The 106,228-nt window shown below is 40.0% G+C and overlaps 3 protein-coding genes and 2 pseudogenes across 5 annotated transcripts; 4 read left to right on the forward strand and 1 right to left on the reverse strand.

The window, feature by feature from the left end:
- Window positions 1-24,031: 24,031 nt before the first annotated feature.
- On the forward strand, window positions 24,032-30,078 carry LOC146563567 (myelin-associated glycoprotein-like). Its single transcript, XM_085290733.1, has 14 exons — window positions 24,032-24,121; window positions 24,965-25,071; window positions 26,278-26,354; window positions 26,449-26,844; window positions 26,940-27,233; window positions 27,376-27,475; window positions 27,668-27,703; window positions 27,784-27,816; window positions 28,921-28,959; window positions 29,193-29,216; window positions 29,317-29,352; window positions 29,428-29,499; window positions 29,620-29,647; window positions 29,739-30,078. Exons 3-14 carry the CDS (start codon window positions 26,309-26,311, stop codon window positions 29,799-29,801), a joined length of 1,167 nt encoding a protein of 388 aa, XP_085146859.1. The 5' UTR covers window positions 24,032-24,121; window positions 24,965-25,071; window positions 26,278-26,308; the 3' UTR covers window positions 29,802-30,078.
- A 1,123-nt stretch (window positions 30,079-31,201) lies between these two features.
- On the forward strand, window positions 31,202-49,864 carry LOC146563568 (uncharacterized). Its single transcript, XM_085290734.1, has 25 exons — window positions 31,202-31,226; window positions 32,156-32,219; window positions 32,423-32,806; window positions 32,892-33,179; window positions 33,253-33,552; window positions 41,112-41,489; window positions 41,941-42,228; window positions 42,322-42,621; window positions 42,957-43,334; window positions 43,656-43,943; window positions 44,021-44,314; window positions 45,025-45,054; window positions 45,156-45,494; window positions 45,586-45,882; window positions 45,978-46,092; window positions 46,224-46,271; window positions 46,717-46,743; window positions 46,888-46,932; window positions 47,009-47,035; window positions 47,124-47,168; window positions 48,694-48,720; window positions 48,836-48,874; window positions 48,963-49,025; window positions 49,128-49,161; window positions 49,522-49,864. The coding sequence occupies exons 2-25, from the start codon at window positions 32,177-32,179 to the stop codon at window positions 49,543-49,545; spliced, it is 4,101 nt and encodes a 1,366-aa protein (XP_085146860.1). The 5' UTR covers window positions 31,202-31,226; window positions 32,156-32,176; the 3' UTR covers window positions 49,546-49,864.
- A 10,602-nt stretch (window positions 49,865-60,466) lies between these two features.
- On the forward strand, window positions 60,467-75,285 carry LOC146563569 (uncharacterized; annotated as a pseudogene).
- A 1,870-nt stretch (window positions 75,286-77,155) lies between these two features.
- LOC146563570 (uncharacterized) lies at window positions 77,156-81,534 on the forward strand (annotated as a pseudogene).
- LOC146563571 (uncharacterized) lies at window positions 81,260-86,168 on the reverse strand. 3 transcript variants are annotated; one of them, XM_085290758.1, is made up of 5 exons: window positions 86,070-86,168; window positions 83,142-83,255; window positions 82,932-83,066; window positions 82,560-82,670; window positions 81,260-82,467 (listed from the first exon to the last, which is right to left on the reverse strand). In XM_085290758.1, the coding sequence occupies exons 1-5, from the start codon at window positions 86,113-86,115 to the stop codon at window positions 82,268-82,270; spliced, it is 606 nt and encodes a 201-aa protein (XP_085146884.1). In that variant the 5' UTR covers window positions 86,116-86,168; the 3' UTR covers window positions 81,260-82,267. The 3 variants fall into 3 exon arrangements, with proteins under 3 accessions (XP_085146884.1, XP_085146882.1, XP_085146881.1); XM_085290756.1 differs by having other exon boundaries at window positions 83,142-84,923; XM_085290755.1 differs by lacking the exon at window positions 86,070-86,168 and having other exon boundaries at window positions 83,142-85,741.
- Between the last annotated feature and the right edge of the window lie 20,060 nt (window positions 86,169-106,228).

Here is a 106,228-nt window from a genome sequence, read left to right on the forward strand (position 1 = left end):
ATATTTACCTTATCTAGGTTTTACTAAACTCTAAATTAATAAATAATAATGGGTGGGACAGTTATTGGTATGCACTATACTACCACACTAGTTTCAAATCCAGTGGCTGGCCAGGGCCTTTGTGTGTACAGTGACATGCGCTCCGTGTTTCCTGTGTGACTTCTGCGCCTTTCTTCCACAATCTAAAGACCTGCATGTTAAGTTAATTGGTGATTTTAAAATTGACTTTAGGCGTGAATGTGAATGTGAGCTCAAATGGCTGTTTGTCTCTCTATGTTAGCCCTTTGATAGATGGGTGAACTGTGCAGTTTTCAGCCCACCTCTATCCCCCAATGGATGGAACAACAACAATAACAATAACAACAACAACAACAACAACAATAATAATAATAATAATAATAATATAGTTAAAACGTTTCCGATAATTCCAACTCTATCCATTTTGAAGAACCTAAACTTAATTGTCAGAGTGCAATTTTTGCTAATTAAATGCAATTAAGCAACTCATCATCATTTTACTTCCAGAAACAATAAACTTGTCAAACAGACACAAACACAATTTACCTTTTCACTTGTTTAGATTCAATTCAATGTCTACTTTAAAGATATATGTTGTATTTAACTTGTCTTTGTGCCATTTTGAAATGGCACATTTGAACCAGTGAGCTACTTTTGATTTTAGCAGCTCATTGTCTTTGCACAGGAAGTGACTGGTTCACTGTGCAAGATCTAATCGTGGAATAAATGCACATGTTCTGTGTGGGTAAATTTGTAAAATCTGACAAAAGCAGGGCAGCCTCTTCCTGTGTTAAAGGAACAGAGTGCATTCAGGTACGTTTGAGGGTGCAATGATATTTTGAAAATATGCATGATGAAAATAAAATAACCTGGAATTAACTCAAAGGCAAAGGAGAAACTTGCCTGTTATCAGCAGATATCCACCACTAAACATATCTAAATACAGTTTGTTGAGTTTCTTCCGCTGATACAAGGCCAACAGTAATTTTTCTATCTGATTTTAAAATAACTTTGACAACATCTGAACTAATAGTAAAACATGTATTAATAACTTACTATGCATTTTTTCTCATTTATTGTGTTAAATGCTTGCTTCTGATAAGGCCATAGAAAAAGCAGAACAGAAAATTAGAAAGCGTGTTATCACAAATAAACACTCTATTTCTGGAAGCATGTGGGGAAATTACTGTGAGCCCAGTGATGCACTGGGGTGTGAAAGCTGAAGTTTAAAGTCTATCAGTTATCAAAAACGGCTGCAGCACCCTAACCAAAAAGAGAATGACGTCAAGGTTGTTATTTTTAGTAAAGACAGATCTGTACGTCCTCACATCAACCCAAAGAAACAGTGGTATTCATCTATGAAAAAGTCCCATATGCTAAATGTAATCTATATATTACTGCATAAGTCACATACTCACAACACTGAAGCACTCAGTTGCTTCAGTGTTGTGAGTATGTGACTTATGCACACTCAGAGAAAGACTATAAACTGACACTAAAAAAAATATTTTGTAGCTGGGCCTCTAGAAGAAATCTTCTTTCATTCTTTTAATTTATTTCAGTATTGCCATAGAGTATTTATATTACATAAAAAGAAAAGGAACACATAGAACTAATTCGTCTTGATGCATGCTCAGTCATCCAGGTAAGTAAATCCAAAGGTTGATTCTGTTCATCTGGACTTAGCGTTTTCAGTGGGAGAAACGTTTTCGTCACTCATCAAAGTGACTTCTTCAGTCTCAGCTGACTGCAGGTTTCTCCAAATTTATAAACAGTACATTGCATAATGACTGAAACCAGCCCACTGAAGGAACAATGGGCTGGGAGGTCAGTTCCTTAACCTTAATTATGCACATTCTTATAACCATTGATCAACAACCACTGACCAAAACCCACTGATCAAAGACCACTTATCAAAGACCACTGATCAATGGCCATGAGTACCATTCACAGAGAGTTGGGGAATGGCTGCAATCACAGCATTGTAAGATGGTGAAAGATGTACCCTTAGGCCCCTCCTCGATTCAGAGATGGTCTTTCCCTTTTCACGTAAATGGCCTCATTGACTCTGCTCTCAAACCAGCGTTCCTCCCTGTCAGAGCGTTCTCACTCCCGAGGCGTAACATGTCGACGTTTTGTCACGTCCCGCGGCGTTCCTGAGGAACGCGAAAGGAGACCTTCGGCGTTCTTATGGTACGCGGTGGGTTATGGCTGGAATCCAGTGCAATGACGCTCCCGCGGTAATAGACGTTCCAGCCCTGTATTCCAGCCCTAAACCTAACCTTATCCCTAGCCCTAACCATAACCTTATTCCAGACCGTAACCAGGACTTTAATGATGTTAAATAGCGTGTTTCTAAGCGATTTGAAGAAAAAGAGCGAACATGTGTAGGTTCAGTCCAGACGGTTCTCATATTTCCTCTTTTTCCGAGGTCGTCATTTAGGAACGTGGTGGGTAGCCGAAAACGTAATATGGTGACGATTTGTCACCTAGCGTAAAATGTTACGCTTTGGGAGTGAGAACGGGTTGTCCCTGTCCAGGATGTGTACATCCTCATCCTTGAAAGAGTGTCCACTGGCCTGTAGGTGTAAATAGACTGCAGAGTCCTGGCCTGACGAGGTAGCTCTTCTGTGTTGTGCAATCCGCTTCACCAGAGGTTGTTTGGTTTCCCCGATGTATAAATCCTGGCAATCCTCCTGGCACTTAACAGCGTACACTATGTTACTCTGTTTGTATCGGGGGACCCGATCCTTGGGGTGGACCAATTTTTGGCGCAGCGTGTTTTGGGGTTTAAAAGCCACAGAGACCCGGTGTTTAGAAAAAATGCGTCTCAACTGTTCCGATACTCCTGACACATTGACACATATGGGATCACTACAGGTTTTCGCTTGGGCAGCGGTTGTCCTTCTCTCCTGGATCAGCTTTCTTTAGGTGCCTTTCCAGCTTTGACAAAAGTCCAGCTGGGATAACCACATTTACTCAGGGCCTTCCTGATGTGCTGTTCTTCTGCCTCCCTGGGTGCTGTGTCAGTGGGGATGGTGTTTGCTCTGTGTTGTAGCGTCCTAATGACACCCAGTTTGTGCTCCAGTGGATGATGAGAATCAAACCTTAAATACTGATCCGTATGTGTAGGTTTACTGTACACGTCAGCTTTTAGATGTCCCCCATTACTGATGGAAATCTCAGTCTAAGAAGGCTAACCTACCACTTTCATATCCTCCCTGGTGAATTTGATGTGTCGGTCCACCGAGTTAATGTGATCCTGGTTTGAGCGCGAAGTCAAGGAGGCCATTTACGTGAAAAGGGAAAGACCATCTCTGAATCGAGGAGGGGGCCTAAGGGTACATCTTTCACCATCTTACAATGCTGTGATTGCAGCCATTCCCCAACTCTCTGTGAATGGTACTCCTGGCCATTGATCAGTGGTTGTTGATCAATGGTCATGAGAATGTGCATAATTAAGATTAAGGAACTGACCTCCCAGCCCATTGTTCCTTCAGTGGGCTGGTTTCAGTCATTATGCAAATGTACTGTTTATAAGATTGGGGAACCCTGCAGTCAGCTGAGACTGAAGAAGTCACTTGGATGGATTTCTCCCACAAAACGCCACGTCCAGATGAACAGAAACAACTTTTGGAGATAGAACTAATTCATGAGATTAAAATCAATCATTGACTAACAACTTAAAACAAGTAGCTCCTTATATTTGATTTGGCATACTTTTACAGGAATGCCCTTTCTGACACAAACAGAGAGTGGTGTTTGTCCCCTTCGTGATTCCCTATTTTATTGTATGTTTGTCACACAAATATTCCAGATGAACTAATTTAAATATTAGACAAAAATACTACAAAATGCTCTTTCTAAATGACAGCGCTTGTTATTAAGTGAAAAGAAAATTCAAAGCTACATGGCCCTGTGTGAAAAGGGATTGTCAACTAAACCTGATAACTTGTTGGGCCACACATAGCAGGAAGAACTGCAATAAAGTGTTTGTGATAACTGGCATCTGAAATATAAATCTAATACAAAATGTTTCTTGCTGAATTAAAAACACAGTGTGTGTTCTTTAATATTGTAATAATAAAACTACATAAATATAATGATATGTGTATCAGGTAGCTTTTTAAAAAAATATATATATAAGCCTTTCAGAAAGGCAGAGAAAAGCCCTGTAACTTACTTTAAAACTAAATATGTTTCCCAAAACCGTGAACAGAGCTACAGACCCATGATACCCTTAACCAGGTTGCTAAACCATTCACAAACTTACACCTATGGGCAATTTAGAGTTACCAAATTACATAACCCCTCTAACTGCATGTCTTCAGAATGTGGGAAGGTCAGAGCACCTGAAGAGAACCCATGCAAACACAAAGGGAACATGCAAACTCCACACACTCCACACCCCGTCCCCCAGGGCATGAAGCAGGTATGGAGGAGATCCAGGCCCCAGACAGAGGCCCCAGAGTACAAGGACCCAAGGAGGACCACCAAAGGGGCAACGGTGCCTCCCTCCTGGGAGAGGGGGTTGCAGTGACGTGCCCGCGGGCTCTGCCGGCAGCCAGCTGTGCCAGAAAGGACCGAGCCCCAGGCCCAGAGGCCTGAGGGGGCCCCACCCCCCAGAAGGGGCCCAGCTGGGCCACAGACGCCAGGCCCCACCAAGCGGCCACCAGGAGTGAGCAGATACATACATGAGCTCCCAGCCCCAGACACCAAGAACCACCAATGCACCGACGTCTGAGGGCATCAGCCACCGGCAGGGAGTGTGGTGAGGGGAGATAGGTCTCCATACCTTGGAGAGCCGGAGATGTTCCCAGAGAGGTGGAGTCCAAGACCCAACCTGACATATAGACACAGACGAACAGGCGCACACAGACACAAACATGCATTCCCACCCCCATATACACATAAGCAAATATTCGGCACTCACCCGACGTGGAGACAGACAAATAGACATTGTACCCAACAATCACACTTCCAAAAAACTTACTCTATATCTCAGGTCCAGGTACCCCTGCCCCCAGAGGGGCAAACCGTACCTAGACCCAGGAGATGTAACTAGGGCTGGGTATCGGCACTGATTTCTAGAATCGATTGGATTCCGATTCACAAGGTCCTGAATCGATTTGATCCACGATTCAATTCGATTCAATTCTATTTGTATCTGGGAATTTTTTCCTCAGACAGTGAGAAATATTATAATTCAGATCAGTACATTTACATATTTTTGTATCTATAAAAAGGAAGCTGACACTTTCCAGACTTTATCAAAGGTGTAAGCATCACAGCAGATGCCTTTGTGCAGCTGAAGATAAAACACAGAAAAACATGAAGGTGATTTTCCTGGCCTGGGATTTTATAAAAATATTCTGCAGTACATCATAAACGAAAGAAAATCATTAATCAACTTATGAACATTACCTCTGAAGTTACAGCAGTTTTATTAGAGACACGGCTAGGCATTTTGCCTTTTGTATAATTTTAAAAAGTTTAAATTTGTTCAGAAGCCTGTTGAACGGCAGAAATTAGGTTTTCTTTTCAGAAGTAAGTAAAAGGAAAAAAAAACCATCGGCCGACAGCGCTGTAAATAACTGTAGTCTTGTGCGTAACAAGCAAGCGAATAATGCAGAAAACAGATTTCGGGGATAGACGGGAAACTGTTCTTGAAGTACACTGAGAAAGAGAGAGAGAGCTGTGCATGAAGTGTGATTTTATTGTGGTGGAAGCAAAACAGCAAAAGTCAGAGGGAATTCATGACGATGTTTATGTGAAGCTTAGTTTGGATCTTCTTTTGCTGCTGGTTCAGTCCATATTGTTTGGAGAGAGATAAAACTAACAGCTTTAGAATCAGCGCATAAAGGGCGTAAACACAAAGCGCGGACCCGCCGAAACATCAGAATCAGCGAGCTGTCGGCTTTCAGGCCTGAATTTGTCCGTGCCGTCGGGTGAGAAAGGCGACATCTCACTGATTCTGATCCGCGGGTCCGCGCTTTGTGTTTACGTCTTTGTGCAGAAGCCGTGTACCTGCTCTTATTTACTGTTTTAAATGTTTGGAGGTTGTCAAAATTTTGTGACGTTTCACCTGAGATTCTGGAATTTTGGGCAAAATACATTTATATTAAAAAATCGATCCAGGATTTTAATGAATCGATATCACGTTATCCAAGCCAGAATCGATTTTAATCGATGAATCGATTATTAAAACCCACCCCTAGATGTAACCCTTTTCCCTGGGGTGGAGGCAAGCAAACCGCCACCTTATCTTCAGTAACAGGAAGGCCCCGCATCCCAGACCCCAATCTGACCGCCAACACCTCCTCCCAGCCCCTCAGCCCCGACGGTTAACAGAGAACGGGGCTGAGAGAAGACCCCAAACTTCCCTCCGACCGCTAATATGTAGTGTTCCTGCGTGCTGTTCTAAAGTGCATTTAAAACACAGGAGGGCATGGTGCTTCCTGCCAGAGAGCAGCACGGCTCCTCCCGAAAACCCTCAGTGTCTATATGCATTTAAGATTGAGGGTTGGTCACCAGCCCCAGAGGTGGGTTTGAATACACAGACCATCCTCTGGATGCTGTATAACTTGTCCACCCCCAAGGCCCTGTATGTATGTGTTATGAGAGTATGAATATGAGTATGATAAGACGATTTTTAAAATTTCCCCTTTTGGAGAACAGTTATTAATGTCTGGCATATTTAGGTATATAGAACCAGATATTTTTTGATAAACAAGATAACAACATAGACCACAAGTTCCCAAAAAGATAGCCATCAAAGGTAATGAAAATAGAGGGTCTACATGATTTTGAGCATCCAACAGCTCTCCAAATTGAAAAAATATTAACTTCAATTTTAAAAGCCTGCTGCAAGTGCAAAAAAAAGTGACATATGCTGGAGACATAAGAACTAAAGATGGCTCCAGTCCAGTTCATGCAGTTTATGTAACATCATCCGGGAAATGTCTGTTTTTAATAATTCATTTCTTAATTTAGGTTATAGCAGCTTCATCAGTTTTTAGTTCCCGATTCTGTCTTCTCAGAAATTTAGCACAATACAAGTTAAAGTTTAATTCGATGACTTTTTTTCTGCTTGCCTGTGAAGCCTCCAGAACAGAATTGGGTTGGTAGCAATCACACTTCGGAAAATTATGGGATAAGTGACAGTTGACCCTGAATCATCACGTAGTTCTGCTGAAATAAGCTTTTCACTATTTTTCTCTAATAGTGTGTCTTTCACATCCTGTTTCTCTCTGTGTTCGCTTCTATTTTCTGTCACCCCAACAATTGCAGATGACTGCCCCCTCCAAAAGCCTGGTTCTGCTGGAGGTTTCATTTGGTTAAAAGTGTTTTTTCCTTACCACTGAAACAGATCAGATTCATGATAGTCTATATAACTGTCTATTTGTTCCAGTCTATACAACACATGAGGGACAGTTTGGCTGTGTTTGTCCCATATCTACTTCACATTGCACATACTTTACTGCTATTGGATCTAGAACAGAATGTAGACCCAGGAACATGGATGAATTTCAAGATGGCTGCTGAGATGAAAAGTTCAAAATAAGATTTAAAGACCTGATGTGCCCATCGGTGCACAGCTGGCAGCTGTGGCTACAACTGTAGCTTGCCTCCACCAGTGTGTGAATGTGAGAGTGAATGAATATTGGAATTGTGAAGCGCTTTGGGTGCCTAGAAAAGCGCTATATAAATGCAATCATTACGTGGCATGTCTCATTCCTTGGGGAAGACCATTCAGTTTCATCACTTTTTGACATCTATATTTCTCACCTTGCAGACTTGCAGTCACTCTCATCCTTGTCTTTAAACTGACTTTGTGACTTCGGTTAAACAATACTGCTATAGCTCACCTGGTTGAGCAGGTGATCTGTTGTGAGCTACAAATTGATGACCTCTGTTCTATCTAATACAGACAAAAAGGTTTCCATGAACTCCTCCTATTTCAAATCTTTGTCTATACTAAAATCACTGAGATTATCTGAGTAGAGAATCTTTTTGCTATCTTAAAGAAAATAAGGAGCAGCACATGCAAAGCTATTTATTTGTTGGGTCTCAACCCTGATTTTCACCAAGAATAGAAGGTAGAAAGGAGGAAAATATAGAATACCTCCTGCAAAAAAGAGGGTAAACTGTGCAGGCAGGTATAGCTGCTTGTAATCTAACAGTGTAGAAACCTTTTGAGGGAAAGCAGGAGCAACAGAGAAAACACATACACATGTACAAGCAAATACCCACCTCTGTCATCCCACACACACAAACATCAGGCCACACAGGACGAGGATAGACTGAAGGGCCACAGCACTTCCCCACTTTTACAGACAGAGAGTACAGCAGACCTGAACAATGTTTGTATATTATTACTGCATCTGTTCTAAACATAAAATGAGCCAAAGGCAAGGAATTTGAGCTTGAAATAACAATAAATTGCATAATTTTCCTTTTGGTAAACACTTAAAATGAGTGACTTGTAATGATGTTGTCCTATTACAGTGCCAAGCTAAAATTCAGTGAGCTCTTTAGAACAAGCCACTCTTTCCCAAATACTTTTAAGATCCCATGGCAATGTGTTAAATTTTATGCACCTGTGGCAAACGGACTGAAAACACAACACATTTTCCATATGGTATATGTTTAAAGCAGCTGCATTGCATATTTTATCAACTCTCTCACATGTTTTTTTTAATCCTGTGTCTGTACTAATATTTGTTGGTTACCAAATCATGAACGAACTGCTTTTCTGTGTAAACTGTCTTAACTGTGTCCTATTTAGAGTCCAACATGTCACTTCCCATCAAGATGAATTCTGCAAATATAGAAACGAAAAAAGATACTGAGACAAGCTAAATGACATTGAGAAAAAAGAAGTGAAAATGTTACAAACACAACTAATGGCTAATCACCAGGGGAATGTCCGAGGTTAAATTTACTTAATTTTGTCTGTCTCTAGTAAAACCTTGTCTTGATGCATGTTCAATCATCCAGGTAAATCCGAAAAGGTTGATTCTGTTCATCTGGACTTAGCGTTTTCAGTGGGAGAAACGTTTTCGTCACTCATCAAAGTGACTTCTTCAGTCTCAGCTGACTGCAGGTTTCTCCAAATTTATAAACAGTACATTGCATAATGACTGAAACTAGACCTGAAACAATCGCACAAGTCCTGCTGATTGGCTGAGGAAGAATAAAGTAGTCATGGCCAGTGTTGGGTAAGTTACTTTAAATTAGTAACTTAGTTACATTACTAGTTGCTCATATCAAAAGTAACTCAGTTACTTCAAGTTACTCGTTACTTTCAGAGTAACTAGTTACTAGGGAAAGTAACTTTGGTTTTACTCAGAATTCTCTTGTTAATGTGTTGCTTCCGTAACTGGATACCCAGCAAGATTGCCATTCTTCTAGCTAGCTTACTTGCCACAAGTGCACTGTGCCACCTACCAATAGAAAGGAATAAATAATGTGCCCATTTCCACGAGAGAAATCCCACGCCTGATTCTATCCTAGCCTGCTTTTTACATCCAACACAAAAACTGCAGTCGTGGTGCTTTCGATTGCACTCAGAACTTGGAAATTCTGCCTTCTGAATAGGAAGATGTAGGTAACACCAGACTGCAGATGAGCTGCATACAGGGCTAGACTGGGACAAAAAAATCGTCCCGGGCATTTTGACTAGAGACCAGCCCACCATTATAAGAAAAATCATAAAACCTTTGAATGAAAATAAACACACAGTGATGTACACTGTTCTGATGGTATATATGTATCAATCTATCCATTGTTTGTTGCAAGACTCAGATAATTTTTTTTTTAAAAGTGAGACATTTTAAATGAGAATAAGAAAGTATTTCCTTGTGCCCCGCTTTCCCTTTTAATGCCCTACATGGACCCCTGGCAACACTTTGCTAGACCCGCCCCTGCACAGTTACCAGCTGTCAGCTACTTAGAAAAGGATCCTGGTGTTATTTGTCTCTCAGAAACAGTTCATAACTTCCCTTCAACTCATTCATGTCACCTAAAAGGTAAACCTGTTTCTCCATCACAGCTCTGATGATCCAGTAAGGACATCTCCTGGTTTCATCTTCATGTTTCCCTCTCATCACATAACCAAACCATATCATGACCAGCAGGTTTACAGCTGTGGCTCCAGCAAACATCAGCTGATACTAGAAATTAATATTAAATAAATTCTAACAACAGCTGATCAAGCTTAAAAGTGCTGCTGTTGTTTACCGCGACATCCGCTGGTTTCCTCTTTCTGGCGCAAAGTGGGCGATAAATAAACAAGAGAGAAAAGCCGATCAGCTGATCATTGATCGGTTTCATGATTGAAGTAGAAACAGGAGAGGGAGGGGGAGAGGATGAGAGAAGAAGAGGCAGCTGTGCAGCGTAAACACAGAATAACTCCAGCTTTGTGTCTTTGTCATTGTAGCTGAAGTCCGGGACAAACTGTTCCTTTTCACCTCAATACGAAACGCGTAATACTTTCTCTGAATACGAGACGATTCCATTTTTTACGGGACGGTTGGCAACTCTAATAATTAACCTTATGAAAAAAATAAAGTTCAACATTAGTAACATAGCACCCACCCAGCTGTATAGAAACTCCGTCATGCTAGCTAGCACGCAGTAGGAAAAAGTCAGCATAACGAAAATAAACTCCACCTAAACTTGGTTCATATCTGACCCAGATGGACTGCAGGTTATAACTTCTTACCTGAAGTTCAGTTCACCTGACACTCTCGGACCAGCGGCCGCTTCGGGTCTCTTTTCCTTCTGCCTCCCTTTTCCTTCATCCACCTGCCGGCCTCCACCACTTGCTAATGTTATTGAATCTGTGGAAGCTCCGCGATAGCCACCACACAAAGTAACGAATAACGAGCCTATCTAAATCCCAGTAACGAGTAACGCGTTCCCGGTTTTGGCATAATAACTAGTTACCGTGCTCGTTACCACAATAATAACGTAGTTACTGTAACGCGTTACTTAATAACGCGTTAGTCCCAACACTGGTCATGGCAAACCAATCACATGACCGATTTACAGTTTTTCCCAATTGTTAAACTGCATTTCAAAATCCATTTCCCTTTCCTGTTCGCTCAGGGATGAACTTTTGGATTAGCTGTTGGATTAACAACTTCATTTTAAAAATCTTGCGGCTATTCAAATTAGCCACACCGTGGGATGTAAGGAGCTCTCTGATTGGTTGGACAGACGCAGACTGTCTGCCTGGATTTTTTAGCTCATAGCTTCGCCCTGCTAAGAAGCATGTGTGCTTGTACAAAGGCCGTTCAGCCTCGGGATTTACATTCGGCTCGATACATATATGTGAAGAATGAAGGGACCCTGCAGCGAAACGGAGAGCGCAACCTCTGAGTGCCTGTTTACGCAGTTTGACCACCTGTTGAAGGTAAGGTGCTAACATGGCTAACGCTAGCATCACCGCTTGTAGCCCCGTTATTTTAAGGTCATCTTAGCTTATGAAAATTTTACGTCGCAGCTGTACAAGCTAGCTACGTGTATTGTAAGCTGTTGTGCTCTTCACAATAGTGATGGGATTTCCGGCTCTTGTTGGAGAACCGGCTCTTTCGGCTTGGCTCACTAAAAAGAGCCGGCTCTTTCGGCTCCCAACCGGCTCTTCAGGTTGTTTTGTTGCTTTAATTAATTTATTGTTGATCGATTGATCGATATGATCGATTTTGTAATCGTATCACCAGACCTGCGACCATATGTTCTGGACACTCGGGTAAAGAGAGGGGCTGAGCTGTCAACTGATCACCACCTGGTGGTGAGTTGGATCAGGTGGCAGGGGAGGACGCTGGACAGACCCGGTGCGCCTAAACGTGTAGTGAGGGTGTGCTGGGAACGTCTAGCAGAGGCCCCAGTCCGCGAGATCTTCAACGCACACCTCCGGCAGAGCTTCAATAGCATTCCGAGTGAGACTGTGGACATTGAGTCCGAATGGACCATGTTCAGCGTCTCCATTGCCGAAGCTGCTGCATTGAGCTGCGGCCGCAAGGTGGTTGGTGCCTGCCGTGGTGGTAATCCCCGAACCAAATGGTGGACACCAGGTGAAGGGAGCCACCAGGCTTAAGAAGGAGTGCTATCGGGCTTGGTTAGCCTGTGGGACTCCGGAGGCAGCCGACAGGTATCGACAGGCCAAGCGGAATGCGGCTCGGGCAGTGGCTGAAGCAAAAACTCGGGTGTGGGAGGAGTTCGAAGAGGCCATGGAAAAAGACTTTCGGACTGCCTCGAAGAGATTCTGGCAAACTGTCATGCGTCTCAGGAGGGGAAAGCAGTGCTCTACCTGCACTTTGTATAGTGCTGGCAGAGTGCTGTTGACGTCGACTGAGAAAATTGTCAGGCGTTGGAAGGAATACTTCGAGGCCCTCCTTAATCACACTGACACGTCTTTCGAGGAGGAAGCAGAGTCTGGGGATGAGGGGAATGACCCGCCAATTTCCGGGGGCGAGGTCACTGAGGCAGTTTAACAACTCCTTGGTGGCAGAGCCCCTGGTGTTGATGAGGTCCGCCCCGAGTTCCTGAAGGCTCTGGACGTTGTAGGGCTGTCCTGGTTGACACGCCTCTACAATGTTGCGTGGAGATCAGGGGCAGTACCCCTGAACTGGCAGACCGAGGTGGTGGTCCCCATCTTTAAGAAGGGAGACAGGACGGTGTGTTCCAACTACAGGGGATCACACTCCTCAGCCTCCCTGAGAAAGTCTATGCCAGGGTGCTGGAAAGGAGAGTTCGTCCGCTAGTCGAACCTCGGATACAGGAGGAACAATGCGGTTTTCGTCCTGGTCGCGGAACACTGGACCAGCTCTTTATCCTCTCAAGGATACTTGAGGGTGCATGGGAGTTTGCCCAACCAGTCTACATGTATTTTGTGGACTTGGAGAAGGCATTTGACCGTGTCCCTCGGGGTGTCCTGTGGGAGGTGTTGCAGGAGTATGGGGTGTCTGGCCCATTGCTACGGGCCATTCGATCCCTATACAACCGTTGCAGGAGCTTGGTTCGCATTGCCAGCAATAAGTCGGACTCGTTCCCGGTGGGTGATGGGCTCCGCCAGGGCTGCCCTTTGTCTCCGGTTCTGTTCATAATTTTTATGGACAGGATTTATAGGCGCAGCCAAGTGGCGGAGGGCTTTCACTTTGGTGGCCTCAGAATCTCATCTCTGCTTTTTGCGGATGATGTGGTTCTGTTGGCTTCATCGGGTGAGGGCCTCCAGCTCGCACTGGAGCGGTTCACAGCCGAGTGTGAAGCAGCGGAAATGAGGATCAGCACCTCCAAATCTGAGGCCATGGTTCTCAGCCGGAAAAGGGTGGAGTGCCCACTCCGGGTCGGGGATGAGTTCCTGCCCCAAGTGGAGGAGTTCAAGTATCTCGGGGTCTTGTTTGCGAGTGATGGGAGAAGGGAGCTGGAGATCGACAGACAGATTGGGGCTGCAGCTGCAGTAATGCGGACGCTGCACCGGTCCGTCGTGGTGAAGAGGGAGCTGAGTGTAAAAGCGAAGCTCTCAATTCACCGGTCGATCTACGTCCCTACCCTCACCTATGGCCACGAGCTGTGGGTAGTGACCGAAAGAGCGAGATCGCGGATACAAGCGGCGGAAATGAGCTTCCTCCGAAGGGTGGCTGGCCTCTCCCTTAGAGATAGGGTGAGAAGTTTGGCCATCCGGGAGGGGCTCAGAGTAGAGCCGCTGCTGCTCCACATCGAAAGGAGCCAGCTGAGGTGGTTCGGGCATCTGACAAGGATGCCTCCTGGGCGCCACCTAGGTGAGGTGTTCCAGGCATGTCCCACCAGGAGGAGGCCTCAGGGCAGACCCAGGACACGCTAGAGAGATTATATCTCTCGGCTGGACTGGGAATGCCTTGGTGTTCCCCCGGATAAGCTGGAGGAGGTGGCTGGGGAGAGCCTCGGATAAAGCGACCCGGCCTCGGATAAAGCGGATGAAGATGGATGGATGGATGGACAACACAAAACACTGCAAACCACAACACAATTAAATATAAATTAAAATATGAAAACAAAAAGAAGATGCAGATTCTCTGTTTTATGGGCCTGCTTGAATAAACTTTCTGAATTCTTTAAACTGACACATCACGACTTCACAAATAAAGCTGGAAGCAGCTCAGGCTATTAGAACCAGCACTGAGGCCTGTTACATTTATACAGTGTTAGAGCAATGGCTGCAACCTACAGCCTTTAAACTAGCGATTACAATGCTGACAGCAAACTCATCAGTCCAGATGTTACCACATAACTTTGTGATACTTAGAGTTAAAACAACTGAGACAGGCTGATTAAAATAACAGCTGTCAGTTCTCTCATTCCTTATATCAAGACTGGAGATCGCACTACTGATTTCAGTTCATTTAATATGTGAGTGAACAGATTCATTCTCAATTGGACATAAATGATGATCAAAGGTTGTATATATGAATTCATCAAATCCCAGCCTCTAACACAGTGCGCTGCATCTTAGCTTTGAATGTCCAGTATATTCTAATCAGTGCGATTTAAGCATTCACTGAACCTACAGTATCTACACCTGTGTGGCAAATGTGTGGTAAAGATACAGTTAATGTAATGCAATTATTACAGTTTTTTTCAATCGCTAACAAGCGCCTACCCATACTTCAGATACTTTTTCTAAACTCTTAACACAGACTCACACCTACAAAACACAATTGGCCAAATGGATAATTTTCTTCTCAAAAATACATTTTGTTAAATATATACTAACTCTTCATTTCAAAATAGAACACATCTTTCTCTGCACACACTAACTGTACAAAAACACTATAAATCTGACTCAAAATGAAATTAGTCTGTCAAAGAATAACACTTGTTTTCACTTCACAAGGTACATGCAGTCAATCAAAGTACACCAGGTTTCAAAATACTGGCTATTATTGACATTACAAAAACTGCATAGACTTTTATGTTTCAGTTTTACAGGTATTTGCATGCGAAACATGCAATCCACCATTTTGACACCAGAAATGTCTTGGTTGGTAACTGTATGTCCACATGTACAGTAATGTTCACATTCAAAAGCATTCCAGTAAAAAGCAAACAAGTTTATGTTTCTTTACTGTTTACTACAGGAGGTACAGTAGAAACACAGTATGATAGGACAGAGAAAGTTTTACAGTATTGCTTACAGTGAACAAAATATCCATGAAACACACAAGAGCATTCTGAACAAAAAAACAACAGCAAAAAGCCAAGATCAAAAGGGGGACTAAAAAAAGGCAAAAACTTTGCATCTAATCTCTGCGATCTTCAGGGTTAGGCCACATTTTTTCATCAACATCACATCTGATGTTATCCAAGTCGATGCACCTGGGATAGAACCGCCTGGTATGTCGGATCCACCCTTGGCAATCGTCAACTGTGATGTCCCTGGAGCCAGCATCCATGGCTTCGAGGAGGGACATCTGGTCATGTGGCTGATGGTCATAAACCTTCCACCTCCATGCAGAAAAGAACTCCTCTATGGGGTTGAGGAAAGGTGAATAGGGTGGAAGGAAGAGACTTACCAGTCTTGGGTGGACTTCAAACCATGTTGTTATTGCTTGCGAGTGATGGAAAGCCACATTGTCCCAGGTAATTACAAAGGTCCTCATGTTTTCACCCTCCTGACCTTGCTCTGGAACCAGGCGCTGGTGGAGATCATTGAGAAAGGCAAGCAAGCGCTCTGTATTATAGGGTCCAACCTGACATCTGTGAAGGAGTAATCCTGCATTTGCAATTGCTGCACACATGGTAATGTTTGCCCCTCTCTGTCCTGGCACATCAACTGTGGCCCTTTTTCCAATTACATTTCGTCCACGTCGACGCCTTTTGGCCAGATTGAATCCTGCCTCATCGATGTATATGAATTTATGAGGGGCCTGGTTGGCCTCCAATTCCATAACTCTCTGAAACAAAGTTTATGTAAGTCATGTTATTACTGTATACCATACTGTACTGTAACCTAGTATTGTGTAGGTTACCTACTTGCAAAGTGCAAAGCTTATAGAACTGGACATTGGATTGAATATACACTATACCTGGACATATTGTCGTCGTAGCTCCTTGACCCTCTCACTGTTCCTCTCAAAGGGAACAGCGTAGAGCTGCTTCATCCGCACTCTGTGTTTGGACAATGTCCGCGTAATGGTTGTGAGGCTGATTCTATCGATATTGTCAAATATCTCATGGTCCGCCACAATTCTAGTTTGAATTTCACGCAGTTTTATTGCATTATTTGCAGTAACCATTTCTACAATGGCAAGCTCCTGATCATTACTGAGGAGCTTTCCTCTTCCCCCAGAGGGTGGAAGACATTGCATTCTTTAGAAAGACAAAAAATTCAACATATGCATTACTGTATGACCATATTGACATGTCAAGTGAGAATAGAAACAATCCATGTAAAATGCAATACTTACCTGTTGGTTTGTTGAAAGATGCGTATAATGGAGGCAACCGTTGACCGCCTCAAATTGGGCTGCACTCTTTCACCAGCCTCTCTTAGTGAAAGACCATGGTTGATTACATGGTCAATGATAGTGGCACGAATTTCATCACTGACTACTGTTCTTGCAGCCCTTGGAATGCCACCACCACGCATTCTTACACCTCTACCTTGCCCTCTCCTTGGGCCTGCTCTTCTCCCTGGGCCCCTTGCTCTTACTCTTCCTCGACCAGACATTACAGTGTTTGTCTTTTTTTTGTTTCCAAAAACATCACTCCTCAAGGTCTTGCCTTATAAACCCCACTGAGTCTAAGCCAGAATGGAAGAAGCTGTCGTTGGCCCAATTTACCCAACATAAATCAGCTGTGTGTCAATTATTCAATTGTTTGTTTATTATCAGCTGATATATATTTTTGATATTGATATTGTTTTTGTACTGATATCATTGCAGAAGCAGAGGTTTTTATACTGTATCTACGGTTTGGAATATTGTTTTTGCTATTGTGGGATGTTGTGTGTTAACATTCGTAAATACTACAAAAACAGTCCATAATTTTGTTGAGAGGTATAGCTTGTCTGTTAAGAAAATGTAAGCATTGTGGAAATGTGTTCACTGACTGCATATTGGGTGAACACGACATGAAATGTAAGAATGGTATGGCCACAACAGACCGATGCTGTGCTAATTGTGTTTAGAGTTTTGCAAATGTGACAACTGTTTGGACAAACGCTTGTTAGCGACTGGAAAAAACTGTAATACAATATACATCATGAAAAACAAAAGCTGAAATTGATTCAGTTTAGTACTTTTCTCTGTATGCTCTGTGATTTTAAAGGCCTTAAATTCTGTGATATATACTGTAAATGATATTCACAGAGGTCCTAAAGTAGTTAAATCACTGCCGATTGTCTGTTTGTTTATATTTTCACATGTTTTTGTGTCTGTAGGGCTGTTTGATGACGATTTAGACTCCTCTGGGAGATGAGGACACGTCAACATTTACATACTATGATGTCAAAAAACTACCTGTTCTCTTCTCTAAATCTTCAGATTATGGTGGACACGGTGAATCTACTGATGTTTGGTTGTACCCTTAGTCCGGCCTCCTTCATTGTCATACCATGGACAACAACACGGTCAATCCCAGTAGCTCTGATTTCATCTGACATTACTGTTCTTTGTCCTGGCTGACCACCTTGACCTACTTGACCTCCTCTCACGCGAACTCCTCTTCTTGGATTTTTATCCATTGTAGTGCCTCACATACCAGTGCTCTGACTTATATGTACCTTCACATCATTAGCCGCAAGTGTGATAAATTTTGAGTTGTTGTGTTCAACTGGTGACACCTGAGCTTTAATTGTGTTTGACTTTTGCCACCTGTGCTCACCATTATGCAACACAGGTGCATCACAATGACAATGTGTTGACAAGATGTGTCTAAACAGGTGAAAAGTGCTTATGGTTTTTCCAAAAGAGTGACTGATTCAATAAGTGGGTTCAGGCAACTGAGACTACTGACTAAGAAATCCGAGCTTTATAAAAGGGCAACAGGTGAGTTCTTCTGTTTTTGGCGCAATGGATGCCAACATAGAAACAGAGGCAGAGCCAGAGGAGTGAGAGTAAGAGGAGGAGGACGAGGACGACGAAGACCAAGTAATGATGAGATTGCTCTGATGAGATCAAGGCCACTTTGGTTGACTGTGTGGTCAACCATAGTCTAACAATGAGGGAGGCTGGGCAAAGAGTACAGCCAAATTTGAGCAGGCACACGGTAGCATCCATCATCCGAAATGAGAATAGGTAAGAAATCTCACTGTACTCAAGAAGTACATTACTATAGCACAATATTGCCTGTGGACTGTTCTGTACACTTTGAAAATGCTGTCAAGTATGTTTCACGTATTTGGAAAATGTATTCCTACTTTGGATTCCTACATAGTAGGTCCATTCACAGTTTTTTACAGTACTATTTGTATTGCAGAGCTGAAAGCTTACCAACACAAGGTGGTCGGGAACGTCTGTCTGCTGAACAGGAGACTGAAATCATAAAAATGATTCATTATAAATGGTTCTAGAAAATAATGACAAAAACAGTACAGCAAATACAAAGAAAAATAACAGAAGACAACATATTTCAAAATATTGATAGGGTCAGTTTATCAACATTGGACCATTCCTTGAACAGAAATAATCTGAGGATGAACCAGCTCTACGGGGTGCCATTTGAATACAATTCAGAAAGAGTCAAAGAATTGCAATACAACTATGTGCAAGTAAGTCCCATACAATCCCACAATTGATGCATACTCTCAAGACTATAAATTACAGTACTGTACAGTAATCATACTCTGATTATGCTTCACAATAGTGACCACTCCAAGTCTATATTATGTATCATGTGTGTTTCAGAGTCGGTAAATGGTTCATTGTCCACCCACGCTTTTTAGTTGTTTATCTCCCTCCATATTCTACATTCTTCTGTTGTTTGTACATAGTATACCAGGGGTGTCAAACTCAAATACACAGTGGGCCAAAATTCAAAACTGGAACAAAGTCGCGGGCTAACATTAATATTTATTGAAAAAAAATCTTCCTCTAGATATAAGAATGAATCTTTTCTTATGGACTCAAACAAGTTTTGATGAAAAACTGAATATGGAACAAGCAAAGCTTAATACTAAACAATATGTATATTAGCTATATAATACCAGCAGGCCAGCTCTAATAGTAATTTGGTATGGCTTCGCGGGCCAAATTTGGCCCACGGGCCAGAGTTTGACACCTATGTAGTATGCCATAGTACACCATAGTATATGCAACTTTGTGTTGGTTGGGATGAACACTGTGTACATTGCATTTTTGGGAAAAATACAGTGTATACAGTGGGGCAAAAAAGTATTTAGTCAGCCACCGATTGTGCAAGTTCCCCCACTTAAAATGATGACAGAGGTCAGTAATTTGCACCAGAGGTACACTTCAACTATGAGAGACAGAATGTGAAAAAAAAATCCATGAATTCATATGGTAGGATTTGTAAAGAATTTATTTGTAAATTAGGGTGGAAAATAAGTATTTGGTCACCTCAAACAAGGAAAATCTCTGGCTCTCACAGACCTGTAACGTCTTCTGTAAGAAGCTTTTCTGTCCCCCACTCGTTACCTGTATGAATGGCACCTGTTTGAACTCATCATCTGTATAAAAGACACCTGTCCACAGCCTCAAACAGTCAGACTCCAAACTCCGCCATGGCCAAGACCAAAGAGCTTTCGAAGGACACCAGGAAAAGTATTGTAGACCTGCACCAGACTGGGAAGAGTGAATCTACAATAGGCAAGCAGCTTGGTGTGAAAAAAATCAACTGTGGGAGCAATCATCAGAAAATGGAAGACATACAAGACCACTGATAATCTCCCTCGATCTGGGGCTCCACGCAAGATCTCATCCCGTGGGGTCAAAATGATCATGAGAACGGTGAGCAAAGATCCCAGGACCACACGGGGGGACCTGGTGAATGACCTGCAGAGAGCTGGGACCAAAGTAACAAAGGTCACCATCAGTAACACACTACAACGGCAGGGAATCAAATCCCGCAGTGCCAGACGTGTTCCGCTGCTGAAGCCAGTGCATGTCCAGGCCCGTCTGAAGTTTGCCAGAGAGCACATGGATGATACAGCAGAGGATTGGGAGAATGTCATGTGGTCAGATGAAACCAAAGTAGAACTTTTTGGTATAAACTCAACTCGTCGTGTTTGGAGGAACAAGAATACTGAGTTGCATCCCAAGAACACCATACCTACTGTGAAGCATGGGGGTGGAAACATCATGCTATGGGGCTGTTTTTCTGCCAAAGAGACAGGACGACTGATCCGTGTTAAGGACAGATTGAATGGGGCCATGTATCGTGAGATTTTGAGCCAAAACCTCCTTCCATCAGTGAGAACTTTGAAGATGAAACGAGGCTGGGTCTTGCAACATGACAATGATCCAAAACACACCGCCCGGGCAACAAAGGAGTGGCTCCGTAAGAAGCATTTGAAAGTCCTGGAGTGGCCTAGCCAGTCTCCAGACCTCAACCCTATAGAAAATCTGTGGCGGGAGTTGAAAGTCCGTGTTGCTCGGCGACAGCCCCAAAACATCACTGCTCTCGAGAAGATCTGCATGGAGGAATGGGCCAATACCAGCTACTGTGTGTGCAAACCTGGTAAAGACCTATAGTAAACGTTTGACCTCTGTTATTGCCAACAAAGGTTATGTTACAAAGTATTGAGTTGTATTTTTGTTATTGACCAAATACTTATTTTCCACCCTGATTTACGAATAAATTCTTTACAAATCCTACCATGTGGATTCATGGATTTTTTTTTTCACATTCTGTCTCTCACAGTTGAAGTGTACCTCTGGTGCAAATTACTGACCTCTGTCATCATTTTAGGTGGGGGAACTTGCACAATCGGTGGCTGACTAAATACTTTTTTGCCCCACTGTATATATTTGGTACCATGTATGTGTGTTTTGTATACACATGCACTTATGTAGACCTATGTACTGTCTGTAATAAGTGTAACACTAAAAAAAAAAAAGGCTTACAGTAAGTTATTTTGATGACTGGAGAAGAAGTGGTCATAGTGTTTTACATTAAGCACATCAGTGTTCAACTATTTCTTATACAGTTTTTTCTGATTGCTTAAGCACATTTTTTTGTAACTTTTGGCTAATTTTGCAAAACTCTTCACACAAATAAGAAAACCTGTCACCCAGTCATCAAAACATTGTACTTCTCTTGCAAAAGCAAACACAGCTAGATTAACTCTTCACACCTTCGTAAAAATGGTGTTTCCGTATCAAACAGTACACACAAGCCATCATCTACTAAGCACACAATGCGCCAACTGCACACTGATGGTATGAATACAAAACACATCTGGCTTTTGCTTTCTCTGTGCACAAGGTAGGCTATGTCAGTTTGAGCTCATACTTCTGTCATAGATCCATAAGCATAGAGGGATCCAAACTTCAAATACTGGTGTTTATTCAAACACATCAAAACAAACACAAGTGTTTATTTCCAAGTATAGGATTATTTGCAATCGCCATAATGACTATATGGGTTACTTGGTCTGCAGTGAACATGCTTCCTCTGCCCCCAGCATCTGGTCATCTAGCAATTCTGTAAAGTAACAATTTCAGTATTTTTACATCAATGGTATTGGTGTGTTTCTCATTGGCATATGGCAGTGCTACAAATCTTTGTGCGAAGTGACTGTACTAACTGATTCTCATTTCAAGATGTCCTTATGGTACTTGCTACAGTGTAGCGGCTCGAGTTAGGCTGGACCCGTTGGCCAGCTACCCTCAGGGTCATTCCACGGTTGATTACATGGTCCACTATTGTAGCTCTGATGTCATCAGCAATTCTATTTCTTACTCTTCCTACCCTTCCTCTCCCCCCTCCTCATCTTCCTCTCCCTCCTCCTCGTCTTCCTCTTGCTCCTCCTTGTCCTTGTCGTCCTCTTCATCCTACTTCTTCACCTCCACGTCCTCTTCCTCGGCCTCCTCTACTTCTCACTCTTTCTGCTCCCTCCATTGTACTCCGCACACACAGCTTACCTGTATTATAGTGCTTAGGCTGATTGCAAAGTGAACTAATTATCTAAAAAAGTTTTCACATGTGAAAGTGTGCCAGACAGTTGGCAAATTAGTGTTAATGATAGCCATACATGTGTATACTTTTGTTAGGAGTGTGTTGGAAATTTGGTAATTGAGTGTTGTGCAGTGAATTGTGCCTACAGTTTTGCAAAGTGTGTATTACAAAATTGCAAACTGAGTGCAAAGCAGTTTTTGTGCTTTTAGTTTTGCAAACTCAGTGAGTGGTTTTGCCATAAGTCTGAATAGTTTTTAGAGATTGTGCTACAGGAATCACAGTTAGGGTTTAAGCATTCAGAAAAAACTGTAAATGTCTATTCATGTGATGGTTTGTGTGTCTCATTTGAAAACAAAATGCCATTTTGACAAGAAATTACATTGCTTTGAATGTAGAGTTTCATCTTGCAGAAGAATTGAAGGGTTTTATCCATTGTGTGTGTGTGTTTTTTTTTTTATTTGTGTGTAGAGTTCTGAAATATGAGGCATGCTTTCAGAAAATGTGTGTAAACAATTGGGAAAAACTGCAAGATAAAATAGAAACAAGATGCTGTCAACCCAAGACAACCATGATTCTCCATTTTCGTGTTAAAAGTGTGGCCTTCAAATATATATATATACCAGTTTTAAATTGTGGTGATAGGCCATGTAAAACCAGAGTCATGATAAAAAAAATCGTTCACAGTCTAACGACAGTGCTTGCAAACACTCTGCTTGTGAACAAAAGGAAAAGAGAAGAAAAGAAAAAAAAACACCCCTTTCCTATTGGTGGAAAAATGTACCATGTCGACCAATCAACAAATTATGTGGCAACATGGAATTTGGTTGTTTAGGAAGAGGGGGAGGTTTTAGGAGTGATGGCAGTGAGAGAATGAAAGAGACGTCCTTTGAGATGTGAGAGATTTGTGATGTTTAGTGTGTTTGCAGTGTGTATCTACTGTGTAGTGTAGTCAATAGTTTTGTTTTGTGTGTCAGAACAATGAGGTGACTGGTCAATGTCACAGTTCCTGCCAAAAAGCTACTACAGGCAGACTGTAGTGTAAACGCTGTCTCCCGGTGAAAAAAAACAGGAGGAGTGATACACCTCCTGCTGTCAGGCGTGCAGGTATCAGGCTTGTGATGTTCTCCTCTGTCTTATAGTGGACAGAAATTGTTTTTTGGAGTTGCACACATAATTTGTGTGGCTAAGTACTTTTTCAAAGTAACTTGCCCAACACTGATGGTGACAGGAAGTGTGCTTAAATAGTGGAATTTATGATTTATGAGGAGCAGGTGAGTTAACCAGCTGATCATTGAATATGTGAATGGGAATATCAGGCAAACATATGGAGACGCTGGGGAGGAGCACCTGTATGAAGAAACGTTTACCACTGACAGGGAAGAGAAAGAGAGAAAAATAAGACCCAGACTGGGCTAAAGAGTTATTAATGATCACAATCTGTTTATTTTCTCCGTTTTTTTCATTCATTCATCATGTAGTGTGCGTTTCATTCATCTTTTGAAAAAAATTTGTTTGCACAGTGGCTTTTTCTTTTCACAAGGATATTAACAGAAGTAGAGAGACAACGGCATCAATGTTTTTGTTCTTTACAACAAGAGTGAGTGTTGCTGATGTTTGACAATCAGTTGCCAAGCCCTTGGGATTTGTGATCATCGCCTTCTAAACAACATAATGCACAAATGGAGAAAAAACTGTGAGAAATTCTAAGCCTTAAGTCACCAACAGGCAGATCCATAAACTGACTTATTATGAGATTTTGATCCAGTTTTACTCTGCACATCTGTTTTTATTATTACGGTAAGGTTATTTCATTCTGCACAGCTTTGCTGTCTTTACGGTAGTCAATGCAAACACACATCCACATTAAAGCCACAGAACAGTCACGTTTTGTACTTATCACACATGACACTACCCAGCGAATCAAGTCATTCCTTCAGAGTCGAAGTGCCATCGAGGAGACGAGACAAGGAATTCTGAAGTAGTAAGTGATATAGGAGGTTAAATGTTTTTGTGAGATTGTCACATTTGAAGTTTAGTTGAGGAAAAAGAAGTAAAGAGGGAAACTGAAACTACAACTTTTCCTTATGTTTTGTTTATTAAGTGATTTATTTGAAGACAACTTTCTCAAAAGTTCTATATTTTACTTTTGAATGCAAAAGGTACATTATTATTATTATTATTATTATTTTTATTATTATTATTATCATTTTATCAAAGAACCCTCCAGTTCAAATAAATTAAATGATAAATGTTATTTAAATTGTTATTGAATTGTAGTTTCTTTCTTTGACTTGGCAGCCAGATGTTGAATAAATAAAGACATGGATTCCACGATTACTACTATTACTAACACCATTACTACCTCAAAATATATTGCATTGAATCACAATTCACGTGAAACAGTAGAATATTCTGGACCTTTTTTGGGCACATTTTCTCTGACTGGACAACTTTAAATCTTTATTGAATACACCTGTTAGGCACCCTTTCTGAACTCTGTCTGAATTGGTTATTTTCTATAGTGACTGTATGAGTGCATTTTGACCGTGTTTCAATTAGCCTGCAGTTTTTTGTGTTGCCCCCAGAGGTCAGAGTGGGTATCTAGGTCAGAGTATCTAATAGTAAAACAAAATGCACCCAAATATGGAAGACACAGAACAACAGAGACCCCTCCCAGCAATCTGCACAGACAAATCAGTTACTACTACCTCGATATCAGCTTTCATGGTTTTTTTTTCTACATAGAGAAATAAACTGACTTTGTTTTCTATTCTGGTCGTTTGGTTTCTTCTTCTTTTCTTTTCCCCTTTTTTCCATTTGACAGGGAATCCAGTGCTAATCATCATCAGACCAGATTAGCTCACATTATTCTCAAGAAAGAGTACTGAGTGAATGTTGCGTCTCAGATCAGCCAGGCAGCAGCTTTATCAGGTAAGTGAAAAAAAAGTCATCCTTTACAATGTTATACACCTGTATGTGGTGACACTAGTACATAGATCTGATAAAGATTCAGTAGATTTTTGTGTTCATTTTATAGGTTTTATCATACCTTTGAAATCAAAATAATGCACCTTAGCTGTTATGGGGTTTGTTTTTGTTTTGGGGGGTTTTCTTAAAGATTTGGGGTAATTGTAGTGATAACATATACAGTAAAGCAGAGTGTATAAACATTATACAATAAATATGACTACACTACTGTGTCACAAAAATGTTAAAAATTATTTTGAAAGTTAAATATTAGTGTATATTGTGTGTAATCAAAATTGATTAACCTTAACACTATTAAGACCAAAAAAGAAAAACTAATTTAAAATGAACATAAAAAGAAGCCTAATGAACAGCAGAAAATTGCTTGGCTAGAAAGTGAAATATCCACTATGTTTGCTAACACGTTTGTCAGTCACTGCTTGGGGTTTTCAACCTCAGGTGAAAACTCGATAGGAGAGGCATTGTGCGAAGACATGGCATTCATAGTTGTCAGTACTATTGAAATGTTGTATTCCCAAATGCTGAGTGGAACATTAATGTCAGTCTCAAGACGCTTCAGAAAAAAATGTCTAACATGATAGTGATCCAAAAGAAACCGCAGCCATCCTGCAAAAGTTTTTAAGAGAGTTTAAAAAAAAAACTCTGACTTGGATGAGTATGTGCACAAAATTAAAACAGCTAACTGGCACAAAGAGTGATACACAATATCTTTTATTTTTCATATCTACACAAGACTGACATTCTATTCTTCCATTCAGAAATGTATTTAAAAAATGAAATAAAATTTTAACATTGGATTCTAAATAATGAAGGGTACGCCCTCTAGTGGTACTTGAAGGTTTTGTTCCATGGCTGTATTTTTGGTATTGTCCGTTTTACCCATTTGTTTAAATTACACACATACATATAAGCAATATATGATACTTTTACTAAAATAATGCCATTATTTACTTGTGAAATATACTTTATTTACATTACACAGAGGGGAAATCCCTTTTCTACTGTGATGGCTTGTATTTGTCAGATACAAATTGGTATAAATAATTATATATAAATGTCTATTTGCATTAATGCTGTTTGAACATTCACTTTGACAGCTGTGGTTTATTTTGGTTATGATGGTAAAATGTAGTGTTTTGATTTCTTTAGTGTCAATCAAACATCCCAACATCAGAGAAGAATGGCCAAGCAGAAAATTATGATGGGATTCTGTCTGCTTTTTGCAGGTAACATCACTGGTCAGCTATTTATTTCCAGTCTCTTTATGCTTAATATGTATAATTAAATAATTTCCTTGTTATTTTCAAAATTCTCTGTCAGCCATCTGTAGCTCCGTGTCCAGTGATGAATGGAAGGCCACTGTTGTAAAAAGCATTGACGCTCTGGTTGGATCCTGTGTTGTGGTACCATGTTCATTCTCCCATACTGGAGGAAACCTGCCCTCCTCCAGACTCAGAGGAATCTGGCATGAAAAAAATGACAAAAAAAGCAACATCTATCATGAGGATCCTACACTGATTAAGGACAGCTTTAGGGACCAAACAAAGATGTTGGGAGAGCTGGGCCAGAACAACTGCACCTTAGAAATAACTCAAATTAGAAATCATCACAATGGCCCTTTCTGTTTCCGGGTTGAACTAGTGCGAACAGAAAACAATGACCCCACCAAGGACAAGTTCTCCTTTGTTGAAGACTGCGTTGAGTTGAACATGATCAGTATGTCACCAACTTTCCATGACTTCAAACATCTATACCAGTTTTCTGTTAAATCATTTTGCCTCTTACTTTATGTCTGCCTTTTTCATTTTCAGCTGAGCCTCCAAAGCCTACATTGATCAAACCAAAGACAGCCACTCAAGGAGAGCCCTACACTGTCACCTGTTCAGTCATCCACACCTGCCCCACTCATGTTCCTAAACTCACATGGAATATGGATAGTACAAAGGTCATTGTGCATCATAAAGATATTAAACATGGAAACTGGGAGACACAGTCCATCCTGACAGTTATTCCTGAGGAGAAGGATGACAACAGAGAGATAACCTGCACTGCTGAATTTAATGGAGGGCTGAAATCACCTGAAACTTTCACACTCCATGTAAAACGTGAGATATTTTTAATTAGTTGTTGAATTTTGTAATGTTGAATAGAAGTTTTACTCTGCTTTAAAAATAAAACTAGGTTTAGTCTCATTTCTACTGTTGCAGCAAAAAAGAAGGGCACTAACACGACTTCTATTTTTTTCAGGTGTAGAGAACTATAATCACATCATCATTCCCTCTGTAGTGGGGATTGGTACCACTGTGGCCTTTGTACTCGTCTGCATTTTCATGACTAAAAAATACAAGTGAGTAATACAATGTCACCTATCTTAACTGACAGCAAATATCTGATAGGCAAAACACCTTGAGGAAAAATAAGTATTTTATATTTATAAGGCGTGTCTTCAGTTTTAATTTAAAACAATTATGGAATTTAACTTTTTGTGTACAGCATCTTAATTTGCATGCTTCTTAATAAACAACTTTTTTTGTTAAAGGAAACGCATTGAAGAGCTTCAAAGTCGAGATGGCAGGTAAAAAAACAACACAGTGATTTTAAATTATTTCAAATGTATTCTTTCATTATCATAATGTAGTTTTCCCCAATTTTTAGCATGTGGAATCGGCTGTCGAGGATGTCTCGCAGGTGAGAAAATAGTATTTGTTGGAGAGGAAATAGAGGAAAAAACCAGCTGCCCTTACCCTCCAGTGTTGTTGTTTTTTTAAAGGCTTAATGCGTCTTGCATTTTTGTCATATAAAATCACATTTGCTTAGCCCATTAGTACGTTACAAAGAGAAACAAACGCATGCCACATTCTTGAGTAAGTCATCCTCCTAAGACCCAAAGATCCACTTTTGTCATCTGTGGAGGACATGAGCCTGAGACCTCTATGTAAAGGACCATTTTTGCAGATATTATGATTCTGTTGCTAAAACAAAGTCAACAAAGTCAAAAGGATTTTACTCAAAATTGTGGAAGGGGAGTCAAACTTGGAGCTTTAATGAAATGAGGCAGAGAAAGGCCAAACATTATAGCAGGAAGGTGAAACCTCAGAGCAAGACATATTAGCTTTTGTTTAGGAACAATATAATTGCACCCAGCATCTATAGTAAAACATGGTTTAATGTAGACCTCTGAATGCAAATTCACACATTACACCCCCGCTAAGGCCACAGATGGTTGATTCCCTTCATAGAGGCAACCTCTGTGGTAGCTGAGAAACAAAATCCCACCACTTCAGAGTAATAATACTTCTTATCAATAATGGACATCAGGTGTCATTATTTTGTCCCTCCTTAGAAGCTGTATGTCGCTATCTGAGCTTTTATCTTTTTGCTCTGTTATTTGTCCTTCCACTACTTCATCTGGATGACTAGGATGACTCTTCTTCTGCCTCACTCAGCCCTCTGTCATACCATCCATGGTCATTGTTAGTGCCATGGGTGACATGACTTAACAACCCAGGTTGAGGTGAGTGTTTGGCATGCAGAATGAACTTTAGTTCTAGTACAGGGGACAAAATAAAAATAAAAATCATAATTTTGAAGAAAGAAAATATGTAAAAATATGTAGCAATATATAACATGTTCCTTTCAACCACAATATTTAAATTATCTAAAAATAATGTAAATATCAAAGATTTTTTCTTCTGGGTGTCAACAGGATAAACACTTAACCATATTTCTTTTTCATGTGGTATTGTAACTGTTAACTGAATTAACGAATAATTTAATTCGTGGAATCTCCAGGATTCGTTCTGGAGCAGGACCATCTCGTTCGGATCAAAGGCAAGAGTAATTCTAATGAACTTTAGTTCTCTGACTGCAGTAGATATTCTTAGTGTGTAGTTCTGTACAACCCCTTCCACAGTTCTGTAAAATGCTGCAGATGTTTGGCCTCACTGTAATTTGCATTTCTGTGCAGAAGTCCGAAGCCTTTTCTCATTTTTGATCAAATCTACACTTCTATTTATGTTTCTTAAAACATATGCCTGTTTCTCTTCCTCTTTTTTGTGTACAAGGTCTATTTGGAGCAGATTTTCAAGGTAGGGTGTAAAAAAAACATTTATAGTGGCCAGCCTTGTCAGCTTCTTTTATAAGCGGTATTTATATATATATATATAATTTATTTGTATTTTTCAACAGAAGGCCTAAAGGGGACATAGTAGATTTTGGTCATAGGTAAATATGCTCTAAGTTCTTAAAGAAGAATTTGTCTATTGTATTTGTTTTTCTGACTGTCTAATTGTTGTGCAGTCCAAACAATGTGAATTCGAAATCCTGTGATAACCAGAAAGTCACAAAACCTCGTTTCCCATCTCCCAAAAGGTACTCATCTTCCTCCCCCTGAATTAACCATGTGTTAAACTGCAGGCGTTCATTTGCATTGTTCTAATGTTATTTTCCCTATGTCTCCTTTGTATTGCTGCTGTTGCTAATGGCTCTTAGCCAGCCCAAATCTTACAATTACAAAGAGGTATTGTTAATTTGCCATCCATATGTTCCTTATAATTAAGTTCACTGATGCTATTACTATCTGTGACACTAACAAACTTCATCTCTCACAGGACCCTGATGAAGGTGATGACTACATTAATACCGCAGACCTCAACATCTATGGAAACATCTGAAAAACAAACAAAAAAAGAGGAAGAAAAAAAGCCAGCAATTAATGTTCTAATAAATTTAAATAAGTATAAAACAAATCTATGTGCACTCTTTATGATCACTTGTCCTTGGGATTTCTCATGCATGTTTCTTGTGATGATGTCTTCTGTCCATTAATTACTATAATCCTGTAATTTATGTTGTTTGGTGTAACAAATGCTTGTATCCATAATTCTGAAAATAATATTTGTAAAAATGCTACTCATGTTTTGGCTGAATAAATCAACATGAACCTTTTTTTAACTGACTTGAATGCTGTTTTGTTTGGCCCCAGGGTTTGGCTGAGGGAGTCCCTTTTCAAATCATCACTGCTTTTGTATATATGATGTAATTTCACCATGATTTCATATTAAATTACCTAGATTTTATAATTCTTTTAATGTGCACATAGAAGGGAGCATAGAGAAAATTAATAAACAACAGTTGGCTGAAACAAGAGACACTGAATGCCTTGGTGAAAATGTCAAAGAATGACTCAAACAGTCTAAGAGAGGAGTGAATGTTAAAATTAGAATCAAATCTTAGAGATTAAAATGCAGATTGTATCAACTATCCCCCCCCCCCCCAACAATTTCCAAACTAAGTTAAGCTAAACTAAACAGCTGCTGGCTCCAGTACTATATTTGTCTAACAGTTAGGGTAGTATTTAATTTTTTTTTTGTCTTACTCTGGGCAGTGTTATGACAAGATAAGGTGTAAGGTTCACCCCCACCCCACCCCACCACACCCCACCCCACCACAACCACAAACACCAGCACCACCATGCATCTGCACAAAGAAAACAAAACTGACTTCTAAAAATTTATGATCTCTCTCAGTTCCTTCAGTGCAAGCATAAAATTAGCCACTTCCTCCAACAATTATGAGAAGTTCCTCAAGTTACTCAAGAAGTTGGACTGACAAGTTTCACAAAGACAAGTCATACTTATCACCCTGAAGAGTTTAAAAGTGTAACTTATAAATTACTTATAAGTTACACTTATCGCATAAATCACACTTATCACACAAAGGGACATTTTGGGTTCTGGTCATATGTATTTATGAGCAAGAAAATTAAAAGACTTAATGTTTTTCTAACTGCACATTTGCACAATTGATTTTAAAAACCTTTTATCACAAGAAGGTCAGTGAGAAAGAGAACAAAGTGATAGTAACTGTAATTATTCAGTTATGCTTTTTTAAATTAAAATTAAACGCTTTTTAAATTATGTTGTTTTGTTAAGAAAATAACTACAACTTTAATAGTTTATTCAACCTGACACACACCATTAGGTTTTAGAGCTTTTCCCCACTTGTGGGTGGAAAATCATAACCTCCGCCCACACTGGGTGCTTAAAAAGCTGCATTTTTAGTGTTACTTGTATCTTCATGACTATTCATCTGTGTTGGTAAGTAAATCACTATTTTTTTTTCTTTTTGCTGAAGTAATATCAACAGATGTTTTTTTATTAGACAAAATTTGTTCAGAAAAAGAATTGTAGTTTTAAAATGTAGCATTCTCCACTTCTCCATTTTACAAATGGGGGGGCGGGGGGGGGGGGGGGGGATTAATGTTATTTAAAGAAAAATTTTTTCCCGTAGGATTGTTTATATATATAATAATTACCTTTTTTCTGGCATGAAAACCTGTTCTGGTTTAATAGTCTTTCAGTCAGTAAGAAAGTGGGTTGGGTGCTGACTATATCCATAATGCTTTCCAAGTATTACCCTCTTAAAACCTATTAAAACTCTTTTTTGTTTAAGTGACCCTAGAAAACAATGCTGTACCTACTACAGTCTGGAAAACCTCTGTAACAGTACCGTTTATATATTACTCGAAGACACCACTGTACCCCGATGCATACAGTAGTAGGGATGGGACCATAATATAATAGAGATCAATCCCTTAATATTATATTATACTTAATTTTGGTGAAAATCAAGTGATGGTCAAGATCAAGGTAACACCAAACGTAAAAACTAGTAAAGACTTTATAATACATGTAATATCTTATGGATTGTCTTCAAATATAACAAGAAATACTAAGCCTAAGGGGTCATGAGTACGTGTATTGGCTAAGCATTTGATCTTGATCTTCATTGTTAGTGCCCAAGGTCAAAGTTGACCTTGAAAGTTTTTTTTTTCAAGAAACCACATTAAGTAATATATCACATGACAGAACGTGGAGAGAGTAGCACAACACACATTTTATTTTTTCAATATGATACCCTATGACTTCACAAAGACAACGTAACTGACTGATGTCATCATATTGTAATAAAAACATCATAAAATGTCAAGGTTTTAGTAAGTTTTAATTTCATATATTTGTTTCAGGAATGCTATACCATTAATAAGATGTCTGGGTCTGGACCATTTTTCCTGTGCATCTATAGCCTAGGTATGGTCATTTCAATATATATATATATATATATATATATATGTATATATATATATATATATATATATATATATATATATATATATATATATATATATATATATATATATATATACATATTTATATATATATATATATATACTCGTGTGTTTTTGTGTGTTTTATATTTCAGTTTCTCTCATTGCGTCATGATTCTCTTGCAGGATATATTTTGTGCAGCTCCAGTGCTTGGCAGGTGAAAATGCCAAGAAATATCAAAGGATTGTTGGGTTCCTGTCTTGTTATCCCTTGCAGTTATGATTACTATCAGTATCCACCTAGAAGACCAGATCGTGTAGTGTGGTATCAGTATGTGAAGAGAGGATATCCAATAGTATATGACAACTGGAACTGGAATGATGTGTTGGACATATTTAAAGGAAGAACACGTGTATATACTTCTTCACACCATCGGACATGTAGTCTGTTGATTGACCCAGTGACCTTGGCTGATCACAGTCAGAAGCTTTATCCCTGGGTGGATCCTGAAAATGTTGGATGGAGAACCTACCCTTTCTATGACACAACTGTAACTGTTGAAGTAGTGGGTAGGTAAATAATTTAAGATTTCACTATAAATTGATCACTATGTTGTTATATGATTATGTAAATCTTCACATTTTATGATTTAAGGCACAGCAGATCCACCGGTTATCGAGATCTTTGGAAACACGGTGGTTGGGCAGTCTGTAACAGTGCAATGCAGTGTTTACCACACTTGTCCCACTTATCCCCCAAGTCTGAGGCTCAACATCCCCCTGCGAAACGAACGTCTAACTCATAGCCGTCTATCTGATGGAAGATCCAAAACTATGGTGACAACCACTCTGTTCATAGAGAAAGAATATCAAATTGTGGAGTGCTATGTGGAACACCGTGGTGGTCGCTCTGCATCAGCATCTAAAACCTTAACCTCATATTGTAAGTGGTGAAAGTAAATTGCATTTTATCCTACACCATCTTTGATATTTAACCATTTTTAATTGTATCCCAGGCTCCATTTCAGGGCTGACTGTCAGCTCTGCATCATATGAATTTCTGGAGAGAGATCAAAGTACAGTAACTTGCACTGTTTCATACACATGCTATCGAAATATTCCAACTGTGACATGGAATTATGGTAATATGCCAGCCTCCTCTGATACTAGCAAGTTATCAGGGGGGGCTCAGTGGAGGACTGTCTCCACACTGACATTTACTGCATCAGCTAATGACAATGGAAGATCGCTGATATGTTATGCACGTTTCGCTGGAGGTCAGACACGACGAGCAACCATCATTCTGCGGGTAAAGAGTAAGTACAAATATTTATTAAATTAAATTAATTAAATGTAACAGCTAACCATACACCCAAAACTCTTACAGCATTTATAGGATTGTACTGCATTTGTTTTCTCTCACAAACTACATCTGCAATAAAAGTGATATTACCTAATCATAGTTTACATATGCTTTTGAAATGTATTTCATAATAATGACAATAATAATAGGCAGATGACCAAGTTTTCCAGTGGTGCGTGCAGTCATTATCAGCAATTAAGCATTTTTTAACCATTCATGAATACTCGAATGCATATCTCAGAAACCCCCAAAAGTTGATTCTGTTCATCTGGACGTAGCCTCTTCAGTGGGAGGAAGGCTTTGTGACTTCTTCAGTGGCTCGTCACACAGAAGAGCTACCTCAAGGACTCCACGGTCTGTCATTTTGTAACGTATTCTTTTACGTTACTCAATGAGAGTAGAATATTCTGAATAGTCTAAGGAGCTTGGAAAGAAAAGCATCTGGACTTCTTTGAGTTGCTTGAAGATGTTTCACCTCTCATCCGAGATGCTTCTTCAGTTCTAAGGTCAAATGGTGGAGAGTCCCAGATTTAAACCCAGTGGGAGTTTCCCCCCAAAGAGGGACAAAGGATTAATTAATTAATTGATTAATTAATTGATTATAAAAATCAGTTGGAAACCCGTCTGGACCAGGGGCTTTTCCACTCTGAAGGGACGTTATTGCATTTTTAATTTCTTCCAGCGTCAGACTTTGTTCCAATTGTTCTTTCCAGTCAGAGTCAATTATAGGAATATTGAGATTGGAAAAAAAAGCGATGAACTTATTTTGAGCTGGTGCTGAATCTCAGGAATATAATTTAGCATAAAACTCTCTAAAATAGTTGTTAATAGCTTGATGATCCTCAGTTGATGAGCCATCTGATAAGATGAGTTGTGAAATAACACGAGATTTCAAAATGAGCTTCTCTGCTTGGGTAGTAGTTAATAGATCAATTTCAGTTTGTAAGGCCACTCTCCTCTTAATCAAATCAGGGGTCGGAGAGCCATATATGAGTCCGTCCAGGGTCTTGATTTCTAAGGATAACTCCTCAATATGCAGAATGAGAGATAAATTGTCCCCGGAGATACGCTTTAAGCGTCTCCCAGAGGGTCGAAGCTGAGATGCCATCCGTCCTATTTACCTGTAGAAAAAAATCTATTTGTTCTGTAATGAACTTCACAAAGTCTGAATCAGCCAGTAAGAGTGGATCCAGCTGCCATCAACAGGGATATTATTATTAATGTAGGCCAGCGCCACTGCAGGTTTCGGGAAACCTCAGGCGTTTCCGGTTGTGTGTGAACTGCAGAGTGGCTGGGTAGAAGAGACCTAACTTGACCTTTGCAGTGTGGACCTTCCTTTTGGACTCTAAGAAGGCTGCACGTCGTTTGTTGAGCTGTTCTGAGCTGTAGTCAGGAAATATGTGGAATCTCGATCCGTTGAATAGGAGCGGGCCCTTCTGTCTGGCGAGGCGTAGGATCAGCTCTCTGGTTTGGAAATGGTGGAGTCTGACAATGAACGGACGTGATCTGTTGTCACCATCTGCTGGTTTAGGAGCCAAACTTCTGTGGGCTCTATCCACCGATGGCGGCCTCTCGAAGTTGTTCTCCCCAAGCACATCAAAGAGTAGTTTGGCGATGAATTCCGTTGGTAGTGGACCCTCTGTATTCTCTGGTATCCCCACAATGCATATATACTGCCGTCTGGTTTAGTTTTCCAAGTACGCCACCTTCTCTCTTAAAGCCTCTTTCTCTTTAACTAGCGAGGATTGGCAGGTCTCCATGCTGCTCAGTCTCTTGTCAACCTCATTCGTTCCTTCTTCCATGTCGGTAATTCGTTGGCCGTACCCACTCAGGATTGAATGCAGAGAAGCAATAGATGCCCGGTTCTCCTCCCGAAATGAGTCGATAGAAGGGACTGCTCTCACAGCTAGAGATTGACGAGATACAACACAAATGCTACGGCAAGGAGGAGTCAGGACGCCAGGTCAGGGGGGAGATATCATCACCCCCACCCGAGATTGGGTACATAGCCCCAAGTGCGATAGGAGAAGGATCGTTGAGTGCGAGAGGAACTGACCTGAAAGATAGGATCATGGCCAAGCTTGAAACCTGGATCCCCCATAGCCGGTTACCAAGATTACGTGAAGTACCCTCAGAAGGTCTGCTAGATTATGTTAATGCAGCACTGCGGACAATACCTACAACCACGATTACCGACACTAACAAGCTGATCTACAATATGGCAGCAGTGATCAGTGAGATGCTTGGCTACAAGTTGAACAGCCACAAGGGGCAGTACCCTCCATGGAGAAGGAGGCTAGAGGGCAAGATCAAAGTAGCGACAAAGAAGGTGCATAAGAAATACAGCAAGCTGTCCATACCTGAGGCCTTGGAAACTGCCACCAGAGAGATAGAAGGCAGGAGAATAAACCAGCTGTTCTCCACAGAACCAGCAAAGGTGTACTCTCAGTGGCAAGGGAACAATAATAATAATAAGAGAACAGCACCACCCAGGCTGGAGACCGAGCAACACTGGAAGAGCATATGGGAGAAGGACACAACCCATAACGGCAATGCTCAGTGGCTAGTGGATCTGAGGGCAGACCACAGCGACCTCCCCGAACAGTAACCATCACAGTGGCAGATATCCAAGAAAGGGTCTCCAGTATGAAGAATTGGACAGCACCAGGGCCCGACATGGTTCACGCCTACTGGCTAAAGAAGCTGACTGCACTCCACGAGCGTCTGGCAGCACAAATGAACCAGCTGCTAGTTAACGAGAGACACCCGGAATGGCTAACCGAAGGTCGGACGGTCCTGATCCCCAAGGACCCCAAGAAGGGACCGGTCCCCTCCAACTACCGACCAATAACCTGCCTCAGTACTACATGGAAGCTCCTGTCAGGCATCATATCGGCTAAGATGAACAGGCACATGGGTCAATACATGAGCGGGACACAGAAAGGAATTGGCAAGAATACCAGAGGCGCAAAACACCAGCTACTGGTAGACAGAACAGTCAGCCGAGACTGCAAGACCAGACTGACCAACCTGTGAGGCCGCTAGAAAAGCTGCAACCACCAAGTACCTGCAGAGGGTCAGGCAAGTCCTGAGGAGTCAGCTGAATGGTAAGAACAAGATCCGGGCCATCAACACGTACACCCTGCCCGTGATCAGGTACCCTGCTGGGGTAATAGGCTGGCCAAAGGAGGAGATAGAAGCCACTGACATAAAGACAAGAAAGCTCCTTACCATGCATGGAGGGTTTCATCCCAAGTCCAGCACCCTGAGGCTGTACGCTAAGCGGAAGGAAGGGGGCCGGGGACTGGTGAGTGTCAGCACCACAGTCCAGGATGAGACAACGAACATCCAAGAATACATTGGGAAGATGGCCCCAACTGACCGAGTGCTCAGTGAATACCTCAGGCAGCAGAAACCCAAGAAAGAGGAGGGAGACGAGGAACCATCATGGAAGGACAGGCCCCTGCACGGTATGTACCACCGGCAGATAGAGGAGGTGGCTGATATCCAGAAATCCTACCAGTGGTTGGACAAAGCTGGACTGAAAGACAGCACAGAGGCACTAATCATGGCAGCACAAGAACAAGCTCTGAGCACAAGATCCATAGAGGCTGGGGTCTATCACACCAGGCAAGACCCCAGGTGCAGGCTGTGTAAAGATGCCCCAGAGACAATCCCGCACATAACAGCAGGGTGCAAGATGCTAGCAGGCAAGGCATACATGGAACGCCATAACCAAGTGGCCGGCATAGTGTACAGGAACATCTGTGCCGAGTATAACCTGGAAGTCCCGAGGTCAAAATGGGAGATGCCCCCAAGGGTGGTGGAGAATGACCGAGCTAAGATCCTGTGGGACTTCCAGATACAGACGGACAAAATGGTGGTGGCTAACCAACCGGACATAGTGGTGGTAGACAAACAGAAGAAGACGGCCGTAGTGATCGATGTAGCGGTTCCGAATGACAGCAATATCAGGAAGAAGGAACACGAGAAGCTGGAGAAATACCAAGGGCTCAGAGAAGAGCTCGAGAGGATGTGGAGGGTGAAGGTAACGGTGGTCCCCGTGGTAATCGGAGCACTAGGTGCGGTGACTCCCAAGCTAGGCGAGTGGCTCCAGCAGATCCCGGGAACAACATCGGAAATCTCTGTCCAGAAGAGCGCAGTCCTGGGAACAGCTAAGATACTGCGCAGGACCCTCAAGCTCCCAGGCCTCTGGTAGAGGACCCGAGCTTGAAGGATAAACCGCCCGCAGGGGCGTGCTGGGTGTTATATGTATATTACTTCACGTCATTATGCGGGCCGCAAGTAGAGATGACATGGGCCACGAGATTGAGACACAGGCATTAGAGCCTCTAAATGCTTGCTTTGTTTTGGTTTCCTCTGGTGTTGAATTACCAAAAATAGAGAGGGTGCAGGCTAATATATGAAACAGGAAAAGACCTCCGTGTAATCCATTTATTTCAACAAAGTAACTGTATTCTGATTACCACCTTTGTAAACGGTAACTGTAACGGAATACAGTTACTCATATTTTGTATTTTAACCCTTTAAAGTGGAGCGGGCACGCTCTGTTTTGCGTAACTATTTTTAAATCCCTGTAGAACCGGAACCACGTAAGCTAGCGCAATCATTTTTTTTTGCATAGGAAACCGGAGGAGTTGTACTTACATCTTATGCCCTCAGCTTGTCCTAGGTCACAGTTTCTTTCCACATAGCTTTGCAAAAATTGCATAAAAAGCACTTGCTGCAACAAAAACATGATATTCCAGAAACACGCTTTGCCGATCCGATCAGCTGTTCGTAACACTTCCTACATTGAAATAGACGTCAACGCGAACTATCGCATGTCCGCCATTACCTGCCCGAAACCGGAAGTGATGATTTTTGCGGGAAATGTAGTTTTTTACTTGCAGGCCTTTTAAAAGTCATGTTTGACTTTATGCTTTTCTGGTCTTAAAGGGTTAAATATATAACGCCGGTACATGTATTCCGTTACTCCCCAACACTGCTCATGGTCATTGATTAATGGTCTTTGACCAATGAGCTTTGATCAGTGGTTGTGGATCAATGGTCAGGGGAATTTACATATTAATGATCAAGGAACTGACCTCCCAGCAGATTGTTCATGCAGTGGTGCTAGTTTCAGTCATTATGCAAATGTTATGTTTATAAGATTGGGGAAACCTGCAGTCATCTGAGACTGAAGAAGTCACTTGGATGAGTGACAAAACGTTTCTCCCACTAAAGATGCTATGTCCAGGTAAACAGAATCAACTTTAGGGGATTTACTTACCTGGATGATTGAGCATGCATCAAGACATATTACAGAAATACAATGACTGACAGAGGACTTGGATCTATTATGATACTAGACCTGATGCAGAGACTGAATTGTAAGATTTTCAGGGTTAGAGGGAGTAATGTGCAAGTCCTGGCAATGTCAGCAGAAGTCCACTGTCATCTCTACAGTCTTAAGAGTGTTCAGCTCCAGATTGAGCTGACTGCACCAGAGTACCAGCCGCTCAACTTCTTGCCGGTATGCAGACTCATCACCATCTTGAATGAGGCCAATGACAGTGGTGTCATCTGCAAACTTTAGGAGTTTGACAGCCGAGTTCTTGGAGGTGCAGTCGTTAGTGTTGAGGGAGAACAGTAGTGGTGAGAGGACACATCCTTGAGTGGCACCAATACTGAGGGACCGGGTTTCAGAGGTGATCTCCCCCAGCCTCACTTGTTGCTTTCTGTCTGTCAGGAAGCTGGTGATCCACTGACAGGTAGCTGGTGACACGCTGAGCTGGGAGAGTTTGGAGGAAAGAAGTTCAGGCACAATGGTGTTAAAAGCCGAACTAAAGTCCACAAACAGGACCCTGGCATAAGTTCCCGGGCGGTCAAGGTGTTGCAGGATGTAATGCAGCCCCATGTTCACTGCATCATCCACCGACCTGTTTGCCCGGTAGGCAAACTGCAGAGGGTCCAGCTGGTGGCCTGTAATGTCTTTCAGATGGGCTAACACCAGTCGTTCGAAGGATTTCATGACCACAGACGTCAAGGCGACAGGTCTGTAGTCATTCAGTCCTGTGATGGTGGGTTTCTTGGGAACAGGGATGATGGTGGAGCGTTTGAAGCAGGAGGGAACTTCACACAGCTCCAGAGATCTGTTGAAGATGCGAGTAAAGATGGGAGCCAGCTGTTCAGCACAGGTTTTGAGGCAGGAGGGTGAGACGCCGTCTGGTCCGGGGGCTTTCCTGGGCTTCTGTTTCTGGAATAGTCGGCTCACATCCTGAGTGTGTATTCTGAGTTTCAGGGAGGAGGAAAGGGGGTTGAGAGGTGTGGTGGAGGTCGTTGAGTCTGGAATAGGAGAGGGTGGTGGTGGTCGTTGAGTCTGGATTGGGGAGGGTGGGGGTGGTCGTTGAGTCTTGATTGGGGAGGGGCAGGGTGAAGGGGGGAGAGGTGGAAGGTGTGTTGGGGGTCAATGTCTGAAGCAATGTCCCTGGGGAGGGGAGGGTGGGGCGTGGGAGTCTGTCCGTCACAAACCTGCAATAGAAAGTGTTTAACTCGTTGGCCAGGTCTTTGTTTGCTTCAATAGTGGGTGGGGGGCGTCTGTAGCTGGTGATTTCCTGCAGGCCCCTCCACACTGACGCAGGATCGTTGGCTGAGAGCCGTTCTTCCAGCTTCTGGGAGTAGATGCTTTTAGCTGCTTTGATCTCCTTGGTCAGTGTGTTCCTGGCTTGCTTGTACAGGACCCTGTCACCACTTCTGTAGGCGTCCTCCTTGGCCTTACGAAGATGTTGGAGTTTAGGAGTGAACCATGCTTTATTGTTGTTGTATGTGCAAAAGGTCTTTGTTGGCACACACACGTCTTCACAGAAACTGATGTATGATGTCACAGTGTCCGTGAGCTCATCTAGGTTCTCAGATGCAGCTTCAAAAACAGTCCAATCAGTGGAGTCAAAACAGTCCTGCAGTTCCTGCTTTGCTGCGTTAGTCCACTTCTTCAAAGTTTTGACTACAGGCTTGGCACGTTTGAGTTTTTGCCTATAAACTGGAATAAGATGGACCATGCAGTGATCAGAATGTCCCAAAGCTGCCCGGGGCACAGAGCGATAGGCATCTTTTAGAGTGGTGTAGCAGTGATCCAGTATGATGTTGTCCCTGGTGGGGCAGTCTATATGCTGTCTGTTATTATTCCTCAAAGTTGCAAAGAGATGTTTTGTCTCAAGTTCATTTCATTTCAAACAGAGTGTGAGCCCTTTTTAAGTGTTAGGCAGAAAAGGCTGAGGGTATTGTTGTTGCTCCACCATTGAGGGCACTTGAGTTTGAGAATGCAATAACTCAAGAATTAAGTCATCTGGTTTAAGTTCACAGGTCAACTTTTGGAAAATCATCTGGGGTTTTCAAATTTATACCATACCTGCAACATCTAGGAGGCAGGGGGTAGCACTGGTGGCTGCCAATATTTATTTATTTTTTGTTAAGATCAAAAGTGCTTCAAAAGCTTCTTCTCTTTTGCAGGAAACATACTGAATCTGGGTTGGTCCTTCACTGCTCCAGCCACCATAACTGGGTTAAAAGGGTCATGTCTCACCATTCCATGCAAATTCTCCTACAAAAACTCTCAGCCTAAAGACCTTCAAGTTATATGGTACTTGTATCAGAGGAACGAATACCCAGCTGTATACAACCAAGAAGGGACAGTTATTAGAAAGTTTAATGGTCGAACAAGCTTGACTGGATCAGTAACTGAGAAGAACTGCACTCTTAAGATTGAAAGGTTGGAGATGTCAGACAACCATAACCAACTTTATCCATGGATAGATAAGAACACAATTACTTCCTACCACACCAAAGGTCACTCATTTTATGATGGATCTACTGAACTTATTGTTTCAGGTAAGCATTCATTAATTTCTTCAATTCAACTTTAATTCCATTGCTATACATCCAAGTTACTACAGAAAGAAACCCTTACCACGACAAACTGAGTCCTCTCTGATTTATTTTTTATTTATTATTTATCTGTATTTTAGTTTTGTGCATGTATAATTTGCAATGATTTGCCTCAGCATATAAATTGTAGTTAGAATCTTTAGCTTTTTCCTGGCACAGTGTTGTCTAAACCCAATAAATGTATTTCAATAACACTTAAAACTACAATACTTATATCAAACCATTAAGAGAGACACATAAACTAATGTGAAGAAATATTTATTTTCAGCTATCTGTATTTTTTTCTTCCCTATCACTTTTAACTAAGTTTGTTTAATTGCAGTTATTACTTCCTGCAAATGACTCAAAAGTTGCTGTGTTGCTGTAGCTCTCAATTTTTGCTTTGAATTAACAGAACATGCACCAGAACCACAGTTGAGCATTATTGGTATCCTCAGAGTGGGAGAGCAGGGCACTGTGTCCTGCAGTGTGCAGCATACATGTTTCTCTGCTCCCCCAACCTTAACCCTAAAGGGTTTACCTGGAATTGATCAGAACATGGACACTCTGGTATCTGAAGGGATTTGGGAAAGTAAAATAGTTCAAACTTGGACAGTAGAAGAAGAGCACCAGAGTGTAAGTTGTGCTGTTAACTACCCTGCGGGTCAGAGTGCCGAAAGGTCGATTCCACTGAATGCTGAATGTGAGTACCATGTAATATATTCAATGTGCAATATATTTCATGTACTGAATTTAATGTGACATGAAAATGTAACATTTTCCATTTATATCTCAGGCTCCATTTTGCCATTGAATATAAGCTCTACATCAGATGAATTTCTTGAAGGGTATGATAGCAAAGTAACATGCACTGCCTTATACACATGTCACAAGAATACACCAACTCTCACATGGAACTATGGCAGTGTGGCAGCATCCACTAATACAGAAAAGGTACCGGGGGAGACTCAGTGGAAGACCATCTCCATACTGTCATTTAAATCTTCACCCAGCGACAACGGGAGATCTGTTACCTGCTTTGCAAAATTCAAGGGGGGGCAAACACAAGAAGTGAGCATCAGGCTGCGGGTAAAGAGTAAGTGCAAATAGTAATTATCTTCATTTAAAAGCTCAGACAGACAGACAAAAAGTTATTAGAGTAGATATATACCAGAAAAAAATGAATGTTGTTAGTGTGGTAGGAATGACCGTCATTCGGCAATGTGATTGCAAAGTCTTTATTTACAATGTGCTTTTAAGCAGCTTTTCAGTTCCCCATAACTTTACAGCTTATTCATCTTGCTGCTTCTGCTACCTCTTCTCTTTCTTCTCTGGCCATGGCAGCTACGTCCATGTCTGTTTTGTCTGTTAAGATTTATTTTTAAGATTAAATAGTTCTTCAAAAGTTTTTTTTTTCTAATTTTTTTGCAGGAAACATACTCAATCGGGGTTGGTCCTTCACTGCTCCAAGCACCATAACTGGGTTGAAGGGATCGTGTCTCATCATTCCATGTAAATTCTCCTACAAAAACTCACAGCCTAATGACCTTCAAGTGATGTGGTACTTGTACCAAATCAATGGATTTCCAGCTGTATTCAACCAAGGAGGGAATGTTATTAGTAAGTTTGATGGTCGAACTAGTTTAATTGGATCAGTGGTGGAGCAGAACTGTAGTCTTAAGATTGAAAGGCTGGAGATGTCCCACAACCATGACCGACTTTATCCATGGATAGATAAGAACGCAATTACTTCCTACCACACCGTAGGTCACTCATTTTATGATGGATCTACTGAACTTATTGTTTCAGGTAAGTGTCATTGAACTCCCATTTACAGTCACTTCAACTTAAATCCAAAAAATGATTACAGAAAGCTTGAGTCAGGACTTCACTTGTCACTACATTCAGTCATTTAAAATTTACTTTGTTGGTTTGTTGCTTTTCTATAAAAAACAAACAAACTAACAAATGCGCAGTAAAATATTCAGTATAACAGAGTAACCAATGCATTTAATTCCCACAAACTGGCTGTTAAACAAATACTACAATTATGTAAACATTCATATTTCTGGAACATAGAACTCAGAAGTTACTGTATCACTATAGCTCTTGAATATTTCTTATTCACAGAACATGCACCAGAACCAGAGCTAAATATTATTGGTACTCCCAGAGTGGGAGAGCAGGGCACTGTGTCCTGCAGTGTGCGCCACGCATGTATTTTTGCTCCCCCAACCGTAACCCTAAATGGTATACCTGGAAAAGACCGGATCACGGACACACTGGTATCTGATGGGATTTGGGAAAGGAGAGTAGAACAAGTTTGGGAAGTAAAGGAAGAGCACCAGAGTGTGGCTTGTACTGTTAGCTACTCTGGGGGTCAGAAAGCCACCAAGGAAATTCCACTCAATGTTGAATGTAAGTTTAATGGGAGGGTTTACTTGAATTAAACAACAATTGCTATCATTAAGCTTCACTCTAACTTTCTTGCTCAGGTCCATTTCAGGAAATCACTATGAATGAACCACCAGGGGAGTTAACAGAGGGCATGGCGAAGAATGTCACTTGTTCTGTGATCTTTAAGTGCAGGAAAAACACACCAAGTGTCATCTGGAACTACAACAACATGCAAAGTTCATTAAACACCAAACAGACTCCCAACAATACATACACTATAGTGTCAAATCTAACTTTTATTCCCTCCCTAAGTGATGATGGTAAACTTTTGACTTGCACTGCTCAGTTTATTAGCGGGGAGTTCTCAACATCTGCAACTCTTACTGTAAAACGTGAGTTCCTACATGTCGCCCTCCTGATTGTTTGATACTTTACAAAATATACCTATTAGCTTTCTGTTGGAAAACTGATTTTGTTAGATTGGTAAAAAAATAAATAAATAAATAAAGCCAGCCGCCAATTAGCTCAGGTTAGCACATACACAAGCAGAAGAGGAAGCCATTAGCTTGACTAGAATTAAAGCTAGCGTGTTTGATTTGGGCATTATATATGAACATATAGCTGAGTCATAAGCTGGAAGTCACTGAGAAGGGAAAAGAGGGAGAAATACAAAACTTTTAGATAATGTATCCAGAAAGACATTTTACATGTGCATTAAAGTGCCAGACCTGTAATAGATGGGCAACTTGTCCAGGGTGTACCCCACTTTTCACCCTATGAGCGTAAATTGGATCAGCAGAAGAAAATTGAAGGATTGCTAGATGGATGAAAAGTGCCACAAAACATTTGTAAAGAGAAAACTAGAAAGAAAAGTATAAAACCTGCCTCCATCTAGATTTAAAAGATTGTCTCCATTATTGCCCAGGGACCAACAATTTTTATAACACTTTATAAGTCTTATAACTGTTTCTATAAATCTGAACCAATAGGCTTATGGCTTACACCTTACAAATGAGACCTACTTTCATCTAACTTTCCAAAAACACAAAAATACTCCTCTAGATGTTGAATTGTTATTAATTGGTTGTTATCATTTTCCCAGAATATGAGAGAGATCCATTTGAAAATTACAGTAAGTGCACTTGTCAGCACTCTCAAACTCTTTTTGTTTTCATCATGTCACATCTCAAGAGGATTAATTTAAACCAGCATCTAACATTTTTCCCATTACAGCAACCTCTGCTTTGCCTGCCGACGTCCCTTTAAGATTTAGTGCCTTGACGCGCTCCTGTGTGGTGATTCCCTGCAGTTTCCAGTACAAAGAGGATGAACCGATGACCCGTGGCATCTGGTCCAAAAAAAGCGGAGACATTGTATTCCATAATGGCCAAAGCTATGTAATTGACCATTTTAAGGGCCGAACCAAAATGTTAGGAAATCTAAATGAGGGAAACTGCTCACTGGAGATTGATGACATCAAGCCCTTTGACAACGGACCCTTCTGTTTCTATGCAGAGAAAGGACATGAGACACATACATTCAACAACAGCTGTGTATTTATTATCATGAAAGGTTTGGAGTCCCACTGTAGATCACTGAAATGTGACAAACACATTGCTTTCTAAGTATCAAGTATAATCTTCTTTGTGTTTGTCATGCTCAGCTTCTCCAGAAAAACCAGTGATGACCCCCGTTCCAAAAGAAGTTGATGCTGGTTCAACTATAACTGTTTCGTGTTCTGTTACACACACATGTTCATCACATCCTCCGGTGTTCTCATGGAGTGTCTCTCACCTCACCATTGAGGTCTCAGAGATCATGATGTCACGAGGCACCTGGCAGACAACTTCCACAATCACTTTTATTGTTACTGAAGGAGATGGAGTCAGAAACCTCACCTGTAACGCTATCTTTTGGCGTAACAGGGAACAAGCCCACACAGTCAGCTTAAATGTGAAGGGTTAGCAGACACACTTTATCTCTACTCTATATGTTATCGAAGTATTTCTTCTGTTGAATTGTGTTTATTAACCTCAAATGTATCTACATCACCAGGATCACTGATGTACCAGTTTAAATGTTCTGCTCCAATGGCCTTTCCAGTCTCATTTGTGGCTCTCATCATAATCACCTTAGCTGCAGTGTTTGCAGTGTTCATCTGGAGGAAAAGGTTGAGGAAATATAACATTAATTTATATCATATCATATTTCTGATAGTGATTGCAGCTGTCTGTGTAACGATGTTACAATGTGTTGACTCTGAAGCTGAAAATGTTTTTTTTCTCCTCCAACCAAATATAGGAAACACACAGATGAATCACTGAAACCACCACCTCGACCAGAAAAAAGGCAAGTTATTTTAACATAAAAAGTGAATAATAATGACATAATTCAGTCATGAGTCAAGACCTCTCATCACAACTGAATACAGGAGTTCATACTTTAAAGATGTTCTAAAATGATTCAAAAGAATCTAAACGCATCCAGAGCCTGCTTCAACAACATATCCATATTAATTAAATATAAATAAGTTTTATCAGTCATATCATATCTGACACAGAAAAATGAAGTTGAGATGGTCAAATGAGCTTTATGAGCAACATGATAAAAAAAAAAAGTTGATGGTTGCAATGGTTGTTTTATACACCTGATGTCTATAAATGTGATGTTTGAGCTAATATTTGTAAAAGCATGTGTGAAAAATGTCGCTAATTTGTTAATAACTGTTATTTTTTTCTTTTTTAACGTCTCCACCAAAACAACCCTGTAAATATTTCTCCCTGTAATTTCACAGAAGATCACTTTGGGATAGATTATCCAGGTAACCATTTTGAAGGATTCCTTTGTGACTGTTCTCTTCATTGTATCATGTAATGAAATAAAGTGACTCATGTGATTTATTGTGTATAGACTGTGCCTTGCATTTTAAAAAAACTGACTCCTAATTGTCTCACAAAATATTTAGGAGATACACAGATGACAGAGACAGACCACCAAGGCCAGAAAAAAGGTATATCACCAGTGTTCTGCAAACTGAAGAAATACAGTAAAACAAACCAACTAACAATGCTTTGCTTTCAAAATAGGAGGTCCATTTGGAGTCGATTTTCACGGTAAGGAAAACAAAAAAAGAAAGCCATCATTTGTAACCCTGATATGAATGCTTAACTGGAAATATCCTGTTGATTGTACTCTTAATAGAAAAGAAGAGGATCGCATGGCATGGCAACATGAGAGGAAGCCCAGGTACTGTTGGATTTTGATTGTACAATTTTTTACTGTTAAAGTTGTTTCTCCTTCTTTTTCTTAAGTAAAACTGCAGAAATGTCTTAAAGACCTATATGGCCTCTAGCCACCTGCATTGAAATTCATATAAAACTGAGGTTATTGAACACGGCCCTAAACTATTTAGAAATATTGTATCTAATCATTGTGGGGAAACTTGTGGGGATAGGTTAATTGGATAATCCAAATTGTCACTAGGTGTGAATGTGCGAGTGAATGTGAGTATGAATGGTTGTCTGTCCCTATGTGTTAGCCCTGCGACAGACTGGCGACCTGTCCAGGGTGTACCCTGCCTCTCGCCCTATGACAGCTGGGATAGGCTCCAGCGCCCCCCGCGACCCTGAAAAGGACAAGCGGAAGCGAATGGATGGATGGATGGATGGATGTATCTAATCAGATGCTTAATCTGGATGGCACTACGTTGACATTCAGTAACACTGTGAGGAATCTTGGAGTTGTTTTGACCAGGTTTGACCTTTGACCTTTCAATGTGCATATTAAAAAATTTGTAGGATTGCTTTATTGTATTTACCTAATATCTCTTAAATTAGAAACATTCTGTCTCAGATGCTGAAAAACTAGTTCATACATATTTTACTTTTAGGATGGACTACTGTAATTCATTGCAATTGGGCTCCCTGAAAAGCCTTCACTTGATCCAAAATGTTGCAGCAAGAGTACTGACAGAGACTAGAAAGAGAGGGCATATTTCTCCCCTTTTGGCCTCTCTTCATCACCTCCCTGTTAATTCCAGAATTAAACTTAAACTCCTTCTCATGACATACACGGTCTTGAAGAATTAGGCCCCATCTTATCTGAAAAACTCATAGTACCGTATAAGCTCTCAGACTGTGGGCTTACTTGTGGTACCTAGTATATTTTAAAGTAGAATGAGAGGCAGAGTCTTCAGCTTTCAGGCTCCTCTTATGTGGAATCAGCTCCCAGTTTGGATTAAGAAGACACTCTTCCTACTTTTAAGATTAGTCTTAAAAGTTTCCATTTTAATAAAGCATATTGTTAGAGTGGGATTAGATGACCCTGAATCCTTCCCTAATTAAGCTGCAATAGACCAATAGGACTTCTTTTTCGTTGACCTTTTTTCACTCACTTTATGTTTATATGCCACACTATATTTAATTATTAGCTATTATTAATATCTGGCTCTCTTCCACAATGTGTCTTTTATCCTGTTTTCCTCCCCGCACCCCCAACCTGTTGCAGCAGATGGCTTCCCCTCCCTGAGCCTAGTTCGGCCAGCTGTTTCTTCCTGTTAAAAGAGAGTTTTTCTTTTTCCTGTTGCCAAGTGCTTGCTCTATTTTTGGTCTCTACTGTGCAATGTAAAGTGCCTAGAAGCAACTGTTCCTGTGATTTTGCACTGTTTAAATAATAACTGAATTGAAGTGACTTGAACTGAATTGAAATCTTTCCTTTGTCTTGTCTTCTTCTTCTTCTTCTTCTTCTTATTATTATTGTTTTCATTCTATAGGCAGTCATTTTGGAGCCGATTTTCAAGGTAGTATTTGTAGTCTTCTTGTTTGTTTTTATATAATTTTTAAATTTCCCTATATAAAAGAAATATACATACACACATTAAGTAATATTTAAAAAAATGTTTATACATTCTGCAGACGCCAAGACTGCACTGCGAACATCAGTGTTGCCTATACGTAAGTATTCATAGCAGTACGACAACTGCCATAATGTCATAGTAAAAACAGTCATAAACTAACATGTTATTTTCTTTAACCCCCATAGTAAACACAGCAGCAATGTAACCTGTGGAGCTGTGTCCAAACCACGCTGTCCATCCCCAAAGGAGTGAGTTTTATTCATGCAATTTTTTCTTTAAATGACATACCAATGTGTTTTATTTCTTTATGTTTGAACAACCTGCTTCCATTTCTATGTTGTTTGATACAGTAACAGGAGACGACCATCCCCTTTCAACCCTGAGGTTAGTGGTGTCGCAGTGAATGACAAAATCCAAATCAACCAAACTTAAGACTTTTTTCATTAAATAACATTACAACATCCAAACTGATCGCAGATTATTACTTAATCTATTAAAAATGTTATACTTTCTCTAAAGTAATTTATTTTGTTATGCTTGATAACAATGCCAAGGTTAGTGTAAGGAACTTGAATTATTTATATGGATGAACTTTTTTTGAAACAAATCCCTGCTACGTAGACTTTGATTTATTTAAAGTTAATTTAGTTTGTTTTGTTGTGTTTGGAAAAAAACAAAAAAGCTAATTATTTAAGAATCATTTTAGATTAAAACTGAATAAATTTTTACTCAAAATTCTTGCAGAATCAACTGTACGGCAACCTTTGACTTCTTCAAAGACATCCCACAGACATCTTAATCTTTCAGGCTCATGTCTCCCAAGTCTCCTGTTTCAAAGGTTATCATCTAGCTGAACAGCCATTATCAACTGCAAAGACGCCTGTGGTGGCTTCTGTTATGAATGCATGCTAATGCAAACTGTACTGTTGATGTCGATGCATGATATGTGGGGGAAAGTTCTTAATGATACTGCAAGATCTAATGTTTTTATAGTTTAACTTTCACTTGGCTTTCTTTAAATTTCATTTAACTTGGTCAATTACAAAATGATCTAGTAACTTGCTTTGCTTAATCTTCTCACATGATAAACAGCAATAAACATGTTTTTTCTGACGTTGCCTCAGTTATTTGTACTGTTTAGTATTTTATTTTCAAAATTGCTCAGTTTCCAACTACTGTCTCACAGTCGCTGTGAAAAAGAAAAACCGAGAGTTCACATTTTAAGGCAGGCAAGAATAACAAACGCATTTTCATTCATTGTACGTCGCTCTGTTTGATCCCAAATAGTCTAGGCTACTAAAAGTATTGCATAGTAATCTATCTTTGGGTAAAAATACATTCTGAAAAAAATACATTTAATAAAACATATATTTACAAAGCATGATTCACAATTAGACATAAATGTTTTATGAGAGGTGTGTTATAATTCAAAGATGCTCTACAAAAGCACAAATACATGTGTATTTGTTGGAGGGAAACTTTCCTTTTTATGATATACTGTATGATCTTTGGTACTTTAAAAACTTATGACAACTACTACTAGACCTGGGTATTTTGAAATAAGCTTTGACGTGAAAGAATTCTGAATAGAAGTACCAGTACCAAATCCTTTTTAGCAACAAACTAAATCAGTCTGACAAAAAGCTCATCTGTCAGCGTTTCACTAAAGAAACTGACAAGTAACTATTCATACAGTTATATTTAACATTCTTGAAGCAAATGATTTATCAGTACTAAGTTATTCTGTGCAGGGTTGTGACAAAAAACAGACTCGTCTTCTGGGATCAGATTTCATCATTCGTGAAAGTGCCTACAAAATTAGAACATATCAAATCTTCAGAAAATTGTACATCACGGAAAGTGGCCCATTTTTTTTATATAAAATCCATCTGGATGAAGATTGGTGACATCCATCTGGATGTAAATCCATTTGTTAGAACAGCCTTATAATTTTGTTCATGGGTGAATCAAGATGGCGCCGGTGTGTGTGGCTGCTCGTCTGTCACTGCCAAGTTTGTTCCTGTTTATATTATTTCTAACTTTTGTCATCCACGAAACAAAGTCTCTGCTAAAGTATGATCGCCAGACACTACTGGACCTCCAACCTGTGGTCCAAAATATTGTGTCGTTTAGAGCTGGTGGCAGCAACCCCTGCCCCCAGTTGTATCGGCAATCCCGGGTTACCTGTACCGGGTTCCTAGGCTACCTTCTCGGCGAAGGCGTTATCGTTGCCGGGGTAAATGAAGCGGTCGGCTGGTGAAGCTAAAGGTTTAACTAAGGAATTGTTCTGCTGTTTTCCGACCAGCACATGGATTATTTCCAAGATTGTTTGTATCTCGGGATTTCCTAGATCCTGTTGATGCCTGTTTGGTGCCTGTGGTCGGCTTTGATGATGCTCCTTGGCCTCGCTGCCCATGCCCTCCCAGGCTAAACCTCCGCCGTCAACATCATCGAAACCTGAGATTGCTGCGTCGGGTTTCTCGAGTTACTGAAACCGGTGCTCCAGCTCCAGCTCCTGCCAGGATTGCCCTGGTGAACGCCAGATCACTTTTAAACAAAACTTTTATTCTTTGGGACTTCGTCAGTTCCCGTGATCTGATTTTCTGTGACGTGGCTGAGTTTGGTGAGTCCAGTGCTCTATCTGAACTTTTACCAATGGATTGTGCTATTTTAATTCGCCACGGACGTCAGGCAGAGGTGCAGGCACAGCGACTGTTTACAAAAAGGATCACAAATGTAAGCAGTGTTTTCTACAGCCTTCGTTCTCCAGCTTCGAACTTACCTTGTTTTAGGTGAGTCGCTCAAACACGGTTTTCTGCACTGTCATCTATCGTCCCCCGAAATACAATAACAACTTCATAAATGAGATTATGCCCAACTTTAATAGTGTTCTTATTGTTGGAGATTTTAATATGCATGTATGTTGTCCTGATAAGCCACTGGTAAATGACTTTTTTAAGCCTTATTGACTCTTTTAGCCTGGTACAGTCCGTGCCTGGCCCTACACATGAGCATGGACACACACTGGATCTTGTTCTGTCATATGGTCTGCCTGTCACTAACTAGATTTGTGACTGTGCACTCTCAGATCATATGCCTGTGTTATTCAACGTTGGTTTTACACATACTGCAGTTAAATCTCGCGCTGCTGCTCGGCGCTGTCGGGTTGTTAACCCCTCCACTGCCACGCCTTTTTCTGCTGCTTTTAATCAGCTCTGTGGCCCTTCTGACTTTGTTTCCTCTGACACAGAAGAGCTTAATTCCTGGATTTATCTCTCTGCACTGGCTGCCTGTGTCTTTTAAAGATAATTCTCATGTTTGTTTTTAAATGCTTTCACAATCTTGCCCGCCTTACCTCTCTGAACTTCTTCATCTCCGCACACCCTGTCGGTCTCTAAGGTCAGCTGACCAGCTGCTCCTGGAGGTACCGAGATCCAGGAGGAAGCTCAGAGGGGACAGGGCCTTTTCTATCGTGTGTCCTAAATTATGGAATAATTTGCCCTTGCACATTAGAGAGGCCCCTTCACTGTCCACCTTTAAATCGCGTCTTAAAACCCACTTTTATTCTTTGGCTTTAAACCTCAGTGAAACTTAGTTTCTCTTGTAATGAAATTATTAATTTAATTAATTATTTTACTTTTTCTTTTATTTATATCTTATGTACTTTTATTATATAGTTCCTATGTACAGCACTTTGTGTCAGCTGTGGTTGTTTTTAAGGGCTTTATAAATAAAGGATGATGATGATGATGACTACTTTTCTAACAATAAAAAGGCCACTACACTAGCCATTAAAATTGTACTTTGTATACAATATCTACACGCATTTGAATACAATATTTTATGTCATCTATTTTAGACACTAAGAATCTTTAAATCTGAACCTTTGTTTTAAAAGCTTTTGTTTTTTATGAATTCTAATCAGTTGTGAATTAAACAAATATCGATTGTCGATTTTCTTAGTTTCTTAGTTTCTTATGCGCATGATGCATTTATGCTGCCCCCGCTCAAACACTAACTGTTGTACAACTGGGTACAAATGTATTTGCATCAAAAGCAGGGCTGAACTGGTAATTTGACATTATGGTCATTTTCCCTGTGGGCTGGTGCAATTTTGGGCTGATGGGCCAGCTTGAAGGGATGCTGCGCAACAGACAGACCAGCATTGACAGCACCCCATTTGTTCAATCAAATCTCTTAATGTGATATATATATATACACACATATATATATATATATATATATATATATATATATATATATATATATATATATGTATGTGTGTGTGTGTGTGTGTGTGTATATATATATATATGTGTATATATATATGTGTGTGTGTGTGTGTGTGTGTGTGTATGTGTATAACTCTCTTCACATTAACTCTGTAATTGCCTTCACATTTGCTCATGGCTTATTCCTACTATTTGTTGCCATTTTCAGGTTGTAACTCTGTAAATAAAAGAAAACAAAAAAATACATATTTTAGCGTTTCATCTGAAAGAGAGCTTGTTACAAGCATTATGCTATAATGAGTTTATCAAACATTATTCAGGCCAAATGTATTTCTGTTACATATTTTGAATGTACAATTACTTTCATATGTACATTTTCTAGTCTGCAGCTCTGTATTTTGTATGTTCCATCTTATTTTGTTGTTTCCCTCGTCTCGTCTCGTCTTGTCTTTTATTTAGTTTCTGTCGCCCCGTATTCCCATCCTATTGTCTTAGTTCCCTAATAACCTCCTGAGAACAGAGAGAACGTTTTATGATTTCCTACCTCTTTGAAGCTAAAAGAGCCCATACAAAAACATAAGATATCAATTGAAAGCCCAGAACGTCCTTTATTTGCCACATTAGGACTTAGTACGGTACCTCAAATAAGTCCAAATATTATAGACAAAAAAACAAATGTCCATTACAGAGAACAAACGTACAGGGTGGTTCTCAGGAGGATACATCATCTTTTCATTTGTATGCTGTCTTTTTACTTAATTGTTTCCTGTCTTATTTCCACTGTCTCTTTCTCATGTTTCACTTTTTGTGTCTCCTTGTGAAGTCAGTCTTGTCTGTTTACTCAGTTGTCTGTCTTAAGTTAGCGTGTTTGGTCTTTGTGTCCTGCTACTTCCTGTTTTTTTGGGGGGGGGTTTTGTTTTTTTTCTTGGTGAGCTCATGCCCCTTGTGTGTTGTCAAACTTTCCAGTGTTTTCTTCAACGTAGGTTTCAGTTCCCATTTTGTGTTTTTTTTCCCCCTTTATTATACTATCTTTGCAATCAGTCTCAATAAAAAGGCCTGTTTGCCGTTAAGCTCAATTCTTGTTTGTCGTGTTTTCCTGGATCTTCACTCACTGAATCTGCACATCTTGCAGACTTTTGACAGAAGTGGATAATTAAATTTTCATATTTCACACATACTGCAACTTGTGGGGACCAAATGAAAGTCCAGAGTTTGTGGATGTTGCAGATTCACCACCACATTTGAACCTGTGCAACTAACCAAAGGAAAGGAAGATTGCCACAGGTCACCTGATAGGATGCAGGCTTTCTGCAAACAGTCACAGTCTGACTTGAACAGCAGTTGCTTTTAGAGAGATTGTCAAACATTTGTAAAGTAATTGCTGTCAACTGATAAAGAAAGACAGATTGCTAATATCTTGCCATCAGTCTGAATGAGTGTTTGAGCACCACTCAACCCAAGTTGCTGCCATTTGGTTGTATTGTGGTTTTATTCCTATAGTAGTGATCACCTAATGAAGCTTTCTGAAGCACTTAAGGGTTTGTTACTCAAAGATTTTCAATACAGTGATCTTTGGTGCCATCTGCTTGCCAAAAGTATGAAGATCAGATTGAGCCTACAAGTTGAAATGAACTACTTCATTATGATTAACCACTCTACAGAGCTGAGTTGAGTGACTTCTTTACACTTGTAAACATAGATTTAAAAAAAAAACCCATATGAAATAATGTAAAAAACACAATCTTATATTAGGTTGGGCATATGCTTGTACTGTGAGCTCCTGCCTCTACAAGCTTTTGTAATTAACCAATGGACAGATACATTCATATATAATATACTATAGCTTATATGTATACTGGATTTCTTATGGTGGCAGCACGGTGGCACGGTGGTTAGCACTGTTGCCGCACAGCAAAAAGGTCCTGAGTTCAATTCCACCATCAGGCCGGGGTCTTTCTGTGTGGAGTTTGCATGTTTTCCCCGTGTTTGCGTGGGTTCCTTCCAGGTACTCCGGCTTCCTCCCACCGTCCAAAGACATGCAGCTTGTGGGGATAGGTTAATTGGCTAATCCAAATTGCCACTAGGTGTGAATGTGAGTGTGAATGGTTGTCTGTCCCTGTCTGTTAGCCCTGCGACAGACTGGCGACCTGTCCAGGGTGTACCCCGCCTCTCGCCCTATGACAGCTGGGATAGGCTCCAGCGCCCCCCGCAAAAAGGATAAGCGGATGGATGGATTTCTTATGTATGTTGTTCACCTGGGAGAATAATTGCTTGTGAACGAGTAAAAGAAAAATACAACACATATAAAATTCAAATTCAAAATTTTATTTGTCAGCTACACAATCATACACGGAACAACTTGCAGTTAAATGCTTATTGCTGTGCAATTCCCGGCCACTGAAAGTAAAAGAATAAATAAAAAAATAAAAAATCAAGTATAAATGCTCTGGATGGTGCATGAATAGAGGTTCTTAAGCACCTTCAGAAGTAAATGGAAGTCTCTAAGTCTTTTGAGGAAGAAGAGACACCAGAGTGTTTATGTCACGGGACCATGACAGATCCTGTGTGATATGAAGACCCAGGTATCTGAAATTGTCTACTCACTCCATTAGCACACCACTGACGATGCGCTATTTTATTTTATTAAATGCATTTCATTAAAATGCATATTACACACTGTTATGTGGGCCACATTGGTGCACTATTGCTCGTAATTTCGCACCTGCTGTGTGATAAAGTCCACAATCAGCTCCTTGGTTTAGGAGGAGGTTATTCTCCTGGCACCAGTTCTGCAGGTTCCTGATCTCCTCCAGGTAGGCCTTTTCAATGTTATCAGAGATCAGGCCCACCCTCACAGTGTCATCAGCAAACTTGAAATGGAGGCATGACATGGCTAACCAGTCGTAGGTGTACAATGAGTACAGCAAGGGCCTTAAAACACAGTACCGTGCCACTCCAGTGCTGAGTGAGATAGCAGGAGAGACATGATTTCACACCCTCACTGATTGAGGTCTGTCTTTGAGAAAGTTGAGGATCCACTGACACAGTGATGAGCTGAGTCCTAGATCCTTCCACTTGGTGAAACGATTTAAGGGGATTACTGTGTTGAATGCAGAACTGTAGTCCACAAATAGCATCCTAACATAGTTTCCCCTGCCAGAGACCAAATGGCTCAGCGTCATGTGTAGCAGGTGTGTTATGGCATCGTCTGTAGAGTGATTAAGCTGGTATGCGAACTGTAGTGGATCAATGGCGTCAGTGCTACTGGGCACTACTCATTGAGACTGAGTAGACTGGGGTCACCCAGCACTTGAACTCTTCACCCTCCTGCCCTTTGAGAGGCCTCCTGATTAAGAACAACAGGTACAGCTTCTTCCCTACAGCTGTCAGACTCCTGAACTCTGCCTTCTGACATCTGACCCACATTAAACTCATGGACTGAACATACACACACCCACAACCAACTGAACTGAACACACACAATGGACAAAAACAAACAAATGGATAACTGTACCCTCATACACACAATAACAACATGGACTGAACCACCACTCACAACCACTAGTACTTTATATAGCCTCTGTAGGAGTTATCCACATATTCCACTTATCTTAACTGCACTACTGTAAATGCTGCATATCTAACATTTCTGGAGTCGTCACAGTACACTAGGACCAGTTGGGTTCGACCACTAGAGTAGTAATGAGTGTAGCATGTAATCAAGGCTGGACTGGGACAAAAAATCGGCCCGGGCATTTTGACTAGAGACCGGCCCACCAGGATAAAGATTGAAAATGTGACGTCATTCAGGGGTAAAACCGTAAAGGATTCTGGGAACTTGTGGCAAGAGGTACTAGCACACGCAGGCTTTCAATTGAACTCAGTTACACAGCGATAAAAAGAAACCCACAAAATGGCAAGAAGCTGTTGTATTATTAACTGCAATAGCCGGTCGCATGACAGCCACGGGAAGCCGACGGGTAAAGAGATCGTTTTTTTTTTTTTATCGGATTACGTCGTTGAAGAGAAATTTTTTAAGCCATGTTTCCGAAGTAAGAGCCGACAGATGGTCTGGATATACCAAATATAACGTCCTAGAACACTCCAGCTCACATGTTAGTCTGCTCCAAGCATTCCCACAAAGGTCAGTCTGTTGTAGTTAATGCGTCATTTTTCTTAACATAATTGGTGATATGGGTTACAAGCAAGTCTGGCGCTGAACAGAAATTGTCGCTCCTTTGTTTATTGTGCATAAATAGTAAATTGTCCTGACACAATATTGCGTTTCGCTTCTGTTATTATGGTACATTGACAAAAACATATACTTTTATTCACAGGATAAAACAGTTGTTTTGTATCACTAATTGTCCAGTGCGATTACAGCATACAGTATTATTGTCACTGCTACATTTCTGTGATGCTTCCAGAAATTATTTCCACTACTAATTAATTACCGTTGAGCTCAAAGGTCCTATTAATAAACGGTTAACGAATGTGTATTTATGACGACGATTTGTGAGACTGGTAAACTTACCTTTGTTCGTACGATGGTCTTTACTTTCTACACGGTCATTTCAAGGTCCTGCACCCATCCGTCGGTAAACTGTACCTGGGCTTGTTGCAGTGATCTGAAGTTACTAAACTTCATGAGTGCATGCACTCACTCCAAGAACCGTGTAATTATAAATCTGAGCGTGGTGAAAGTTGGGCAGCACGCTAACGTCTTTTGTCCACTCTGTGTGCTCATAAGGGTCTGACACTTTCACTCCTTTGATTTTTCCTCGCATCTTTTCTTTGTCTTTTCGTCGAGTCTGCCTTTGTACGGACCGGCATTGTTCTCCTTTTGTTTTGTACATTCCTTTTTTGTGCGTCAAAGAAAAAACAAGAAGGTATTGGAACCGGAGAATGAACGTTTTGCGGTGCTGCAAATGCTTGCATTTGATGCGGTACTTGGATTGTTTTGCCACGAGTTCCCGGCATGCAATGCGCGAAAATCACGTGATTGCTAAACAAGGGGGAGGGTGCATCCGGCCTCCTCGGCTGTAATTGGTCCAGCCCAGAGTTGATCATGACCAATTGGCCAATCCAACACCTTTCATTATATATACCCTTCCTAAAAAAAATAAAAAATAAAAAATCCATCGGCCCATAAAAACAAAAAATCGCCAGCGGCCCACCGGGCAAATGCCCGGTATGCCCAATGGCCAGTCCAGCTATGCATGTAATAAAGACCCCAGACCAGAAAATACGTTTAAATTGCCGGCTTATTATTCTGTAAAAACAGAGAATAGACAGTTGACACACATTACATAAAACATTCAACAACACATTTAAGGAAGAAAAAGAAGATATTTCCTTTCCCTTTTTAGTTCAGTCATTTTGGTTAATTTATCCTATTTATCTGAAAACCTTTTATTTGGCTTTAAAAGGATGTTATTTTCAACCTAGGTTATTGTTTTATTTATTTCAAGTTCTACGTTTGAGTTCTTTAATCTATTTGAATTAACACTGTGTTATTTTAAATCAAGTTTAGTTCTTTAGGCGCAAGATTTAATTTAATTTTCGTCTATTTCACTTTTGGATTTCAACCATTTCTTATTTTGTTTTAACCCAACAAAATTATTTACATTTCCGTTAACACCATTACAGCCTTAGAATGTAAGGTTGACCACAAATAAATTACAAAAAACAAAAAAAATGTAAAAAACTGAAAACAATTCAGCAAAAGGCTGAATAACCCCTTAAACAAACAAACAAAAGAAAAAGAAAAGCTGTCTCTGTGTCCTTTAACTATTAATCCCGGAATTATTCTGAATGGTTATCCGGTGCTTTGAGAGTCCACTGTTCTTTTGCAGAGGTGTATGGATTAATCCTACCAGCTTTTTTTTCAGCGAAAGAGCACAACGTGCAGCAGGGGGCGTTTTTCCTGCTTGGCACAGTTCAATGGGTCCGTTGGTGGCTCACCATCTTGTTTCTTGCTCAGCGAATCAAACTCCGATTCTAATTCGGCATTTCCCGATCCAAACTTTAATGGCCTACCATAACAACAAAACAATGTGCATAAACATTTGAAAATAACACACGGGTAGCCCTTAAAAAACAGTGGCTTTTTTCTGCATTTTGTGCAGCATGAGCTGTTGGAAATGTGCTATATCAATAAACTTGACCTTGACCTTGATAGAACCCCAGCCAACTCCTCATGAAATCTAACTGTCAAATAAGTAGAGGTTCTTTTGACATTTTTACATTTTCAAAAGCAATTTAATTTACAGCTCAATAATAATGTAGTAAATATTGGGATAATAAAGTGGAAAAAAGAAGGTAATGATGTATAACTAGCAAGTTATTACCACTTAATCAGCAAAAAAAGTAATTAAGTAATAGGTAATTATATCAACAATAGCTACAACTGAGCAATATTAAATTGAAATTTATGGATCTTATTCCCATAGTGCTTGAAACTAACAGTGTAAATTTAATGTAATGGGGAAGGCTTTAGGACCTGGAAGATTTAGGGGAGAGTTTAAATCGGAAGTGGTAGTGAGCTCACTTTTTCTCTCTCCCACAAAACACGTAAGCACGATAGTGGCTAGATTTGTGGTGTGCAGAGACGCTAAGAAATTGTTGGAGTGCTAAAATAAAGCAGTAAAGATTCCTTTCATGTCAGGGTCAAGCTCCCATTCAACAGAGAGGTGAGGTATCAAAAATGTTTAAGGTCATGCATCTTTTACTAAAAGAGTATATTAAATTCTAATTGTGTGATGTTCATGATATCCTGTTCTCTTTCAGTATTGTGTAACATCACACTAGCCAAGCTGCATAACAGGTACATAATTCAACCTAAGTTATGACATCATAGTACAAGCTCCTGTAAAGCATTACTGTAAATCCATGCTGGGATGTAGCCTAAATTGTATGCATTCCTATGCAGGGCGGTCTGCATGTGTGACAAATAGAATTCTATTCTATTCTATAATTTTACTTAGTCCAAGATAATCAGGACATAATCAGATGCGAGATGTAATTTTAATTTATTGAATTTATGTTTGAACTTACAGATGGTTAATTTCCTGGAAATAAATAAATAAATACTTTAACAATACTAAGTTTCTTCTAGCCTACAAGATTAACTCAACCACAGAATGCTAATGACTTCTCAGGCTACACAGGCATGCAGCAGTTTTGCTACACAATGTCACCTCAACACAGAAAATCTATGAGAAACGTTTGGAACTTTTACTGATTATAGTTTACAACATCATAACATTATTTTGAAAGGGGAAGTAGAAATCAGAGCCTCACAGCATAAAGTTGGATATGGTTTTCATGCCGTGAAACATGTGTATATACGCTTTTCTATGCATCGGGGCACTCAAAGCATTTTATACAATTTGCCTCATTCACCCATTCTTACAAGGTCATTTTATATATTTCAGGAGTCCGATACCATGTACAAAATGTCTGGATTTGGACATGTTATCCTGTGCTACTATATTCTAGGTATGGCAATTTCTAAGAACAGATTAATGGAACACTTTTTAATCACAGTATAGCATTGTTGGGGGAAAACTCTGTAAAAGACCCAGGAGAAATAAAGACACAATGAGACAAGATCACTTTTTATGCTTTAACGTGCACACGGGTAAGCTGTTCAGAACAACTCACAACGTGTACAGAGGCTGGGCACTTTTTATAGGAAAGACAGTGAGAACAGGATAAGAAAATACAAAACAGATAAAATAAACAACTCCATATGTGGCGCTAGTCTCGTCAGCAGAGAGCTGGGAGAAAGCTGTGAGAGATAAAACAATCTAAAACAATATGTCCCAAAACAGTATGTCTTTGCTGAGAAAGTCTAAAAAGATCATTCTAAACTAATCTAACCATAGACAAAAGGGCATCTTTGTACATTTAAAAGAAGGTAAAGAAACATAGAATCATTTTTCCTGTAACATTCCCTCCTGTTTTAACTTATTTTAAATGTATACAACAATTGTCTGTGAAGGTTATTTATTAAGTATCTTAAGCAATTTTTTAATTTTCAAAATGTCAGCATAGCAGAAATGGAAATCATTTGGTCTAAAGAATAAAACAAAATAAAATAATAAAAAGAACAAAGAAAATCATAGTAAATGAAAATCATAGTAAATGAAATAACAAGTGGAATAAACAAGAAAAAATAATAAAACTAAACTACAAAAAATAAAGGATAAAAACCTTATATTTAAAATGAAAACTACAACAAATAAAAGGATGAAAACCTTATATGTAAAATGAAAACTTCAAAAAATAAAAGGATGAAAACCTTATATTTAAAATGAAAACTACAACAAATAAAAGGATGAAACCCTTATATGTAAAATGAAAACTTCAAAAAATAAAAGGATGAAAACCTTATATTTAAAATGAAAACTACAACAAATAAAAGGATGAAAACCTTATGTTTAAAATGATGAAAACCTTATATTTAAAATGAAAACTTCAAAAAATAAAAGGATGAAAACCTTATATGTAAAATGGAAACTTCAAAAAATAAAAGGATGAAAACCTTATATTTAAAATGAAAACTACAACAAATAAAAGGATGAAACCCTTATGTTTAAAATGATGAAAACCTTATATTTAAAATGAAAACTTCAAAAAATAAAAGGATGAAAACCTTATATTGTACCTGCATAAACTACTAATGTGTTAATCAGTGCATGATCACTTGACAAGTCATTTTTAATCACCACGTCATTCATTAGCAGTTATTACAAGTTCTCCTCTAACAGAATTGCAACGGGATGCTGTTCTTCTTGAGGCACGGCAACATAAGCAGTCATTGTAGTTGTTATCATCTTTGAAATCATTACTCTTAGACATGGCGGTGTAGCTGCTCCAGATGTGTGGTCAGTGACATATTTCTGCAGAATGGTCAAATTCTGCAAAGCTTCATAAATGTCTCCGCTTACAAACTCCTCCTTGTGATGCTGTTAGCAGGTCTAGAGTCAGTCTGTTCTGCAGCACCATCGTTCTGATGGCCTTCTGTTCTCCTGCTAAAGCCGGTCCTAGGGTCTTTGTCAAAGTTGATGCGTCGTAGCAGAGCATATCGGTTGATCTCCACATGATCCCGCACCTCGGCAGCTCCAATGCCGGGGATCAAGCTCTGTAAGAATTTCACTCCTCCTCAGATGCGAAACTCTGGTTCCTTTACTGCTTGGTGCCGTCCGTGCACATCCTGTCTGGTACTGAGTCTTTGTTTGTAGTGGCATCCGGTAGATAGGTGAGTAGGCAGCTCCCCCACTGCCCGCGATCCATTGTTCATCACACATACTGGCAGTTGCGCTGCGTTCAGTTTGTTTAGTAGAATTACATCAGGCAGTGGGTCTGAGACTTGGGGCCAGGTCAGTAGGTAGGTCTGTCCGGAACAGTTCACATTTGTGGGTGATGATGACCTCCAGGTTGCTTTTGCTGGGATGCTGTAGTTGGCCTTGGACCAAAGAGTACCGTAGCCTGGATGTGTTGCCAGGCCCAACAGACACCAACTGCGATCTTCAGGTATGCTGTACGGCCACAGGCCAGACGTCTGCGAGGATAGGGGCATATGGGTACATGCATAGCAGTCAGTTTTATTATTCCAGTGAGCTGTAGTGTTCATAAACTGCCACCAAAAGTTAGTGGCGTAGCCATGGGGAAACTTGGTGTACTGTCCTTTGTCATACAGTGTCTGCCTTTTCTTCATATTGCGTGACTTGTTGTCCCTCACGGAAGCAAAGATGAGGAGCCCAGCCATGGTCAGGGCCACTGCAGTTATTAAGAGCCACCACCTCATGACGACGGGACACACCCTCCTGTCGCGAGTAGACCCCCCGGCCAGGAAAGCTGACCCCTCCACCGGGCGAGATCACAACAAGTGGGCAAGCCTGCCGTCAGCTGTGTTTAGATGGCTTCACTTACTCGCCTGCAGTGACTCTGATGGATCCAGGATGGTCGTTCCGCAATTTTGCAAGCGCTCGGTGTAGTGAGGAGGACTTGGTATGGCCCCTCCCACCTGGGTGTGCTCCAGTTTTTCCTTTGGAGCACCTTGATCAGAACCCAGTCACCGGGCTTTAGTCTGCAAGACACTGGAGAAACATCATCAGGTTGTTGATTATGTACAATGATCTCTTTGTTTTCCAATAGCTTAGACATCCATTCTGCTAATGTGTTTTCTCTGATTGCTTTGTCTATTGGTTGACTGGTGATCGGCAGTGGGAACGGCCTGCCATGAATGATTTCAAATGGAGTTAGTTTATGGGAGCCTTGCGTTAAGCGCATCCACATTTTCACTAAACCCAAACATTCAGGCCACGGCCTTCCTGTTTCTGCCATGCATTTCCTGAGCCTTTGTTTTATAGTGCCGTTAGTTCTCTCTACAAGGCCTGCGCTCTGAGGGTGATAAGCACAGTGGTGTTTTATGCTGAAACCGAGTGCTTCAGAGACCTTAGTGATGACATCATTTACAAAATGAGTGCCGTTGTCTGATCGTATCAAAGCTGGGGTGCCATATGTGGGTATGAAGTGATTGCACAGGCACTTTGCTACTGAAATTGCATCTGCCTTTTTCACTGGATAGATTTCCGGCCATTTTGAGAACACGTCTATAACCACTAGGGCGTATTTTGACCCTTGACATTCGCTTAGTAATAATAAAATCCAATAAAATCCATATGAATTGTGTGAAAAGGATAAGGTGGAGTGGGAAAACGGCCTCTTTTTGGTCGCAGATTTCCCTGAGCATTATATTTTTGACACGTCATGCACGTTCTGACAAATTGTTTTGCTGAAGTTTCAAAATTTACAGTGTAGAAATGAGAGTTGACAATACAGGTCATTCCCCCCGATGACAAATGCGTATAGCCATGAGTCACTAATGCCGCCATCTTGTGGAGAGATTTTGGCAGCACTGGCTTGCCATAACACATCATTAAGTCGTTTGTCAGAACTGCACCGTGTTTTAGCCATTTTGCCTGCTCTGCTGTGCTTGCTGCTTTATGTTCATTTTTCAACACATCCAGTGGAATCTGATGTGTGTTTACTGCCATCAATGTGATGTTTGTCTTTTGTGCCGCCTGTTTTGCTGCTCTGTCAGCAAAGTTATTGCCTGTAGCAATGAAAGAGGCGTTGTAAGAGGTTGGCATGCTGAACTGGTTTTCCGGTTGGTGTAATCATTCCTCTGGTTTTCCAGATTTTTTGCAAAATGATGCACAGCAGAGAAAACATACTGGCTGTCTATATAAATGGTTATTTGTTTATCTTTGTGTATTTCACATGCGCAAATCACAGCTGACAGCTCAGCGCTCTGTGCAGAATATGAAGAAGAAAGTGGTTTTGCTTCTATTATTTTACTATCTGTGGTTACTGCGTAACCTACACAATTTCGGCCTGTGCTGTAAGGTCAAATGCTGTTCTCCTAGCTTCCACACTTGCTGATCATAAGGTGGATCTGGGCCTGGAGTTTGTTTAAATCTCAGAATGTTGTGATACTCGGTCGGTTTCTGGAAAGTGGATGTGGCGGGTGTCATTTAGCATGCACTCAGGTGTAATACCAGAAAAGAATGGCATGACTGCTATCTTAAGTTTTGTCAGAGCGTCTCTACCTAGCAAATTTACTGGACACGACGGGTCATATATGCATTTAATAAAGCACCTGCGGCCACTTGCTGTATGTACTAGTTCTAAAGGGGCAGTTAATTGTTGTACAGTTGTGTGGCCTGAAGCTGACTTTACAACTAATTTGTCCTTTGAAAACTGTAAGTTTAAGTGGCTGCCTCAAAACTGTTTTGCATTATTTCTCTGTGGCTTACTCCTACAATCTCGTGTGAAGTGACCTTCCTCTCCACGGTTGTAGCAGGCGTTGTCTCCATGTTATCTGCTGTTTCTGCGTGGCTGTCTGCAGCCTTGGTGTTTGTGACTTTGCTCGCCTCTCTGTTCCTGATAGCCACCTGCGAATTAGTGTTTTAGTCTGTTGTCAACACGTCAGCCTTATTTCTAAGTTACAGAATGCTTCTTCTCCTTTTTTTTTTTTTTTTTGGTTTGGGAGAATAGATGCAACTCTACATTTTCACTTAAGGCATTTTTAGATAATTTCTAGTTCTTCAAACAATTCATGGATCTCACACATTTCAAACTTTCAAGTTAGGGTTGTTTCCCATTTATACAAATATATATATATTTAACTTTGCATTGCTCACAGCTCATAGCTCACAGCTCTAAACCTAGGCATTTTTCAATCATATGCCTAATCACTATGTGTCACTGTGATTCTCAAGTATTGTCACAAGTTCGTTTAAATTCGTTTCCAAAACCAACAAAATAATCAAACAAAAACAAAAAACATAAACGTGTCAGGACACAAAAGAAAAAAGAAAAATGCTGCCACCCGAACAAGGCAGAAGTCTGCATATGTTGGCTTGTAATAGCATGCAGCTCGTAACATGGTAGACTAATGTGCCTGTGTTAATTCAGCTCCATATTATTGTGTGAAGTTGCACTGGGTTGGGAGTGGTTTTGTGTGTGTCACATTTTTGGTGAGCCAATGGCTGGAATGGGGTTGGACTAATTAGAGGCAGGTGTACTTGATTGCACTGATACACTGGTCTACATATAGCCCACACTACAAACACTGCTGTTTTGTTTTGTCTCTCTGTGCAGGTATGTAATGTGATGAAATCAGATATGTTTGGGATGGATGGGTTTTGCCCTATGAATTTTATATTAAGTGTGTCGTTTTGTCTCTCTGTGCAGGCCAGGGCCTATTATATGCCACAGCCTAAAGGCAGCAGGGTTGCAGAGGCTTGAGTGACCACTGACTATATGCTTGCAGGGTGGTGGGTCTCCAAGGACAACTTCTAACCCTGTTAAAGGCAACATGTGGAGTGCAACTTGGCTGTGTGGCATAGCTGGCTCTGGCCTTGGGACTGTGTGTTTTTATACAATTCTTAAGTGGGACACTGGACTGTTTTATCTTTTATCTCTTGATATATTTTTTGTCAATAAATTATCTTTTAGAATTTTATTGACTGACATCTTTTTGCCCATGACTGAGACGGTTGGTCAGACCTAGAGTCTTTCTTTGGGTGTGTTACAGCAGCTTCTGCTCTAAAAGAAACAAATAAATAAAAAGAAAAGAAAATGTGTAACATGCTCATCAGCTTAGCAGTGTCTACATATTTAATTCAGCTTCTCAATCCTGTAGTTTTAGCTGTTGTCTACAGGGTTTTGCTTATTGGTTGTTATTATAGGTGTGCTCTATATCTCAGCAATGTGTCATTCTAGGATGATAGGTTTCAAGCTGGTCAAGTGCCTCTATGCACTTCATTAGTTTAGTTATTCTCTGTATTGTCTTCATCTCACATGTCGTTACACTGAGTTTCAGCAAACCTTAAGCTTGATGCAGACTACTGCTTAACAATTATCCACCTTACATCATAACCGATTAAGGTGCCTCTTCATATTAATATTATGTCATTGTTAATATTATCCTCTTTGTCTTATATAACAGCAATAGCATATTATAATATTTTATCAGTGTGTACCACTATACTACTCCTGAGCCAATTTGTTAGTTAGGATCATCTTATTCAGCAAACAGATAATTTAGAATTCATCCAATCTGCGGTCACATTTGTTCTCTCTGTTGCATGGCGGACCAGGCAGTTCTATTATAATATATTATTTATATTTTATTTTGTATCCATCAAGGGCTTCAGATGACCTGCAGAATCATCCTTTTCCCAGGGTGGAGACAGTTACCTTTTCACACACTGTCCTTGGCTGAACAATGACACAGCCTTAATATACCTTATTTATTTTATTAAAATATTTTCGTGTGAATTATTTGCTTTATATTCATTTTATACATGCTGGGCATGGTCATCATGCCAACTGTGTTTCATTGTTAATATCACTTTACAGGTTGTTATCCTTGCTATTATTAATTTCAAATACTCTAAAGATAATTTCTACTGTAACTTTCCCTTTGTTCATCTTTATTTCGTACTTTTTATATTTATATCTACTCAGTGGGGTCTGTTTTCAACCCTTTTAAACTACTACAAAACTACTGTGATCTCTAGTTTTCACTTAATAAGGGATTATTATGTTCTTCCTGATATGGGTGTTGCTGCAGATGCGGCTGCAGGAGTGAGTGATGGTTTACTAAAAGGATTGTGGGGACTGCACAGTGTCTCGTCTTCTGGTTTTACTAAACTGGCAGTTGAGTTCTGTTCTTCTGACTGTTTATATTTTGTTTTCTTAAATCTCTCAGTTTACAGACACTGTTTTTTTCCGGCGTCTGGACTTTTCTTTTCTCACCACTGTTCGTCAGCAGGAGTGAGTTTTAATTTCACTTGCTTGATTACCCATCTTATTTATGTATTTGCTTATTTTTGTTTAAGTAATATATACACAATACAGCTGCTATCACCTTCGCTGGTATTAGAGACGAGAGTGGTTGCTCACACGCCCTTCTACTTTCGGACTATTTCCAAAAGCGGTGTGAACTTTACGAGACGGAACTCGACCGTTCTCTCAACTCACCAGCACGTCAGTGAATAGCAGTAAAAGAAAAACACAGTAGGAGCAGCTCAGTCTCTTATTGGACCGTGAAAATTCAGCTTGCTCCATTAATTAAAACAATACACACATTCACATTCACAGCTTCGACGCGCGTGCGACCAGAACCCTTATAATAAGGGGAGCTCCCAGAGCTACTTACTCCCTAGACCCAGTCTAGACCCAGCTGGGGGAGCTACCCAGAGCTCCAAAGCTACCAGTTGACGAGCTCCCAGAGCTACCAGTCGACGAGCTACGCTACCAGTCGACGAGCTACCAGTCGACGAGCTACTTCCGTTATTTTAAATTCCCTGAATTCAAAATGCGCTTTTACGCAAGATTGTGTCAGTGTGTCTGTATCTACCTGGTCAGTGTCGCCGGGTCTGGTCCACCTCGATCGGGTCCCACCACCGTGGGTCGCTTTCTAAGACGTTGGCCAAGACCCGAATTTAAACGCTCTTGGACTTTTATCACACACCTGGTGTGTGAGCTGTCGACAGACGAACAACGTGGACTGGTCACGGAGATGGGACACGATGGAGGCGCTCCGGCTGTCGAAGGACCAAGAAATGTTGGGAGAAAACTCTGTAAAAGACCCAGGAGAAATAAAGACACAATGAGACAAGATCACTTTTTATGCTTTAACGTGCACACGGGTAAGCTGTTCAGAACAACTCACAACGTGTACAGAGGCTGGGCACTTTTTATAGGAAAGACAGTGAGAACAGGATAAGAAAATACAAAACAGATAAAATAAACAACTCCATATGTGGCGCTAGTCTCGTCAGCAGAGAGCTGGGAGAAAGCTGTGAGAGATAAAACAATCTAAAACAATATGTCCCAAAACAGTATGTCTTTGCTGAGAAAGTCTAAAAAGATAATTCTAAACTAATCTAACCATAGACAAAAGGGCATCTTTGTACATTTAAAAGAAGGTAAAGAAACATAGAATCATTTTTCCTGTAACAAGCATCAAATCTATCTATCTGTCTGTCTGTCTGTAAATATTTTGATTTTATCTTGTATATTGGAAATAGTTTGCATTTAAAATTATAATTTATTTTAAAATTATTATAAATTATTTTAAAATTATAATTTATTTTCATTTTTCTCACAACCCTCTTGCAGGATATATTTGGTGCAGCTCCAGTGCTTGGCAGGTAACAATGCCGAGTAAAATCAAAGGATTGTTGGGTTCCTGTCTTGTTATCCCTTGCAGTTATGATTACGATCAGTATCCACCGAAAAGACCAGATCGTGTAGTGTGGTATCAGGATGTGAGCAGAGGATATCCAATAGTATATGACAACTGGAACAGGAATGATGTGTTGGACATATTTAAAGGAAGAACACGTGTATATAGTTCTTCACACCATCGGACATGTAGTCTGTTGATTGACCCAGTGACCTTGGCTGATCACAGTCAGAAGCTTTATCCCTGGGTGGATCCTGAAAATGTTGGATGGAGAACCTACCCTTTCTAAGACGCAACTGTAACAGTTGAAGTAGTGGGTAGGTAAATAATTTAAGATTTCACTATAAATTGATCACTATGTTGTTATATGATTATGTAAATCTTCACATTTTATGATTTAAGGCACAGCAGATCCACCGGTTATCGAGATCTTTGGGAACACAGTGGTTGGGCAGTCTGTAACAGTGCAATGCAGTGTTTACCACACTTGTCCCACTTATCCCCCAAGTCTGAGGCTCAACATCCCCCTGCGAAACGAACGTCTAACTCATAGCCGTCTATCTAATGGAAGATCCAAAACTATGGTGACAACCACTCTGTTCATAGAGAAAGAATATCAAACTGTGGAGTGCTATGTGGAACACCGTGGTGGTCGCTCTGCATCAGCATCCAGAACCTTAACCTCACAATGTATGTAGTGAAAGTAAATTGCATTTTATCCTACGCCATCTTTGATATTTAACCATTTTTAATTGTATCCCAGGCTCCATTTCAGGGCTGACTGTCAGCTCTGCATCATATGAATTTCTGGAGGGAGATCCAAATAAAGTAACCTGCACTGTTTCATACACATGCTATCGAAATATTCCAACTGTGACATGGAATTATGGTAATATGCCAGCCTCCTCTGATACTAGCAAATTATCAGGGGGGGCTCAGTGGAGGACTGTCTCCACACTGACATTTACAGCATCAGCTAATGATGATGGAAGATCGCTGATATGCTATGCACGTTTCCCTGGAGGTGAGACAAAAGAAGCAAGCATCACTCTACGGGTAAAGAGTAAGTACAAATATGTATCTAAATTTAACAGCTAACAATACACCTAAAGCTCTTACAGCATTTATAGGATTGTCCTGCATTTGTTTTCTCTCACAAACTACATCTGCAATAAAAATTATTTTACCTAAGTTTACTACATGCTTTTGAAATGTACTTTAATACTACTACTACTACTACTACTACTACTACTAATAATAATAATAATAATAGTAATAATAATATTTCCAGTGGTACCAGCAGCCATTATCAGCAATTAATCGTTTTTTTAAACCATTTATGAATATCTGAATACATATTTCAGAAATACAATGACTGACAGAGGGCTTAGACCTGATGACGGATTTGTTAGATTTCCAGTGTTAGAGGGAGTAATGTGAAAATCCTGGCATTGTCAGTAGTAGCAAATAAGCCTGTGTATGCAATGTGCCTGTCACACACGCAGAAAGGACTAGCGCAGACTGAAATCACAAGAGTTGGTTGTTTATTTCTTCCACAGTCACCAAGTGCAATATCTACAAGTGCGGGGAACGGGTCCAGGGGTTCCAAGGGTCATGAGGGCAGTTTTAGGAAAACACTCCAACACAAATACTCCTCCTCTCAGCTCGCACCAGGCCGACTCACCCACTCACGACTAACCAGGGGTAGGAAGTCCTCAGGTAGGCAGGTAGAATCTAACACAGAGACAAGTGAGTGACATGAGACTAGTTCGCGAAAATTACTCGAAGAGGCTAATGGTAAATGGCCTGTATTTGTATAGCGCTTTTCTAGTCCCTAAGGACCCCAAAGCGCTTTACACAACCTGTCATCCACCCATTCACGCACACATTCACACACTGGTGATGGCGAGCTACATTGTAGCCACAGCCACCCTGGGGCGCACTGACAGAGGCGAGGCTGCCGAACACTGGCGCCACCGGGCCCTCTGACCACCACCAGTAGGCAACGGGTGAAGTGTCTTGCCCAAGGACACAACGACCGAGACTGTCCGAGCCAGGGCTCGAACCAGCAACCTTCCGATTACAAGGCGAACTCCCAACTCTTGAGCCACGATCGCTAGAGAATCGGCGGTACACTAACAAGAGTTACACAATAATCCAGCGACGAGGCACCTCCAGCCAGCTCCTTGAGTGAGCGCTGATCACAGGAGATTGTTTGCAGGTGTGGGAGCCAGGGACAGGAGCCCACAGAGAAATCCGCCCCGGTGGTGCGCTGAGTGCGAGAGGGAAGAGAGAAGGGACAATAGACGCAAAAACACTTGTAGCCAGACTGGGCTAGCCGGGGAGGCACAGGGCCATGACACTGCCATTCAACACATAAGTTATTAAAGAGTTTCCTCAGTGTGGTGGAAACCAAAACAGAAGTAAAATGACATGGAACATTTAGGGATACAAATACAAATAATGGAGGTTAATATTGTTATCTGACTTTGGGATGTGTGCACTCAAGTTGTAGTAATAAGATCACAAATGTTTTTCTGTCATCATTCTTCAAATTTGAAAATAGATGTTTTGTTTCAAGTTCATTTAATTTTAAATAGAGTGTGAGCCCTTTTTTAGTGTCAGGCATAAAAGGCTGAGGGTATTGTTGTTGCTCCACAATTGTGGGCACTCAAGTTTGAGAATGCAATAAGTCAAGACTGAAGTCATCTGGTTCAAGTTCACAGGTCAACTTTTGGAAAATCACCTGGGGTTTTCAAATTTATACCATACCTGCAACATCTAGGAGGCCGGGGGGTAGCACTGGTGGATGCCAATATTTATTTATTTTTTGTTAAGATCCAAAGTGCTTCAAAAGTATTTTCTCTTTTGCAGGAAACATACTCAATCAGGGTTGGTCCTTCACTGCTCCAAGCACCATAACTGGGTTGAAGGGATCGTGTCTCATCATTCCATGCAAATTCTCCTACAAAAACTCACAGCCTAATGACCTTCAAGTGATGTGGTTCTTGTACCAAGGCAATGGATTTCCAGCTGTATTTAAGCAAGGAGGGAATGTTATTAGTAAGTTTGATGGTCGAACTAGTTTAATTGGATCAGTGGTGGAGCAGAACTGTAGTCTTAAGATTGAAAGGTTGGAGATGTCACACAACCGTGACCGACTTTATCCATGGATAGATAAGAACGCAATTACTTCCTACCACACCAAAGGTCACTCATTTTATGATGGATCTACTGAACTTATTGTTTCAGGTAAGCATTCATTAATTTCTTCAATTCAACTTTAATTCCATTGATATACATCCAAGTTACTAGAGAAAGTAACCCTTACCATGACAAACTGAGTCCTCTCTGATTTTAAAAAAAAATGTATAATGCCACAATCATAAGGCCTTGTGGCAAAAGCTTCTGTGGTTTGAAAAGAATCTTCATTTTATATTTTCATTATTTATCATTATTTTAGTTTTGCGCATGTATAACTTGAAATGATTTGCCTCTGCATCTAAGTTGTACTAAGAACAAGTTGTACTAAGAGAGTTTTTTCCAGCACAGTGTTGTCTAAACCCAATAAATGTATTTCAATAACACTTAAAACAACAAAACATTAAGAGAGGCACAAAAAATAATTTGGAGAATTATTTACTTTCAGCTATCTGTATTTTTTTCTTTCCTATCTCTTTTAACTAAGTTTGTTTTATTACAGTTAATAACTTCTGCAAAGTTGCTGTGTTGCTGTAGCTCTCAATTTTTGCTTTGAATTAACAGAACATGCACCAGAACCACAGTTGAGCATTATTGGTATCCTCAGAGTGGGAGAGCAGGGCACTGTGTCCTGCAGTGTGCAGCATACATGTTTCTCTGCTCCCCCAACCTTAACCCTAGAGGGTTTACCTGGAACAAACCAGAACATGGACACTCTGGTATCTGAAGGGATTTGGGAAAGGAAAATAGTTCAAACTTGGACAGTAGAAGAAGAGCACCAGAGTGTAAGTTGTGCTGTTAACTACCTGTTGGGTCTGTGTTTCCACAAACCCCGCTAATTCTAGAGACTTATTCATCATGAAGAAAACAAGACAGTCGATCGATCGATTACTTGCGCAAGGGAGGCCTCTCATCTGTGTCCAGCACGACAATGACCCCCGATGATGGCCTCCTCTCGCTGCCTTTTATTAACAAACTTCAAACAATAGTTTACAAAACACCTCCCCTTGCAACCCCCTTTGGTTACAAAGACAAGGCACTGTATGTAAATGTATATGTGTGAACTTCTGTAAGAATGTGTGTGTGTGTGTGTGTGTGTGTGTGTGTGTGTGTGTGTGTGTGTGTGTGTGTTAGACCTCCTGCTGACCAAAGGGTCGTAAACGCAGGAAGCCTACATCAAAAGAAGCAGATCTTCCAGATAGGATGTATCTGCAATAAAACATTACAGCCCCCCACCAGAACCTCGAGAATCTGGGGGGAAGGACAGTGGAGTTTCATCAGTTAAAACACTGTACAAATGGTAAACATAAAAATGACAAACATCTAACAGTTCAACTCTAACACTACCCTGCGGGTCAGAGTGCCAAAAAGTCGATTCCACTGAATGCTGAATGTGAGTACCATGTGATATATTCAATGTGCAATATATTTCATGTACTGAACTTAATGTGAAATGAAAACTCTTTATATCTCAGGCTCCATTTTGCCATTGAATATTAGCTCTACATCAGATCAAACACAAGAAGTGAACATCAGCATGAGGGCAAAGAGTAAGTATAAATAGTAATTATCTTTATTTAACCGCTCACTTTAAGGGCCGAACCAAAATGTTAGGAAATCTAAATGAGGGAAACTGCTCACTGGAGATTGATGACATCAAGCCCTTTGACAACGGACCCTTCTGTATCTATGCAGAGAAAGGACATGAGACAGGGAGTCCCACTGTAGATCACTGAAATGTGACAAACACATTGCTTTCTAAGTATCAAGTATAATCTTCTTTGTGTTTGTCATGCTCAGCTTCTCCAGAAAAACCAGTGATGACCCCCGTTCCAAAAGAAGTTGATGCTGGTTCAACTATAACTGTTTCGTGTTCTGTTACACACACATGTTCATCACATCCTCCGGTGTTCTCATGGAGTGTCTCTCACCTCACCATTGAGGTCTCAGAGATCATGATGTCACGAGGCACCTGGCAGACAACTTCCACAATCACTTTTATTGTTACTGAAGGAGATGGAGTCAGAAACCTCACCTGTAACGCTATCTTTTGGCGTAACAGGGAACAAGCCCACACAGTCAGCTTAAATGTGAAGGGTTAGCAGACACACTTTATCTCTACTCTATATGTTATCGAAGTATTTCATCTGTTGAATTGTGTTTATTAACCTCAAATGTATCTACATCACCAGGATCACTGATGTACAAGTTAAATGTTCTGCTCCAATGGCCTTTCCAGTCTCATTTGTGGCTCTCATCATAATCACCTTAGCTGCAGTGTTTGCAGTGTTCATCTGGAGGAAAAGGTTGAGGAAATATTACATAAATTTATGCCATATCATATTTCTGATAGTGATTATAACTGTCTGTGTAATGATGTTACCATCTGTTGACTCTGAAGCTGAAAATGTTTTTTTTCTCCTCCAACCAAATATAGGAAACACACAAATGAATCACTGAAACCACCACCTCGACCAGAAAAAAGGTACGTCCTTTGAAAAAAAAAAAAAAAAAAGGAAAAAATAATGACATAATTTAGTCATGAGCACTTGATACTGAGCAAAGACCTCTCATCACAACTGAATACAGGATTTGGCAGAAAAGTGTCTACACTTTAAAGGTGTTCTGAAATTATTCAAAAGAATCTAAAAGCATCCAGAGCCTGCTTCAACAGCATATCCATATTAATTAAATATAAATAAGTTTTATCAGTCATATCATATCTGACACAGAAGAATGGAGCTATGATGGCCGAAATGAGCTCCATGAGCAACATGATAAAAAAAGTTGATGGTTGCAATGGTTGTTTTATACACCTGATGTCTATAAATTTGATGTTTGAGCTAATATTTGTAAAAGCATGGCAGAAAAATTGTGTTTCTGATTTCTTGATAATTCTTGTTATTTCTTTCTTTTTTTTAACGTCTCCACCAAAACAACCCTGTAAATATTTCTCCCTGTAATTTCACAGAAGATCACTTTGGGATAGATTATCCAGGTAACCATTTTGAAGGATTCCTTCTTGACTGTTCTCTTCATGGTATCATGTCATATGAAATAAAGTGACTCATGTGATTTATTGAGCATAGACGGTGCCTTGCATTAAAAAAAAAATCAGACTCTTAATTATCTCACAAAACATTTAGGAGATACCCAGATGACAGAGACAGACCATCAAGGCCAGAAAAAAGGTATATCAACAGTGTTTGTTTTGCAAACTGAACAAACACAGTAGAAACAAACCAACAAACAATGCTTTGCTGTCAAAATAGGAGGTCCATTTGGAGACAATATTCCCGTTAAAGAAAACAAAGTAAGCCTTAATTTCTAAACCTGATATAAATCTTTAATTGGAAATATCCTGTTGATTGTACTCTTAATAGAAAAGAAGAGGATCACATGGCATGGCAACATGAGAGGAAGCCCAGGTGCTGTTGGATTTAGATTGTAAAATTTTTTACTCTTAAAGTTGTTTCTCCTTCTTTTTCTTAAGTAAAACTGCAGAAATGTCCTAAAGACCTATATGGCCTCTAACCACCTGCATTGAAATTCAGATAAAACTGAGGCTATTGAACACGGCCCTAAAAATCATAGAAATATTGTATCTAATCAGATGCTTAATCTGGATGGCATTACGTTGACGTTCAGTAACACTGTGAGGAACCTTGGAGTTGTTTTTGAAGCAGATATTTCCTTCAATGTAGAAATTTTAAAAAATTTGTAGGACAGCTTTATTGTATTTATCTAATATCTCTTAAATTAGAAACACTCTGTCTCAGATAATGAAAAACTAGTTCATGCATATTTTACTGTTAGACTGAAGTACTGTAATTCATTGCAAACAGGCTCCCTCAAAAGCCTCCCTGTTAATTCCAGAATTAAACTTAAACTCCTTTGTATGCCATACACGGTCTTGAAGAATTAGGCCCCATCTTATCTGAAAAACCTCATAGTACCGTATAACCCCAATAGAGCACTTTGCTTTTAGACTGCGGGCATACTTGTGAGAGCCAGAGTCTTAGCTTTTAGGCCCCTCTTTTGTGGAATCAGCTCCCAGTCTGGATTCAGGAGACACCTTCTCCCTTCTTTTAAGATTAGTCTTAAAAGTTTCCATTTTAATAAAGCATATTGTTAGGGTGGGATTAGGTGACCCTGAATCCTTCCCTAATTAAGCTGCAATAGGCCAATAGGACTTCTTTTTCGTTGACCTTTTTTCACTCACTTTATGTTTATATGCCACACTATATTTAATTATTAGTGTTGGAGCTATTTGTTCTTATTTTTTATTATTTTGAAATTAGTTAAAGTTTGTTGTTAGTTTACTTATATTTTGGGATTTATTTACAAGTTTATTTGTTGTATTTTGTTTCAATGTTTGTTTGATGTTACTTTGTTAAATTAGTCAGTAAGAGCTGTAGGGCCATTTTGTTTCTATAAAGAAAGAGACTGGTATAGGACCAGCATGCACTGGGGTGGGCCTATGGGTTTTTTTTGTTTTTTTTACCAGAGCAGGAGAAGCAGCAAGAAGTAACAAAAAAATGGATCTTGTTATTGCTTGCCAAACTGGATAAATAAACCATAAAAATGCAACTTTCAAGTTTGGACAGTGGACTTCTTTTGCCTGCATACGAAATATTATCTCAGTGCAGCAGTGGCTTGTGGACTTTTAATTGTGGGATGTTTGGTTTGTCAAACAAAAGGAATTGCCACTACATAAAGTAAAAAAAAAAAAACAACCCGTGGACAAAGGAATAATCCTTCATTAATGGATATGTTGGATATATGGATTTCAAGGATCACCGTCGAACTCGAATAAAAGTTACTGGATCGTCTGTGAGTACTCCCAACAGATTTGATGTTGAGGCCTGGATCAACATGTCACTCGTTCATCAAAACTGGTGAGTGATAATATTGTTTAAGCCGTAAAGGAAAACGGTGAAGCTATTGGAGTTTAAAGACATTATTTCACTACAAAGACTGATGAACTGAGTTTTGATGTACTAAATTGGTGCATAATTGGATCGCTAATTGAAACATGCCAACGCCCTCTGTGGAAATGTTTGTTCGCTGCAATCAGCAGGTAAATGGATGTCATGTTTGTGCTCTATGCTATGGATTCTCAGTGTGCTGTGCATCTTTATAATGTTTGAAATAATCCAAGAGGACAATAAAAATGTCGGATATTAAGAGTAAACAAGAGGATGACACTCAGATGCAAGCAGAGAAAAGAAGCATCAAATTTACACCAAAAGGTTTGGATTGGTATATAAAGACATGCCAAGAAAAGCGGAGTTCAATGTGTAAGAAAGCATCAAAGTATATGGGGAAAATTTCCGCTTTAATGACCTCACATGAACGTTAAGGACGTGTCTTCTGAATTTGGGAAGTTTATTAAATGCTATCAAGATGCAAACGCTTTGCAAGAATCCTTTTTTAAGTTTGCCACTGCCATAAGATGAAGTGAAAAGGCAAACCGCACATTATCAGTCTAAGGTGACAGCATTCTCTGTTTTTATGGACAAAGTAAAGATTTGGTTGCAGGAAACAGGCGAGCCGTATACTGAACAAAGCAATACTGTTCTTAATGATCAAGCTGTTGAAAGTTTGGATGAAATAAATCCTGAAGACAGTGTCTCTAATATCTCAAGTGTAAAGCCACCTTCGAAAACATTGTCACAGCAAAGTCGAATTTCATCAACATCTTCCGCACGCATTAAAGCTGCGGCTGACAAGGCAGCGCTCATGGAGCGACTCGCTGCATTAAAGAAAAAATATCAGAGGTGTGGACTCGAGTCACATGACTTGGACTCGAGTCAGACTCGAGTCATTAATTTTATGACTTTAGACTTGACTTGAAAAAATGTTGTAAGACTTGTGACTTGACTTGGACTTTTACACCAATGACTTGGGACTTGAATTGGACTTGAACCGGTTTACTTGAAAAGACTTGATATTTTACCCCAAATATAAAATTTAACATGCATATTATATAGAGATTGAAAATGTGACGTCATTCACGGGTAGAACCGCAAAGGATTCTGGGAACTCGTGGCAAGCGGTACTAGCGCACGCAGGCTTTCAATTAAAATCAGTCACACAGCGATAAAAAGAAACACAAAAATGTCAAGAAGCTGTTGTATTATTAACTGCAATAGCCGGTCGCATGACAGCCACGGGAAGCCGACGGGTAAAGAGATCGGTTGTTATCGGATTACGACGTTGAAGAGAAATTGTTCAAGCCATGTTTCCGAAGTAACAAAGAGGTGACGGATGGAATGGATTGCAGCCATTCAAAGATCAAATATAACGTCCCAGAACACTCCAGCTCACAGGTTAGTCTGCTCCAAGCATTTACACGAAGGTCAGTGTTTTTTAGTAGTTAATACGTCATTTTCATAACATAATTAGTGATATAGGTTACAAGCAAGTCTGGCGCTGAACAGAAATTGTCGCGCTATGCTCCTTTATTTATTGTGCATAAATAGTGAATTGTCCTGACACAATATTGCGTTTCGCTTCTGTTATTATGGTACATTGACAAAAACATATACTTTTATTCACAGGATAAAACAGGTTTTTTGTATCACTAATTGCCCAGTACGATTACAGCATACAATATTGTTGTCACTGCTACATTTCTGTGATGGGTACCAGAAATTATTTCCACTACTAATTAATTACCGTTGAGCTCAAAGGTCCTATTAATAAACGGTTAAGGAATGTGTATTTATGACGACAATTTGTGAGACTGGTAAACTTATGATACGTACGATGGTCTTTCGTTCTACACGGTGCATTTCAAGGTCCTGTACCCATCCGTCGGTAAACTGTACCTGGGCTTGTTGCAGTGACCTGAAGTTACTAAACTTCATGAGTGTGTGCACTCACTCCAAGAACCGTATAATTATAAATATGCATATAAATATGCTACGATGAGATAGCTGACTTCATCTAACTAGCAAATGTTGTCCAGGCTACGTTGGTGATGCAGTTTTTTTTTTAATGTGTATGATATTTTTGTCATGCGATTTTAAAGCTGGTCCTACAACCGCATCCAAGAATAACATGCATCTTATCTCAGAACTGTCGGTGAAAATTATTCTTGGAGCTAGGTTTAATTGAGCTGCATTTTAAAGAGGTGCAATTTCACAATTTGTGTATATTTTCTAAGTTCACTATTTTGTCATGTGTTGAGAAAAACACAGATTTTAAAATTACATGGTCTAATATTTACATTTAGCATATAACTGCAACATGCCTTTTTTCGTTTTTTGTTTTTTTTTTAAAGACTCGAAAGGACTTGAAATTCAAAGTTTCAGACTTGTGACTTGACTCGGACTTTTACACCAGTGACTTGAGACTCGACTCTGACTTGCCTGACATTACTTGAGACTTGACTTGAGACTTGAGGATAAAGACTTGAGACTTACTTGAGACTTGCAAAACAATGACTTGGTCCCACCTCTGAAAAATATTCTATTGAAGCGCAAGAGGAAAAACTGAGAAAAGAAAAGGAGAAACTGAGAAAAGAAAAGAAGAAATTATCCTTGGAAACAGAGCTGGCAGCAACCAATGCAAAGCTTCATGTCTTAAAAATAAACTCAGTTTGTAGCTCTGAGCGTTCTGATGGAATGAACTCTTATTTTAAAAGAGGGCACGTACAAGAAGCGCCTAGTTTAAATCCTTTGTTCCGGCAGAAAGAGATTACTCTGGTACAAATTCTGCATTCTGAATCACAAGTAATCATACCTAGACAAAGTCAAAACCAACATCAGGTGGATGATTCAGCTCAAGTGACGCAGCAAACACAGCCTCAGTCTCCTACTTTGACTGAGAATTGCACGAAGGAGATTGTCAATATTATGCAAAAACAAAATGACATCACTACTTTGCTTGTAAAACAAAATTTATCTTCTGTCCTCCCAGCCAGAAACATCCCTATGTTTGATGGAGCCCCTTTACAGTACAGATCATTTATGAATGCCTTTGAAAATGGAGTGGAAGCTAAAACTGATAACTGGAGCAACTGTTTGCATTTTTTAGAGCAGTTCACTAGGGGGCAGCCTAAAGACTTGGTGCATAGTTGTCAGCATTTACCTCCTGAGCAGGGCTATTCCACAGCCAAATATCTTCTTGAAGAACATTTTGGGAATGAAAATAAAATTGCCTCTGCATATATGGAGAGGATTGTGAGTTTGGCACCTATTAATGTTTATTTACTCACTCTCAAATACACACATAGGACCAATTTACTAAGATGTCAATTATAAGATTTAGATATGTTCTTGCTATTGGAAGACTTTTTCCCAGACTTTGTACAAGGGAGGCGGCAGATTAAAGGCATGCTTATGGTCAGAGGCAGTGAAACAGTTCTTGCACACAGCCTCACTGAGAAATGTCTAGAAGAGTTCAGACCTGCAGTCGATGTGTGACACGTGCTTTAGTAAAACCTAAGTTCTAATTAGTGTAATGAGACCTGGAGTAATAATATAAAAAAGTATGAATTATGAATTGCCTACAGTGGAGTGCTTGCATGTTGATATTTTTCTCTTATTATTGTGTTTGCGCTATTACTATTGCTACTCCGTCTTACACATGTTTTAAAAGCTCTTTCTGTACTTTCCTCTTCATTACTCTTTCTCCCTCTAACACACATATACACTGACAACACAAATTCATGGATGTTCATCTAACCTCTCTCCTCCTGAAGCACACTGTCTTCATGTAGCAATAAAGATTACATTTAATTAAACATAGTTAGTGTTATAAATAGTAACTTTTCTAAAGGAGGCTGGTTGGCATAAGATGTGCCAAGACAGCTAAATGAGTCTTTGCCATCCCCAGTAGACAATCAGTGGCCCCATCAGACTTTCAGGTAGCAGTGGTACAGTTTGGTCCAATTGGAGCTCAAAAGGATGCCTGCCAGCTCTAACTGGACCAAAGAAGTAAACTGAACAACAAGCAGTGTCAATGTCCTCAATACACCTTGCAAACCTAGAGCACTTATCCTCGATCCTAGGAGAAGAACTCAGTTCCCAAAAAGAAACTTCCACAGTTTAAATGAAAAACGTCAAAAGAAATACAGCAACAGTGAAGGTGGAAGGTGGAAAAAAAAAGCTAACTGAATCATACCTTTGTTCACTTATTTTTCAGACAATTTATTTAATATCTTTTTGTTGCTATATATAGACACTTTTGAAAATTGATTTTCCACAAATTGCTTTATTTGCAAGATTATTAAGTCTTAAATGTGAAATGCACAAAATCTGGTACTTTAGAATAATGCAATTGGTGATTTTTAATAGTGATTAATTTATTTTCCTAGCACTATTCCAAACTGTCTTTACAATACATGAAATACAGCAATAAGAGTCGCAGAGCTTTTTTTTTTTAGCTTTATGGATCCCATGTAATGATTTGTTGTTAGGACAGTGTTATACCTGAATAAATTGAATATTCAGCAGTTTAGTTCATTCGATTTTTCTTGGTGTACATCTTTAGTACCCCATGTTTAGCCTGCCGCAGGTGTTGGTTATGGAGCAGCTGCAATAGCACTGTAGACTTTAAGCCGTATTTAAGATTTGTCTTCATATCAAGATCTTATTGAAGGGATGTGTATGAATCAGCCGCATTTTATTTTATAGTTATACATAAATGAAATATAACTTTAAAGTAATTTATTAATTGCATCAGTGTTTTACATTGGCAATCATAAAAGGCAATTTGTTACAAGAGAACATTTACAGGCAATATTAAAAAAAAAAAAAAACAGATTTGGAACAGGGCAGCACGGTGGTTAGCACTGTTGCCTCACAGCAAGAAGGTCCTGAGTTCAATTCCAACATCAGGCCAGGGTCTTTCTGTGTGGAGTTTGCATGTTCTCCCCGTGTTTGCGTGGGTTCTCTCCGGGTACTCCGGCTTCCTCCCACCGTCCAAAGACATGCAGCTTGTGGGGATAGGTTAATTGGATAATCCAAATTGCCACTAGGTGTGAATGTGAGTGTGAATGGTTGTCTGTCCCTGTGTGTTGGCCCTGCGACAGACTGGCGACCTGTCCAGGGCGTACCCCGCCTCTCGCCCTGTGACAGCTGGGATAGGCTCCAGCACCCCCCGCGACCCTGAAAAGGATAAGCGGAAGCGAATGGATGGATGGATTGATGGATTTGGAACATTTTGACGAAGGACACAAATATTAAATATATTTAGTCATTTTTCGCACTAAACTTTAAATCATCTTTGGGTTCTGGAGAAACGGCTGGAAGCAGTTTGAACATGAGAAAAAATATTAAGACAACAGATTAGCAGAGATTAGCAATGCCACCAAGAGCAGAAAACTTGCACTTGTACTGCTGGTGCTGTTGCAGAAGTCACCCTGGCAGCAGTTAAGTTCTCGAATGAATCCTTTCTCAAATACAGTTTTTGGTTTTTGGCAAAAAAACTTGGAGATGCAGCCCTTTGCAGTTGCCTGTGCCCCTTCTGAATTCACTGAGGAAATTAAAAGATTTTTAGTACACTGCACTTTTTAACAGAGGAATCTCTGAATATTGTTATGAACAAAGGATAAAGAAACCTGTTACCTGTTGCTGAGAAGCAGAAGTCCTCATTTTTGTAGCAGTGATGTGTTTTTTTGCAATTTTGTTGATCACAGTAGAAACACTTTTTTCCATTCAGAGAGAGGATATTGCCAACTGTGAAATATAAAAGTAAATGTAATAATTAGAGAAGAAAGATTATGGAAATTGGATTATGAGGTTGAAGCCTTAATTCCTTTTTCAAAGTTAATTCATCAAGTAGGTTTTTCCCAGCTCGTTAACAGGTTTAACAGCAAATATTACTAATATACAAAATACAGGGACTCATCTCTTATTCATTTTGGACACTTTTTGCTCATGGAACAATGCCAGTTCAAACAATAACATCCAAATACTGAGAAACACAATGAAAGTTACCAGAGATTTCTGTGTTGCAAAGGTCAGAACTGCAACACTTGGTGGTGAAAAAGTTCCTGCCGACTCCAGTGCTGAAAGAGCCCTCATCACAAAATCCAGCACAAGTTTTCACTGTGACATCAACTTTTGAACTACCTGCAGCCAAAGTGTAGCCATTGTAAATTGGGCTAGTGCAAAGCTGATTAAAACAAGAACTATAAAATACTATACCTGCATATGTAATCTGTCTGATTGAAGCACACTGAGTACTGAAAGAACATTCTGTTGTCTTATTGCAGTTTTCAGAGGATTCCCCTATGCAATCATAACATTTCAGTGCACAGGCTGACAAAACACAAGATATGAAAAAATAAAGTGAAGTTAAATCAGTGTTTCTTTCAACATTTGTACAAAGCATGAACATATTCTTAAACATTCAGGCTAATTTTAGACAATAACAATTTGACAAGTATTTGAAAATAGGTCTAAAGTATATGTGTTTTAACAACATCTGGGAAAAAACACAGCAAGCAGATGGGGGAGAGAGGAAATAAAAGAGAGCACAAAGAGAGGCAAACAAGAAAAAAATTGAGATCCAAAATGTAATTATTGCTGATGATTAAATGCAACAGTGGTATACAAATGCAGAGAGTGAAAAGATGCCACTGAAGAAGTGCTTCATGGAACATCCTATAGTCTAAGCCTACATAACTAAGGGATCGTTGATGGTCATCTGATCCAGCCCTACCTATCAGAATCCAAATCAGTAACAATCAGCACTTTGTGAAACACGGCTGCTAGCAAACTTCAGTGATTTGCAATCCATGTCATTTGTGCAAAACTAGAAACATCTTGTCTCAGAGTGAAGCTGAGAAACTAGTTGTCTTGTCATAAATTCATCATTTATTACTCTTTGGCTTTTTCAGCTGGTAATTCATTAGTTTCAGGTTGTCTTAAAAACTCCATGAAAAGCCTTCTCTCATACTGGCTTTTCTTGATTAGCCCCTTGTTAAATCCAAAATTGAATTTGAAATTTTTCTCATCACATACAATGTCTTGAATAATTAGCCCCCATCTTTTACTAAAGGTCGCCTTGCTCTCAGACTGCTGTTTTAATTGTCGTTTGTGTTGTGTTACAACGGGAGGAAGCCTTAGGTTTTTAGGACTTTTGTTTTGTTGAAACAGTTCCTAGTTTTGATTCAAAAGACAAATACACTATCTGCGTTTAAGATTGAGGAACAAAATTTTCCTTTTTGCTAAAGCATATAGTTGAGATTGGATCAGAGGTCCTAAATCCTCCCTTAGTTATACTGCAATAGGCCTATTTCTTAGTATTTCTTATTTACTCACAATGTGTTTATGCACCATTCTATATTTAATCATTACTCATTGTTCATTTCTGGCTCTCTTCCACAGTGTGTCAATGTCCTGTGTTTCTCCCTTGACCCCAAACCTGTCAGATAACTCAGATGGAAGCCTTGCCTGAGCCTGGTTCTGCCTAAGGGTCTTCCTGTTCAAAGGGAGTTGTTTTTACAACTGTCACCAAGTGCTTGCTCAAAGGTGGTCGTTTGGTTGTTGTAGTTTGTCTTTATTGTTGTAGAAATAAGCTGCCTTGAGGTCACTGTTGTTGTGGCGCTATATATAAATGAATTGAATTAAATTGAATTTAAATAACAGATTTTGCTAATGCTAAATAACGTTTTTGCTAGCTAAGCACCTTGACCACCAGCATGTGTGATGTAGAAAATATGGGGTGTGTAAAAGTTTATAATAAAATAACTCCTTTAGGACATTAGCAAGTGTAAGGGCAAGAAATGTGTGATTGTGACAAAAAATAAGACACCTCTCCATAATTGAAATTTCATTATAATAACATATTATGTTAAATGCTCTGGTTGTTCAAATATTTTAATTTCTTTAGTAGTTTCAAAATAATGTGTGTCCCAGTCTCCAAACAGACACACTACTTAAAGAGTAGTTATTCCTCCATTGCACCACAAGAGGGGGTATCTCCTAAAATGAGCAAACAAAAAAATAAAAAAAATTAAAAATAAAAATTAAAAATAAAATAAATAAATAAATAAATAAATATATATATATATACAGTGCCTCGGATCATCTGATCAGGGAGATGAAGTTCAATCATCTCCCTGAGATGATTAAGCTTTAATCAGAGCAACACTGAGCTGGACAGCGGACTTACAGCGTATTACAGAGACATTTATGGGTGTAACAGCAATAAAGGCGATTATGAACTTGACAAATACTCCCACTGTGGAATCGGAATGTGTAAAACAAAAGTTGTCTGTTAGATGACAGCTGACGATGTTTGTTGTTAAACGCCACACTTGATGCGTCCTACCCACCCCCCCGTCATTCTCGGCAAGAAGAGTTTAACTGGTCACAGAGGTGCAATGTTGCACATCCGCAACAGGCAGCTTGAGCAGCTAATGTTGAGCTAGTTAATAGCCCTCATTGTCATCTGTTGTGATTTTATTTTGAAAGAATGCTTCCTGTTATGCGGCGGAGTATACACCAGAGTCCACTTCTGATTATTCCTCTATCTAGATAATAAGTATCTTCAGTATTCATGCAGATTCTGCTGGAAGACCCATCTCTGCTAACAGCTAACCTTTGAACACGCTGTTGTGAAATGAATGGAAAGATATTGTGATAAGATTCTCTGCTCAAAGTGACCTGCACACAGTTCTAATATGTGGGGAGGTCATTTATCCAAATTGAATGGCCTTCTCTTCCTGCAAAACTACAAACAAGCTACATTAATTACATACATTAATTACATGTGGGTGCTAAACGAGGTGCTAACCAAAACTTTTGCACGCTGGTTAAGAACTGAAGAACCTCAGGTCACACTGCTAGTGACACAACAAATGAATAGCCCTCTGTAAATACAATTTACAGGTGGCTTACAGAGCCGGTGTGCTCTAATAAAGCGCATGCAGGTTGCAGTATGACATAAGTAAATGAAATTAGGTTGAAATTAATTGAGCTACACATATAAAGTTACACAAAATACCACGCTGTGTTGTAAGGGAAAGAGGAAGTGATGCTGCCTGGTCTTGATTTCTTTAACGACTATGTATTTATTTATTTTAAAGAAAGGTGTTTTTGTTAAAGATTTAATTAAAATTTACTTACATTTAGGGAACAGCACAACCCCAATGGTCAGCATAAGGAGATGCATTTTGAGATGGTCACATACAATTTTGCTCTTTTCTTTTAGTTTCTGTTAAGTTTGTAAGCAGTTCTTATGAGAGGGGGTTGTCTTTTTCCTCAGACCACTTCTCCATTCCTCCTTTGATGACAGATTTTTTTTAAGCGTCTTAAAAAAGAAACTGAATATGAAGCCATTGTAAACTGAATTAAATCATTTACATAGCTTACAATTAGTTCAGCTGTTTATGACTCAATACACTAAACTTGCAATGTCAAACAACCAAAAGGTTCAAGCTTCATAGGGCCGTAATTAACTCAGAAATCTGAGTCCTTGTTTTGCTGCTGCTTTTGTAAAGCTCTATTTTCAATATTTAAATTGTCTCTTTTGTGAATTTGTTTTAAAGTTAATGATGCATTTGAATAAAACTGAACTTGTATTATTATTTGACATTATTATTATTATTTGATTATTATTATTATTATTATTATTATTAATTGATTATGTAACAAATAAAATTTGAATTTGATTTATTTTGATTTTACTGTTCCATCAAATAATTATTTTCATACACAGACTTGATGATAACCATTATTTAAAACCTATACCAAGGTTTAATTCCTTGGCCTGTATAAGCTCCGGCAAATATGTCAATATAAAGTCAATGTAAAACAAAACTGTTTTCTTTTAAGGAACTGAAAGCTTCCCCAGTCCACATTTGGTTTCGCTGTTACTGAAATGTCAGTTTTTACTGTTAAACTGTTCATTTGCAGAATTACCCTTGTCCTTAAAAAGACAGGAGCACAATTTTTTTTTTATCTCAGAAATGTTAGCCATCAGCACATCACAACTACACAATCAAAAAGGACTTAAATATTCTTACATTTTTCTTGAGTGTTACGAAAAATTTCTCACTTACTAGTCACCTTTAGTTGTCAGCACAGGATTTAAAAACATTAAATTTTCTTGTGGGTCGAGGACGGGTCGAATACTTTTTCATGTCATCCCTGCTTCAAAATTAGATAAGTAAATGAACTGTATTTGCACAAACCCAAATTAAAACTACAGCTTTTTAACATGTTGATGGCTTTAGACTTACAGACCAATGTTCTCATCTAATCCATCAGAAAACAAACATATATTTCTAACTGGCAGTAAAATGGCAGTATGTGCATTTGTTGTGTCTCTTGAAAGCCCTCCTTTCATCTTGTTACATCTTAATTACAGCTTAATTTATATCAGTAACTTATTAAATTATTATGAAATCAAGAAAAAAAGTTCACAACTTGTCAATACAGTAATATAATGATGATTGAGAATGCATCAAGACTTTATAACATAATTTTTGTGTGTATTTCTGGTAACATTTGTTTTTATTTTATGAACATTGAAACAATTACATGAAGGAAACTTCATAATCACTAAAACATTGTTTTAACAAGTAACTTTACACAGTCAAACTTTTTGACTAAACTACATTCTCTATACCTGCAGTAGGAGTGACCTACAGTTGGGTTGTTAGGTGGTATCACCCATTACATTAACAGTGATCATGCATTATACGACAGATGATTGTCATTAAAGCAGGACAGAGGATGAAGTGAAGGAAGGCCAGACAGTAAAACAGGAAGGTGTGAGCCAATGTTCCCTCTAAGCTGCGTACGTGCACAATTGCGCACTGCTGGCATGGTCTCTGCGCACAGAAAATCTGCATTGCGCACAGAAAAAATAAATCTAACCTGAATTGAAATTAAAATGAATACTTTAACAATTCTGTTTTGCAGTGTTAGTCAGTAAGTGACTGGCTGCTCCCGTATGGGATTTCAATGATGCCACCTTATCCCATAGTCCAGCCAATGATGCGATTCACATTCGTATATACGCAGCTAATCAACGTCGTTGATGTGAGTAAAATGGTAAATGGTAAATGGCCTGTATTTATATAGCGCTTTACTAGTCCCTAAGGACCCCAAAGCGCTTTACATATCCAGTCATCCACCCATTCACACACAGGTGATGGCAAGCTACATTGTAGCCACAGCCACCCTGGGGCACACTGACAGAGGCGAGTATACCAGAAAGCTGGCGAAACAAAAATTATGCCTTTTGAGTTTGTGAATTCAATTAATGAAGTAGTGCAGAATGAGACAATGTGTGAAGTTAAAAATGCACCTTGGCACACCCTGATCATAGATGAGAGCACAGACATAACAGTGCACAAAATGCTAGTCCTGTATATTAAATACAGGGAGGAAAATAACGTCAACCATAAAACTGTGTTTGGTGGCATCATCCAGCTGACCGCATGCACGGCTCAGGATATTGTGCAGGCAATAACTCAGTTTTACACCAAGCATGAACTAAACATGCAGAGAATGGTGATGCTGACCTCCGATGGTGCCTCAGTACTGCTAGGAAAGCACAACGGAGTTGCAGCTTTATTAAAGCAGAAAATACCACACTTAACTGAACAACACTGTGTAGCCCATAGAGAGGACTTGGGCATTGATGATGCGTGGAAAGATGTACCTTTGATGCGTGATGTGGAAACTCTTCTTAGAACAGTTTACTCCACTTTCTCTAGATCCACTGTAAAGAGGGGAAAATTGGAAGACCTAGCAAAGGTTCTTGATGAGGCTGCACTGTCATTCAGGCCTCTGAGTGAAGTGCGATGGCTGTCGCGTCACCAAGCTGTGAATGCTGTTCTGAGGAACTACACTGTGCTGGAAGAATACTGCAAGAGAGAATCCAGTGAAAACAGAGATCCAGTGGCAAATTACTGTTACAAAAAGCTAACCGATTCAAACTTCAAGGTTACTCTCACCGCTCTGGGAGATGTTTTGGGTGAGCTGGCACACCTGTGTCTTTCTTTTCAAAGATGCAATCTGACTGTGATGGAAGGGCACTGCTTGGCAAGAGCAAAGATTGAGAAGTTGCATTCCCAATACTTGACAGAGGAAAAGGATGTTAAGTGGAGTGACCGTGTCATAGAGTCGATGAGGGCCTCATCTGTCCATAGCAAGAATACCAGTGAGATTATTCGTGTTATTCGTAAGCTTTGTGATCACTTGGATGCTCGTTTTCCAGAGGATGAATTAAAGGAGTGGTCTGCATTTGACATTGAGGCATTGAACTCAGACATCAGCTTTGAGTATGGAGCAGGAGACATTGCCACGCTGGCAAAGAAGTGGAGGTCATAAACAGTGAATATTCTGATTTCAAGTACATAATGAGGCACAAACTTAAATATGGGTCAATCAGCACATTCTCAGATATGGTGGCTGCAACGCTAAAATGTGAAGAGCTAAAACACATCTCACAGCTTGTGGGTATTTGTGCTACATTTCAAGCATCCAGTGCAGATTGCAAAAGAGGCTTTAGTTTAATGAATCATATCAAAACGGCATCCAGAAATCATCTTGTGGTGGACCATTGGGAACAGCTGATGCGCATAAAGTCAAAGCTGCAAGCAGACGAGGCCATCAACCTGGACGACGTGTACAACCACTGGAGACGTGAGAAGGACAGACGGGAAAAATAAGGTGAAATTTAAGCTCTTGATAAGTTTACTACTCATCTGGTGTCATTTATTGAGTTTTCATTCATGGATATTGATCATTAAATACTGTCACCAGTTTATGAGTATTAGAAATGCAAATAATTGTGTCATTATATACTGTATTTTGCAGACAAAGAGTTACAGGACAGTAGGACTGTCTCCCAGACCGCAGTAGAATAGAATAGAATAGAATTCAACTTTATTGTCATTGCACATGCACAGGTACAGGGCAACGAAATGCAGTTTGCATCCATCCAGAAGTGCTTTAGTGATATAGATATATTACAATATATATTAGCAATAATATAGATATATAAGTATATTACAGTAGGACAGGAGGACCAGGAGCTTCACAGACTGGCTCATACTCATCATAACACAAGTCAGAGCTTTATAATAAAAATATTAAGTTTCAAAATTGGAGTTTATAATAGGCTTGATTTGGTTGGCAGTTCATGATTTGCCATAGTTAAAGTCAAATATTCATACTTCCAATAGCGTTGACATAGTGCACAGGTCATTAAAAAAAAGATTTTTGTAATTTTCTCTGTAAATGGACTAAAGCTTTTAATTAAAGGTATTCTAACAGAAATGTAAATGCTGTAATTTGGCTCTTTTTATAAACCATGTAACTTCGATGGATGCGATGCTGTCGTGACCACATTGTACACATCTAATGTCGCTCACAGTGGTCCAAGGGTTCGCTCAGGGGGTCTGTGAGTTCGCTCACACACCTGAAAAATTTGAGGGAACATTGGTGTGAGCTCAGAAAAGGATATACTAACTTTTGAGAAGCCTGAGCAAAGACAAAATTACAACACCCAAAATTTATTATGGATGAGCGGTATGAGCTATGGCTCTGAAGTTGTGAGAATTTGTTTCCTTGACACAAACTGCAGTCAAAGGCAGCAACCTGCTCATCAACACAGGCCTTCTGTGGTTCGACTGATTGAGGCAGCCTTGTTGCAGTCGGTTTAAGAGAGCTGTCATCTTCCAGATGGTTTTATTCTTTTCCCCGTCATCAGAGACACTGAGATCATATGTAAATTTGATGGACTACCTGATCTTGATGAATCTGTCTCAAGTTACAGTACTGGGGATATTAATTACCCAGTCTATCTGGATCCTAGGGTATGAAGTCATAACTGGAACAAAGATTTGCTGAGAAAATTTTTCAGCTCAAGAATGTTTTCAGTTATAACATTTTCATGTTGAAAACAGTTTCAACACAATTTCAGCAGGATTGAAATTAAACTGATAAAGCAATGAGAGGTACAGTTTAATGGACTTTTAGCAAATATTTCATTAATAATATAAATCAGCAGTTAAAGAAATTGAATTTTAGCTGATTATGTACTCTACATGTATTCATTTTGCACAAACCCATGTGTATTCTGTGTTCAGCTGAAAAGTTTCTTTGCTATACATTGTAATGCCAAACAATTATTCTGTTTTAGTAAGCAATCAAACAATAATTAAAAAATTAATAAAATACAAATTATTCCAAACTCATATCTTGTTTCGTTTGTGTGGTGGGTGCCTTCATCTTCTTCCTGCTCAACTCTTCAAAAACTGGTATGTCCTCCTTTGAGCTCTCACCTTTCTGCTCTAATCCCTGCCCAGTTCAAAGTCATCACCTAACAGCAATAAGCCTGACTGACGTCAACATTTTTGAGTAAAATCCTTTCTGCTTTAGTCAAGTTTTTTGTAAGTTTCTAAACTCAAAAGTTAACTACTGTCAGAACTTACAAATCTGTATTGAAATGACATGAGGATTCGGACTACAGAGAAATTAAAATGATATACTTGCTGTTCTGTTTTTTGATTCTTCTTGTAAGAATCAGGGACCACAGTGTTTTTGTTTTTTGTGCAGCCAATTCCCTCGTTGCTGGGTTTCAAAAATGACGGTTTTGTTTTTTGTGATTTTCGTCATGGTTTCATAACTCAGTGATGCCACTGACAAGCCAGTCAATGGCATGCAATCTTTTGACATCACATTTTGGATTGTCTTGGATTACTTGGATTCTAGGTAGAGTAGGTACCAAGAAAGTACCTGCTACCAGGTATTAAAACCTAATAGAAAACCCTGAAAACTGTGACAAGCATTAGGTACTAGTGGAAAGAGTGGAGTTTTCATCTATGCAACCACACAAGAAAGCACCTGGCTTTCCTACACGTCTCCTGCCTTGGCAACATCAGCAGCTGCCTTTCTACTCAGTGCTCGTTCCCAAGTGCTCACTGCGATAGCACTGTCCCCCGGTTCGGTTTGGCAACTTCTGGAGGAGAGCCAGTCATCTCAGCCAATCCCCTGGCTCTGGCTGATGAGATGTGACCTGTCCTCAGGGGAAAGCCAAAGTCCCAAGTCTGCTCTATACCCTGCAAGTGGAAGAGGTGGGTCCTGGTAAAGGGTAGGAAGGGACATACCAGATGCTCACGCCATCTGCCAAAGCCATTAAGCTAACAAACAAATTTTACCCAATGGAAAATGTGGATGCTGTTCTGTGCGTCACCACCTGAGTGATCACTTAAGTTCAGCCCGACTTTCTCTTCCAAAGTGAGGTGATGCTTCTGCTTCGATGGCTACTACAGAGATGCCTCACTCTGGGGATGAGGAAAGTTTTGACACTGAAGATGGAATGGCTCCCCCAATTTCACTACTTAACCTCCCTCTCTTGTCATAGCCTGTCATTCTACAACTGGAATGATGCATCTCAATTCTGATGATGATTTAAGGCTATAACAGTCATCAAAAAATAGTGTAACAAGTGAGTGCTTTTGTCCAATGCAGCATCAAGTTTCAGTACTTGGCAGTAATTACCTATTACTGTGCATTTTTTTTTTTTTTTTTTTACACTGCAATACAATTTTAAAGGCAAAAAAACCCTCCTGGCCAATCCCATGTGTGCTAAGTCGATGGTAGCAAGGGGGTTAGAAGTCACACAACTACAGTCTAAATGAGCTGTCTCCGTCATCAGGGAAAGGTTGGTAAACTCTCAGACCAGTTTTTTATTTTTATTTTTTGAAACAATCCAGATCTGAACATGGAAGCCTTAAACATTACAAGTAAGAAATTTGTTTTCAGTGTAGTAACTACATTGTTCTTGTCACAAATCAGTACAATCAGTGGATAAATATATACTAATTATAGTAATTAATTACTATAATTATTTTAATATTTGAGTCAGAATTCAAATAATTAAATTAAAACTTTTAGTAGTTACTTTAATCCCAAAAGGAAATTAAATCTAAGAAAACAGGTATTCCACCAACAGTGCTATTATCAGTGATGAGTGGAGAGCCTACAAGAATGTTTTGACTGACATGGGGTACAGACATTACAAGGTAAATCACAGCAGGTGGTTTGTAGGTCCTCAATCTGGCAGTCATAGACAAGATATCGAAAGAGCTTGGATGACCAAGAAAGGACATGTCCATAGACTGACAATCATACTGAGATGTTGTTGGAGGAACATCTCATGGTTCTTGAATGGTTATCTTGTCTTGGTTGACGAATTACGACAACCTGATGAACCACAGGGATGCTTATTCAAGAATATACAAAAGATGTTTCCAGTCTGAACCTGAATGTCTTGCCATTGCATGTTGGCATGAACTTTTTTTTGGAAGGGGGGGCTATTTGGTGTTCTTAACAACGCATTTAATTTTACATGTGTTACTGTTATAATACATTACCATTTTTGACGGTAATTACATGTTATTTTGAGCACTGATTGTAATTTAGGTCTAGGTATAATAAATAGTGACATGTTTTACACTTTACAACAAGGCTTCCTTTGATAACTGTGGATATTTGTAATGCATCGACAAAGTGCTATATTATATGCTAAAAATGTTTGCAAGTGTCTAAAATGTTTAATATAGCAATTCTTGATGAAATATATATCTTAACAGATTTGGCAAGAAACTGGTCAGGATTTCCTCTTTCTCAACCTTAATTAATGCATAATTAATAGTTTTGAATGATTTACAGTGTTTACAGAGTAAATAACAACATTGTCTTATTGTAACGTGGTACTCTATTTCATAAGTATAAGTGTTGCTAGTATTTATGGAACGCCAGGACTGCCATAATGAAATTAATTAAATACACCATTAAATAATTAATTAAATGTGTCAATAATTAATTAAATAAATATTTACGACACATTTAATTAATTAATTGACACATTTAAATAATTATTGACCGTTTAAATTAATTAGTTAATGATTTATTTATTTAATTAATTATGGCACTTTTGTGCCCTTCATGTCTCAACTTGAAATTATTTTATCTGTCAGCCCAGCATGGTCAGCCTCACCCATCAAACTAAGTGGGCGGGGTTCTTGGCCACTGCAGCTTCTCTAGCATTTGATTGGTTGCTGTGCAAAGTAAGTCAAGACAGGTCAATCCTAGATAATCGATTGCTTGTGTGGACTTGGGGCAGCCCAGAATGCATTTCAAATCACAGGCAGCAATGGTGGTATTGTAAAGTTTTAAAATACCCCGTTTTTCTGTCACCAACTACACTTTAAATAGTGTTTTAGGCGAGAATGTCATGGCGTAATCTTCACATGTCTGGTCAGGTTGTCAACATAGAACATGTTTGCAAAAGTTATCGTTAACCGGTTCCTTTACATATTCCACTGTCCGTATTCCACATGTTGCATTCGCAGATTCTCATTTTTACCAAACGATCGTCTCTTCCCACCTGGCCTTGTGTCTCTGTGCTTCTGTAACATAAAGAACGAGCTGACATTTTCCTCACGACACCAGCGATCAGCTCAACAGACCCTCAGTTTACCTGCATGCTTCCTCCTCCTCATCTGTCAGCTGTTTAACACCTGCTGCTAATTCAAGAAACACGCCCACGTTACCTGGCGATAGTCACAGTTTAACTGGGCAGCCAGTGCTCGATATAACGCAATGTCGGCGCATTTTTCTGCACAAGATAAGTAAATATAGTATTTTTTCCCCCGAGGGCAGAGCTGCTGGAGCTTGTTTCCCTGCAGAGAACTTTAGGCGAACCGCTTTATCAGCGGCTGATGTCCAATCACCGGCACACAGCTTTGAAACCTCAGCTGAGTTTTAGCTCTCAGTGGTTAAACGCTGGACTTAATTCACTCAGGTTTTGTCTGTCGGGTCACGTTTACTTCGCTGTTTTATTTACAACTGAGCAAATCGGTTTGGCTGAGGTTAAAGTTACGTTTCAGAACTGCATAGTTTTACTGAAGTTTAATGGTTCACTGGCACATGTGTTAGACTGAACCATTCACTTTTCTTTATCTGATGAGTTTTGGATTTAACAGTGAATTTTGAGATTAAACTGACTTTTAAAATGTTTTTATACAAAGAGAAAAGAGAAGGCGCATTTTCACCGAGAGGAGCAGAGTTTGCAACAGCATGTTCATTATGAAGACTGCAAACTGGACAGAAATATTATATCATCAGTTTTATAATAGTTATTCAACTGTATTCTAAGCACCAGCGATCTGTTATTTTTAGAGTTTACCTAACTAAAAATAAATGAGGTTAAATAAATGAACTTGCGACACACATCTGCAGCACGTTTGAATTCGTTTCATGCACAACACATTTGTACCTTTCAATTGTGTCTGTTTGTGCGTCATGCAAATAAACCTTTGAAATGAATGAAATGATATCATGTATTTATTATTGGCCTACATTTGTACAAAATTCCAAATTATATACAGAAAGCCATAGGAATCACCACCCCTGTTCATCATGATTTTAATATTTTTGCCCATAAGAAAAACGTCTTGAACAAATATATGACACTAATATTTCACTAGTGTTGTAACATCACATGTCATTAGCGTAGTCTGCCTGTGTCTTTTCTCTGCTAACAAACATTTTAGAGTTAGTTGTTTATATATATATATATATATATATATATATATATATATATATATAAATTAAAAAAAAAAAAAAAACACCCAGCACGCCCCTGCGGGCGGTTTATCCTTCAAGCTCGGGTCCTCTACCAGAGGCCTGGGAGCTTGAGGGTCCTGCGCAGTATCTTAGCTGTTCCCAGGACTGCGCTCTTCTGGACAGAGATCTCCGATGTTGTTCCCGGGATCTGCTGGAGCCACTCGCCTATCTTGGGAGTCACCGCACCTAGTGCTCTGATTACCACGGGGACCACCGTTACCTTCACCCTCCACATCCTCTCGAGCTCTTCTCTGAGCCCTTGGTATTTCTCCAGCTTCTCGTGTTCCTTCTTCCTGATATTGCTGTCATTCGGAACCGCTACATCGATCACTACGGCCGTCTTCTTCTGTTTGTCTACCACCACTATGTCCGGTTGGTTAGCCACCACCATTTTGTCCGTCTGTATCTGGAAGTCCCACAGGATCTTAGCTCGGTCATTCTCCACCACCCTTGGGGGCATCTCCCATTTTGACCTCGGGACTTCCAGGTTATACTCGGCACAGATGTTCCTGTACACTATGCCGGCCACTTGGTTATGGCGTTCCATGTATGCCTTGCCTGCTAGCATCTTGCACCCTGCTGTTATGTGCTGGATTGTCTCTGGGGCATCTTTACACAGCCTGCACCTGGGGTCTTGCCTGAGCCTCTATGGATCTTGTGCTCAGTGCTTGTTCCTGTGCTGCCATGATTAGTGCCTCCGTGCTGTCTTTCAGTCCAGCTTTGTCCAGCCACGGTATGTACCAGTGTGGGCTAGTGTGGATGTAGCCATAGACAGAGACAACTAGTGATGGCCCGCTTGAAGCTGACGCTCCGGAGCGTGTGTCGAAAAAAACAACACACTGGTTCAGAAGCACTGTGTCGAGGCTTGCTTCGTTTGGCAAAAGTCACGTGACCAGTGACGTCCGAAGCTTCATTACGCACGTAACTGCTTCGGTACCTGATTCAAACGGATATAAGGAAGTGAATCATCCACGGGATTCGTGGAGTGTGTTGATGGTGACAGAGAGCGAAGAGGTGATCATTCCACTGACAGATATGGAGCCAGCGAGGAAGAGAGGACGTTCTGGCGTGTGGGAATATTTTGAGTTGATTTTGCTCAATTCATTTTATCTGCCGAAGTGAAAAACTTGAAATGTCCAAAATCATGTTTTCATAATGGAAATATCATTACAGCATATGACTTCAGGAACACTTCCATGTGAATTAAAGCTAATGAAGACTACAAAAATGTATTTGACACTATACGTACATTACATTGCTACAGTTTAGAAAATCATTTTGTTTATTGTTTTTAGGTGATAGTCTGCAGGACCCAGGAATACCTGCATATCTACCAGCTTGCAGTGTAGTTCCTGCACTCCACAGCCTCTTCTGTTCCATGCAAGTGGATTTTCTCCAGGGCAGGAGAAACTATTTCTAAGAAAAGAAACAGACTCAGCCAGCGCACAGTAACACTAATCCTCTTTTTAAATGTAAATAACAAAAGGGCTACCTTACATTGATCATGTTTTTACTTTGCAAGTTCTTGATTAGGGGTGGGTTTTGATTATCGCTTTTCTGATTACAATCCATGCTAAATAGAATAAAGTGATATTGATTCATTACAATCCTGTGTCGATTTGTAAATTAACGTTATTATGCCTGAAACGCCAGCATCTCAGGTTAAACCTCACAACATGTCGTCAAACACCATGCAGCTAAAACAGTAACTGGGAGCAGGTTTACGGATTCTGCATACAAACGTGAACACAGAGCGCGGACCCGACGCGTCAGAATCAGATTTTGGTGTGTCGTCGGGTCCGCGCTGTGTTTGCCTCTTTTTTTTTTTTCGCTGGCTTCTGCAGCTGCAGGTTTCATAACTCTCTGTTTACATCTCTAATTAAGTCTCACATGTGTCAGCTTTCTTTTAATAGATACGAAATTATGGATATATACTGTTAAATGATCAGAATTGTAATATTTCTGACTGGGGCAAAACTTTCCAGATTCCAATCAAATTGAATCGGATCCTGTATCGAATCAAAAGGATTCTACAAATCAGTGACGATGCAGCCGTACTCAGCTCCCTAAGCATTTTCCCTTTCCAGTTCACAATCAATCCCACCCCTAGGTCAAAAATATGTATAGGAATTGGCCTAATCTAATATTTTGTATGAACCTGTCCAGCTGTCCAGTGATTAAACGACAAGTAGATGGAGGCAGGACTTCACAGCAGGGGCATACTCCATAATGTGCTGTGCATTATCATATGTATATTATATATATTGCTCACTTATTGTATTTACCAACATCAAGGAGTTATGAGCAAAGAAAGGCCACACCATAGTGCATGTTTAAATAGGGAAAGTTTATTGATCAAAATGTATTACGCAAATACGCATTACATTTTTTTCAGCCCCCCAATCGAGAAAACAAAACCAATTACATGTTCAAAGCAACGGAACGGTGGCCCAATATCAGAGAGAACTCCACTCTTGAGTGAGCAGTGATAATTGAGCAGTCCGTTTTATTTTGCAGATTCAAGCTGCTCTTCAAAATTTTCACCACCAGATGTCACCGGAGAGGACTGTGTTGAAAAGCTTCGAGTAATGAACCGTTTTTCAATACAAGCTTCAGTGCTTCGGAAAGCTTCATTTGGCCATCACTAGAGACAACCATTCGCACTCACATTCACACCTGTGGGCAATTGACCTACCCCCACAAACTGCATGTCTTTGGACTGTGAGAGGAAGCCAGAGTACCCGGGGAGAACCACATGCAAAGAGGGGAGAACATGCAAAAGTTGCTCAATTGAGGATGAAAAATGTTTTCTCACATTTATTTGTAATCTATACTGCGCTAGATGACATAACTTATGACATGGATATGAGGTTTGACTCATTCTGTGTCTAAGGTCGTGATTACATTAAATCTGCAATCCTTTGTTCTGTTGTTAATCCACCCGCTCGGGATGTTATCTCTTCTAGAGTAAATTCAAACTGTAGCAATAAATGCAGCTGGGTGAGGTGGAGACAATGTGGACTTAGACTCCTGTTGGAGAAACAGGGTCTAAAAGAGGGATTCCCATTAAATTGTACACACCAAATTCATAGAAATGGTGCAGCAGGGAGAAGTAGACATGGGGTGTATACACATGTCTGTATGTGTGTGGTCTGTTAATAGAGAAAACAGTAGCACATGTTAGTTAAGCAATTTTGATTCTCCCAAAAATCATTAATGTATATATAGTTTGCATAACCCTTGTTGAACAATGAACTGGTAAATGTGAACAAATTAACACATTCAGACAGACTCATCAGGTAACTCAAGAACATTCATTAGACTATCTAGACTAGCATATTAATGCGACCCACCACATGGAATTGTTACATCCCCCAGGAGGATGTTACTACTTCCTACTAACTCTTTGTTTTGTCTAGGCTCCACCTCCTCTGTCCTGATTGGATGCTGCTCAGAGTCCAGCTAATTAGCAGATTGTTAATCAGCAGAGCACTACTTAAGGCCTGTGAAGCTGTGTTTCTGGGCCCTTTGGCCATTTTGAGTGCCATACCTGTGCAGGCTTGCATGCCTTTGTGACTTGTATGTGCATTTTAGTTTTCATGTTCAGACTGCCTGTAGGGGAGAGCTGCCTTTTGTTTTGACACCCTGTTTTCTCCTGTTTATGTGTTGTTAGGTAGGTTATGGTTATAGGTTGTATATTTTGTTTTCTTTGGAGTTAGGTAAGTTTCTTTTATTTTCACATCAGGGATGTTTTGTTTGTTATGTTGGCCTTGGCTCTCCCTGAAGTTAACTCTCAGTCTGTACCAAAATGTCATCACTAGCATTAAATAAACCTTAATAATAAATAAGTTACCATCTTGGCTCCTCCTTCACTATTTACCTTTATGTTCGTCCCTTCAAACACCCTAGACTAGCCAGGGGACGTAACAGAATGTAAAGATAGTTAGCCTCGAAAACAGCTCAACACAAATTATAGGACTTGGAATAAACTATCAACACAAAGATCCTGACAGGCAATAAATCTATTACTACTCACAGCTTCATAAAGACACAGAAGGACATGTCCAATTCATGGCAAGCCTCGGAATCACTAGTTAAGCTGGCTGCTGTAGCTGGAAGACACCAGTCCTGTGACTGTAATTAACCTCTTCACCACAAGGTGTCAGTGGTATGCTTCCCAACACAGCTGCCCCCAAATTTCTTTCATGTTATTTAAATTTATTTAGGCATTAGCAGTGTTGGTAAGTTACTTTGAAAAAGTAATTATTTATAGTTACTAGTTACTTCTTCAAAAAAGTCACTGAGTTAGTAACTAAGTTACAAGATTCTAAAAGTATTTAATTATTTGAAAAGTAACTATTGCGTTGCTTAAAAAAAAAAAAAAACTCTCGGGTCCAGGGTATAAATGGCCATTTCAAACTACTGTTGATTTTACCTCTATATTTCACCTTTAAAAACTCTTTACTGATACCAAACTCTTTGTTTGGTATCATTTTTTTCAACACAACCTCACGTGTCTGAATTTACAGTTATGATTTCATTTTGACATACTGTATTAACACAGTTGATCTAAAATCAGGCAAAAAACATAAAATCCGATCAGAAAAAGTTATATTTTTTACTGTAACAACCACAAACATGTTTATTAAGTCATATTTCATAACTTTAAATGCGAATATAAATTGTCAATTTTAAAATCTTCTGCTCAAGTTTTGCAAACAACAAAGTTATTTGCAGCCATTTACTTTTTACCCTATTTTTTTAATAACCACTTCAAACTATTTACATAACAATCAGGTGTTCTGCATTAAATAAGATGCTACAGAAATTATTTGTGCCACTCCAAAAAAATAATTTCTGTTCACTATAAATGAGAACATCAAAGCCTGATTGCTGGCCTGACAGCAGGTGTTTGTTTTGTTTTTTGGTTTTTTTGGTCACAAGCAGAGAGTGCTTGCTAACGCTGTCCTTAGACAGTGCGAAACGTAACAAAACTATTCAGGAAAACACCGTGTATATTGTTTGTCATGACTCTGGTTTTACGTGGCCTATTAGCACAATTTAAAAACTGGTATATATCACCTTGTTGCTTTGTCATCTTAAAGTGGTCATGTGCTTGGCTTACCACGACTACTTTATTCTTCCTCAGTCAAACAGCACTCGTGCGACTAATTTGCCCCCTAGCTCCAGGTGTTGTGCCAGAAAGTGATTGCCGTCCGTGGAAGCGCACGCAGTTAAAACGGTAACGTGACTGCACTGCATTTTCTTCTTAGTAATGGTAACAGCATTGGAATGATAGAAGTAGTAATTAGTTAGATTACTGGTTAGTGAAAAAAGTAACGCTTGTTACTTGTAATGTCGTTATTCCTGCGCTGGGCATTAGAACTACTTGGACATAGGTTTTATCTTTGGCCTTTACTGCAGCAGTCTGGATCACTCAATCTGGTCCAGTGAAAGTGTTTGCTATAGTACCCATAGGCCAGAGGGCTCCCGGAAATTGAGGCCTGTTCCATTGTGACTTCCTTTCCATCTGTTCTCTACTTCGGCCGCTCCATAAACATGGTAGGTGTGATATTCACAAGAGTGTTGTGTCTTGTGTGAAAAACTACGCTACCTAGTGGATACTTAATTAAATAAAAAATAATCAGCAGGGAAGCAATGTAATGGTCACATGTATCTGTGTGGTGCAATCAGCAATGAAGTTTCTGTTATGTTGACACCAGGGTCATCTTCTTATAAACACCAGAAACCCTACAGTAGTTAATAGCAAATTAAGGCAGCCCAGGTGTTATCTGAGAAAACTCAGCTGCCGCCATTTTCTCTTTCCTGGTAGATTGCTGGAATTATAGAAAGCTGGAGGTAATGAAGAATCCCATCGCTCCGTGAGAGGGATGCTGGGTATAATGGGATCGAGATTAGCTATGTCAAATGATATGTATGCAAGATTTTGGCATTTAGAATACCTTCCACTTCCACAAGAGCAGTATTTAGAATATGCTCTGGGACTGACTGCTTCACTATTACCTTAATACCTCTATATCATACAAAATGTATGCAATATATATGAATCCTATTCTACTGTCAAAAGACTATCCCAGGCTTTAAAATGGTGCCATATATAGAGAGATTTAACTGTTTAATTTTTGTTCAGTGCCATTTGTAGTGGACTGCAGAATTTATTAACTCCTGTTTTCAACCTATTCTCTGACTGGCTGGAGCAGCATCTAATAACCAACTCGCAAAATAAAACGAAAACACCAGACATTATGATACAGACTTAAAATTTGCACCAATGTTTTTTTTCTAAATTCTATATGAGAAAAGTGAGCGCGAGAGCAGAGACGTCAAGGCTCTAGTTACAGCAGTGCAAGTAAACAAACAATAAATATAAGAAGAGTAAGACAATAAATATACACTTTAGGACTAGGGGTAAAGGGATCAAGGGAGTGTTTGGCCAGGGTGCCAAACAGGCTAGGACCGCCGCTGCTAGTAACGCTCTGTTGCTGACAGGGACACATGTGGAACTGATATTCAGGGTGTTATTAGGTGCAAGTCTTTTGTTTGCTTTACTGTGTGAGCAATATGACATTGTTTGACTGTTCAAAAGTTTTTAGAGCATGCGTTTGCTTTATAATCCTGTAAACCAGTGGTTCTCAAACTGTGGTATGGGTACCACTGGTGCTATATGGGCTCCCTCTAGTGGTATGGGAAGCCTCCCCAAAAATTGTTATGATTAAATAATATACCATTTACTGATTGAGGGATTTCTGAAAAATTAAAACGTACAGCTCTGCTTCACTTCCGACACAAATGAAAGCAGAAAACTAAACAGCAGTGACGTTTGTAGGGTTACTGAAATTGGAGTAGCTGGTATCAATGGCGTGTCCAGCGGGGTGGCCTGGGGGGGCACAGGCCACTCCCCCAACCAGACTGGCCACCCCAGGTGCCACCCCAAAGGCAAAACAATAAAATTCAATCAAATATCAAATGTCCGATTATGTTTTCACGGTGACGCTCAGATATCCGAGTGTAAGTGAATGCAGCATCGGCTTCTGCGCTATGTGCATCACGTTAGCAAAGGTAGGAGAGCCAAGAACGAAAGACGTCACTGCAGGAAACAATTTTTCGGTGAAAGAAAATGAGGACAGAATAAATGTCCCGGTAAGTAATATTAAGTTTGTTGAGTTTAGTAAACTTCGGTGAAATTAGAATACCAAGGAAAAAATTACACTTAAAGAATTATTGCAGCCGTGGAATATTTCAGACAGTATGCTACTGAGGGCAGCTAACATAAGAGTTATGAGTTATAAGATGTAAGGTAAGTCATAACATTGCTGTATGGAGCTGCAGATTTGGTTGCAGGTTAACATAGCTGGACTGGCCATCGGGCTTATTTGACTTATTTTTTATTTTTTTTGTAACGGCATGAACAATGAGAGGTGGTGGATTGGCCAGATGCAGGTCGATGTGTAGAAATAACTCCGTTGTTTGGTGGTGGCTATGGGGGGCTTCCACAGAGGCAACAGGTGGATGAGGGAAGGGGAGGCAGGAGGAGAGCCCCGAGGCAGCCGCCAGTCCGAGTGTCAGGTGAACTGAACTTCAGGTAAGAAGTTATGACCTGCAGTCTATCTGGGTCAGATATGAACTAAGTTTAGGTGGAGTTTATTTTCGTTGTGCTGACTTTTTACTGTCAGTTGCAATAACTCATACTGCGTTCTAGCCAGCTTGGAGTTTTTATACAGCTGTTCGGTTGCTATGATGTTACTGATAGTGAACTTTATTTTATTCATAAGGTTAGTTAGTAGAGTTGCCAACGGCTCCTTAAAAAAATGGAATGGTCCCTCAATCAGAGAAAATATTACACGTTTCGTATTGAGCTGAGAAGAGACGCAGTTTGTCCCGAACTTCAGCTAGAATGGAAAAAGACACAAAGCTGGATTTATTCTGTCTTTACGCTGCACAGCTGCCTCTTCTCTCATCCTGCCTCTCCTGTTGCTACTTCAATCATGAAACTGATCGATGATCAGCTGATCGGCTTTTCTCTCTTGTTTATCGCCCACTTTGCGCCAGAAAGACGAAACCAGCAGATGTTGCGCTAAACAACAGCAGCACGTTTAAGCTTGATCGGCTGTTGTTAGAATTTATTTAATATTCATTTCTAGTATCAGCTGATGTTTGCTGGAGCCACAGCTGTAAAGCTGCTGGTCATGATGTCGGTTTGGATATCTGGTGAGAGGGAAACGTGAAGACCACCCACCAGGATCCTTTTTTATGTAGCTGACAGCTGGTAACTGTGCAGGGGCGGGTCTAGCAAAGTTTTGCCAGGGGGCCAGGTAGGGCATTAACAGGGAAAGGGGGCACAAAGAAATACTTTTCTTTCTTATTCTCATTTAAAATATCTAGCTTTTATTAAATAATTATCTAAATCTTACAACCAAAGTTTTTATCTGACGTAAAATGTATAGAAATCATACATATACCAAAAAGACTGTACATCACTGTCACAACAGGGTTTGTTTTCATTCAAAGGCTTTATGGCTTTAATACCTGGTGGGTCGGTCTGTAGTCAAAATGCCCGATTTTCTGTCCCAGTCCAGCCCTGCAGGTTAATACTGGCAGTGTCACCATGCCAGCTGAATGTATTTCATCATCAGCCAGTGTTGTTCTTTATCAATATTACCAAAGTTTACCATAAGGCAGCATAGAAAGTATTTACTTGCTTTCAGGTTTTATTCAAATATTAGTCTTTTCAGTTGTTTCTCCACTTTTTTCCTGTTTCAAAATCAAACACCAGTTTGTGAGAAGATTATCTTCTTTTTTTAACAGGCAGAGAAAGTTTTACATTGGAACTGGCTAATTTGTCAATTGTTTGCTACAAATGTTCGTATTTTAATATTCAAAAATTTTTTGCCCAAAACATATGTGCACTATATGTCAGTAAAAATACTATGCAAATATTGATGTCCTTGAATGCTGAGTAAACACTGACAAAGCACTGATTGTATCTCTTGTACTTTATCAACGCAGTATCTAAAAACTTTGCACCGTAGTGGTTAAAATCTCATTCTAATAAGAGTTAAAAGTGCATTTGGTTATTAGGTTTATAGGATTATTGAATTATGGTTAAGGGTTGGTAGAAAATTTTTTTTAAACATTATCTGCCAATTAAATCTGCCACCCTTCTCCAAATCTGTGCCCCTACCTGGCCCCCCCCCAACAAAATTTTTCTAGACACTTCACTGGCTGGTATATTATGATGCACTACATGCTGGCTAGCGACACAGCTATTTTAGCATAATATAAACATACTGAAGCTGGAGGATGAACGCTAACTTTTTTCCATTCGATAAAAGTTAGCACAAGTGTTCTCAACGGTTAGGGAAAAATGCAATTGCATGGCTGGATGCTGTAAATGGACCAAACTTAAGTTGGGAGAACCACTGAGATAATCCAACTACAATAAGGTGGTTATATATTATTTCTTTTCTAGGGGGTCTAGGGGGGGAATAATATTATCAAAATAACTGGAGGAACTATGCTGCCTGCCACAGCCCCATCAAATGAAAAAAAAAAAAAAACGTTTGTTTTTTTTGGCACTTGGGGTGGTTATCGTCCATTTATCGTTATCGAGGTTAACTGCTCAATTTATCGTGATATTGATTTTAGGCCATATCGCCCAGCCCTAAGCTGAACCAGTCCTACGCCTGTTTCGAGGTTAGCCAGGCGGCTAATGCTATCTACCGCCTGACTACCGAGGACAGTGACGTCATCAGCGAGAGACCGGTGACCAGCATCGCGGAGCATGACGTCCGAGCGGCATTGAGGAGAGTAAACACAAGAAAAGCGGCAGGGCCAGACGGCATCACCGGCCGTCTGCTGCGCTGCTGTGCTGACCAGCTAGCAGGTGTGTTCACTTCCATCTTCAACTAGTCCCTGGCGAAGTCTGTGGTCCCCACATGCTTCAGAAGATCCACCATCATTCCTGTGCCCAAGAACAGCAACCCCTCATCCCTGAACGATTACCGGCCAGTTGCACTGACCTCGGTAGTAATGAGGGTGTTTGAGAGGCTGCTGAAGAACATCATCTCCTCTTCCATCCCAGACACCACAGATCTGCTCCAGTTCGCCTACCGACCCAACAGATCCACTGAGGACGCCATCGCCCATGTCCTGCACACCACCCTCAGCCATGTGCACAAGAAACAGGGCAACTAAATGAGAATGCTGTTTGTTGATTACAGTTCAGCATTTAACACAATAGTACCCAGCAGACCATTCACAAAGCTGAGGGATCTAGGACTCAACAGCCGCCTGTGTGCATGGGTGTTGGACTTCCTCACTGGCAGAACTCAGGTGATGCGTCTCTAACAGCATCACCATCAACACAAGAGCACCACAGGGATGTGTCCTCTCGCCACTGCTCTACTCCCTCTACACTTCAGACTGTGTGGCCACCCACGGCTCCAACACCATTGTGAAGTTTGCTGACGACGCAGTGGTGTTGGGTGCCATCTCCAACAACGATGAGGCGGCCTACATCTCCAGCTGAATGTTGGCAAGACCAAGGAGCTGGTGGTGGACTTCAGAAGGAGTCAGCACAGAGACTACATGCCCATTATCATCAATGGAGCTCC

The sequence above is a fragment of the Mchenga conophoros genome, linkage group LG11 (assembly GCF_057382185.1).
Source record: "Mchenga conophoros isolate Kocher_MC1m ecotype Shallow Benthic linkage group LG11, M_conophoros_male_GT1.1, whole genome shotgun sequence".
Lineage (NCBI taxonomy): Eukaryota > Metazoa > Chordata > Actinopteri > Cichliformes > Cichlidae > Mchenga > Mchenga conophoros.

Bases quoted from the DNA above. Each gene is read 5' to 3' on its own strand.
- LOC146563567 (XM_085290733.1), top strand. From the start codon at position 26,309: ATGGCCAAGCAGAAAATTATGATGGGATTCTGTCTGCTTTTTGCAG. The intron at 28,960-29,192 runs GCAAGAGTAATT...TTTGTGTACAAG, and splicing joins CCATCTCGTTCGGATCAAAG to GTCTATTTGGAGCAGATTTT. The intron at 29,648-29,738 runs GTATTGTTAATT...CATCTCTCACAG, and splicing joins AATCTTACAATTACAAAGAG to GACCCTGATGAAGGTGATGA.
- LOC146563568 (XM_085290734.1), top strand. From the start codon at position 32,177: ATGTCTGGGTCTGGACCATTTTTCCTGTGCATCTATAGCCTAG. The intron at 46,744-46,887 runs GTAACCATTTTG...CAAAATATTTAG, and splicing joins CTTTGGGATAGATTATCCAG to GAGATACACAGATGACAGAG. The intron at 48,875-48,962 runs GTAAGTATTCAT...TAACCCCCATAG, and splicing joins AACATCAGTGTTGCCTATAC to TAAACACAGCAGCAATGTAA.
- LOC146563571 (XM_085290756.1), bottom strand. From the start codon at position 83,346: ATGTTTAAGAATATGTTCATGCTTTGTACAAATGTTGAAAGAAACACT. The intron at 82,671-82,931 runs GTAACTTTCATT...TATATTTCACAG, and splicing joins TTGCAACACAGAAATCTCTG to TTGGCAATATCCTCTCTCTG. The intron at 82,468-82,559 runs GTAACAGGTTTC...TAATTTCCTCAG, and splicing joins CTTCTGCTTCTCAGCAACAG to TGAATTCAGAAGGGGCACAG.